Source organism: Meleagris gallopavo, chromosome 14, assembly GCF_905368555.1.
Source record: "Meleagris gallopavo chromosome 14, MGAL_WU_HG_1.1, whole genome shotgun sequence".
In the NCBI taxonomy this organism is placed as follows: Eukaryota; Metazoa; Chordata; class Aves; order Galliformes; family Phasianidae; genus Meleagris; species Meleagris gallopavo.
In genome coordinates, this window is record NC_139417.1 from 5421325 (window position 1) to 5552678 (window position 131354).

Genomic DNA, 131354 nt, shown 5'->3' on the forward strand with positions numbered 1-131354 from the left:
TTTGAAAAATAACGCTTTTAGTGCCTCTTATTTATGACTCACTCATAATAACCCAAATGACGCATGCTGTCAAATTACAAGCTCTTACTTTACAAAATGAGTTTTTTCCCTTCCTTTTGGGTAAAATATGACAATTTTCACTATTTAGTTTTTCAGAGGGCAGTTTCTTAACAGAAAACAGAATTCTGAGAACCTAAGAAAGACATATGCCACAAAATATCTCCCACCTCTTGTCTCTTTCATAGATGAACAAATTTGATAAGAATTATTTTTAAAAGGTTTACAGAACTTCAGAGGTTGTTTACCAGTAAGCTGTACTTCAGTTATTGGACTTTATCCTGACAATTCACAGTCACTGGAAGCCATTAACATGCACTGGCTTAAGATTAGTTACTATAGATGCTAATGTTACAGCCAAAGTCTCAAGCTCCATTCAAGTCCACCTGACCTTGTTTTCATGTGAGGGAACTGCTGCATTGCGATAATTTTCTCCAAATACTATCCCAGATGAGGCCCAGTATTGTATGGTTAGTGCCCACTTAACTTTGCCATTGAAATAACTGCAGGAGCATTCTTTTATTTTCTTTAAAAAAAAAATTACTTATTCCTCCCTCATCTCCCTTTCGGCCCTGTTTGGTCACCCCTCACCCCCTTACTGGATCCCAGTGGATGACATCTGTATTCTGCAATCTTCAGAAATGCAGGTGGATTTTCCTGACTTGCCTCAGATAGAAAGGAAAAAATAGACCTTAACAGGACACGCTGCCACGTGATTTCTGGGCACTGTCAAGTTCACCCTACATTGCCATCTAAACTTTGACTGGGGCTTTAGAAACTAAATAAACAGCTTTGGTTGAGATATCTCCCACATCAGGATGTTCTTTTTGAAATTGCTGCAATTTAGACCCCACCACCGAACTCTATGTCTGGGCCTCCTGCTCAATTTTCTCAAACAGATTCTCTGCCAAAAGCAACATGCAGAGAACTGTTCTTCCCGTTACATTCATTATAAACCTTGCTTCAAAGCCTTTTCTCTTTTAAATCCATCACATTTTCTGCCTCTGATGTCTTCTTATGTTCGCAGGAAATACAGTCAATTCCACTGTTTGGTTGTTCATTACTTTTCCTCTAAAAATATTCTAATATTTCTTAACTATTTTTGTATTCATCCTTAGTGGAAACAAGTAATTCAGAATTCAAATAATTGTATTCATTTTTCTTTACAGATTTGTTTTCTATATTCTGTTTCTGCTATATTCAAACCATTTAATTTTCCTTCATTCATTCTGCTATTTGCCCTAGAAAATCCAAAATGTTGCTCAGCAAGTGACACTAAAATGTACTGTGCTGTTCCCAACTCCATTTCACATTTGGTTATTACAGGCCAGGTTCCAAAACAGACCCAGTCTGATGACACTGCAGCAGTTGAACACCTGCTAAATGACATCAGTTACGTGAGCTCAGTAGCACATATAAAGAAACTCCACACTGTCTCTTATGAAGTTTGTCTCTTTTCCTTTGTGAAGGATGGTATATGAGAAATGCCTCCTAAAATCCCATTATTAAGGGTTTGATATCTGGTGCACATAAAGCAGCCTCTCACTACTGGAACATCTGAATCGGTGCAGTCTGTATTTAGAAATAAAGCTATTTAACATTAAGATGCTTAACATTTTTCCACTGCTCAAGTGGAAGATGGCTGCCTTACCTCAACAGCAATGCAAGCGACTCCTAGAAATAAGTTTTAACATTAAAGGTGCAGGATTATGGCTACAATTTTGAATCTTGGCCTTTAATCATATTACCTCATTTTTACTCAGTAAAAAAGTATTCCTTACGATAAATTGAAGAAAAAATATTAAAATTGCATAAAAGTTACAAATTTTTACATACAAGTCCTTGAAAATACACTTGTTCATGCTAAATGCAGAAGTAAGAGGTGCAAAATAGTCATTTGAACTAGGCAAAACGGAAACAGCACTTTAAACCTGATGTAGTAACTAAGAAGAGAACTCAAAAACATATGACTGGGTGAATAATGAACACATACACTATGTCTGTAAATGGAAAATAGCAACTGCATCTTGCAACCCATTTAGCAATTATGGTGAAACAGACCCTTAAGGTTTGAAATAGAGAGTTTAGTGCACTAAATAGAGAAACAAGATACCATGCAGAACTGTGAAGATATAAATTGCAGGAAATGGTTTATTAATACAAAAAGCTCTGGAGCAGACCACCTGCAGTTGTAAACACAGTAGTTGTGATAAAAATAGCTCTGAAAACAGAGAGGACAAGTGACATGAGCGAAAATATGTAAAGTGGTATTAGACTTCCTGTTAGTAAATTCACAGCTCAAACACAGTGATGATAAATATGAATCCGGGAGAAATTACTTTGGCAAGCTTCAATAGAAATCTTAGAAATTATATATCTGAATCTTGTGCCCAGTTACACTACGAAGTTTTCCTGTTGAAGTTAACAGCTGAGAAGTGAACCCAGATGCACTCAAACTAAAAACAACACATTTTTGAAGTATGGGTAATAAACCAATAAAATATAGCACACAGAATATCTAATGTCGCATAAAGATTATGAGCCTGATACTTGTTACTTACTAAATGACTCTTCTTTCTAGTTTAAAGTTTATACAGTTCTTACAAGATAAAAGTAGAGTATCTGTATCATGGAGAAAGTGTGATTAGCTTTTCAAGCCAGCTAAAACCTTAAACTTGTAACTGAGACAATGAGGAAGGAGCTGAAAAGGAATGGGTTTAATTGCATCACAAATGTTACACAGACTAACAGCTACATCAAGTTAATATATAAATAAAAGGTCTAGTTGCCTTCCCAAAAATAACGAACAAATACTTAAAAGAAACAGAATTCATCTGTATTCACATACCTTGCCTGTCTACCAAATGCCACCTCAGGGGCTTCCCCGCTTACAGCCGATAAATCAGGGTGCTTCTGACAATTACAGTGAAGTGATGGGACACAGCATGATATGGGGGGCAAGCAGCAAGTTGCAGATAAGGCCAGGAAAGTTACTGGTGAACATCACAATTTCAAAGTCTCTCAAGTAGGCAGCTATATAGAAGCTGTATTGTTGGCAGAGGATCTCTTGTCTGGAGATGTCCTGCAAGGAAAGGCCAGGGAGTCAGCAAACTAGCTGATAAAAACAAGCTGCTAGGGGAACCTTCTCCTAAAACTCCACACAATAACTCTGATTCCTTATCAGGACAACGTTTAACTAAAAAGGTTGCTTCAAGGTTTTATTCAGTACCCTGCTGTGCTTTTTAAGGCAGGAGAAGGGGAGGTAACAAGTTAATATATAAATATTTCTTTGCAATGCAGCTGTTGATGAGCAGGAATTTTCTGGATGAACTGGAAACAGGCTCTCGAAACAGGCACCTCGAAAGGCTGAGGTATAACCTGTGACTGTGTGGCAGTGCTCAGCTGCCCAGCACGTCCCGCTGGTTGCAGTGTCTCTGAAACACTTCTGCTCATAGGCACGGAAGACATCCCATCCCCACATACCTCTGCTCACAGGAAGCACACCAGGGAACTGTGCAGGATGCAGCCAATTGCATCATTGCCAGAACTGCACGTCTGCTGTCACAAGCAAACATCCTCCAATTAACCATGACCTGGTTACTGTATCTAGAAATATCTGTCACTTCAGCAAACAGCATTAGGCTGATTCTCACTCAGTCCTCCTGCCTCAGAGAGGCACAGGAGACCTGGGACTAGCTTTAATCAGCAGATAAATATATTCCAGAAACAGCAATTGTACTCCATAATTCTAACGAGTACTCTTACTTTTTTGTGACATTTTGGTACAATCCTCAGACTGTTAAATTAACTGCTTTCCTGGCACTTCTTTCCTTCCAAGCACTTGAACATTTGCCAACAGCAATTCAGCCAGTACTGCCTGCCTTGCTGGCATGGTAATTCCTTTCCTCCACAAAGACAGTGCAGCTTGACCGGGATTTCATGATAACTGCTTTCCAACAAAGTTAGCTGCTCCTTTTCCTAATCTCTGTAGACATTGAGCACAGCTGTACCTTTTAGATGACTTTTCACATCCACTCCAATTTTTTCAGCTAACAAAGTATATAGCAAGCCTCCTCCCAACTAGAACTTCAAAAACAAACAAACAAAAACAAACAAACAAACAAAACAACAACAACAACAAAAAACCAACAAAAAAACAAAAAGATAAGTATGAAAAGGGTCTGAGAGGAGCTTCTGTGTGGCCAGTGCTCTCTCAGGCAGCTCCCTCAGGCTCTCCTCAGCACAGCCCAAGCTCTGGCAGCACTGTTTGTCACGGCTGCTGTGATTGGCTGAGAGCAAACTGTGGTGGGAAGGCGAGGCACAGCATCTGCAAAATGGCGCCCAGCTGCTACAAGTGCTTCACTGCACGATTTGCTGAGCAGCTCAGGATGGGATCTGCAGCTGAGGAGGGTTTAAATTCATTGCTTGCAGATTGGCTTGCTTTTTTACATTATTCCTACCAAAAATGAAGACAGGTCCTACTCTGCTGGAGTTGATCAGTTAACTAAAAATGAATACAGCCCTGATTTTTTTGTTAACCGATGAACTCAAGAAGGCAGAACAACTTACATGTTGTAAGTTTAGAATGTACCATTTGTATGTATTTCCAGCAAAACGCTCAGGCAAGTAAACACTCAGGAAAGAGCAGCAGGTGAACCTTTTTAGAAATGCCAATATTTACATTGGCACCTGACCAGATCCCACCCTCTGGAACCACCTGACAGACCAGAAGAGTGTTCTGAAGCCAAAAGCCTCCTCACTTCTTGGAGCAGATTGGCTCCCGCCCGATCCATTCCAGTTCTTCATTTCCCACTTTTTTCCTTTTCAACATTGATTCTTGCTTGTGGCAAATCGCACTTCATAAAGATGTATGCCAGGAGACTGCAATTACTTGCCTAATATGTTGAAATAAACAGTGCTCATTTGCCAAAGTATCCCCAGCACTTGGAGCAATGTGCTTCAGGACATTCAGTACTGAACTGGGAGGCAGAATGGGAAGTGAAAGGAAGAGGGAAATAAAACCTTTCCTGGCAGCATCTCTGAAAAGTTTATCACATTAGCATTAAGATGTCCATAGCCCTTTCATTTCTCTCTGAAAGGGGCGAGAGCTGCTTCCTCAGCCACCACCACTGACTTCAGTAAGAACGGACAACACTTAGGGGAAACAAAAAAACCTTCCAATAAGAAATAGTAGATGAAAAAATTGTCAGCATACTTTAAAATCATTACATTATTGACAAAAGTGAAAAAGTATGACTGTAAAAAATCATGCAGATATTGAGGGGCTGCAAGAATATGAAATGACTGAGTTGATATATATACCATGGACACCTACTCAAGACAGTGGTTTTCAGCCACTTCCTAACAGACTATTTTTAAAATATATACATATATATCACTATAAAATATAACATCACCATGTTTTTTAGAAGATTTAAGATGAGACAACTAGCTTCCACTCACCTTCCTTTTTCATTAAAGGCATATATCCAAAAGCTTTACTTCATTCATTCTCCAGCTATGTTCTATATATAAGCATTTTACCTCTACAGTCATACAACATGCACAATAACACATTAACAAGACTACTCTGTTAATCAGTGCAATTACCACATTAACACAACAGTAACAGTGTAAGAGCAGCACTTCTTCTAGTGATCCATGTTAATGCAAAAGTTGTTTTGATGCTATTCTGTATGATTTTTCCCATCATCTCCATTTCAACCATTAAGACATACACTTGGCTTCACAGCTAGACATCTTCCTCTCATACCAGGAGCAGAGAAAAATGTATTGTTAAAAAAAAAAAAGCCAACACGAAAATTTTCATGAGAAAATGGCTTATTACTGCACTGGTGTTGTGGAAGGAGAGGTATACTCACAAAAGCTGGACACGAAACACAGAAGAGGAAGTACAGCTAATAGAATTACATGCCAAATTCTAAGTAGCCACAAAAAGGAAAGTTTGTCAGCAGTATATTGAAGGATTCTTACAAACCTTTATTAAATAATACAGATACAAATGATTATTTACAACCAAATTGTCATTTTTAGTAGTAGCATGTAAGGCACATGTTTTCCAAAACTAGAAAATAAATTATACAATACTAAGAATGTAACAGTGTTGCTTTTCTGTAATATTGTATGAAACCAAAAATATATACCATAGACTGTTTGCAATCCATTCCTTCAAATTTTTTTCCACCTAATTCTTCACACTTTGCATGAGATCACTTTCATTATGGTCCTTAGGGGAGTTTGCACACCCAGAATATTATTCACAATTGACACTGCGATACTACTTATATGTAAACAATCCCTCATCTGTCAGCCATGAAATACTGTTTGCATATTAAAGTTACTGTGATTATGATAATAATTTCCCAAATGAAGAGTTCTAACTGAGGTAATATTTTCTGTCCTCAGGGAAGTATAAGGACCAAGTAATACAACAAGTCCCCATCCAATCCTTTTCAAAATCAATTTGAAAAGATGTTCAAGTCACCATACCTCATTGCCATCTTGCTTAGAAGGCAAAATATATCTGGATATACACAGTGATCAGCTGCCTAACATAGCAAAATACTTTCTGATGTACCCTGAATTGTGCATTTTAACTCTGTGCGTCCTCGCAGACAGGGAAAAAAACTATAATAAACCAATTAAAAAAATCAATAATTCTTATGCACTGAAATGCTACGCTGTATTTAAAAGATCTGTAAGTGTGCTCTTAATAATAGGATATTCAAGTACAAATATTCCTCAGTCTGGTCATATCAGTCACGTTTCACGGGATAGTTTAAATTAATTCTGGATGTGACTGTATTATTATGTACACAAACACACTAGAGATAAGCAGATTGAACCAACTGAAAAGGTCACTCATTCTAAGTATGAAATAAGCCACTTACTTTCCAGTGCAACAGGTAACTAGTGGTAACAAGAGATGGCTCAGTTTTTATTGAGGTACTTTTATGTGTAAAATAACTAATATAAAATGTATTTTTAATCAGCAACAGGTAAAATAATTGCCTTCAATTAAAACCATTTACTACTAGATGAAAATCCTCTTAAAGGCACATGCTTTCACATTCCCAATCCAAAAAAGTGCTTACACAGTAACAAGACAGGAACACTGCAGCTATACCCAACAGAAGCCACACTTTTAAGACATTTAAATTTTTTTGGTTAAAAAACAAAGCAAAAAAACCACTTCAAAATCTATTCACAGTTGCTCCAGCATTCCTGATGTTTAAACAGCAAATTACGATGATGAATCACATTGTAAGGCTAAACATAAAAATACTTATCAGTGCAGTACATTCCTGAGTCCAAATCAAAATTAAGTAATTTGAAATACACAATCCTTCATATTTTTGGCTCACATTTAACCTGTTTTTCTATTTCCCTTTTTTAAAATTCTAGTAAAAAGAAAGTTATTTTTTGCAAGAGTAAATAAACCTGGGTCACTGTCACTTAGACAATTTCTAACTGCTTGAATTGCAAGATAGCTAGCTTAGCATGAACACTGCTTTTTGCCCATTCACCCTCATCAACTTCGCATAAAGCAGTAGGTAAAATAAATTGCAGAGAACTGAAGTACATAAAAAATGCAAAGAGCTCTAAATATTAGAAAAAATGAAAAAAGAAAACTGGTTATTTTCCAAGAGATTATGTGAGTTGCATCAAAGCTGCAAAAGCTTTATCCTCAAAGGCACTATTTCTCCCTACTCCACCTCAGTCCTAGTTCATGATGAAGAGTGCTGTTTTCCCTAACGTGAACCATAATCAGTGCTCCAGAGCGTGGTTGATGGGCTTGTTTTCCTGCTTGAGGTCTGAGGGCTGAAGGAAAGCAAAGGTGATATAGAGAAACCTAAAAAAAAGGGGAAAATGAGAACAACAATCATACTTAGGATTGGTGGAGGAAGTAGGAAAAAAAAATAACTGGCACTCATCATCTGCTGGAACACTTGGCAAGCAAGTCTAATGATCCATTCTGAGTTGAATAAGCCCTTTAGCTTACTGCCTGTTGAAAAGAGATCCTATATGTATCAAAACCTTGTAGGTCTTTCATTAAGGAATAAATAAAAGAATTAACAAAGCTTTCTGAGGAGGGCACAATAAATTTCACTTCAGCAAATAGCTTTCAGGTTGAACTTGTCATATTTTATCTGAAGTATCAGACATTTTTACAAGTAGGACTGTAACTGTCTAACATCTTAATGTACACATTATTAGAAATGTAGTTATTTGCTACTGTTCATCATGGACTTCTGCAATAAACAGGCATCTCTTACATACTTCTGAAAGAGTTTGATGCTACAATACTGCAAGTAAAATAGGAATTAAATATCAAGCAATACAGGTAAATCACGACTGCAAGACAAAAAGCAATGAAGTAACAAATTATTTCCTGAGCAACATAACTAAGTATTCCATAGACTTGTGCCCTTTATCCCTCTAATATTTGCCCTTTCCTGCCTCTTATAGGAGCCCCAGTTCCCAGAACCTCACAGCCTGCTGATAGCACAAGAAAAGCAGCCATGCTGCAGCTCAGCTGATGTCACATGAATGGAGCAACCAGTCAGCTGCTGCCAAGCACGCTGTATCAGCAACTAATTACTGCTTTACTTCCCCTTAGATCCTTGTGGATCTCCCCTCTAGCCACATGGTGATTTTCATTAATTCTCAGGCTTTTAGCATGCTCATTTCCAATGCTGCTACATCTGATAGGAGTTTCAAAAGGATTAGTGATGGAGAAAAGGACAGTTGGGAGAATTAGGAGGGGAGAGTAACAACAAATTTTCCAGGAACTGGCACAATGCCTGTTGTCATTTAACTCAGAATATAGACTAGTAGAGATACATCCCTACATTCCATTCAAATGCAGTATCTAGACTAATCAATTACTTCACTTGTAACTGGACAACATCTGCTTACTGTTATGGCTGTGTTGAGGAGGTGTCCTTGGGGTAAACGCTGGATGAGTGTGCTGTTCTTTTTGTGAGAAAACTGCATGATAGGCTGCAAGACATTGTTAAAAAACATGAGTTAGTACTGAAATTTTTCCTTTCTATCTCACTACTAAAGTATTGCACGGAGTTATAGAAAAAAATATTAGTGATCTTTTATTCTCTTACCTATGATCATAACAGCTGTCCCTGCTAATAGTGCAAAAAGAGTGAAGAACATTACTTGATAGGAATCAAGAAAGTGCTGGAATAGACTTGCTCCATCTGTAGAATCAATTAAGAAAGAACAATATAAAGTTAGAAGAGCACCTTGTCTCTCCAATCTGCTTTAACTATTATTTCTTCACTCTCTTTTGGCTATCCTAAACAAATTTAATCAACTTATCATGATTTCAATACTAATGACTATCTATAATGCACTCTTCAAAATTAACCAATAATAAATTAAGACATTCATATGCCGACTTCTTTATTCTCCTCAGGCCCAATTTGCTAATCATTTTTATTCTAAGAGTAAATAGAAGCAAAGCAAATAAACACTATTGGATACTTTAACACCGGGATATTTATGCCAACTTCAACAGAGTATTTTGGGCTGGCCCAGAAGGAAAACATATTCTGCTTTGGTTTTAATGAGCAATAGCATTGAAGTCTTCCGGTCACAGTGAGCTGTTTGAATGTCAATGATAATGTGAGCTGTCAGTTCAAATTTTAACACACCAGATTTTATCATCTCAAACACTAATGTAACCTATACTTTTATTCTGGCACATGAAGTCTAGAGATAAACTTACGTCTCACTGGTGCACTGGTTCTGTCAGTCAAATAAATCACTGTCACTGGAATAGTGATAGTCTGGTCAGTCACAGGACTAGAGACAGTTAGAGCAGTTGATAAGGATCCCTGGCTTGAAACTCTTGAATCAGACAGACTAACGGTGTAGACTATGTAACTAGGCAGCCCATAGGATTTCTCCTTCTCAAATGCCTTCAGCATTGGTGATCCACATTTCACCTGCCAAGGAAAAAAAAACAACTTGAAAAGACCACTTGAGAAAACACAGCACACATCCAACTCCCAGGCTGTGCTTCAGAAAAATGTTGTTCCACAAACCTAGGGCAGCTCGCCTCTCAGCAGGAGCTAGGCTTGACTGTAATATTACACTCACACTTGCATCACTTCACTCCTGTTTAAGTTTGACCTAGGAATTGCTATTTCTGTGGGTCTCAGCCAAACACATGAAACTATCTTCTATTGGGTTATGTGAATGGTGGGCAAATACTACCCCTGCCACTAGGGATCAAGCAGATTTTCTACTCCCCAGTCTGTTCTAGTTAACACATTCCAGCTAGCACAAAGGTAAGCCTAATACAATTTTTACCTTGAAGCAGAAGTGAAAACTGGGCAGCAATACACTAAAGATGAACATTTCCAAGTCATCTCAAAAACAATCTCGAGATGGTAAACGTGGCAGTCTATTTGGTTAGAAAGTTGCATGTAACAGTTCAAAATGCTTTTCAACAGTGATTAATATATTCCAGCAATACACTCACCTCCAGGGTATCAAGAATTTCAGTGGCACCAAATATTTTCACATCAGCGCTTGTGTAATGATTACTTAAAAGCATTTCTGTTTGGTCAGCATAAAACCCAGGATTGAATGGCACCTCAGTGCCAATCTGTTCTCCAGAGAAGTGGCTGCCTTGGATTGAAGCCGTAACTCTGAGCGCTGTTTTACTCATACTGAGATGCTTCAATTGCTTGTCAGTAAGCCTGTGCATTGTGATGGAACATGTGTAATGCCCTACAAAACCAAAAGAAGTTTGAACTGTTAATTCCTCTTTTTGGTGATTTGGGGTTGTTTTGTTTTTTTCCCCTCCCTCCATGCAGAATGGGATCTTTATGACATCTTTGGAGAAGAACTGAAAGATTCAAATAGAATCAGGAATAGATGGGTGAATTGGACGCAATGCATCACTCTCCCAAGCATCACAGTCCTGGCACTAAAGCAACATAATTTTTGCCCCACACTAAGCATTGAGATAAGTGTCGTAAAAATCCCTCCTGCAGTATGGAAGATTCAAAGCACAAGTAACAAGCAGAGCTTGGCTAGTTAATTATTTTACCCTTATTTTCTTTCCCTAACAAAGTACCAAAGGCAGCCACTATCATGCAGTGTGCAGTAGTGTTTTAAACAATGGGTGTGAGGACTCAGTGGACAATTAATGTCATTTCCATACAGTTCATGGTTCTGCTAAAAATCATCCTGCAGTTATGAACCACACACTGTAGACAACTTTCACAACATTAATTCTATTTCCATAGTATCTGGTAATTTTCTCCCAAGTCTCAGTTCATGTTGTTTTGGAAGTATATAAGAATTCTAGCTTTCTCAAAAAAGAAAGCACTCAGGTTGCAAAGAAGCATGAAAGCTTTGTAAGTTCTAGAAATGTTTGAACTGCAGAATTCAAAATGCATCATTTTCAACCAATTTTCACTTTTAAACTATTTCTCTCTCATTTTAATAATTAAGGTCCATTATACATCAATAACAACAGTGGCAGCACTTCTAAAAGGTTGACATCCAACACACATTGTTTTTGACTGCAGGGATAATTCAGTGAAATTTAATAATCCTTGATATCCAGATGATAAAAACTCATTACTTTTCTTACCCCAGTCTCCTACCACACTTCAGAATACAGCAAAGGTATTGATGTCTAGCAAGAACACATCTACATACATTTACCTACAAGCTCTTTATTACTGCAAAGCTTTCCAATTTTGGAACGTTTGTCACTGGAGTGCTCATTTGAAGCAGCTGAAGAAGGTTTAAGAAGGTTTAAGAAACCAAGCAAGTATACTTAAACTAAACTTTGTATCACTTAACAAATATGGGGCCTGACATTCTGTTCTGAGTTAAGCCACATACAAGATACTTCTTATTTATTTAATTTTTATTTTTAAACTACTCAGCTGAAGTACAGTATCACATCTGCTAGCTTTCTAAAGCGTGCAACCAGCATACAATGCCTACATTCTGCAATACTATCACTTCTGTCTCAAGGTACCATTAGACTGCCCACATATCCATAAAAATAAGAGTGATAATTTGCAAAATTCTGACCTAAATTTGTTGTCACTACAACTGAAAAGTTTATCAAAGTTTGTTGTTGTCCCTCTGCACAAAATACTTCTTCAGCATTGTATAAAGCAGAGTTTCTCAGAGTTATAGTAGTAAGCCTGGAACAAACATACAGAATGGGCCACCACTGATTTCTAGAAAACATATTAATGTCATCATCAAATGCAGAAAACTCTTGAACTAAACAAGGAGAATGCACATTAGGGACTCACTGAAGCTGAGATCGAAAACAACAAAGCTCAGAGGCTTCAGCAGAAAATCTGTTTGTGCATTTGGACTACGCTGCAGCAGAATTCAAAGGGTCAGCCTACAGCATGGCATCTTCTCTTACCTGAAACTGCATCAAATCCAGGTTCTGCTATAAATACATCACGTGCTGGAAAATCAAATGCATCACTGTCAAATTTTAGATGACAACTGATAATGGATTGTGGTTGCAATTCAGCAATGGCTTCAATCTGTGCAGGCAAGCACTCCCCTAAAGGAAAGAAAAAGAAAGTTAATACGGGATTCCCGCATGAAAAAAAAAAAAAACAGCCTGAAATAGCAAGTTGTTCTCCTACCTTCCAAAACAGAACTGCTGTCTGTTACTTCCAGCTAGTTTCACAAGGTTATGATAACCTTAAAATATCTTATATCTAATCTCAAAGAGAGAATAAAGATTTTACAGTTTTATATATATATACACGTATATATACGTATTTTATATATATACATATATATAGATATAAAACAAATTCATATGCACACATGTGATAGGAATAATTTGGTTACAGGAAAGAATGAAGTACAGAGGATTTTCAGCTCAGATGTGCCTGCTGGATAACTTATGTGATTGTACAGTCTTGATTTATATTTCAGTTTCTGGCAAGATGTTTATAAATAGGATAATAATTAACATAAGATACAATAAAATACTGTTCAGTGAGTGTTAAGTGTTGAGGTAATGACAGAAGGAAACCATAATCAAGCAAAACACAGGTTATTAATTAAGCACATGAGACGTTCTCTTATTTCTATATTACAGGCTTTTAATTGATGAAAGTTTCCATAAAAAAATTAAAAATATTAATGAATTTGTCAACCTTACTGAGCATGCTTAACTTACTGAGAAGGCAAACGGAATTAAATATAGAAGCTAATATTCAGCCGATTGCCTCTTAACTATTTTTTTTATATGACCAAAACCAACCCTTCCATTATCTGCTCATTGTATTAGCTGTGAGATTGTAATAGGCTCAGAACATGGCCCTAAGCTTCTCAAAGCTCCTGGGAGTCTGGATATGCACTACAGATTCATGGAGAAATTCCTACACCAGCTTCACAGACCCTTCAAAACCACACCTATTATGAATGTACAAACATAATTAAGCAATAAATTTTTAGTGTGTGTGTGTGTGTGTGTGTGTATATATATATATATATATTTTTTTTTTTTTTCAATCATACCTTGCAAATTTTTATTTCTTTCTCCAATCAAAACTATTACTTTTGAGGCTGCAACTCCTTGTAAGCTGGTTTTCACTCCGCTTACATGCATTGCTGTAGTCCTCTGAGGTATGTTAATCAATATCTGAATAAAGGATGAAATACATTTTTAACAAAAATTGTATTAATAAACAAAATATCAACAGAAGAAATTGCAACGTAGAAAAAAAATTAATCAAATAGTTCTGATCAACAATACTTAGTAATATAGTACACTACTTAAAAAGCTTCTTGTTGACATTTCTGCCTGAACTTAAAAAGTTGTCTAGCATCTAGAAACACCACAGCCAAGCAATCAAATGTACAGTATAGGAGCAGTATGAGCTAAAACCAGGAACCATTGATCTCAGATTATTCTAACATAGGTGATCTAAAAAAAGAAAAACAAGATGTTTTTTGACATATATGTTCGTGCCTAATGATTAGAAAGCATACCTAAGCATTTCTATGGTTTTCTCCTTTGAAATGATTTAAATTTCTTATTTATCTTTCATTTAACTAGATAAACTACGTAAATAATAAACTATATAAATATATACATAGCATACTTGTTTCTAAATATAACTAAAAACTCACAGCACATATTTTTGCTGAAGCAAACAAACTCCAGTAGTTCTGGTAGGATTTAGCAAAACCTTACCTCTCTGTATGTTTTAAGTAACCCAGGAATCTCATAATAGACCGTGGCAACACCAGAATCCCTTGCGACGGCTGCACCAGTCTTGGAGTCGATTTGAAGCACACTATTTGATGAAGAACTCCAAGTCCCTGGCAGGCCTGTAAAGACACACTGTTTGTACACTGCACAAGCATGAGTGAATTGCCTCAACGCCATAAACTTATGTGGTGTCTTTATGTGTACACCCATCGTACAGGCAGCACTGATTGCCTTTGTCACATGCTCACACGTGTAATTTGCAGTTACCTGGACAAAAACCTGTTAATACTAAGAATTAAAAACAGAGAGTGAAGTTAAACCATCATGATAGATTCTTTGTATGATTCCCATTTTAAAAAAAAACAGCCTTTCAAGCCAAGAGAATGGAAAACTCTGAAGTCGGATGCTCACGAATTCCATACAGGCAACATATTGCATGGTACAATTAAAATTAGAAGAGCTGATCAAAGCTATTTTTATCATTAACAAGAACAGTGACATTTGATTCTGAGAAAACATCATAAATTATGCATCTAGTTTTCCTAAGAAAGAGTCAGACTGATGTCAGTTATATAGCTGCATAAACAGAATGACTGAAATGCCACTTACCTTCTTGGTTTGTGAGTGAAGTACTCAAGCAGAGGACATCACCTACAACCACGTCAGTGAGATCAGGAAAAATGGCGTGTTGCACAGGAAGGGGGATGTAGTCTGCAATTCCACTGTGTTCTGCATCCCAGACTTTAAGCAAGGTCAAGCCTACGTTTACAGTCCGGATCACAAATGTGTTGTTTGTGGCTCCTTTCCCAATCTGTACAAAGTCATCTCTACACAAATACACACAAAAAAACTATTGTTTTTCTTAAAGGTAAGTTCACTAATGTCTTTATTTCTACAATAGGTAGCATGCACAAAAACTGTTTTCATATGTTGCATATCTTGCATCTTCTCTGGTGGTTATCTTCTAATGAATAGTGACAGAATAAGGAAAATAGAAAAACGATTTAGGTGTTACTGAGGTAAATTTCAGCTCCTATATGGTTATGCTGAAGAAATACTAAGGTTATAATAACGTCTGAAAACTCTCCCCTAATTATAAGAAAAGTAGAATTTTAGAAATTAGGTTGTTTCTTTCCTTTTTTCTCAGGGAGCTAATAAGGAAATAAATTATATCAGCAACATGCAGCTTTCCAATCATGTCTTTACAAAGTTAAATCAAATTTGATGACAAGTTCTGATATTTCCTAACATTCAGCGCTCCCAAATGAACTAATACAGAGCACTTAAGCATACACAGCACAAAGACTGCCAACCCTGACAGCACCACAAAGACAGCAGTCAAAGTCTTGAGCACAATAGAGCCTGGGTCACTGGAGTGCTGCACCTGAGGTTAATGAGCAATGCTTCTGTGTTTAGGGCTAATTATCAGTCCTGTGCCGATGCAGCTCAGGCGCATCTAGCTTGGAAGCTATGATATTGCTATCTTTTACAGACCTCTGTAAGCTTCAAAAATTTCCACAGATCATTTAGGTAAAAGGATAGAAATTCTTCCATTCAACTTCTTTCCCCTCTGACCCCAACCCTATTTTTTTGAATCATGATCTGAGTTGTAACAGAATGGCCAGGGTTGGAAGGGACCTCAAGGATGACGAATCTCCAACCCCCCTGCCACAGGCAGGGCCACCAACCTCCACATTTAATACTAGATCAGGCTGCCCAGGGCCTCATTCAACCTGGCCTTGAACACCTCCAGGGACGGGGCATCCACAACCTCGGGGCAGCCTGTTCCAGCACCTCATCGCTCATAGTAAAGAGCTTCCTCCTAACATCCAACCTAAATCTTCCCTCCCTCAACTTAAAACCATTTCCCCTTGTCCTGCTGTAACCATGACGTGTTATGCACAAAACATTATGTTATAGTAATGAAATTAATGACTGTTTACTAATGACCAGAGAGGTCTGTTTTGTGATATTTATTAGTTTTTGAGGCAAAAAGCAGAAGGCTTAGCTTTGCCATACAAAGATTGTACAAGCTTATCTGAAGAGACAGCCCCTGAACCAGAAAATCTTATATAAGACGTGAGTCAGTGTAACAAGGCTCTAAAAGAAAAGGAGAGGCAAGAGGAAGCAAATGTTAATAAGATCAATTGTTTACATAGGCTGCTGATGTACGCAATCTGATGATTCAGAGTCACTTAAAGCAGAAATGTACCCCAGCAGACCCCACTAGGGATCATGTTTATCTGAGCAACTTTCCATTTGCCAGAGAATATCGATTACGAACTGGAACTCTTTCTTCTTCCACACTGCCTCTAAAGACCTCACAGATGAAACTTTCTTTTCTAATCCCAGTCCAAGCTGTATCTTCAACTGGTATTTTTGGAACAATTTTTGCTGTGACTGGCCTACGTGCATTTGGCATTATGTGCTCTCTGTAACTAAATCCAACAGCAGATGCCTACCTGTTTGTTGCAAAGTTGAGTACAGAGTTATGTGAATGAAAAGTATCCCCAGAGTTGTCATGAAAATGGACTGTAAACGTCAGTGTCACACCCAGAGGTAGAGCCAGTAATGCCTCTTTGTTTTGTGTACGCAGAATAGGACTCATGGAGATTCTTAGGTATGAGATGGGGTAGACCTGTAAAACATCACAAGTGAAAAATTTATTTGCCTTTTTCTGATGCCTCTATAAAAACAGAGATCTAAAAGCACTCTTATTACACAAAGCGTCCTTCAACAATCACTTCCTGTATGTTTAATCATATGACGGAACTGAGACATGTAGCTTTTATTACCCATATACATATTTCACAGAATAGTTGTGGTTGATATAGGCCTCTGGAGGCTGCCTAAGTTAAGCCACCCTACTCAGGCAGAGTTACCTACAACCAGACACCCAGGATCATGCACAGTAAGATTTCAAAAACCTCCAAGACAGAGCCAACAATGTCTCTGGGCAACTGGTGTCACTGTTGACAGCCCTCACAGTGTTTCCCTGCATTCACACAGTTTTATGTGCTTCAATTTGTGTGTGCACTCCATCTTGTCCACCACCAAGAGGAGCGCGTCTTCTCCCACCAGACATTTCTTGTTATTTTTCTGAAATAGGACTGGGAACTGAAGAAGAGAATACTAATGCAGACTTCAGAAAATACATTGTTATCATATAAGGAAAAGCTGTATAGCCTCCCTGAGTTCACAAGGGAACAAGCTTTCCCAAGACTTCTCTCCAAGTAGTTCTCCAACAATTCAATCCTCGGTTACCAGGAATAACTTGCGGTGTTTGTGAGAGTAAGGGGATGAAATGGTGGCTGCTTGCCCAATTCCCCTGAGCTGGGTGAGACAACAGAGATCATGAGGGTCGTTGTTGGTGGTGCAGAGTCTAGCTGGAGACCTGTAACCAGTGGTGTCCCCCAGGGGTCTGTGCTGGGTCCGGTCTTGTTCAACATCTTCATCAATGACCTTGATGAGGGGATAGTGGCCACCCTCAGCAAGTTTGCTGATGATACGAAGTTGGGAGGATTGGCTGACACGCCTGAAGGCTGTGCTGCCATTCAGCGAGACCTGGACAGGCTGGAGAGCTGGGCAGTAAGAAACCGGATGAGGTTCAACAAAAGCAAGTGTAGGGTCTTACACCTAGGGAGGAATAATTGCATGCACCAATACAGGCTGGGGGATGAGCTGCTGGAGAGGAGCTCTGCAGAGAGGGACCTGGGCATCCTGGTGGACGACAGGTTGGCCATGAGCCAGCAGTGTGCCCTCGTGGCCAAAAAGGCCAATGACATTCTGGGGTGCATTAAGAAGAGCGTGTCCAGCAGGTCGAGGGAGGTGATCCTCCCCCTTCTACTCTGCCCTGGTAAGGCCTCATCTGGAGTACTGTGTCCAATTCTGGGCTCCCCAGTACAAAAAAAGACAGGGATCTCTTGGAAAGAGACAAGTGGAGGGCCACAAAGATGGTGAAGGGGCCTGGAGCATCTCCCCTATGAAGAAAGGCTGAGTGAACTGGGTCTGTTTAGCCTTGAGAAAAGACGACTGAGAGGGGACCTGATCCAAGTTTATAAATATCTGAGGTGTGGCGGCCATAGCGGTGAGGCCACTCTCTTTTCAGTGGTACATGGAGACAGGACGAGGGGAAACGGACATCAGCTGCAGCATAGGAAGTTTCGCACAAATGTGCGTAAGAACTTCTTCACGGTGAGGGTGACGGAGCACTGGAACAGGCTGCCCAGGGAGGTTGTGGAGTCTCCTTCTCTGGAGATATTCAAGTCTCGCCTGGACGCCTACCTGTGCGACCTGGTGTAGGGAACCTGCTTTGGCAGGGGGGTTGGTCTCGATGATCTCTAGAGGTCCAACCCCTACAATTCTGTGATGTGGGCAGATTCTAACAGCCTAGGCTCTGCCTGGGAGAAGGTTTGCTCAGAGGAGAAACCAGGAGCCATAACTGCAAAGCTGCTCCATAATCCCAGTGGAGTAACATCAGAGACTACGAACTGCAGCCCCTCAACCAGGCCAGCTGTGGTCTAACACAGCTCAGGCTGATAGAAGTGTAAGAGATGAGAGCAGTCAGGGCTAGCATCTGACAAATCCTAGCTGGTCAGCAGGCTGCATTTTGCTGCCTCTCCTCAACCAAGACAGAAGTTCGGGACTTCCACTCTAAATTCTTTGGAGAGATCTGACAGACACACGTGCACACCCCTACAGTTTTGTACTATCATTCATTTGAAGGAAGTACATCTTCAGATAAAGACCTTACAACTTTTTATTTATTTAAATGCACTGCTATTCTTGATTAACTTAGCTGAGTTAACTAACAAAAATGCACAACAAAAGAGAGAAAGTTACCTATTCTGTATGTTACAGCTTTTGGAAAATAAGTAATGGAAGGAAAGAGAAAGCCAAAACACTCATATGTATATATATATATTTTTATATTTTAAATTATTTTAAACGAAGCCCTTGAGCTTATCTTTATCCCTTTATTCCGACCTAAGAGGCTCAAGCTAAAATGTACAACCCTGCAATCTGAAAATGTACATGTCAAAACTTAAAAGGGAAAGAACAAATTTGGCCTCAAGCAAATAGCATCTCTGGTGCATTTGAAAAAAAATTGGCTAAAATATCAGTATACACAACTGTCTACTCCACAAACTAATATATAGAGTTAAAATATCAGCGTGCAGTCATCTGCCCAACTAGAGCTGAAGCAACGAGCTAACAAAAATGCTATTTCCCTGACAGATTTTTCAGACTGGTTTTAAGATTTCAGAAACTGACCCACAAGGGACAAGTTCTAAATTTAATATTGATGAAAACAGCTATTTACTGTTAAAACATCTGTGTTTTTAAAGTACTTGCTATTTAAATATAAATGTATATATTCAACTGAGCACTACCAGTAAGGCTGAGCACAGCTTGCTTCCACGCTAAGGTTTTGCATACTGTCACTCTGTACTTCCACTGTCCTCCTTGTCTTATATAAATCTGTTTTTGAGCAAAGCTGAAGGTCTAAGCATTAGGTGATGCTGCTACAGCAGCTTGGGTCTTAGTTGCAGACAGAAACATAGACAAAACAAGCACTTATAGTAAGGAAGGACAGCATGAAGGAGAAAACTGCCTTACAGTGACACAAGATTCAGACTTATCTGTGGCTCTGTCACAAGTTTTTATACGTGACTTTCAGCAAAACCACTCAAAGCACGCAAGTCCTTCACATACAAGCAGACGACAACAGTAATTTCTGAACTTAAGAGATTTTGGGGGGTTAAAAAATGCTATTTCCACAAAATTAGTATGGTTCTAGTAAGTACAATTCTGTTGTACAAGATGCTGAACAGAGATGTTTTTACTAGAAAGACTAAAGACTTAAAACTGTACTGCACCGACTCCACAAATCTGCAATATCATAACTTTACATGGAAAGAATGCACAAAGGGAGAATTCAACTTCAGTACCTCTGTATGCTGACTAAATGTCATTTGAGCCATCTCTAAAGTCATTAGATGACTTTCACTGGCTAGATCCAGCCACGAAGGGAGAAAACAAGGTCATCTATTACAGAGCCGTACGTATTTATTTGCCACCACCTAGCAGCAGGAGTAGCATTAGTGAAACCAAGCCATCATTTCCTTTTTCATTCTCTTCCCAGGATGAAAAATCTATGTGCTATTCTACAGACAAATCTGAACATTACGGTAAAAGAAGATTAATTATAAAAAACACAATCAAGCCATTTCCCAGTGATTATGATAACTAACTCACAAATAAAGTCAGCACTTTAATTAACTGTGTTTCTCTTTTAGCTGGAATATACTGGAAACATGCTGACAGCGTAAAAAGGGATATGAGGAAGTGGAGCAGTGGTATCTCAAGGCTCACGTTGCCAGATGAATAAAGTTCCTGGGACAAGGACTTTCAAACAGAAATAAAGGACTTATCACAGAATTGCAGAGGTTGGAAGGGACTTCAAGAGATCAATGAGTTCAACTCCCCTGCTACAGCAGGTGCCTTACAGTAAGTCATACAAGCAGGCATCCAGACAGGCCTTGAATATCACTGTAGAAGGAGACTCCACAACCTCACTGGCAGCCCATTCCAGTGCTCTGCCAACCTTACCATAAAGAAGTTCTTCAGCATTTTAGTATGGAACTTCCTATGTTCAAGTTTTAGGCCACTACTTCTTTCCTATTGCTACGCAGCACCAAGACGACTCTGGCCTCATCCATTTGCTCCCCACCTCCCTTCAGATATTCATTAACATTTATCAGATCCTCCTTCAGTCTTCATTTTCTCAGGATGAACAGACCCAGTCTTTCAATATGCCCCCTTAGAGTCTTAATGCCCTATCAGTAAGATGCAGTATACTTTAGCCTAACAATATTCAGTTTAAGAGATGAAGTTTTGGGTAAGAAAGACATTTAATTAGCCTGAAAATGAACTGTTGAGTTTTGCTGGCTATCTGTATTTCCTTAAGGATTGATATTTCAGTGCAATCTGGACATGCTCCTTGGTAGCTCACCAAACATAGGGAACATCAGCTAACTTGTGGCATCTAATAAGGTATGCCTTCTCATGCAGAAGCTCTCATTGTGTAAAATCTGAACTGGTGGGAAGGAGAGGAGAAAGCCATATTTTGGAGCTGCACAGTTACATCTGATATCTAGAAAATCTAGGTATAACATGTTTTGTAAGAGATGTTGTATTCATAACCATCACCCAGATATCCACCTTTTTCATGTAATACCAAATCATGCTTATGACAGCAGCATTTTTTCTTTTAAAAGAATCTTCTATAGTGATCAACCTTCTAAGATAAATACATATATTTTTAAAGACAAACCTTTAAAGGCATATGTAAACAAAGGCCTTCTTATAATATACTGTATTTGTAAATTGGCTAGGATTCCATCTTTACTCATGTAGGCTGCAAACTCTTTTCAAAGCCCACAACTATTAATTCCTCTACTTCATATTTTTTCAGAATTGAAATCTAAAGTATACAGTTAACTGACTCTGCTGCAGTAATAAAACTTGTAACAGAAAACTAAATCAGTTTGACTCTAGCCAAGAAAAAGAGAAAAACAGTACCTTAACAGCAGCTACAATGGTCTGATTAATCCCAAATGATTCTTGTGAAATTACTTCAATTGTTGATGAACCTATTAAAGACCCAGAGCTAAGAAAACCTCTGTCATCAATTTTTACAACAGGCACTTTATCTGGACCATCCAGGACACGGTAACTCAGTGAAGCCACTCGATCCCTTAAAGAAAACACAAATTAATCAAACTTACAAAGATGCAAAAGACAAGAGAAAACAACAAAAACAGAAAACTTCCACAAGTAAGCAAAACCCAAAATTACACCAATATATTATGCAAATATAAGACAGACCTAATTGCTATCTGTTTTTCCATATCCTTGCAATAAGAGCTGAGAACACTGTGCCCTAATCAAAGAAAGAAAACTTCCAGCTCTGATTCAAGCTCAGTTAGTAGAAGTCTCATCTGGTTTTAGGAGTGTATTGAAATCTAGTTGCTGCCTGCTGCCATGCAGTATTGCCATTCCCTGATGCAAACATGATCCAAAATAATATTGGCTAAGGCTGTGTGCAGCTCCAGCAGTCAACTTCTGCAAACAATATTTAGAGGCAGGGTCAATGCTGGTATTAAAGGTAAAGTCAGGGACATGATTAAGTAGATCTCATCAGCTTCCAGGAAATGGTTTTGCCAACAAGGTTGACTTCTGGAATAACTTTCAACGTGGTATTTGCGTATTGATAAAGTGAGCATATACAAAAACTCAATGGTTGGCATCCTGAGACACTAGCTGCATTTGAGTATAACATCACAAGTTCTGAAATGCTGTAATAATTATTTTCATTTTATTCCCAAACTCCTCCATTCAGATAGAAATACTCTATCCTAAGAAGCCCAGCATTCAAACTATTTCAGTTCCCCTTTTCTTGGCAAAAGTGCAATTCTTTTTGATGGCAGAATTTAAACATAGGGCCTGTAAGAGTAGATAATGAAGATAATAGGACAAAGATATAAGAACTGCCGTCTGGCAACTTAATCACGAACTAATCAGAAAATTGCTTCGAAAAGTAACCAAATATTAAGCCTGAAATGAGCCTGAAAATGAACTATAAAAATGGCATCTCATTTGAAAAAGAGATTTTCATCTTAAAAATCCAATCACAGCCTCAGTGAAAGAAATACATAAAACTATTTTCCATAAAGCCTTGATTGCCCATAAAAACTCTAGTGGAAGCATGCTACTGTTCCTGGCTCAGCATCTTTTAAAATAAGCATCTAGAAGTCCTAAATATTGGGAAAAGAAAAAAAAAAAAAAAAAAAAAAATCAAACTACAATCTAACAAGATTTGACAAAGACTAAGAGTACAGAAATATTTTATTCATCAGAATAGTTGTGTATTATTGGATGTACTGCAGTACCTTTTTTAATAGATTAAAAGAGCAGAAGTTATTTTGAACAGAATTGCTAGTTTTAATAAACTGATGACACATATCAGAGTATGAAAAATGGTCTTTCACCTGTTTGTCTGAAGTTTAATAAAGGAATTCGGTGACATTAAGATCTGTTCCGTTTCTACATCTGGAGTCACTAGATGAAGTTTTTCAAATACCTGGAAAATAAAAAGCACTTTATCCTACTGCTGTACACAGCAAGTCATTAGTTGAACCATTTCTTTCATCTTCAGAACAATAAAAATACAACAAAACAAAAACTCACCAACCTCTATAACCTTACACATAAGATATGAATATCTGAGAATGGGATACACAGTATCTTCTGCATATCATTCTGAAGAGCATTCATTTCTATGGTTCTACTGACACTGTCAACAGTACGAACAACGAAGCATATTTGTCAAGTGAAGCAGTGTTGGAGACCCCACATTCACCCCAATCTGATCTCTTGGATACAATGTCCACAGAGGTACAAGGCCTCCTCAGACGCATCTTCCAGCTTTTCTCAAGGAACCCACTTCATATACTGTGAAACTGCTCTTCAGGAACAACCAGGAGATTCATTTCAGGAAATGATTCCTGATTCAAATTAACATTCTTACAGAGACATAAAGCAAGCACTACACACAAATGGTACTAACATGTAGAGAGGTACTACAAACCAAGGTTTTCATACAGCTCTAATAACTGCTTAACTGCAAAACACAAATCATCTCAATTTCAGGTGTTTGACACCAGAACTAACTTGTGAATTTCATTCAGGCAATACGTTGGTATGTGGCAGTTCAGTGAAGATACCCACCAGCAGTTGGGGAATTTGCAGTTTTCCAAATAGAGGCAAAGTATAAAACAACAGTAAGGGCTGTTTTGTGAAACAAAGTAAAACTATATCTCTGTTTTTCAAATTCCTGGCTTCAAATACAGACTAATTCAGCTCTGAAATATACATTAAAGAATTATATCACATCATCGTACCTGAATTTGGATTTCATCAGACAGTTCTCTTGCCATGTTGTAAAACTGGTTGGCTGCAGGGTCGAGGACTTTCACAACAACTTTCAGGCCTGTTCTTCCCTTTACTCTGCCATAAACATCCATTGCAAAGTTATATTTTGCAGGAAGCTGAAAAGAAGCCTTGGACAGGAGAAAGTGATTAAAATTTTACTCATGGAAAGAGTTGATGTTGATATAGAGGAAGGATCACAACCAGTACTGACAACGGCCCTTTGCTTTGAGCAGGAGTATTTTCTCAATTCCCATTGTGTCGCGTTTCCTTTCCCAAGATACACATACATACAATTGTGGACAGACACACACACACACACACACACACATTACCTCACTATGTCTTGTCTTTATGTCCAGAGTATCCCTCTTTGTGACAGACCAGTGGAATGTTAATCCTGGTACTGCATTGCCAAATGAAAAAGGTGTCTGACTACTGGTGATGCCCATCACATAAACTGGCATCTAGAAACAGAGAAATCACTTTCTTAGGTAATTCTAAGATGATAATTAAACCTGTGCAGAGCAAACCATTAAACTTAAAATGAATTGATCAAGAAATGGTATTTCTTATAAAGAAAATTTTTTGGCTATATATACATTGCAAGGGTGTACCACGCAGAAAATCTGAATGACCACCATCTTGTAAGATGTTCTGATTCTCTCATTTGCTAGCTGCTCTACAAAACACATAAAAGATTTGTTCATTTATTTGTTCCATTTGTAGCACCAAATCACTTCATCTTAGTTAAGTCATACGCTCATGTTTTCTACTTCCTTGACCAGATGCTCTCTCCTATTAACAATTTGCTCTGGACAACAACCTTCTTTTTCCCTCTCCCCAAATTAAGTCAACATACTAACTCAAAACAGAGATTTTAACAACTTACGGGTTTTAATCCCCAACTCAATTAAGTTGCCTGAGACTTAACATCACTGGCAATTTCTGGATAAGTAACTAATAGGAGAAACAAAGACTGAGAGTACAACTTGTTTAAAAATAATCTGAACGATATCTGTAGTGGATATAGCAGATACCTCAGAGATTCTTAACATATAAAAGAGGAAAGCCTCCACCGCACACAGAATGAAGATGAAAGAACCGTTCTTCAGATTAACTGATGAAGTAACACTTCTTCAGCTGGGGGTGCATTTCTGAAAATTACCTGGTACACAAGACAAACTTGTCCTGATTTGTTTTCTTTACTGTGTTCAGCTCTGTAGCACTGCCACTGAAATCACATTGTTTCCTGTATCAGCAGTGGTAACGCTCAAAGCAGGAGGCAGCTCAGAGCTCTGGTGATATTATCAGATGATCTAATCATGAATAGTCACAACTTGCAGGACAAGTTTTTAAGGTAATACAAGCTAACCATAAATCAACTGACCTGTGTTCCAGTTTTCATACGTGTAATTGGTGCTCGAATTCTAACAGCTGTCAACTGCACTACTTCAACTTCCACTTTATCCTAAAAAAGAAGAGAGGCATTTTAAGCATTTATTAAATGTGAACTAGATTTCAAGATCTAATGTTATTATCTAACCACTCTTCTCATGTGATTTATTGGGAAAAAAAAAAAAAATACAGAACACAAGTCAGTAGGATTATAAAAGACTATGAAAGAATTATCTCCTTGGTAAATTGAGAAGTACTTAAAAATACCACCTAAGTTAACCAAAACAGAGTCACCACTCTGCTCAAAGCTCCTGACATGATGAATGATGGAGCTGAGAGGTGGCAGACAGGTAGTGATTACAGTCGTTACTGGGAGAAGGATGAATAATCACAGAAAGTAATCAAAGCCAAACAAATCAGATGACATCATCAGAATGAGAAGCAAATGAGAACAAAAAACAGCAGTGAGGATTATAAAGAATAAAAGTATGATATATATGGCATTCTGATGTCTTCTCTTCACATATCCTGATATTCCTGGTAAATTTTTAGTCCTACAATAAGCTGTGGAGGGAAAGTCAGATCTGGCCCTCACTGAGTAACAGATTTAGCTTTTAAGTTCATTCCACTTCTGGACAAACATCAGGGCAGACTGCTGATCCTGCACAACAGAGGGCACGTGTGTATGCATGCATGCGTAGATGCCTTTTGTTTTTTTTGTAAGGTTATTTTACCTCCTCTAGGCAACATCTTTCAAGTAGCAGAGCTTTGCAGCAGCAGCACCCCTCTACACTAGACCTCAAATAAAGAGCCACGAGGTCTGTCCCAGATACCCTTCTGAATGTCATGCTAGTCCAAGGGACTTGTACTGCTTATAGGCCTGCTAGGCAGCTCCTGCAGGCTCAGGTAGTAGCAAATTGCATGGATACAGACATAGCTGGAATTCAGGGATTCAATACTCCAACTCTGTAGGTGGATTTACACAAGATGGTAACATTTTCCACAGCCTGTCTCCTTAGGAAACAGTTACCTCCTGACATCTACTAAAAAGATGCAGCTAAAATATACGGCAATGCAGGAAAGGACGCCACTTCTGGCCAATTCTGCCACTTTAGAAAGGTTTCTTTAAATGAGCTTTTCAAGTCCACGCATATCAAACATACAATTGATGACATCTCCTTGGGATATTGGTAGAACTTAGATTTAAAGTACAGGTATCCCTTGTGTCAGCAAATGGATAAGTTCACATGTCAGGGAGTAAGAAACAATTTCCTTAGAGAGATGAAAATTCAGGAAAATACAGAAGATGACAATACTAATGCAAAAAGACCACTTGCTCCTTTTCAACCAGATTAAGGAGTAAAAGACTTTTCCAGCCCCAAAAAACAATCACCTGGGACACCACAACAAGCTTCCCTGTCTCTGCATCAACTGCTTGCACCACTCCGGTTACTGTCCCATTCCCTACTGCCACTCCTCTGATGAGTCCAGTGCTGTTCACTGATGCAATCTTCTCATCAGTGATGGAGAAAATGATGTTGGATTGAGGTTGAGGGCCTCCTTCTGAAGTGATCTATAAATAAAAGCACACAAACCAACTAAATTTATTCATCTGATACTTATTCTGATAAACATCACAATGCAACATCTTTTCCCGCTCAGCACCACAAAGTCTTCAGTAAAAGGCAGTCCAAACATTCCCAGAGAATCTCTGAGCTCATTTTCTCTGCCCACTGGATCATCCATGACGTTGGACTGGGAAGTATGTGAAGCTAAGTGATAAAAACAGGCTGGATGGTCTGTATAGTGACACAGTCCAGAGAGTTAAGAAAAAATAGACTTCACTTTCTCTCCACACCATATGCTATAGCTCTGCTCTGTGTTTCTGTTTGAATAACTATCCCACTATGCTTAATTTCACGCAGGTGATAGATTTACTAATACCTTCCTGGTATTCAGTGCTGAAAGACCTTATATTCTTGACACAAACAAATACAAAGCCTCTGATCCAGTAATACAGTCAAATGGATGGCAGCTCACAGATAAAACTGTTTTCTGCTTGGGAAGAACACTCGATGTAAATATGCAATGTAAATTGCAAAGTTAAATATCTACTCCTGAAAAATAAATTGTATACATTTATTTTAAAATAGAAATTACAAAGGGAAGAAGAAAATACACTAGAAGATGCTTTACCTGAATCATGGCTCCTATTATTAGGGTCACTTTCCTTGGCAGTAGTCTAAATGGTGGAAAGACCTCAAAAAGAAAAAAAAAGAAAATGCGTACATGTGCTCTTCTGATCAAATTATTTCACAAAACATCATATATTCACTAGTGTAAAGCTGTCTCTCTATTTGCTTAATTACAGTAAATTGAGCATGCAGAAACTAAACTCATCACTTGCAGTAGAAAAGCACCAAAATCAGAAACAGACTAGAAAGTAATTTCTGGGCAGAATAGATTATTCTGGCAAAATAATCATTATACAATATATGAATGACAATATTCCTGTGCTAACATGTTTTTTTTTTGTTGTTGTTTTATTTTTTTTAACAGACATATTTAATCTGAAATTATTTACCTCAATCTGTTGTGGAACAGAATTGATTCTTTGTCCTCTTTTGTCAGCAACAGATGCAGTAAGACTGGTCTGACCTATGGCTATCCCGTGCACTAGGAAAGCTGCAGTATGGTCATCAAGGGCTTCAGCAAGTGGGCTGTAGCAAAGAAATATCAAAATAGAGAAGTTCACTGAATAAATTAGATGAATAACAAATAGACTAGTTTTCTGCATACCAGCTTTATCATAAGAATTATGATGCGACTGTATGTTAGGCAAAATTATGTATCATCTGCAACTGTCACGGTTACAGGAAACAGCTCTTTATAGACTGTATTTCTTCTTAAAATGAAGTACTTGAAATGAAAGAGAAACAAGACCATTAGATGGCATAGAGCAAAACTCTGCCAGGCAACCCACCAACAATTTGACAGGCATAGACAATAGTGGCACAGGCTTCAAATACGTACTTTGACGCTCTTTAATGGAGCGAGATGGATACAGTCAGGCAGTGCTGCATAATGTACACACACACACACACACACACACACTTCCCATATAAGTGGAAAGCTTATTTTACTGATTTGAACACTAAAATTCAACTGCCCAAGAAAACTTTTGTGATTTTTATTATTGTGTTTTGAGCTTGAAAAAAAGCTCCGAGGCAATGAGGATTTAAACCTACCTGTTCATAACAAGCAGACAGAATGAGCTATACAACTAAAAGTCTCCACAAGCACAGTATTTCATCTGACATAATTTGCAAAGTCACTGCTTCCAAGATGCTTGAGGCTCCATGAAATGTTATAGCATATGAACACAGCTTCATTCATCAACCAAAACAGTTAGAAGGTTAACTTAAACAATCATCTTTAAAATAATTGTCAAGAAATCTTGCAGATAATCACATCTTTGGAAGTAAAAAACACAACCTTTGAAATTATGGCATCATCAAAACACCAATCAGTACCTGTATGCTACTGGACATCCAAGACAGCATCTTAATTTTTTGCTTAGTCTTCCTGTAAACATTTGCAGATTAATAGGAAAAAAAAAAACAAACCACGAACTTACACCAATGAAACAATCTGGGATGCTGCTCTTAGTTTTAGATCCATGAAAGCAAAGTATTTAGCCAGAAAAGGTTTCTTAGAGTCATCCAGAACTCTGATGAAAGCCTTAACTGTTTTTCCAATCTCCACCTGAAATACAGGCAAATCCAGTCATTTCTCATTCTATTTTAAAAATAATTCTTATTTATAGGTATACGTGTTCTTTTCTCTCATAGTACACTACTAATAGAGCATTAGAGAGAAGACCCAAAGGTCAGATCCCTGCTGATTTTAAAGAATAATTCCTGTCAGTTTTACTTACTGTCAAATTAATTAAATGAATTCAGGTCTTTCAGTTGGCAAAGATGTAATTAAAACATCCAGAAATATCAGCACTTATTTTGTATAAGACATACTGGCAAGTAAAGTGAGGTGGACATTTTTTTGGTGTTCATTTTCAAAGCATGACATACAGAAAACAATCTTGGGGCAAAATATACTCCTAAAAGAAAAGCTCTCATGCATTTCAAACAACGGGAAATGTAAATTAGCGTGTTCACATAAATTATGAATTAACATTGATGTGTAAAGCCAAAAGTTGAGATTGGAGCTGCGCTGAATATGAAGTAGGAGACACATGATGCTCTGAAAGACTTATAAAATGATAAATTGGAGGGAGAAGTAGGTACAGGGAGGTAAGTCTATTTCTCTAAGGTCATACAGTTGTAGCAGAGGACTACACTAAGCACCACGCAGTATCACTTGCACACTTAGCTTTATGCTCGCGATCTGCATGAGGAATCACAGCAGTCCGGATCAGCTGTTAGCACTGGCTCAAAGATACTCACCTTGTCAACCACTCGGACATACAGCTCCTGTATATCAGAGACATAAACTTCAGCTTTGGCTGGTGCAGGGAAAGCCAAACACAAATCGTGAACCATTACAGTCACTGATCCTGGAAGCAGAGGATGCACCTACAACCAAAAGAAAATTGTTATAGCAGTTCTTATTTTCATTTGCCTGTCATTTGTAGAACAATATTTCTCTCCCTTTTAGGGCAGAAGCAGTTTGATGCAGAATTCCCTAAGCCTTCAACACAGATAATTGTTCCACTGAAGAACTGAAATGTATTTAACCAGTATCATACTACTGAGCTAGTATAAACGCCCTCTGGGCAGCAATTGAATTAAAGAATTTTCATCTAGAAACATGTCTAATAACATCCTGTTATTCTCTTTCTGCCATCAGAAGAACAACACACAACAAATGAATCAATCAATGCAACTTTTATCCTAAGCAAAATGATTGGGTTAGAGACCATGCCTGTACAGCACTAATAGCACTTCCTAAGAGATTCCTTCATACTCCAGGTTTTCGGTTTTTTGTTTTTCAATTTTAAGACTATTAGAAAGTGAGGTTCTCTCTCCATATCCGACAGGCAGTTAAAACAAATCAATCTCATTTTGCACTTCACAAAGCCTAACTTGCCAGAACTGCTCCCTTCTTAAGCTCAGAAGCTTCGTTCTGAAATTATCACACACACATCAGTTAAAGCACTGCTTTAAAGCATCACCTCCCTGTGAGGGAGAGGCGACTGAAAAAGTACTGAGAATTTAAACAATGTATAAGATACAGAAAAATAAGTTTATCTCATCCATTTTTCCACATCTGCATGCCAAGATGACTTCTGAAAATACGCCCATATTACACCAGAGACAATCAAAATATTTTCATATCTTCCATACTCTCAAACAATGAAAAAAATCCTCTCTTATCACTTCGCAACTAATTTATCTTGTGAGGTACAAATTCATTTGTTGTTGATAAATTTAAGAAGAATTCTCTTTCAAATAATCTGCACCATTTTCATTTCTTGTCTAATGAATTCTACAATCCAAATAGACAGTTTTATTGTTGTTCACTTTATAGTGCATCTCATATCCTGGGCTGAGATTAAGTCAAGCATAACTGCATTTTAATTGAATCTTCTAGCAGAGAAGTTTGTGAAAAACAAAATAGGGAGATCAGAACATAACTCTAATAGATATTAGAGAATCAGAATGACATACTGTGATAGCAAATCACCCTGAACTGGATAGAAGGCTGGCATAATTTGAAGGGTTCAGAAGCACTGCAGCACATATTCCAGTATCACTGTAGATACAAGTTACCTTTTCAGATAACAGATCTAGATAATTTTGTCCTATAATTATCCATTCTGAGTTTATGCAATCAGGAACGTCTAATTGCAGTACTGCAATGGGTAAAGAACATCTTCATACTGCCTTTCATCCTGTAAACACAAAGTATATATATGTACCACTACTGTACCAAACAATTTCCTCTGCTGCAACTGTTAGTGCAAAGATTCCTGCCTGATCTCGGCTGTGGCAGATCCACACCCTGCATTCATTCACTGCCTATCTAAGCCACATGGACTAGAAAATGACCAATAATGAGGAAGGTGCAGAATGAGAATAGGAGTAACAGAATACCATGATGCTACAGAACATACAGAATCCTGCTTCTAAACACAGCATAGTAAGCTTCCATCACACACTTCAGCAACTACTTCTTTCAATGAAACCAGGATATTGAATTCTCTAAAACAAATGGTGCTTGCAATGTACAACTTGAGTCTACAGTTCGTGTTACCCTAACCAATTATTATTTTCTTAGATCTCTATTTGAGTGCCGTTTATGAAATTATCAGGAAAAACTCTCAAGTTAATGTCGGATAATTGTCAAACGTATATTTGTACAGGGGTGACATCTGTATGTAGGCTGCTCCAAAAGCAACACCTTATTTCCATGCAAACTGCAACAGATAAAGAGCACAATACCATGATTTCATAGAGCATACTCCTAGCTACAAAAACACTATTTTTTAAACAGTGACAACCATTAACACTGCATTTTTGACAGCAGTGAACAAGAGCCTGCACACCACGGTCTTAAACATCTGCACTAGTGGAGGTAACCCACTGTCACTGCCAATAAAACTCACCACCCACTCCTCCCTGTGCTCACATCCACTGTTTGGTCCCCATCAACGTTCAGCAAACAACTTAACGAATGTCAGTAGTAGGTGCCTTTTTTTTTTTTTTTTTTTTTTCCCCTCCCATGAGGAATTCAATTCCATCCATTTGCTTCATACACACTTTCATGTCAGATGCCATTCTGTCAGACTGCCCATCTGCTGCCATCTGTCACATGGCAACAAAATGTAATGAAATATTGTTGGGAAGGTTCAACCACTACTGCCAAATTACCCACATCCGTCCTGATGCTGTGGGCAAAAAAAAAATAGGAGGCATTGGTCCTGGAGCAGCCCTCATAGCTATTGGGAGAGCCCCCACCTCCAGCATCTACAAATTTATCTGTTTATCAAAATAAAGATAGTTATTAAAGTTTACACAAGCTTGATTTACAGATTCTAATCTCACTTCCACAAAGATGGATCCTGATTTCTTTCATAGTTTCCACTATTATTTTGAAGCATTCGAGGTCAAACTCACATTAAGGCAAATTTTTTGTGAGTATGTGTCAGTTTGGATTCTCCCAGATCTCTCACTACTTCTTATGTAAGGCAGTAAAACAGAAAAGACAGTTAATTATTTCTTGGAAACTGCCAGACACACACTATCTGTATTACAAATCAAATTCATTTCACCAGAGCAGCAAGACGTGACAAGAGATGTCTATTACACTTCACACAAATATGCAGTTCAACTAGAACTGATAAGGAGCTCAAATTATATCTCTCTCTCTCTCTTATATATACACACACACAAGCTATCATGTACTATACACATACACCTTATAAAGCCACAACAGTACTGATGCATAACCATTATTTTATATGCTTATAGAAAACAAGTAAAGCTGAACTGGACAGACAGCTGTGAAAGATTCTGTAGGTTGCCAGTGGGCTGAAATACAAGTCTATCATGCAGCTATCCTTACTGTTGGAATAAGAACTAACTGTGTGATCACATTTTTATTCATTCTATATGCAAGCCTTCTTTCTACTCTAGAATACACAATTGCACCATTGTAGTATTTTGCTGCAGTTAATTATATTTTCTCGTTAGGAAAAATTGGATCCATTAAAAATCAAACCCCAGTACGTTTATTTGCCTCAAGTGCAAGTAAGAGATTTCTGACATCTCTACTAAAAGAATAAAATCATGTAAACATAAAAAGAATTAAGTCAATATATTAGTGCAAGCATCAGAAAGTCTTTGTTAGTTTTGTAGAAGATCTGTAATCCTGTTTAATTATTGTAAGCTCTTTATTATGGGTTAGAGGTTATCCCTTCCAATATCAAAAAGGACATGGAAAAGAAACAATCAAATATTCACACTGCCAAAAAGACATGTTATTTCACTCACCAAAGCAATACCTTGAGTTTCATCAAGAGCCACACTGACAACACTTGCAACACTTGTATTGACAAAAAAATATCCAGAACCTTCTTTGATGAACAGTTCTGCCTGCAAAAAAAAAGAAAAAAGCAGCACCCAAAATAAGATCGTGCATTTTCCTTGTACTTTGCTAAAACATACACATCATAATTCTTGATTCTGTCCTCCCTCAATTAAATGAGCAATAGAGTAATTCCTTACTTGAACGTCAGGATGATTGTAAATGGAGACATCAGTAGGGCTGACTTTTACATCTTCCACTAATATCAGTTCAATAGTGGCAGACACTGGTAGAAGAGATTCATACTGAAAGAAACAATTCCATTTACCATGTGTTATAACATTATAAATTAAACATTTAATTTAAATATTAAAAATTAAAAAAACAGGGCAAGTATCTCGTACATGCAAGAAAGGATGCTTAAAGCAGATGAACAAAGAGCCAGATCTGGAAAAGTTTCTGTTAATAGAATGTCCAAAAGATCAGGTAATTAGTTCAGCTGCTAACTGTCTTTTCAGCTGCAAGATTTCTACATCCCAAGTCATTTACAGGACATGCTGTCAAATTCTGCATCTTTGTCCATGCCAACAAATGAAGGCCTATGAATTCTAGACCTTGCAGGATCAATTAACTGTGTCTGATACATACTGAGAGGATATTAACTCAGAAACACATTTTAAGTTTATACAGGACAATCAAGTACAGAGAAATAACATCTCCTTCTATTTCAATATCTTTCTAGGACTCTTTCTAGCAAGCAACCAAAGTAAATTCTCTCATATATAAATGCATAAACACTGGACCAGATGCAAATCCAATCATTCATTGGTAACAACATTAGCTCAGAATGGGAAAATGCTTTTTAGAGGAAGTTAGTATTATGTACCCATTTCACCTTATTAGTAGAATTATTTCCTTGATGTAGAAAGGATGTTATCTTTCCCTAATGAGATAATGACTGTTCCACTTAAACATGGAACAGTGATTAAGACATCTTAATATACCATCTAATAGATTTTTGAGGTTTTTTGTAAGAAAAAAAAGTTAAGTATGGATAGTTCTGAAAGCAGAACACAGAAGACCGCTTCTAATACATCTGAAAAAAAGCCAGTCATCTAATTTACAAAAGCACCACATAAGCCCATGGTAACTGTCGTAGAAGTTATGTTGATAGCTACTTTTCAACCAGCAAAAGGATTCCTCCAAAACACAAAGAAAAGAACATTAAGAGAACTCCAGGACAATTTTGCACGCATAAATTCCAAAATGAAATAAAACAAGTATCTCCAAATTTGAGAGAAAGTATAGAGATTCATGTTTCTAGTTATCTCTAAGAATAAAAAAGAATATTGAATACTGCTTTAGAAAAGCAGAGTACAGAAAATTACAAAATGGTTGAAGAACACTTGGTACCCTTACTGTAACTTCTTAAGAGATACCAAATCAAGTATCTCAGGTGGTAAAGTATGATCCCTATAATATAGTAACCATCGCTAAGTTACAGTATAAGCAGCACAGCTTCACCAATTTGCTGAAGACTGAATCAAAACGAAACTAGATGAAACAATAGTCTGTAATTTTGCCCAAACATCACAATGAAGAAAAAGAAAAAAGAATTGGAGATATTTTATATTGATAGTAAGACAGAATGGAGAGGAAAAAAAAAATTCAAGAAAAGCTACAAAGATTGTAAGATCTAGTGTTATTAATCTGCCTTCAGAACTATTTATGTCCAATTTTTACATGGCTACGCACTGAAGAAATAAACTCACAAACAATACATTAAGCATTGTGAGGAAACAGAGACAAAAAAAAAAACCTCTGAGTACCGGTGTTTTCACTTTAGCTGCCTTGAGATGAGACTGTTGGTATCCTGATGCAGTTGCAGAGATAGCAGTAGTTCCAGACTTGTGATGAACTAGAACAGTTTGTAAGCCTGGAACCAAATGAAAAGTGAAACAAATATTATGAGGGAAGAAATACACGAAGTGTAGCTGTTAATCTCTTCCACTGTCATTCCAAAAGACAAGGAGTTTCTTCCCTAAAGACACACTTGGATTTGTTGGCTAGTTTTTGTTAATTAACACACACTTAACAATGTATGTTCAGAACAAGTTGAAATATGATTTCAGATTGCATTAATTTCTTTAATCAAGATAACACTACCATATAGATTTAATCCTGGCCTGCTTCAAATAATGAAATGCTCACTTAAACTGATTTGTACCATGCATTTTCCTTTGACCACTTCCATCATCCTTCAGGGTGAGTTCCATTGGCATATCGGGCTCAATATTAGCTAAAGATGATTTTGTTGATTCCCAGATAACACTAAGAGAACTGAAGTTATCAAATTTACTGCCATGCTGGTCATAAGCAGCCAAATCCAATACTGGATTGCGATAATTTGAAACAGGAACCTGAAAAAGAATAAATGTTTTGATCTGAAAAAATGCAAGAGGATTTTTAATCACTAAAAGAAAAAAACAACTATACTTTGAGTTTCATTAAATTCATTACATCACTCACGACATGAGTTATGTTCACTAAAATGAGTCATCACTGCTAAGTCTTTAAGCTGGACTTCAACTACAAAGGTGTTTTTTTTGCATTTTTTTTTTTTTTTCTTTTTAATCAGTGAAATCCTCTAAAATAAAACCAAACGACACCCCTCAAGTATATTGTCTTTGGAATTCAAAAGATTGAGAAATGTTGTCATTAGTCAGAAGACAGACATTCTAATTGTTTATCTAGTGAAATGTATTAGCAATAGCAGAGCTCTGAAGTAGTTCAACTCCTGACACACTGAGAGCTAGAAAAACAAGTAAACATGTCTACTACATAGAATAACAAAAAATGATTCATCAGCTCTATGTTCACTGCAGCTTTATCAAATTAGGGTGACTTGCACATATGCTTAGCAATATGATGATGAAACAGTTCACATGGCAGAGAAATGACAGCATTCATTTGGACACAGGAGAAAAAAATTTATGCTCGATAACCTACACATGTTGTCCGTGTACTGCAACCCAGATTTTCAAAGCTAAATAATACTCCTGATGCCATCAAACAATACACACTGCACACACTATATAGATGCTTGCATGTTGTCAGAGTTTGCCCCTCTGCTAGTAGGACACACAAAACACATTCTTGTAATAACACATGCATCATAAAACCTGCCTCTAAGCACTAAATGGAATATTCAGATTAGGATGAAATGATACAAGGAAAAAGACATATAAACATCTGCTGGTAACATGTATACCCCCACTCCTTTTTTGTTGTTGCTATTATAAAAGTTCAGCCTGTTTTCCTTGTTTTCCTTCTCTCATTCCCTTCTGCTCAGCCCACATTTTCAGACAGGTCAGAAAGGCTTCTCGCAGTGATTCTTTTGTGATTCATTATCCACATGCTCCTGCATATACTCTATTTTCTGATAAGGCCCCCTTATAAACATATTCAAATAACCACTGCAGGAAATTCACATTCAGACTGATCTCTGCAAAAGTAGACAGTGATACAAGTGTAGTTACCGCTACCCTTGCAATTTCAAGTCAACTGTTTTGTTTCTGATGTGGAAGTCCAACTGATTTAAGTTACAAGAACACATTCTTTTTCTGTTACATTTCTCAGACTTACCACTTGCTTGTTTTGTTGCAGCAAAGGGCAGGAGAGATCAAGCTGAGGGCTTCCATAAATAGGAGTCAAAGTGAGTCGTGAAGGGACAGCACAGATAAATTTCACAACAGCAGGCTCAACTGCTGGAAAAGGGTTGGTCATAGAGGGGTTGTTTCCAACTGTTAAAGCAATAACCTACAAAATCATCAAGACAGATAAGTGAAGAGAGAGAAGATGAGTACTAGGCTCAGGCATATTCTGTTTTACGTACATTGTTATACACTGGCGTCAGAACAAGCAAAGTGTGATCCTTGTGGATTTACAGTACCTTTACAGTACCAATGAAGATACAGTAAGATGTAAAAGCATACACACATTTCAGGAAGAGTTCTATATCATAATCAATATATTGTTCCTGGAAACTTTTCCTAGGAATTAATGTTCATTATTATCTAACTTGATGCAGAAAAATCTTACGTAACTTAAAAACCCAACTAGCAAGGTTGTTTTTTTCTTGTTAATGTGGAAGTAGGACAGCAAAAGACAATATTTATGGCCAGTTAAATATTTCCAAAATATTTTTTATTTTACATGCCCTCTTCGGCACTCAGCAACACAGGCTGTAAACACAGAGAAGGCTATCCCAGCAGGCTGAGGCAGCTCAGGTCACCTGCCTTATCCACCTCTGTGCTAACACCTGCCAGAGCCATACAGATGTGATCTCTTCTGGACAACACCAAGGGCTGACAGCCAACCACTATCATAGGCAACACAATGATGTTTGCACCTTCCTGAATTTGCACGTACTGAAGTAGCTGCGCTTTACACAGTATGTGCTGAGGAAAACATTTAATCAATTTGGCAGCCACTCTGAAACGCTCAGGTTTCAAAATTACAGAAGAAAAAAAATGGAATCAAAACCAAATGCTTTATAAACTGGCCAACATAAGCAAAGCAGAACAAATTACTTCTGCTACTTTCTGATAGAGAAAAGACCAGGTGCACATGACTGCAGCCATTCACATGACTGTTATTTGTCTGAATAAACACAATTACACTGGCAGGTAACGAGGTGCAGGTGAGCAGGTCAGACTGAACAGTCAGTCTACTGTCTTCTGCTACATTCCTATTTACGCAAACTGAAATTAGCTGTGGTAATTAGGATCTGTTTGAAAGCATTCTAAAACATAAGGTTACTATAACTTGGCTTTATACTACAATAAACTCATCATAAACCACTTAATAACATAACATTATGAAACACTATAAAACCTATATCAGCATCACAATGAACAAAATAGATAAACCACGTACTTAGGTGAGTTTTATACTGGCTTTTTGTAAAAACTATAACTACGCAGTATTTCAAAGGTATATTGTACCAAATCTGTTCAAAGCCTGTTCTCAGTTGCTTTAGCTCCATGTCTGATGGAGGATGATACAAACACCCTCTAGTACTTACTTGCTCTCCCAGGCTTTTGCAGGATACTTGAACCCAATGCTGGATGTTATTTCGAGACATAGGAGGTGCAAATAAAGACAGACCAACACTTTCTGTATCTTCGGCCGTGACGTTCCTAAAGAACTTTGAAGGCTCTTGGACCCATGGTCTAGGTCCTCCCTCAAATAAAATATCTTTAGAGGAACCCAAAGTCACTAAAGCAACAGACGGAGGATCAACAGTCTGGAATGAATGACAGTTCTAGATTAATGATTTTATTGTTGAATATTTCAATTGTTCTTTGCAAAAGAAACTTCCTTTCTAGTCAAAGTGCTATGTTTATTTGTCATTTTGATTAAGCTGTGATTTTGCTATGCAATGGGTCGTAACCCTGATTATTTAAGAAACAAGTAGCACCAAAACAATTACTTATCACCTACTTGAATTTTATGCTCAGATTCTATTCAGTGAAGTTGAAGGATACAGAAAGAAGTTATCTACATTCTAATCTCATCTCTTTCATGACAAGCTACCACAAGAGTAAGACCTTGAATATACTTCTCTGAGCACAGAAATAATACATTAGATTATTATTATTATTATTTTTTTTTTTTAATGGATGGTACTTGAATAAATGAAGCAGTGTCAAGTTGTACTCTTCCAAAAACTCCTCCCAGTTGACAGTGCTCTCTCTGGCACAGTTCTAGGCACATTATTTTTCTACAGAACTTTTACTTCAAACCTCTACAATACATTCCAGATTAATGTGTATCACCACGACAATCTGTGCTGTTTATCATCACAGAAATTAACTTCACGTGTTAATACACAACACCAATTTCTAGTTTGCATTCCATAGCCTAATTTTAGTTAATATTTTAGTAAGAAAGAAATAACAGCTAACAAAGAATGGTTCAATTCCTCCCACAGGTGCCTTCAGAAAGGAAGAGAGCAGAGGCACGGGAAGAGCTGACATAACAGTATCTCTTTTCTCCCATTTACTCCCTGGGTATATTTGCAATGCAAAGGTAAAAATTCAATGGAAAACTAAGATTCAGTCTTAAGTGCCTGCCTGCCCTTTGACTCCTGCTTATTTTTCCCCTACTTTTTACACTATAAATTTCTTTTATGATAGATATTTCACAGACAACTGCATACATCCTCTATTTCTGGGCATAGTAAATATTTCATTCTATAGAAAAGAGGGAAAATAATGTGGTATCCATTGTTTTCTGCTTTAAAGAAAAAAATCTTCACCATATTTAAGCTTATCTAATCCCTGATTTAGAAATCATTACCTTTATTTTTCAAGCACATAAAACATAAGTACACATTTTTTTAAATTGCACTTAATCTATCCTTCCAGCCAATGTATTTTGGGTCTATTGAGTAATCTAGAATCATTCTACGTCTTAAAATTATATGTGGAAAATCATGCTATAATGCCCCAAGGGGCTTGCTAGTATTTACTAGCATACAGATGAATAAACGTGGTCTCATAAATGGGAGATTGGAACACAATGATCCAAAACAAACCATATGATTTTTTTCCTGTTAATCAACCATTCACCACTTCCTTTTTTTTTTTTTTTTTTTTAACCTTTTACTTACATAATATCAAATTGCAGTTCATCACCTAAAGGTATGGACTGATATAGAAACCAATAAATCAGACTTACTTTTAATGGCAGATAAGCAGCAATGGTGATGCTAGCACTGAGGCGGACGTGAGCGTGGGTGTAACTAACAACAAGTGTTGTGTATCCTTGAGTTTCAGCTTTCACTCTGACTCCACTACAAAAATCAGCAGTTGGTTTAAGTCTTCCTATCAAACAAATTAAGAACACAAATATACACTGAAGACAAATGCCTAGGCACTCTAACCTTAGCTCTACGTGGTTTTTCTAAGCGAAAGCATTTCTACCAGAAGTGAACTAGAGATGCACTTTCCATCTGAATAAGAAAAATGCTCACTGCTGTCTTCCATCTCAAATTCAATTCTTATTGAAGCATCTCAAAACTTATTTATTTTCCCATTGTCCAAAGCAGGTCATGAATCTTTTCTCTGGTGTAAACTAATGTGACTTGCTCTTACTGCAGTATTTTCATTTTGTTGTTTTAAGAAGAGCCTGGTGTTTAAGCACAAACAAGCTTTCCAAGCTTTCCTGCACAAAACACAATGCCTACAGTTCAAGTTCTCTCTAGCTGAGGTTAAGTTACTTTCATGCTTACTCAGAGAACATTTTTGAGCATGGGGATCTTTTTTCCCCTTTTGAAAAACAAAACAATGTGCAGTGCAACAGCACATTATGCACTGATATTTAAAATAGCTGCCTCTCAGACAAACAGATGGTACAACACAGACTGGTTTTACTGGCTTGGTGGCACAGGAAAGAGCTTCCATACAAGAGATACTTGCAAAAATCCAATGGTACATCTGAATTACGTACTGAATTAAGCAGATGCAGGAACAACTGTGTTGCTCACTGCCCACTTAGCCCAGAAATACTAATAGCATTCTCTGAAAATAACAAGCATATTCTATACTCACTACACTTTTTTTCTTTTTTTTTTTTTTTTTAAGTAATGAGCTTAACAAACAGAGCTTTGGCAGAATTTATCAGCTGATCAACTTAATTCCTTGCAAGCAAACAATAGCGTCTTTCAGTGCTTTCAGAAAGCACTTCTGAACAAACAGGGGAAAACAATTTTTAATTTTAGCATCATGGCAGATCTTCTAATGTATCTCAAACACTATCAGCTTTGTTATAGAAGCACATTAAAAATTCTGCATCAGAACAGAGATAACAGACAGCACACTCTCCAATAAATTAGTTGCCAAAATGCTTTCAGAGTCTCTCAAGAAGTCAGAAATATCAAAGAAGCTCTACATAAAAATAAAAACATTTTCAAAAACAAAACTGTATCTACTCTGATCCAGAGCCCATAGGTGAAGCATATATCTATGAACACACAGCAATTGAAACACTGATTTAAAAGAGAAACACCTGGGAAAAAGGGTTAAATCACCTTGAAGTGGTTGGAACACACCACGATTTTCTACTTCCACAACTAGATCAAAGTGTGAACAGTCGCTTAATGGGACTATCTCGCCTGTTTCAATGTTGGTTAGACCATTAATCCTCAGAGGCAGCTCCAACATTTGGCCAACCCGTGCCTCAACTTGACATGGTATGAACTCCATCCCGCTAGGTTCAGTTACATACACCTGAACAGGAAAGAAACATATGACAGCAAGGTATAAAATCTACAAAAAGGCACCAGGAAAAAGAAGATTCCAACACGTTCTCCTTATTTTAACTCTTGTAGACATCTCTCAGCTACTGAATTCCCTTTAATGGCTGAAAGTAATTTCTCCCAGTTTCTAACTTGCTGTTGTGTTTACCCGACACAGAAAGGTATTGGGGAAAAAAACACGAAAAGCTTGTTGCTATTTTAGTGATCTTATCCCTTAAGATTTCAAGATCATATCATTTTGGTGATCCCTCTACCAGTACTTGTAATATTCTTGCTTCTGCTGTATTAACCGTAAAGTGAGGTTCAAGGTGTGTTATTTGCCAGAGGTATCATCCCCACCTGGGTCAGTTTAGTATCCAACCTTGACTTGCACAGTATAAACGTCTGAGCTAGACTCACAGTTAGCAAGGCTCCCCAGCCTGCACCTCTCACAGCAACGCATCTGTACAAGTTCAGAGGACTAAAGGCCCATTCTTCCAAAATAATATTTCCATTTTCATTTTTGTGCATTTCTGTTGGCAAAACATTTTTAAAGGTCTCCAGGGCTTAAAGTTTCCCCCTTCTAAGGTCAGGAATCTAAAATAAGTAACCAGATTTCTAATGCCTAATCTTACAACCTTCTGCATCAGCAAGTAATCCTTATGCCAGAGATACTTTCGAAATCAAAAAGATTATTTCCTAAAAGAAGACTGGCAGAAATCGATCCTCATGTTCATATCTGATGCTGACAACCTCTCTTAACTCAGTTATTTGTTATTCTAATTTGCAAGTTTTTCCACTAATGTTATAGAATACATCTTTGACTGACTGCACGTTTCAAAACAATCACTATGATCAAAGTGTTTCATTTGTGATCTCTTAGCTCCCTAACCAACTGCAAACAGCTTGAAAGATGGAATATTGCATCATATGGCAGAGTTAAAATTGTAACCTTTGCAGAACACAGCTAAATATTCCTAAAATTTGCTCACTGAAGTTAGTAAATACAATTCCTGCGAGTAATTCTATGAAGAATATAATTCCGAGCACAAGGACAAAGGCATTCAAAAATAACCTATTCAGGTTATGCAATACACTGCTCTGAAAGCTCACATAGAGAGAAGTATTTTTTTCCTGACTCTCAGACTTTGACTTATGCTCGAGGATAAGAAGTTGCAACTGAAAATCCTAATTTCTGCATTTCTGGCTGATAACTGTCACGCTGCTAACAAACAGCATTGCTAAAGCCTGGGTTGTTCAGGGAGCAAGCTTGTATAAATATAAATATGTTTTAAAGACCAGAGTAATTATTTTAATCGTGAAGTTCAATACCTATCTGAAATCCATCTTTTAGAATTGACATAATTAATCCAAGCACAGAAATAAGTGCAAATTTGCCCCTATAACCAAAAGAAAACAAACACAGTAACAACAAAAACAGCATTGGTAGCTACAGTAGTTCCAAGTAAAACTTGGTTTGGAAATATATTTCCTAAAACATGCATACTAAAAAAAAAAAAACCAAAAACAACAAAAAAAAAAGGAACCTGCCTAAATAGCACTCTTTTCATTATGGGACAAATTTGGCAGTCCTGACCAAAAACATTTAACACTGTCTGAAAGAAACTGTTATGTTGTGCTTCTGTTTTATCAATTACAGCAGTGCAGCACATAACAACACATTGCAATTATGAAGTATTTACTATAACTAATATTGGATACAATCAGTTTGTTCCACCAGTTGCTAAATGATGAGCACGTATCCTGGAAGAAGGTGCACTGCATCAGGGCTTGTAAGATATGCTTCCTAAATGAACTGCTGTGCTCCATCACAAACAATGACACCACTTTTGTGAAGCCTCAGCCAGATGGAGGTTGTTTGCTGGCCTCAGTGGTGTCCACTTGGCATAAACAAACCTATTTCACTTACGACCACAGTTAGACAAAGCATCTCTGGATCCCGATGAGTCTCACATGCTCAGAACACTAACTCTTAGTTTTACAGAGGTCAGGAGCAAAGTTCCTCTTTTCAGTCCAATTTCCATTCCAATGCTTAGCTCTTTGCACAAGGTATACATTTAAAGCACAAATTAAAATGCCTGAATGTATGAAGGCAGCACCGCGCTACGTCACAGCAGTAATTATCAAATGGTGGTAATTTTAGCTTTTTGCCATTTTAAGTGTCTGACAACTCCGAACAGCTAGATGGGAGTAAGCATTGACACAGTTTCATTAGCAAAAATGATCTGTATCCAAAGGACACACTGAAATATTTCCCAAGTGTTATTTCTCAGTAACATTTTAGAGAAAAAAGGTATCAAAAATTGCAGATTTAAGAGTAACTGGTAGCAAGAGCAGCTTCTTCACCTATCCCTGCACACACTTTCCTGTGGGTAGATGACATACACCATTCTTGTCTTTTCCTTACATCATACACTTATCACCATGACAAAATGCTAATAGAATGTGATACATGCAGAGATGCAAAATTCATCTCAGAATGGGTATTTTTCATTCTTATTCTCTTCTTTGCATCTGTAAGATATTTTTCCTTGGCCAGTTTTGGTATCTATGTTATTATGTGGTGTTGTATAGCATTCCAGACACTTTTTCAGGCAGGAATTTCCTTGCACACCTTGATGATACCCATCATCATTTTCTATTGAAGGACTTCTTACCCAATGGTTCACTTCAGTTAAGTCCACCTCTTATCTTGCAAAATGCATTTTTTGTTTGGCTTGTCTGGTTAGATTGCTTTCCAAAAGCTGTACTCAAGAGCAATGAGGGAAAATAAAGTTTTACCTTCATTTCACCATAATGCAAAGGATTCTGAACATCAATTGCCTGAATAATACTGATGCCAATATCACTTCCAGTTGTCATTACTCCTTTGACTGTCACTGTAGCAACTGCCTGGTTAGAACAGGACCAGCTGAAATTTCCACTTCCACCATGAGCCTAGAAAACAGAGAGAAAATCTGGCTGTCAAGGCTTTGATTACGTTGCAGGAGAAGCCAGGAACATGCTGAACAGCAATGCTATTACTCAAGAAATAAGTAAAATAACCCCTCAGAACGTTCAAATAAGCAAGATCAAGTACAAGATGAAAAGATTACCACTCCTATTCAATTTATTTCTGATTTCTTTAACCACATAGCCTATCTCCTCACCAGTGCTGCTAACCCAAATATATCCCTTAGCTGCAGAAATCTGATGCTGACAGCCCTCTGTAACTGATACTGCTTGGACTCAGCACATCATTTCACAAGCTGCCACACCAGAGGCCTGGCACATGGGATTGCTGTCCTTCTGAAAACTCCACTACTTTCCTGCTGCTGACAGCCAAAGTGCCAACCCAACAATTCAGGATCTCAGAGCTGCTAACCTGATACTTTGTATTCTTTAGCTTCTGCCAATAGAAATTGTTAAGGATCTAAAGGGAAAAGAAGAGGGGTACGCAGGGAATGAATGGGACAATGAGAAAAAAGAAAAAACATCTACACATCTACATCTCTTGTTTGCATTACTACTTTGTTTTATGCTAAAGAGGCACATCTACCTGCAGCCATGCAAATAATGTTATGATCCTCACAGTGCTCATGGCAAGCACAGGAAATTTCTACACATATCTTTTGCTCTTAAACAGCTTTTTGTGTTGAAATCCATGTGCTGAATTTCACAAGATGGTACTTCACTTCTGCCACGCAGGTTAGGAAACATCTTCATACTATTTAATTTTTAAATAAGCAGTAGCAATAGAAGCAATCTTATTAGCACAGATATGAACAAAACAACCAATAAAAACAGACAGCTAAAAGTCACTCTGATACCATCTGGAAGGAGTTACGGAATTTTGTTTGATCCAAAAATCCCTTTCACCTTATTTTCAGCAAGTCTGTTCACCAATTCAAAACAGCCTGGCTCAAAAACTATCGGGTAGAAGGGAAAAGCTAATACACAACCTGGAACAACAGTCAAGCTGTGTGCTACTGTAAACAACCATGAGTACAGTTGAACATGCAGACTGAAAAAGTATTCTCAGTTTTGGTAAATACAAACTAATATAAATGTTGGGAGGGAAAAGAAAGATCTTTTAAAATGAAAAATATCACAGGAAAGTAAGACTATTGATGCAGCTTATCTGAATAACATGAATTAGTGCTCTCTAGTGAGAAATTTGATTATATATAGATAAGGTGAGAAAAGTATTGTAAAGGAGATGGAAAACAGAAAAAGCTCGTTTGCTTTCCACCAGCTGGGCTCTAGTGCAAATTATGAAGTATAGAAAATGTATATATTTGTACTTAGAATTTTTACCACACTCTGCTGGCATGGTTGGGTATAGCACCCATGAAGCACCAATGAAGCAGAACTGATCTCACAAAACAAAAAAGCAGATGAGGAGGAGAAGGTTCAGTTAAATGCCAATAACTTCAGATTTACACTAGGGAATACCATTTTATCCTCAGGAGATTAATCTATTACTTTAAACACCGCCAGTCCTACTGCCTGTTTTTGTACACTCTTTACTTGAAGATAGACTTGAAACTCGGTGCTTCTTCATACTGAAACAAAGGCAGGAACTGCGCACGAAACACCTGAGTGCAGGATCTTGGGGTTGCTGCAATACATACACAAAAGGACAAGCCACTTGCTTTACAAAGTCTATGAAAGGCAACATGGGAGCAAAGACACCGCATAAAAAAATGTAAGAAAAAAAGCCCCTTTAGAAGGGAATACTATAAATGAAGCCATCTTGCCTTCCCTGACACTTTTTATTATAAGATATACTGAGAGTGAAGGGTATTGATGGCAAAGGTTGGCAGCGTGTTGCTCATTCATCTTGCTTGGTTTTTGTGGTCTCCTCATATTCCGTACTTCCATCCCTCTACACAGAGAATGGCAATCTTCAATTATTACTACAGAGTTTTATACCTAGGATATTTTCTGCAATTCCAAACTACTCTGTTGAGCACACGTGAGGGGAAATAGAAAGTGGGCAAAAGATAGAGGTAAAAGGATGAATATTTATTAATTGTAATATACATTAATTCCTGCAAGGAGCATCCAACAAAATTCTACCAAATAAAATTCACTGTGCATGAAGAATCCAAAGTCAGTTCTACATAAGTAGTTAAAGTGGTTACAGGCCTCACTGCATCTGCTTCAGCAATGCTTTCTGCATTTGGATACTCTTTGGCATACCTGTATCGTATACTGGTAGACTCCTGCTTTTGGCTGCCAAGGAAATGTCAAAATGCTGGGTGAAAGAACTATTGGAACATAAATTTCAACATCTTGCTGGTTTCGCACTGGAACTGGTAATGTATGAACACCTCCATCCTACAAAAAAGGAACAGCAAAGAATCACAAATGACATCACTGCACATCCTATAAATAACCTTTAGTGAAGTCACTTAAAACATCTCAGATAGAAAGGAAAGTAGTTGTTAAGGATCCTTCATGAACAGCTTTTGTGAGCAGTCAGTCAGATCATTCCAGTTATGCATGCTATTGTATTAAATGAGTAATATTACTATGAAGATTCAGGTGTCCACACTCACTTAACGGCAAAGTGCAATTAGAAACACACTCCCACTACTGCTTTTCGAGGCATCATCTAGAAAACTAATTTGTTAACTCCTCAATTCCATTTAGTCCTTGCTAACTCCACTCTGCAAAGTGGATGAAGAATCTCAGCCCATCCTGGAACACAGGCCTCTGTAACTTCATAACTTTGCTATAATTCTCACCCTATAACCTTCTTGCACAACGTACTGTTTCTTGCTGGAGTCCTGAATGAAAATTTTACAAGTTGTTACTGGACCTCTCTGACACAGTAAAAGAGTATGGCCCATCACACACAAGGACCAACCAAATCCTACTCAAGGATAATTAAGAGCAGCAAATGGGTTGAAATGTTCAGTCTTTCCAAGTTTCAAGCAAAAGCAAATCACTTCCACATCACACGCCCTAAGTTAGCCATACATTTAGCAGCCTGCCCAACTAGCAGAAAGTTAATGAGTATTAATTTGAAGAAATTTTTAGGCTGATCTGTTTGGCAGATTTTCATTGCAGTTTAACATCACTTACCAAATGAAAGAAAACTTCCCAAATGTAACTGAATGCAGAAGAAGGCCAAAGTTTGACACTGATGATCCCACCACAATAAATTGTGACATTCACTCAGAGAATGTGAGAAGACCTTTGCATCTACACAAGGATATGGTATGTGCCCACGTAAAGGATCTACCATGAAAAAATACATCAGTGCTGTGCACTGCTAGTGTAACAGGAGTTTGCCATCCATTTAGTAGCAAAATCCCACAGTGTTTATTCAAGCAAATTTTCTGTTGACAGTTTTCCTGAAGTAAGGACTTTAGAATTTGAAACAATCTGTTTAAATAACAACCACTTAAACCCAGGAAATTTTTATCTTTTCTTCTATTAGGTCTGCCACCTACTAAGTCTCTACTGTGCGAGTAAATTATTTTTAAGCCTACTGGAAACAACAGTACAGTTTTCTGTAGAGACATACCTCATCCACTACTGAAGTCAATGCAGCATCAATAATGGTCTGACCCTTCTTTATTGCTTTCACATAATGATATGACCCATTCAGAGATGACTTCAGGACCTCGAAATACTCCTCGGACAGCTTTGTATTAATTCGGATATTCTAAAATCATAAAATTAAATAAACATTGCCATGTGAAATTAGCATTAATGTTGTGCAGAGAGCCATAAATATAATAGCAATAAATCAATGAGAAAATTACTTACTAACACAGTTCAAAGAAGCTCATCTGAAACTAAGAACTTTTCCATAGGAAAACGAAACTCTGCCTTTCAGACACAGCACTAACCCCACAGAAAATAATTACTTCTTATGATAATGACAAGAAATGTAAGTTAACATAGAAGTAGCAATATTTAGCACTAAAAATTCATATTTTAAAATGACAATATTAAGAAATTACTTTAAATACAAAATGGGAAGACCACGGGAATATACTACAATTAACACACTTCTTCTGAGATTTGGCTGCAAATCAGATCTACATCTGAAGAAGCAAATAAGTACAAATTAAGAATCAGAAACTCAATATTCTGAACAACTATCATTTAATTAAATTATTTTGCTTGCAAATGAACTATTTCAATATTTTTGTTACTGTTTTTAAGGAGTGCCATACGTTTGGTACCAATACGTGCAATTTATCTCCTTGACTACCTAAACAATGAAAGCTAGCTAGTCAACGCTTTTCCCATAATCAATTGCAAGGAAACTGCAAGTTCCTCAAGAGTATTATAAGCCTATCTTGTATCTTTCCCATTAAGAATAAGAAAGATTGCAAGATCTACAAGGGAGGAAATTATTTTGGGCTGTAATCAAGTACAGCATTAGTACTGCTCTCCACAAATTTAATTTCCAGTGCACAGTGCATGCTACATATTTGAAGCACATTTCTTCCAGTTTTTCTACAGTACTTACACTCTAATGGTCACTTTCACATGAATCATTCAGTACACTTCTATCAAAAAAGAAAAAGGAAAGGAAAAGCAAGAAACAACAAGCTTTGAAAGTCATAGCTCTGTGTAAAGAAGGTGCTTAGAGAATTTTAAAGAAGGATTTAGGAGACAGACACTCAGAAGTATATCAACATCTCACTTACATCAGATAAATACACCTTATTGCTTGATTTATCATACACTTCGATTGTAATTTCATAAAATCTGCCTGTTTCTAGGACCCATCTGTCACCTGGATGAACTGCAAATCCTACAAAACAGGAAATATTGAACAGTACAGACCAACTATGTAATGGACACAAACACTAAAATTCTAGCTTTAGCCCACATTTTAAGATGTCCTTTAATTGTTTTAAGCTGTTTATTACAGATGAAAGCACAACATTTACTGTTAAATCCATTTCACAAACACTTTTCCAAAATAAAGTTAGATAAGAAACAAAAGGGTGCATGTACAGAGAAAAACACCAACAGAAGAACAAAAACAAATTACATTAAGCAATCAGGAAAATTATGCCAGTACCAACCTAAATAACCAGGATTTACAACATAGATAGTGCTGTTTGGTAGCCTGGAAACACCTTGCATGCGAATACCTGAAATCTCAGTAAAGGAATACAAAAGTTTTGACATAGTCATGATCAGCATCTTCCTGTGGTTCCTTGTACCTCTTGAGAGATTTGAAGCTACTTCTACACTGACAACAAGCATCTCCCGAGCCACCCAGAAAAGGCAGTGAGCATTTCAGAGATTGCACTAGAGAATCTAGTGCTCTAAATACAAAAGTTAAATCAAGTCCCATCACATTCCCACACTGACTGAGAAGAACAGGCATGATTTCATTGATCTTTTTGCAGCCTAATTTCTTAGAGAATCTTAAGGCATTAGGCTGCTCTTTTAAGATGGAATTCACAGCTGTACTGCTCTCCATGGCCCCACCAGGTGCTCCTGATTTTCAAGGCTTTTGGGACACATACACACCATTTTATCTTTCTATCTACAAAGGGAACAAAGTTTGTCTCCTGCCACAAGGATCTGATGGAAAAGCATCACCTTGGAAGGATACTCTTGTGTCCAAGTATGAGATTAGTTTGTCCCTGCTGCATTGCAGTTACAACAGATGTTTCCTGGTCCAACCTGGCAACCGGCCAGGATGGGTCTCCCTCAGGGCCAAGCACGTTGTTCTGGAGCTGCAGCTCATACTGATCAGACGGCATCATTAATTCTGGACATAAAACGAGACAACATATGAAACAATAAAAGCAAATATGTCAGTGTTTGGATGCCGCTAATTATCGCTGATTAATTTTTTATTGATGTCTAGAACATGCATTAAATTAGTATTTTTAATGGCTTGTAAAAATAGCACTTCTGTGATGAACACATGCACACACACACAAAAATGAGCTGCCTGCTTTATTTGCATTTCTTTGAAGAGTAATTTCCAACTACTATCACCCACTGCTGAGACCTAACATCTAAGTCATTCCCAGCTTCAAAACTGGTGACATTACCTTCTACAAGTTACCGATAATTTCTGCTGCTTCATCCTGTGCTACAAACTGATGACAGGCCTAGTAAAATACTTCATATCTAGCTGTTAGAGTTTTCTTTGTTTAAGTGCAGGTAAAGCCAGCTGACCAACTCTTGCAGAAGTGCAAGAAATTCATTTGTCAAGAGGACAATCCCTGTTAGCAAAGGCACTAATCTCAATTCAGCTTAACTAAGAAAGTCAGACACAGTTTCTTTGTCCATGTGGAATCAGAATTACGGCACCAACCCTTCAGTTGCCCTCAGCTTTGTGTCCTGAACAAATCTGTGAGAGTACACTTTCTAAAGGTGTAATTTTTGTGAGAGAAATTCTGAACGACTCCATCACCGGGATTTAGAAAAACAATGTTAAATATTAACAAAGCTACTAAACCTATTTAAAAAATTCTTTGCAGTGAGAAACTCATACCTCATCTCAAAAAAAAAAAAGAATGAAAAGAAAAAAACAGGGCAAACCTGTAATCTTCCCTTGTCTTATTTTCTGAACTCTGTACTTTATTGCTGTTCCCACCAGAAGATAAACATCATATGCTGGATTTAAAAGGATGTTTTCCAGTATAAGCAATCTGACTTCTGCTGGAGGTACATGCTATTGATGGAGGAGAAAAAGAAAAAGAAAAACAATTCACCTGTTTGAAACATACCACGCTGCAATAACTTAAAACCCATACATTCAAAGCATTTCTTTCTTTAATTAGCTCATCGTATTAAGATTTGCACAGACAGAGAAATGTACATAGGTCCACCCCATGTGTCAACTGCAAAAATAAGTTAATGAAAAATAGACAAGAAAACTTATTCAAATCTATGCAAGCCCTTAAAAGCAACTGAATTAATAATTTAACACGTAAATGACAAGAGAAAGATAACTAGGAGAGTAGGATTGAGGGTAAGGAGGGATTTTTTCTTTCCTTGTTAAAAAAGGAAAAAATCATCAAAGCACTCAAAGAAAAGCTGTCTTTGCTCAATTATCTTAGTGATGAAAACCTGTAACATTAAGTGAACACAAACTGGAAACTCAATTGCTTTGTGCCAGGAGGATGGTAGAGCCTTGCCATTCCTGACATGCACCAGACACCATTCTTGAGCCCCAGATGGGTACAAGCAGAGTGATGCCTGACCACTACTTGCTTGGCAGAAGCCAGCCATGCTGACACATGAATCTGCTCTGATATCTTCCCAGCATCAGCATTGATACTGCTGGGAAAACTTACCCTACATGGCATTATGCAGCTGCTTTAGCACTAGTGGGTTAGCTGCGTTCATCTACTGCCACAGTTTTGAGCACAAGTTTTCATCCCTTTTAGTCTTTTTTTTTTTCCCCCCCAACTCCTGGTTTAGCATCAGGAGCTGGTTGATAACTTAGAACAATACAGTATCTAGAAGCTATGGTCTCAGAATTATCTGTAAGCATTAATGCACCATGTCTTGTACTTCAAACATTCCCTATCTACTCATTTTCAAAGGGAGAAATGGATACAAGGAGGAATCATCTGGACATGGTTCAAAAAGAAAAGTGAAATGAAATTCTTCTGGACACGTTCCAGAAACCATTTCTTTTACTTTATTCCCTTTTTACCACAAGTCTCCCCAGCAACTAAAAGAGGGAAACAATTCCCATCTATGCACGGTTCGGTAACGTTATGCAAGGCTGAAGAAAAACAAGTCTGTGTTGGACATAATTTTGGTTTAGTTTTTGGGAGAACACAGAAATACTTGGGACAGATACACAGCAGCACAGCCACTATTCAGACATTGAAATTTACTTTCCCTACTGTAAAAAAAGATGCCTCCATAAAACATTATTTATAACTTCATTACATAGTCTGTATCAAATTCACTGATTTATTACATTAGAAATACAACAGACAACTGTATAAATTCTACTGCAGTTGTTTGAGGGATACTCACTGAAAACATGCAGTCTGGCAGCAGTGAAAGATTTAAATGAACTACCAACGACAAGCAAAGAACTGTAAATGCAAGTAATGGCATTTCAATTACACTTACCATTATCAGCTCAAAATTAATTCAGAAAAATGTAAGGGAAAACAATTAAGCTAGAAGCATTCAAGAGAAAGTATCAATAAGGAGTTCGTCTTTAATACTGCATAATTTTAAGGCAACTATATTCAGTTGACTTACTTATCAAAGGCAGAACTTTACCAAAAACACAGTTCTTAACACGTTCTATTATTTCTACTAGCATTACCTAGAATATTCTCATAGAACAATTTTTACAGGTATGGATTAGGTAATTCTAGCTTAAGCAAAAACATTAAACATAGCAACACAAAAACCTCAAAACCAGATTGCAGATATGAGATGAACTTCAGAAGAAAGCACGATGTTGTGTACAAAGATTTCTTGAGGTTGATAGCAGCAAAATGCCAAGTATTCCCGTTAAAATTTACAAGCAACTGAGATGGTTCTACTTTCTGTTACCAGAGCTAAATGAAAAACAGTCACACTGTTACAAAGAAAGAACTATCATGGTTCTATAAGTGCTGGGAAAACTGCCAACACAGCAGTTGAGCTCTCCTGTAGCACTGACATTTCCATTCCAAAGCCTTATCTTGGAAACCAAGATCCAACAAAGTAGAATTAAACACAAAGAAGTTGTATGACGGTCACTGCACGCACAATAGGAAACAAAAGTACATCCAAGATAGCAATTTTCATTCCAGTTATTTATTAATTCAAAAAAGACCTAAAATGTTCCAGTTAAAAAAAAAAAACAACAAAACCTAGTGAAACAGAAAGACCTATTGGATGTATTACTACTATAAGCATGATCCTCATTAGATGTGTAAGACAAATGGCTGGCAGCAGTAATAAAATCTCACAGAAGCATTTGAAGAGTGCTCCTCAGACACAGGATCTTTGTCAGAGTCAGGTTTCTGAACAATTTCTGGCACTTGTGCTGGGTTAAGTTGGCTACACCAAGGTAATTGCATCAAGCTCCAGAGAACAAAATTAGCACCTTCTGTGACACAGATTATGGAGTCAATCCAGTAAGAACTGAGATGCAGCACTGATATCCACAATGGCAACAGATGTTATTGGAAACAATACAGCACTACACTCCTGTAACAGAGAACTGCGAGACTAAATTTAAAAAATAGGACGCATGCAAGTTTCTTACCTTATAGACACTCTCCTGTATTCTTGCTTTTAATTTAGAACTCCCTGTTTTCATTCCAGACACCAAAATTGTATCTCCTTGCTTGGCAACTTTTTCCATCTCTGATATGTAAGAGGGTGGAATATAAGTGGATTCTAAAAACTTGAGTATTCTGAAAGGCAAAAAGCGAGCATAAAAATTAACCTATCTTTATAAACCAGTAGAGAAACACCACCATCTATTCCCAGCTATTTCCATGTTTTTTTGCAAATTTAAGATGTCTGCCTTGGACCAGATATCCAAATTTTACTTATTCTTGAATATATCTGCAGCTAATTTATGTGACTGATAAGTTTTTTGAAGCTTGTTTGCCAGCTTTCAAAAGGTATCAGAAAACTGCACGTTTTCAATAACAGTTCCTCAGTTTTTACAGTAAGTGTAGACTGCAAAAAAACCTGCATTACTGTGGAACAGCAGATGTGAAAGACCCCACAGCTTATGTTTATAAAAGCAACAGCTTAACAAACCAGAACACAACTTCGACCTCTATAAAGAAACTTGGGTGCATTTAATAAATGACTAGGAAGAAAAAAAGAAAAACAACAGGATTCCAGTGTACTAACTCTGTTTTATTTAAAACATGTTGGTGTCAGTGTAAAGATAAAACTGTCAGAATACAACAAGAAAATGTTGAGCAGTCCTCAATTTGATTTAGTTTAATAAAGGCGGAAACTGACATTTCTGTTTGAAGCCATTTTAGTTCCATTATTTTAAGCTGAAAACTAGAAAAATAAAATCAACATTACAAAATGGCAGAGCACATAAATAAAAAGCCAAAAACAAAACAAGGCATGAAGTGATCTGGTGAGAAACACAGGAGCAAAGAAAACCATACAACTTGATCTCTATTTCTACTGCTGCCACAGATGAGCTCTCTGACTTCTGAGCAAAAACTCCACCTCCTTTAAATGGACAGAACAGTATTTCCCAACTATACAAGGACACTGGAAAACACTAAACTCATTAATGAGTTAGGGGAAAAAAAAGAGCACTTCTAATTTCCAATCAATTTATTTTCAGAGCCAGAACTGGTAATGAAGCAAGCACCATGACTTAGTTATCAAGTGCGTGCTTTCTACTCATTGCCTTGACAGATGGAATTCAGTGATTTGTGAGCCGTACCAAGCTTGCAAGCAGCCTCTTGGTCCTTTCTCATTTAAAGGTTAGTTACTTTGAAAGCTATTTCAACGTTAGCACTGGGTGTTGACTGACACCTGAAGCAATCTGAGTTGAGAGAGCCCCTTTCTGGATTTTTTGCACAATACTCGTTCTCTTGTTACTGGATTAGAGATACCTGGAGATACCTGCTCATTAGCACTATCAGTTTTTAAATTAAATAGAGATGAAAGTGCCCAGGCTATTGAGTGGACAGTTCAAACAAACAACAAAAATACATAAACACATACTCCAACCAACACATAAGCATTATCTTAGATGCCCACTGGATAAACTGCCTAGAAATGGGGAAATATTTACATAGAAACTTAAAGGACAGGAGTTTTTTTTTTTTTTTTTTTTATATTTGAGAACAACATAAATGAACTTACCGCAATGCATTGTGAGAATCTGAGAAGCCATCAGCCTCTGTGTCTTTTACTATCGTCCAGTCAAACACTAACCCTGCCAGTGTGCTGAAAGTGTTTCCTACAAACCAACAATTACATTGAAACAAAATTAATAACACCCATATAGCCCTCCTGGAACAAAACTTTTTGTTTCCCCTAGAATTCTCTCTTATCCCTAGGAGGAACCCTGTCCGTATTCTATCAGTATTTAGCTACAGAATTCACATTCTATTTTGCTTCACTGACAAGTGCAAATTCGAGATCATTTTGTTTTTCACAGAAGCCACTAGATTTGGGCTGAATGAAGGATAAGTGGAGACAGCTGCACCCAAGATATCCTCAGCACCAGCCACCCCTTTGACTACAAAAACCTTTCTATTGAATATTGGCAGGACTCAAAAAAACAAACAAAAAAAACAAAAAAACAAAACAAACAACCCCCCCAAAAAAAACAAACAAACAAAACAAAAAAAACCCAACCCCTTTCACTTAGAAACGTGGGTCTGAGATGCCTTTTGGGAAACATGAGATCATAGCACTGATAAACTACACTTTCTACACTTTTTAACACCTTTTTTCTACAAAGCTGAACTAAAAGACTGCAAAATAGTAAACATTAAAAAGGAGCAAAATGGAATAAACAGACAAAGCAAAGATATTTCATGATTACAATTAAGTACAACGAGCTGCTAATCTGAAGGATTTTATTATAATTTCAGGGTAGGTCTTGCTCTGAACTGCAGTGTCCACTGGGACAAATAAACATCAGCATTTACTGTATTTTAAAGTATATTTTCAATTGTGTTCCTTCCTTTGTTGTTCGCAACTACAATAAAATAAGAATCAAAGAAAATGTATTCTCAGATTACTGTACTTTAAGGTTTACAATATCTTAAGGCCACAAAAAGATTAAGACAGAATTATACAACTTGTGTACTACACTGACTTTCTCATTACAACTTATTACAGATAGCCATTGTAGCAAATGGACAGATCAATATGATGGGAAAAAGTGTAACAACAAAGGATTGGCACAACAGAAAGGTGCTATAAAGGAAGGGAAAAGATTGCTCTCTCGTACCTGAAGATTGCAGGGAAAGCTCCACCAAGAAGGGATCTCCAACCAGAGATCCTTCCCCAGTGGCAGTTATTAACCCTTAAAAGAGGTCTAAGAGAGGTACAGCCAGGCTCCACTCTTTCCTGTCACACAGCTGAACTGCCTTCACCTGTGCTCCCAGGGTTGACTGGGTCCCTTCACCAGGTGCTCAATCAGTGGTTCAGGCCAGCACTCAACAGGTCTCATATAGCCATAAATCCCAAATAAATAGGATTTTAAACAAAAAACTCCAAATGTACATAGAAATATAATTAAAATTGCTTGGAATTACACTATTTAACATGTAGTCAAGTTTAACATTTTAATGATGCAAATTCTAGCTTTGCGAAGCTGTATTACACTTTTTCTTACTCCAATAAGAGGGGCAGTGGAGAAATACACTCACTGACCAAGATGTCCAAAGTTCTCCCATCTGCAAATCTTTTCATCAAAAACATTTTTTCGATTAAAAGAAACTGATTTTCAAAGCTTTGAGTGTTTTCCAATCTCTGAAACTTAGTCTGGGATGTTTAGTCCTAAAGCTTGTAATAAATAACTTCCTTCAGCTTCTTTTCACTCTAAAGTAAAGGTTCATTCTGGCTGTTAAACCTCTGCTCCTGTTCAAACTCTAACTTGGATAGTGTCCAAGGGAAATTTGTCCATCAAGCACGCTTGAGAAGTTGCAGAAATATCAAACCAAGAATCTGGTATAAAAAGAAATTTACATTATTAGCATACTGCCACACATAATCTGGTAATGTTGGTTTTACAAATAAACTGATACACGATGGGCTCGTTAACTACCCTAAATGAACAAGTCAAGCGTGTAGAGCTGTTTATAACCTATCATTTCCTTCCCACTAGCTGTCCTAAATATCATTTAGTTTGCAAGAGTGTTCATGCGTACATGAAAACAGACTGTAGAAAAAGAGCATTTTTTTTAAACCAGTACCACAGTTCTTTCTGATGGAATAGACAATGAAGAGCAGAAGCTTCATGCTCTTAATAAATACGGATTTAAGCCACATACACTGACGTTTATGAGCCTAAACTATGCTTCCCAATAATGAGTGCTTCTGTAATGATTAAGGGACTGGTGATTGGTCCTTAACATCTCTGAATGTCCTGCTAGATGTTTGGTTAGACTCAAAATGTCCCTTCATAAAATTATTTAGATTATCACAGTCAAAAGGAAAAAGAGAGAAGAAAAGTAAAACTGACTTCTTCAGAATCCTCAGCTTAGTTAAATCCTAACATGATATTTCAACAGAACAAGTACTGCAACTTCTTACATCATATTCTTACTCCTGAAGGTATAATTGCTAACAGCTGACATCTTTATTTTACTGACTTTAAATTCTAATTTTCAAAACTACTCTTAGCACTACCATGAATTGTCCTGGGCAAATAAGGAAAAAAGGCAGGGAAAAAACATTGGAAATCAAGTAGCATTTGATTTTCCTATTCAGGTAGTTGAGCATGTAGGTTTTATACCTAAACAAAAATCAATAGATTATTGAATAAGTTATCCAGAAAACTTCCTTTAGATTACTCAGCTTGGCTTTTAATATTCAATATATCAGACAACAAAGTGTTTCAGCGATAATAAATTGCTTACCTTCTGAATCTAAAGCTTGAATTTTTAGCTCTAGAGGTGAATCTTCAAGATAAAGCTCTCTTGTTGTGGATACGATTTGTATGCCATGAATTATATCAACTATAGCATCGCAACGAAGAACCTGTCCAGTCACTTCAAGAGAAATCACACAAAATCAGTAGCACTGGATGTGCTCATCATCCGAACAACATCAGTAACAAGACAAAATACACTTCAAATTTAAGTTGATGGTGCAAGACATGGCCATTGAAGGAAGTGAAATTAGGTCATGACCTTGGCTAAGAAACACTCGGTCAAATGTTTGGCTAAACAAGCAGTAGAGAGAGTAGAGAAGCAGTTCCCTCCTTTACAGTTCCCTTCCTCACTTAGAAAAAATCTTAAACATTTTTCATTTCCAACTACAGTAACGGTAACAGACATTTTCTGAGTATATATTAAGTGTTCGCTCAGTGCAATTGTCAGATACAGCTCACATCCTAGAGAACTTAATGACTGCTACCCAGAGACCGTAAAATCCTATGTCACTATGATTTAGTGACTGCAAGATAATTATTCAACCATCTGTTTTTGCATATCTATCATTCTAAAAACTAAGCAGGTACATTGTCTGACAGACATAAAGGCAATTTCCAGCCTTCTAAAAGACAAGCTGTTTTCAACCATCACCTCCATGTATTATTATTTTTTAATTAATTACCTAACAAAAGTTAGAACTTACTTGTATCTTCAGCAAAGATGATACTTGTCAGACGTGTGGGCTGTGAGGACCGTGCCTGCACAACAGCTTTCTGGGAACACTGGCGCTCACCCTGATCTGCAGGCTCTATGCTTGCGACCTCCGGCCTGGTGGATGACCTACAAGATTAAATAGTTGTATTAGCAGTGTTTTAACTACAGCCATAGAGAAAGCAAAAGGCTAGCATAAAGCCATCAAAATACTTTACATTACACTTTCACTGGAGCTGAATTGCAACAGCTCCTCAGGGACTTCAGCAAAAGCAAGTTTGGCCTGAGAATGGGAAAAGCACAGACCAGAAGCCCACCAGAGCCAAGGCAGACAAAAGCGGTGTTCTCCTACTGTGACAACTCCACAGGTGGGTGCAATTCAGCCTCTTAAGAGCTATCTCCAGCTGTTTACGAAGTTACAAACCCTCCGGCCTGATCACTTAATACAGTTCTGATGGAGCCAATTTCCTGTCTGACAAATGCAATCTAAACCATTTGGTAGATTCCCACCTGGTAAAGATGATGACATTAATTGGATTCTGACTTTTCCTTGGAAGGAGGTTCAAAAACATCTACCTCTTATCTATGAGAAATATCTTATAAATCAGCAAAGATTTGGAGGTGGATTGCAAACCAACAGCAGTACCACACATGCCCGTATTCGGAGGCTGATTTTACTTACTTCTGTTGCTGGTATAACCAACCAATCCAAAGGAGTGAAGACAGCTTTCTTGTTGACTAACAACATACTCATTTCATAAAATATCTCAATACACTCAGCTTTCTAAGTGATACCAGTCACAGTCTGGGCAAACACTGACCACTTGGCCTGGAAGCACTGGAGAAACTTGGGAGACAAATCCAAGCGTACAAAACAATATATCTATTTAACCAAAAATCTATCCAGCTCAAAGCAGCCACTGAGGCAGGAACATTGCCTTTCTCACAGGAACTTCACAAAACAAGAACAACTCTGTTTCACCTCTCTGATTCCCTGCATATGGGTCTGGATTTTATCCTGTTATACCTGTGCAGGTAGCGAGGCCCCAGAAGCCTGTCACCCAAGGGCACAAAAGCCCAGCTGGAACATTTTTAATTGTGCCTGCTATTTGGAGGCACACAGGTTCATTAGACACCACAAAGCATTATAATATGCTTATCTTGGGCAAGATCCATTAATTCAATGAATTATTAATTCATAATATTGGTGTGCCTCCAGCAATGTCTTGCTTACGGAAAGACCAGTCTTAAAGGATTTTAAAACAACAGTCGTAACTGCTAACTTGGAATTTTCAAAACGTTTGATTTGTTGGATTTGAGATACCTAAGCAACGCACACAAATATAAACAATTTTTATACTGGCTTTACACTGGTTCTAAAATAATGCTGTGTTTGTGTATTACTGGCACATTTACATCTGCTATAAAGCTACTTATTTCAGAATCACCAATTCATTATTTTCCTGTTACTCTGTAGCTTCCTAAGCAAACATGAAACAGTTTGCCAACATTTAGCAAGTTCCCTAACAAGATTAGCATTCACACCAGGCAATCTTTTCTCCCATAGGCTTTTTAAGCTGAGCTTGCAGATCTGACTTAATAAGCATTCCAGCAGTTTAAAATAAGCATGTACCTATGGAATTGAGTTGTATACATTGTTCAATATTCTCTGCCATGAGGATTTTTGATTAATTGAAGATTTGGATTTTTTAAGTCTGAAATTGATTGTTTACAACACAACAGGAGTTTCGCTGTATTTGTTCTTTTAATATATCATTAAGTATTTCAGTACATGACAACTACAGTTAGCACTAATAATAGCATTACAGAACTAAACTGAATTACAGAATAATTTTCACATTAGAAAAAGGAACAAAGAAATAGTTTGAGTTAAATTTTAGCTGTAAACTTAGATAAACTCTACAATTATAGAGAAAATTCTAAGCTTTTACGGCTGGACATGGGCTAACTCTTAATTGACACTACATTTTTGATTTTATTACTGACAGGATGCCTGCTTATCTGAGGCAATTACCTGAACTGGGTAGGTGACGTAGAGCCTACTGAGACTAACATCATAAAGCAATTTGCATGATGTCTGTTTTGTTTATTTGCTTGTTTTTTTAAACACCAAAACCACAAAATATTTGATGACCCCTCATATCATTTGTCAACATCAAAAAAACACACTGTTTTCAGATACGTCTGAGTCAGGGTCAAGCACAGAAAGGATAAGGCATAATCAAATAGACTATGTATTATAGTGGCATTACTGTGCTGCAAGACACAAAGGGCTTGCTCTTGTGTCCTAGACAGACAAGAAACTTCTACTTTAAAATGACACCAAAGAGTGTAAATTATATTATCTTCCACTTACAGCAGGTCTTCAGCAGCACGACAGTGTGTGCTATATATTGAAAGCTAGGCTTGCCAGAGGTCAAAATTAGATCCTGAGAAGCAAGCAATGGGAAGCATGTCTGGCACTAGCTCTCAATCTCATATCAGCCTCTAGAAGAAAGAGCAAAATGGGGGGGAGGGAGAGAGTACTAGAAAGAAGGATGAGGTGGAGGTGAAAAAAAGCTAAGAGAAGTGCCAATATTTATTTCCCCATGAATAAAATCCTACTTACAGAAAAATTGACAGAAGTTGCAATAATGACAGCCAGCCCTCTCGCTCATTTCCATTTCATTCATAAGCTTTTCTCCCTTGGACACAGAACTGAGTGGCAAGATTACACCTACGGATCTATCCAGCTCCATTCCTCTATTTTTATTTACTGTTCTATGATATCACATATGAATACTTCAAGGATTATATTTAATCTTCTTATCAGCTGGTTTAAAGATAAGGCAAACATTATTTCCCCACGTCCAGGAAAACGCTACTGATTTGCATTGCTTCCACATATTACATTGCTTTGTCAGCTCATTGGACTAAATGTAACTGATTAAATGAGCAAAAATCCACCTTTGCAGAGATGTACCATAACCAAATTGAATATTTCAGAATATTCAGGTACGTAGGTGGATGCACAACCAGAGAAAGCAGACAGTAAAGGTTTTAAGGAGTTTCATAGGACTAGACCGACCAATGCAGAACTGCCTTACTTCTGCTCATTTTGTATGCCAGCAGCGTTAGCCCACTCTAGAGGCTAACACTGCTGGCATACAAAAAAGAACATGAGGCAGAATAGCATACAGGCAACTGTAGTTATATGATAAAAATTATATTCCTAGAGAACTGAGGATATGGGAACTGATCCCACTCCAAAAAAAAAAAAAAAAAAAAGCACAGAGGAAATCTGGTAGTCGCCTCAAATCTTAAGGATTTGTAACTATCCAGTGGGAGATTATCTCTATTGCTCACTCAGTCCTCTCATAGGATGTTTTGCAATGCACTGGGAAAACAAAAAGCAGCAAGAAATCCTCTATCCAGTTCTGTTTTAAAGGCAAATGGAAACATCACACGCCACAAAATGAGCCAAGAATGAAGCTTTCACTCATGAGATTTATAAAGTGATTGGTTGACATGGCATTAACTTCAGAGGAGGCCAAGTTAAGCCAGTGGTGATTGTTTTCACAATCCAACACAGCCCAGCTAACTTGCATACTTTGTCAAATCAACAGGTGGCCCAAAGCATTTTACTGCAAGTGCTTATCTTTGTGTCTTGCCTGCAGGAGGGGAAACAGCATGCTGCACTGTCCCCCTGCTAGTCAGCTCGGTGTTTTTGAACTGCAAACATGCAACTAAAAGAACGCAACAAGTAAAGGTTCCCCTACATACGTTTTTCTGACATTAGCTTAACCTGATTTCAAAATAGAAAATTAAGTGAAAAATGGTAGTTTCATTCTGAAACAGACTTCGCATTTTGCATTATTTCAGACTATCCAGCCTATGAAACCTTGTCATATGTGGACACCCTGCAAGCTTAGATGATCCACATCCACACGAGAGCAAAACTCGTAGAGCAATTCATAGATGTCCAGCAATGACAGCTGCCAAACTAACAAGCAACACAAATGCCTGCTCTCCCTGTCCTCCTTCCTAGGCAGGACGTGCTCCGATTCAGAAGAAGCTTCCCCAGGAGTAAACCTGCACTGCAGGTTAACACATTTGCTAAGAGAAAAAAGCACAACTACTACTTGTACCTCTTCAGCTCTGACAGAACTTACCAGGCACTCATGCCACCCTCTCTGGTTTCAAACCACCATAACACCAATGGTGCAGAGCCACAGCAGCACAGCCTGCCTCCGTACCCAACCTCAGGCTGATCCTGAGCTGCTTCTACATCCACAGGAGCTCCCAGTGGAGCTGAGAAAGCACCCACTAAAGCGTGGGCACCTCCCAGAGGAGAGGGAATGCTTTGCCACCCTCTACAATGGCCCTGCCAAGGGGAAATGCAGTGCAGGTGGATACCAAAGGAAGAGGTAAGAACAGCAGGCAGTAACAATCACTACATAACGAATATTTTTATAGCAAGGGAAGTGACAATCAGTGTCTCACACTAGAATTTTTCAGTTAGAAACTCAGACAAGGCTTTTGTAGACTCCTGCTAACACAGGTATCCAGGAAACAACAGCAGTGATGAAAAAGCTGAATATCTTTAGATTGTCAGCAGCAAAACAAGGTTACAGACTTGGTCAGCAACCCTGCTGTGTTATTACAGAACACTGCAAGCCATCAAGTATATCTCATGGAGTGATAAGATAAATTTACAAACCAATAACAGAAATGCAAGATAAGGAGTCAGAGAACGAGCTTTGCCAGCCATCGCTGCAACAGCAGCATTGAGCACAGGCTTTGGTTTCTCAGAAAGCACCATCCATGACAGCCCAAACAGCACCGAGCCACTGCATCTCAGCCAGCACTCTGCCACGAGGGCAGCAGCTTCAGTTCTGCCACCAGCAGCCTCAGCAGCACATACGAAACCTTTCAAGAGAAATCAGTTCAACGTCATTACACTGGCAACAAGCATTCAACAGCCACTATCATCTTTGCATAGCTGTAACCTTTCCATAAGGAAACTGACCACAGCAATCTAAATTTAATCAGTTGTATTTCCCAAATGTAACTTCAGAAGCTCAGCTTTCCACTGATTCTTACCATAAGCCTTAATTCTAAAGACATGAAATAGTACTGTTACAAACATGTCAACACATATAGATGCTACACATAACTTCTGCTAGAAATACCCTGCCATGCTGTATACCTTCAGGGAAAATGTTTTTGCTTTCCATTCTCTCCAGTTGTCATTATGTTGAGGCAGATTTCAAGGAGAGAATTCTGCTTCTCAATGCTTTCAATCTGCCAGGTGTAACTTCAGGATTAAGATAATTAAAAAATAGATAAAAATGTGATTTAAGTGCTGAATATATCACATAGGATGTCTTATCCCAGAAGACAGTACTATGTACAAAACTTACAGGTAGGAAAACCATGTGTTTGAAAATAAAGATTTAAAAAAAGAAAAAAATAATAAAATAAAAGAAGGAAAAGAAAAAAAAGAACATAAAGGCAACCCAAAGACCCGAAAGCACAACAACTTAAAAAAATATATATCAAAAAACACCTGAGGAATTTTCAGCATCACAGTGATTATTTTGATCATTTTGCAAACCTCCTGCTTTTGGAGTTAAACATGGAAAGATAAGCTCCAAAGGGAAACTAGAAGAAATTAAGTCACAACATGTCATAGACAAGAAATTGGGTATGGACCCCGGATGCTTGGCATGACTAATGCTGCACTTCAAATACTCAAAAGACAACTCTGGAAGATAGATGCTGATAACATGAGAGCAGCTTTCATATGCTACTTCCCACCCTACAATCATTAGACATTAGCATTAGACAACTTCAGTTCCTTCCTTCCTCAGGCCCCAAACGTATAATCTCTGTTTTTACACATGGAAATCTAACCCTTCTTTTACAGATACGGTCACTACTTCTGAGCTCATTAATATTGGTACTTCCAAACTTCTGCAGTTTAATGGCCTCTCTCCGTTAGCAGCTACTACCAACAGCCTTTTCATAAAGTACAGGAAACTTGTCAGCAAGTCAATATAGACTTGCCCCTGCAGTCTGTATCTTTCTAATACCCTACAGCTCAAGGGCAAGGATGCAGAGAGATGCAGATGCAGTCTAGCAAACACACAGAGCATGACAAGTATTACTGCTTCCGCTCAGTCCCACACACACAGCTACTGCTTCCTTCTAACCGTTTTGCAAGCACACGTTGAGTTTTACCACCCACATCCTGCCAGTCCCTGCAAAGCAGAAGCGAGCAAAAACACATTTACAACCCCAGTACAGAAAGTGATGGCATCCTGTATGAAGCTGGTATAGGTTCCTCAATTCTCAACCAGAATTCATCTCTGAAGACATACAGAGGGAGAGTATGGAAACTGCTGAAGCCAATGTGCACAAGGTACGTGACTCATGGCATAATGTGCTCTGTAATGACTACAGATCACCCTCATTTGATCTCTCTCTAATGGACCAAGTATGGCATTTCTCTAGAGCACAGTCTTACCCCTCCACCTGTAGACCTTAGTATGATATACAGGTGCCCACATACTTCTGACAGTGTCTGGCACGTGCAGGAAGAGCAGCAGACAGCCCAGCATCAGCCAGCCGGTCACTGGCAGAACAGGGAAGGCTGCTCACACCTCCCAGACTTTACTAGTGCTTAATGAGTTTGCTCCCACCTTTCTAGAATGTACTTCACCCCCCACAGCAAAGCCCTTAGGGACTCGCTTACCTCCAAAGACTACAGAAAGGAAAATCCCTGCACTTTGCCACTAAAGCAGTCCATGTAAGTAAGTTACATCACCACGTGCAGCTGGCTCTAACTTGCTTCTGGCCAACTCTGGATACTCCAATATGTGGAATAACACCTGAGTTACCACAGACCTAAACCACAGAACTACACAGCGATAGGAAGGGTGGTAACACAAATAAACTGATACAGTGAAAACAGACCTAAAACAATGTGCTTCAGTAACTGCCAGCTACCAAGTAACAGCTGAAAGCTGTCAGCACCTGTCTGGCCTCATCCCGAGCATATCCTGGCTGCCACAGCTTCTTCAACAGAAACTTCCTGCTCATCTAAATTATAGTTTAGGCATATTAAAGAGAAGATAAGGAGCTGATAGCACTCATTTAACATGGAGGCCGCGACACAGTTTCTAAATCTTTAATAGCTATTTGTCGTTCAGTCCCTCGCTCGCTTTGGTAACCAAACCCCGACCCGGCGGTCTCTCGTTACTCAGCGAGGAAGGGGCATTTCTATAGCGGTGACGGAGCGCTCAGCCCAGGCGGCGTGCCCACACCTGTGTGCTGCGGAGTGTGAGCGGCAACAAGGCTGCAGTGCGAGGACACGTGTGGGAGCAGGGCGGGAACGGCCTTTCCCCTCGGGGATTCCGCACGGGGAGCGGGCGGAGCGCCGAAGCGACATGAGCCCGTCTGGCGGGCGGCCTGGCGGCACGGCTCCCGCTGCGGCACAGCGCGGTGCCCGGAGGTCGGGGCTCGTGCTTTCTCCGGGCGGAGGGAGGGAACGCCGCAGGTGCAGCCGGGAGAAGTGGCGGACAGAGAACGGCGGCACCTGCACTCACCATCGGTAGCAGCCTTCGCTGGCCTCCAGCGTGAAGTTGACGCGGGTGCCGCGGGTGAAGGGCAGCAGCACTTTGGGGATGTTGAGCTTGGAGGAGGCGGCGAGGCGGTGGAGAAGGAGCAGGAGGAGCAGCGCCCAGGGCGCGGGGGGAGCCATGCTCCTCCACGGGGAGCGCCGCCGCTGGGGGCGGGAAAGGGCGGCAGTGCGCCGCGGGCGGAGGGACGTCAGCGGCGGGGCAGGGCGGGACGGCGCCCCGGGGGGGGCGGAGGGGCGAAGGGAGGAGAGGGGATGGGCCTGCCCTGCCCTGCAGCCCTGGCGTGGTTGAGGTCGATAAGGGACTCGTTGAGCGTCCGAAGCACGGAGGTGTGCGGCGATTTGGTTATAATAGACTTTACCGATTAAAAACGCAACCTGAATCCTCCCCCCAGTTCAAAAATACCAGTGAGGAGGTGTGTGTCACCTCTCAACTTTTACATTATGTATCGCTATATATTGTACTCTCTCTGCGCTGGTTGTGCTACTTAGAGTGTTACTAATAGCTAGGCTAAACAGTGTTTTTGTGATTAAAAGTTATATCCTTCAAATACATCCTATATCCTTTCTATGTAATTCAAGTAGGAAGACTTATTTTCCTGTACTCTTCGTGCCGTAGGTGAAGAAGTGGTGCGTGGACCAAAGTGCAGAAAGAGGTTAAGGAAGCCAGAAAGGGAACTGTGTGGGACGTGAACTCTGCAAGCCAGGTGAATGCAGTGGTGATCGTGGTGTGAGCAGCTTGGAGCCCCTCCAAGGAGCACAGTAAGTAGGTGGATTTTGTCAGCTGGCCTTATGCTGGATTGACCTTTTCCTGTAGTGCTCAGAAGTGCGGTAGGACAGCATGGAAAGAATAGAGAGTGAAGACTCAACCAGCACTGATAGATCTGTAAATATTTAAGTATTCAGAGCCTGAAATGGAATCCAAGAAGCACACATTTCAATTAAGCATTTTTTTTTTTGCTGTTTTTTGTAAATACCTTGCAAAACACATGCTTTACCACAAGGTACTTATTGGACTTTGTAGTGGAGGACAATATCGTAATGCTCATTTCACTTTGTTGCAGGTATTTTTTGCTGAAAATTTAAAATGAATGGATGATGTATGTAGGAATAATCATTGTTCCATATGATGAAATTTCTGTATTTATTAATTTGATTTTTTAGAAGATTGGACACACCTTAAAGTACTCTGAAAAAAACATTGTATTTTGTAAGTCAAAAGCCAGACTGATATTGCACTCATACCTTGTTGACAGTGTTCACTCACATATATAATTATTTCGCCATATGTTTAGCAGTATGATCTTTTTACCATTCAGTACATGAGAAAAGTCAAACTCCTTGAATTAATCACTTCTATCATGAATGAATTTGGTTAGATATTCAGTGAGATAAGGGACACAAAGAAGGGAAGAATCATTTTGATTTTAAAGTATTTGAATTCTGATTAGAGAGTTTGGATGCCATTCAGCGGCATAGCTCATATGTTGCCCATTTACAATTTACATTAACAAGTTCACTGATTCTCATCTATTCTAAGCAAGTAAGTTTACACAGGACTTTTTATTTACGTAGGAGTATACTTTTTTCCAGTATTTATTCAGCTATAGTGTGTTAGTTGTCAGACTGTTCCCTGTTCTGTCCTATGGGGATGTGTTGTGCTGGACAGCTCACTTCTCACTGCAGCTTCTGTTTGTATATTGCTCATTTTCTGAATGCACATAATGAAATGGCATGGCTTTAGAGAAGGGCTGAACTTCACAGCTGCAATGTAAGTCACTGGGAACTGGGCCCAGAAATACTTACAGTATTAAAAGTTCTGGCAAATCAAGGAACTACACACTACACTGCTCCCCAAAAAAATGATACTTCTTTGTGTACTCTGTCACAGAGTTCATAATCTTCTTTCATAGATGTGTTCTGGAGAAAAGTTCAGAAAAGAAAGACTCAGATATTAGGGAAGGATGGGATAAAATAGCCCGTGATCAAATCAATACCTTACGTTTACAGTCGATTCCAACGTAATTACAGCAGAGTGGCTAAGGAGTAGATAGCCAGTACTTTGCTTTGAATGAGGTGAGAAAAAAGTGCTTCCTAGCTGTTAAAAATTGCTTTTGCAATCTGAGTGTATCTTAATCTGCAGTACCTGATAAGTAACTATTCTGTATAATTGGAAGATTGTTGTTCTTGTATAGTTAGACCTGGGTGACTTAAAATATTTCATAAGCGACATCAACGTGAGCTTAAGACCTGAAGCAATTAAATATCTGACATCAGAAGCTTTCAAAACAATTGTAAGAAGTGCATTATGGAGAAGACATTGATGAGCAACTCTGCAATTTCCATTAGACAGTAAAATTATGAAGTAAGTATTCTACTTACTTAAATTGAAAGTATACATTGTGACACTGCGTTATCATTAGAGACTGTTTTGGAAAAGAATAGGATAGGAGGAAGACTTGCTGCACACTCTGAGAAGTTACTAAACTTGTTGGTTGACAGTATAATTGCTGCAGTGCTTGGGTTTCTTTTTCTGTACTAGTATGGGACTAGTATGGAGTCAGCACATCTTTCTCAGGCTGAAATGGCAGTACAAAGAGTGTAGAAGTAGTTTCATGTGGAACGATGGTTAGCTGGCACATTAGACAATAGGAGCAGGAAGGATGTTTTTGTAATGTGAGATGTTTGTACACTGATATGCATGTAAAAGTAAGCCTGATGAGGAGCAAAAATGGAAATGTTTTTGGTCACAAAGAATGCAATTATTGAATGATGATGGGGAGTACTTTAATGAGCTGTTTGGCTGTGAGAAGGATAAAGGCAAACGGTTATTCTCCAAGCAGCTGAGACTGAGTAGAAGCACGGTGTTTTAAAGAAATTTAAGAGGCAATCAAAATACACTGAGTAAATAACAAAACACCAGGTGCTGATGCAGCTTTTTCACTTGTCTTCTCGAAGAATTGCCTCAGCTCTTCCCCTGTCTCAGATCTCGAGGATATACAATACGTGTCCTGTTTTAGCAGTACAACTGCTTGCAGGGGTTATGTTCAGGAAGGTTGAACCAACTTGATGTGGATACTAAGCATGTATCTGTATGCGTTCCTGGATTCAGGCCTGAGTATCTGCCAAATTCTTATCAAAGAAAACATCAGCTTCAGAAGAAAAAGCTTACTTTAAAAAAAAAAAAAAGAAAAAAAAGAAAAAAAGCACCTGCCTTTATTTTCAGGCATTTCATATTTTAAAATGTCTGAATAATTTTAAATCTTCCAAAGTAGTTCTAAACAAAACAAACAAAATATCAAGTGTATATCAATATCAATTGCAACTCAAAAGGTTAAATTCTAGCCAAGTAACATCATGAGGTCTGGAAGATTCTATTAAAGTATACTTGTTTAAGCTTAGTATTACTAATTGAGAAGTTTCAACCATATCCTGCATGGATATGTCTGTATGCGTTAACAGTATAGGGCTCTGTGTTGTATGAGCAGATAAATGCATTGTATACAGTCTAATTGTATGGACAGTTTCATGAAACTAGGAAAATCAGATTTCACACAGTAGATCAATGAAAAAAAAATCTGCGCTGTTGCCATTATGAACCTTTCAGATAAATTAAAGTCTGAAGAAAGGCAACCAAGTAATTGTAATTGTAGTATGTTTAATGGAAAGACTGTTCTTTTAAGAGTGTGGATTCTATGGTTGAGAATTCAAGGAGGACACACCAAGCTGAGTAGAAAATGAAAAGGCAGGTTAATGGAGTTGGAGAAAGAAAGTGGGCTGTTAGCAGTATATTTGTGTGAGAATATCAAAGATATCAGAACCTTTTTCTTCTGGTGTTTTTTGTTTAAGGAGGGTAAAATTATATCCTGCAAAATAGCTGGGAAACATTGGTCAATTTCCTTCCTTCTTATCAGGCCACATCTGATAACACTTGAGCTGCCCTCATTGTGTCTGTTTTACTCATCTGTGCTCTCAAAGTACAGTGTATTTCCTGGCTGACTATTTCTATAGCTTTCACTGCTTTGCTTTCTTCCTGCTTAGTTTGCTATTTGGTTCCATCCTCACATCTGCAGAGCCCTGTAAAATATCTCCATCAAAGAAGCACCAGCCATGGAAGTAAAGTAGTAGTCCTATGCATGAAAATGTACTTAAACAGTCAAGAGAAGAAAAATAGATTGTAACAGACATCCCTTCTTACTATGATAGGAGTGGTGGGAATTAGATCATTGTATTTGAGTGTTTGGTTATAACCAGCCATTATTTCAACTGTATAAAAGGTCTTACCAATGTGAAAATATACACAGCTGCTCAGCCTGAGTGGCAGAACTCACTGAGTATGCATCCATCCTGGTGTCAGAGGTGCACGGCTCAAGTACTTGCCTCTGTTAGGTCTTTGATCTGCTGCTACAGAGATTGAATTGCCAGAAAGTGCATTACATTTCATTACTTTAAAATAGATATCATAGACACAGTATATAAAACAACATTCATTTTTCAATTATTTCTTTATTGCTTTCTCTACTAGTAGAGTTATCATGTTCAATTTACTGTATTAGACTTTTTGTGTCTTCATACGCATATTGAAGATTTTATGAGAACACTCTCAGCCTTGCAACTATTCTCTACAAAACTAATGATGGATTCATAGCAACTGTAAAACTGAATACTTTCATTATTCCTGCCAGTATTTTCTTTCCAAGCTACATCATGAGAAGATGTTTGGCCAAAGGAAGGCATAAATTCAGGAAATTACTAAAATCAAGGCAGCCAGTTAATAGTAATAAGGAAAGTGTGTTAAATTCCAGCAAAGTTGATTTCTTTCAAATTATTTGGAAGGGACCACTTTTGTTTAGAAGCATCACTTAAATCAGAGCCAAATCTGTCATTCGTTGCTTTAATCTAGTCTGCCCTGGCTGCCATGGGTAGTTTTTAAACATGTACCAGGTAAGTGTGATGGAGTAACAAAGAGAAATGTAGCTCTTTATAAATCTCTATTCCTATTGTATAAAGCCATTTAATAAGCAAGACTTTCCCAGATAGTATAAACACCAAGAGCTTACTCAATTATTCAGAATGTCTGATAACACTGAGATTATGAAACAGTAACATCAGATAAAAATAAACGTTTTTAACATCGGAGTTTATCTACCTTTCTAATGTAAATTTATGGTTATTAAAGAAGCCTATTTATAGCTCTTTTCAAAGTGTTACATAATAGTGTTTTTTCCATGTGCCTTTATACAGAGATTGAAATCATATTAATGAGCTATTCACTGAACAACTGAATGAATGCATGAGTGATGAGAATTCACAAGAAATAGAAGAGTAACAAACAAACAAAAATCCCAACCTTTGTTTCCCCTTAAATACATCAGGGAAATTTAGGAAATCACAGAAGTCTTAAATCTTGAAAATAATTAGTCAAATGTATAAATAGGCTTATGAATATGTTTAGTGACTTAGGTAATGGCAATAAGGAAAATGAGTTATGATCTTTTCAAGGTTACTTAACTTCATATTATGGTATGTACACCTCAGAAATGTTAAATGGGCAATCAAGTACAATAGTTCTATGTCTTTTTAAATGTTAACACTGTTCCGAACTGTTTTCTTATTTTCTACGCTTTAAACACCAACATGGGACAATTTATTATGCTCCAGCATCTCTTCTGTCTTCCAGCAGAAGTACTTTGGGCAGAAGTCTTTTGACTTTGCTTAACCTAGCACTGGTAATGATTGTGTTATCCAAATGCCTCTTGAACACTGACATGTATGGGGAACAAACCTCTTCTGGGAAGCCTGAAGCATTGTTTGACCACCCTTACGGTGAAGAAATTTTTCCTATTGTCCAGCCTGACAACCTCTACTCACCTAGGACATGCCTTCCAGCCCTTTCATCACCTTTGTTGCCCTCCTCTCAATGTATTCACGTATCTTAAAATCCTTTTTATATTGTGGACCCACAACTGCACACAATGTTCAAAGTGAGGCCATACCTCTAGAGGGCTTCTGTACCTACCTACTCAGCAAGATATTTCTGTATTTTTCCATGCATGCTTGTAGTATATAACATGCATTTCAAATGTAAAATTAGAATTTACTTTCCACTTTAAGGTTCACGTAAGTACAAAAAAAAAATCAGGGACTCTTGCTGACCTTGAAGAAACATAACACAATTTCTGTTATTTCAATAATGAGTTCTTCCAAAGAAGATTTAACTTACTGCAGTGGAATGATAGTAGAAAACGCAGGAGGTGCTGCAGTATACACCAGAATACAATATGTTATGTGTGCATTAAAATCTGTATGGCTCTAAGTATGAAGTCTGATTGCACCATCTTGTTCAAATTAGCTCTAAAATCTACAGATTGTACTTCCTGAATCTATGATTGTATGATTCTTTCATATACCCAAGTAAATTTTGGGGTTGCAAGGATATTTCTGTCAAAGTATACTTTTAATGATTTTGCAGGTGAAAAATGCTTGAGGTATTACTGATTGCTTAATGATTCTTCAAACAGCAAGTGAAAGAGTTGCACAGAGATCAGGTGATTTTATTTATTAAGGTATATCCAGCTTCTTTAAGTCTGGACAATAGCTCTTAGAGATGCATAAAATTCTGTATGCAGTAGCCTCTTTTTTCACAAGTCTCATAACATTCAGTAGCTCTTGCAGGTGCTTGTACTTACTGAAGTTGTCTTCATGTTTTTTGGGGTTTTTTTTCCCCTCTTCTTCAGGTTAGGGATGAAGCTCAACTCATCCTGATTTCTATTGCATCACCATTCTTATGTGGAGAATTTAATTCATTAGGCTGTCAGTTTTCAATTCAGCAGGAGGTTAATATTAGTATGTCCCAAGGATCTGTATTATAGATAGTACTTAATGTATTCATTAATTATCTGGAAAGGCAGAAATGAAGGGTGGAAGAAAAAATGAGGTCAGCAGGATTTGCAGATGACAAAATTATTTAGCGTAAGTCTTTATAAGAAGAGGCTGTGAGGAACTTCATAGAAACAGAAGTAGACAAATTGGCAGCATAATGCTTGATGACAGTCAGACATTGACAAATGTAACCTAGTGCACATAAGAATGAAAATTCTGAACTGCTTGTTTGCATCGTCCTGTTCTAACTTATCAGTCATTCCAAAAGGCAAAAGTAACATCCAGCACAGTATAGAAATCCTCAGTGCTCAGTAGCAGTCAAAATCTACATAAGATAATGTGATGAAAAAAAAACATAAAACTGATACAATGTGATAGAAAAATATTAGTTCCAATTCAAAGTAAAAATTCACAATACACTAGGGTCATTCCATCCCTCTTAAAATAGGGACATTTCTGAATAATTTGGAAGTCCATCTTCAAGTCTGTTTTCTTTGCAATGTGAGAAGTTGGAAGCCCTTCATTATAACACATGCTGGGTACAGTTGGAATCTGAATAGTGTTTCTCTTCCTTTGCTTTTGTTTAATAAGGCTCAGTGCCATTTAGTGACATTTTCTTGAACAGATTTCTGTTGCTCTATGAAGAAAAGATCTGATCTCTACAAGATTTTATCAGCTCGCTTTTATTCTTATGCGATCACCCTGTGCGCATCAGCATCACTCTTCCATTTTATTTCTCCTAACTAGCTGGCATCTTGGTGATGCTGTTTTTTAAGTTCTTTATAAATGTTCTTTCTTGGGATCCCAGTGACATGTTTGTTTTCTCCTTTTTCCCCCCAGCTTGCTTTTTTTATTGGCTTTGGTTCCTTTTGTGGAAGTTTTCACTGTCTCAGATCAGCTCTTTGTATAACAAGTGTATTAATAAGGGGATAAAGAGACAGTTACTTATGAGTTTATTATCATTACACATACTAAGGTTAGGGACGAGGTTAGTTATGATATAAGCAAGAGTAATTCTACAAGACTAGATGGTTTTCTAAGTTGAACTTTGCTCCAGAGTGAAATTAAAGTATTTTGGAACATTTGTTCTTGATCTCTTGTAAAAAAAAAAAAAAAAAAAAAAAAAGTGGATGAACTTGGATGAATAATAACTAATCTTATCACTGTCATGTTCTACTTAAAATTTGTAAAACCCTTTAAGTGTCCCAGCTAAGAGCCCCAGAATTGCCACGCTGTCTTAAACTCTATAGCTTGTAGTTACTATTTGTGAATTGTTCTCTCCACATTTTTATGCAGCACTGTTCTAAATTAGGTACAAGAATGGAGAATTTAGCTTTTGTGTTTGTCAAATGAGGTTACTGATAGGTTCCCAGTAGTATGTTGTCTGAAGGCCTATGTTTTTGGCAATACTTAGTGATGAAAAGATTATTTTTCATTAATTTTCATTTCCAAAGATGATGCCCAAGGAGGTTGTGGATGTCTCATCCCTGGAGGCATTCAAGGCCAGGCTGGATGTGGCTCTGGGCAGCCTGGTCTAATGGCTGGCGACCCTGCACATAGCAGGGGGGGTTGATACTAGATTATCATTGTGGTCCTTTTCAGCCCAGGCCATTCTATGATTCTGTGATCATCTTTGCTCATAACTGACTGTTTTAATTGGTAATATTCAGACTCAAAGCAATTATTTGAGTAAAGATTTGTTATTATTTGAATATTTGAACTGTTTGGTTCTAGTTAATTAATAGGACAGGACAGCAGAGAAAGGTACTAAATTATTCACTAGCATTTGGCTAAATTGGAATGAAATGACCTTTTTCAAATCGAAAAACACTTGGTAAAAAGCAGACAAAGAAGATTTTTATGTATAAATAATGAAGGACTTTTTTTTTTTTAATTTAGAATTCAAATAAGTAAATAAATAACCCTACTCTTGTGTAGCTCTGTAAAACTGCGTACTTTGTTTTACTGAGTTCTGAATACATTTGACCCTCAAGGAATTTCCTTTCAGATCTGATCTTACATCTGCTTAGTTGTAAGGATTGTAATGCAAACCTACTGAGAAAAATTACACTGAAAGCCCCATAACCATTTTTTCCTTCCAATTTATGTCTGAGTTTCATTTTGCAATGAACTAAGGAGATTAGTTATGCTGCAGAACTATGTGCATGTGCAAGTACTATATTTGCAAAAAATAACATACGCTTCATAATTCAAATATTAAGCAATATCTCAGTCTCTTAACTGTGCCCTTTTCTTAATCCTATATCTTCTTGTATAGGACATAATTTAATTAAAAGCAACTAAATAGAGCTCAAAATATTCTTTCAGTGCAATAACCATCTGTAACGGAACTACATATTTTATTGACTTCCTAAATTCTTTTTAAAAAATTGCATCATTATAATTACAGGCAATTTGCCCCTCAGCAGATTTATGGACGCACTTATTTTGTACACTGCAAGCTCTGTGAATTGTTATACTTAAATTACATATTTTGCTTTAAATTGATCCAGAGATGTGAAATAAACATATCTGAAAAGTGGAAATACAGTCTGGAATTCACAATTGATTGCATTTGCTATAGCAAAATGTTGGCATTTTGCATACAGTGACCTGAGCCCTGCTACAGGCTGCACTTTGTTCCACTGGTATTGGTTGATACACATTCAGTCTAAGATTAGGGATAAAAAACAAAAAGACCCCAAGTTTTTCCCCTTAAAAAGACAAGAAAGGCAAATTTTGAACCGGGTTAACCTACTTTTCTTTCAGTTGGGAATGTAATGAATTGAAAAGCAAAGCATAGGTGCTTTTAACATTTTCAGTACTTAAATGAAAAATTAGAAAATAAAGTCAGTTTTCTTAACGTGTTAGAGACTCTCAGAGACAAAACATCACTCCCCAAAACAGCTTATCTGACCCACAAGCCTAGTTCAGGCTAGTGATCTGAAATTATACCTGGCTATTGATTATAGCTGGTTATATATTTACATGCATTATGCATTTGAATTTAGTTGCAACTTGTTTACTTTTTATCTTAGTGTTGCCCTTTTGCCTAATAAAGAAGCAAATCCCTACCATACTGGCTTACATCAATAATAAACTGCATTAATTGCATTTTAGTTACATTATTACAAATAGATCTCACATCACTTAATAATGCAGTCAAATGGACAGATTTACTTTGCAAACAACTGAAACTTAGCTGTTTGTAATATGTAAGTATTTGGGTTTTGATTAATGAAACAACAGCTTATATATTTGATACTGAGAAGCATAAGGTGTCCAAAGTTTTGTCTTCACATTAAGCTGTTCTTCACCCCCTGCCCCTCCATCCCTGTTCCTTATTTATCCAAACAGTGGGGAAATATGATTATCTAATAATTAACAAAGTGGGTAAACAGTTCAGTGTTCCGAGGCAAACAACCAGAAAGTAGGATCCTTTTCTAGAGAGGTCAAATTAGCATGTATTGTGCCAGAATTAGAAAGGGATAAACAGTACTTATCTTACGTCACAACTAGTCAATCAACTCCTCATGTGCTCCAGGAAGAGGAAAGATGAAGTGCTGTCAAACCCAAAGCATATCACACTTCAGGGATCAATGTGAGTAAATATTATGTACAATTTATTTCATACTGTGAACAACTCACAATCTTCTCTTTCTGAAGTTAGATATTCCCTAGGGAGGTTTCTAATTATCTGTAAGTTGAAAAGTCTGCCAACTCACCTGAAGTCCAAAATGTGCATGAGGTTTTATGGTCATCTCAGTATGCTGGCATCATGCCTGATGATTGGAGCAGTTATATAGTGGAGTAAAAGCCATCAGCAAAATGTATTTGAAAACACAAAGAAGGTACCTCCTCACAGGCTTACTTGTCTTGACAGTTCAAATGAATCAGATATACTGCAACTGTTCAGCTATACTTACAGGGAAAACGGTTTCTAATCTGGATAAATTCCGCAGTGAGCAGGGAATACTGTGTTTCGTGAGGAGGTTAATCTGTTCAAGGGAAAGAAGCCAGCAATGAGTTTTGCTTTCTCCCTCCTGTTTCATTATGCATACGTTCAAATAAATGAGTAATAGGTTGTGAGAAAACAGGCTGTTACAAAACATACAGACAAGTTCAAATAAAAATATGCTAGAATTTAAAACAAAAAAACAACTACGCACAGAAAATGTATGAAGTACCAGAATTAGACTAATTGTAGAAACAAATTTGTGTCCTTTTTCATGTGCATAGTTTTTTAATCTTAAATTACCTGTTCAAGTAGTGCTGGTGTATTGGGATAAGCCCTTCTGATGAGCTACCCTACACAAGAGCCCAGAATAGGCAACAGTTTTTATTTTGTTTTCTCCTTATTATTGAAGTTTGTACTCTGAAGCCTAATCTCTACTGCACAACTAAAATATAACCTGGAGAAAAATAATTTCCTTTTCTGCCACGTCCACTTCACCTACCAAGGTGCCACTGCTGTGAACTGTCTCCCCAACATTCCTGCAAGCCGGAGTTGTACTACTCGTAATTATAGGAATAGTAGTATTGATGATAGTGTCAATTGCACGAATAAATACCACTTATTTGATATGCCTGGTTTTTATTTGATATGCCTGGTTTTAAGGATGTACTGGACAATTTCCAGCATTACTAGATACAGATTTTGCTCTCATTAATTTTATGCATAAACAGTTCTGTAAGGGAGCCTCAGCCTCAGGCACCCCTCAGAACAGCTTAGTGAACATCTATGATAAGCTTTGGTTTAAGCCATGGAGAACTCAGTTTCAGAGGCAAGGCTGATACTGCTTTCACAAGGGGAAAGCTTGAAAAGCAACAAACTTCACTGCATGTCTTAATTCATCATACTTGAAACAGATGCTTTTTTTCATACATATGAAATTGCAAATATCTACCTGCTCTGCCAGGTTTGAATGAGGGACTTTCTCTCCCTCTCATAGAGGAAGGATGCATGGATTTCACAGAGATCAAGAATTTTAACTGAAGCAATAAAAGAGACGCAGGTGACCATTGTAGCAATTGAACAGACTGACACGATAGGAAAAGGTGTTTCACTAGAAGTGCAATGACAGAAAGATCAGAAGATTCCAGGTTTGCAGGGGAAACTTCACCAAGGGATCTTCAACCAGAGATCCTTCCCCAGTGGCAGTCAGCTCTTCAATGAGGTCTAAGAGCGGTGCAGCCAGGCTCCACCCCTTCCTGTCACACAGCCGAATTGCCTTCACCTGTGCTCCCAGGGCTGACTGGGTTCTTTCCCCAGCTGCTCAATCAGAGGTTCAGGCTGTGACGGAACCATGCAACCGTACAAAACTTACTTTTTAGTTACTCCCTTATTTTTTAGGAACAAATTAATAATTGCTAAATTTGAGAGAGCAACAAATACTCTCATGAGTTTTGCTGATTAGAGAAAAGGAGGACTGAGTGGGAAGAAGAATGGAAATCTGCAGCACGTAACAGGTCAGGGAGCTGGACTGCCTCAGCCATTGTCTTGCTTTGCTTTTTCCCAGCTTTTCTGGTGGCGAAGGAAGTAAGAAAAGCCACCACCACTCCCTGCTGCTACATTTAATCACCACGTGCCACAAATCAAGATGATATAAGCTGCAATTAATGCCATCCTAATATAAGAATGGGTGTAATCACTGTAGCTAAATGAGAAGGCTGCTAATTGTTGGTCATTGACATGCTTCAACAGATGAGCAGCCTATTAGTGTTAGAAATGAGGGAGGTTTATTACTACTATGTTATGTGATCAGCACGTCTTTGTCAAAATAACTTCCTGTGGAATAAAAGTAAGAAATGAGTTGCTCCCTACACAGTAAGAAAAATTTTGTTGGGATAGTTAAAAAACCATGATTTTGCTTTGCTTCAATTATGATAATTAGTCAGATGGTGTGGAAAACAAAAGGGTATTGTGTTTTTCTGAATTTCTCTTTGTGAATGCTATGAAGGATCCCTAACTCTGACACTTTCCAAAAGCAAGTGTTTCTTAAACTAGGACTGGAGCAGGATGTGCTAAGTCTATATTTGTCCCCATGATACTTCTATCATGTCTTTATATACGTAACATGTATATATATAAAATGTTCCTTTGCATATATGGATTTTTTTTTTAATTGCTATATGGCTAGGAAATGCTGGGATTTATTTGTTTTTTATTGAGGAAAATAAATGCAGATCTTGTCCCAGCTCTGGGAAAGCAGTAGAATTTGCCCCAAGTGGATTTTGTGTAAGTTCTGGATGACAGCTGCTCCAGCCACCCCGCAGAGCACCCCAGAATCATGCCCTACATGCAGAGCTAATGCGGGTGCTCCTTTGGTTCTATATCTCCTTGCTGATAGGGCTTGTCCTTGCCTCAAAGATTTCCAGCTTCCTTAAGGCGTTAAGCTGTTGCAGAGCCTTGTCTGCTTTTTCTAATTTCTGTGGGCAGTATATCCAGTTCTGGATCAATACCAGTAGAGTTCATTTTATAAAAATGTTGCTTGAAGACTGAAAAAGGGAATTTAAGAATACTGTGGGAAGTCTTGTAAGGATTGTTATCAATGTGACAGGAATGTTCTTCACCTTTTTAAAATTAAAGTGAATATCCCTACCATTCTGCTGTATATACCGCTTTGCTTTTGAAAGACTTTGTGTAACAGTTTAGCTTTTTATCAATAACCACAGTTTAGTTAGATGATGTGATGTGGAACAATTAGCTGAGAAGCTGCTTTGCCTTATTCAAATATGTTTTACCATTCCTACATTCTTAGAATCATTGCATCATAACCACTCAGCAACTGAAACATCTGTTTTCTGCTACCAGCCTTAATGTGTTGGACTATATTAGCTACCTAGTTGTTAAAAAAAGTCCTTCAAAATGTTGATATTAATTCATGATGGCTAATATAGTTTGAGTCTGACTATGTTAATTCATCACTAAGCTACACAGTGATATTTGAGAACAAATTAAAAAGGTTCAGTCTACTTATGGAAGATATTCCTATCCAAATGTGTAAACTTTTCATGGTGCCTGGGGAGACTTTATTTGAAGGCCTTTGACTCTGAAATAGAATTTCTGAATAGTTCAGAGCTTTAAAGCCTGGAAAAAGGCTAAGGTATCTAGTGGAGCTGTTGTGTACTTTTTCCTATTTCTGTAGTTCCTTTACTTTTGTTGTCTGTGCTCAAGTAAATATTGACATTGAAATTCCTTTAAGATAGTTCTTGTGGCATTACTTCATTGCAATTTATGAATCTAAAGCTAACACAGAAGTATGAAAATATCGATGTGGTTAATAGATTTGGAAATTGTAGGGGAACTATTATGTCACGGCTGAATTGATGGTAAAGCACCTGGTGAAGGGGGTGGCTGGCTCAGGAAGCACAGGTGCAAGCAGTTCAGGTGCTTTCATGTGACTGGAAGGGGTGGACCCTGGGTCCCTCCCTCCCTGGGCTCACTTAAGGGCCTGCCTCTGAAGGAAGAATGGCTCTTGGACAAAGGCTACTTGGGGGGAAGGAGTGTTCTATAGCTAGGGACCCTCATGGTTGGTTGGGTGTCAGCTTTTTCCTCTGTGTGATCACTGATATTCCTTTGCCTTGTATTGTGAAGAACTTATCAGAAGCAGGTTTGCTGCTTCCTACGCCCAACACTAATATTTCCAGCATGCCTTGTGTCATGATGATTGTTCTGATGATATATACCTCACGTGCTCCACTGAACTGCTGTCTTCTCTTGAGACTCCAGAGTTCTCTTAATTGTTCCATTTAGTTGTGCTATGATAGTTGTGCTATGAGTATCAGAACATCCATGCTCCTGTTTATGTTTTATGTGCTTGGCTTTAATTTGTAAGTAAAGGACTTACTTAATATTCTGATTATTTTTTCAAGTGATTTCTGGACTAGGGGATCTTCCTAGACTTTATTCTAGTGGCAATGTTTCTCTTCTACTTACTGATATCTTTAGAGATATTCCTTAAACTGCATTTCCTTTTTTATTTTTTTTTAAATATTTGCTTAAGTACCAATGCGTTGTTACTAGGCAATTATTATAGTAGTGGCATTGAGAAGGTGTAGCAATTGTTACTTGATTAATGAGGAGTGTACATGAGGCCATCAATAACACAAAGTAGTCCTGAAATCTGAAATGTAATCTTTTCTTGGTACAATACAAAAACTATACTTCTAAGCATTTTGTCAGTGTATGCTATAGTTTTACCACTAGCTGACTACCAGATGCCTGAAAGCATTGCTGTTCAGAGCAATCAGAAAACTGGGAAATACGAGACAGAAATTTGTGTTTCTTATATGTTATACATAGACTAAGTATCAATCATGTTATCAAAGCATTAAAAACTGGTACAGAAAAAATATCAACTAAATGCACTTAGTTGGCCATGTTAATTATTATTCAGAGACAACAGACAACGCGTTATTAACTTCATCGTGATTTTCTTCTGTGTTCCTGCCCACCCTGCGAAGTAGCTTGCTGCACCTCTCAAGGGGCCTATGATTTCTTCTTTGAAAACTTTTGTTGCTTTAGGGATCACCTCATTGTACTCAATACAGCTTTCTCCATTTTGGTACTGACTTGTCGATGTTTACGCTGCATGAAAGTGACTTAAGCCTCAGATTTCTTTCAGTGGTTGGTTTAAGGCTCTAAGCTGAGTCACTCCTGTGAATTTGAAAATGCAATTTAAGGACTTCTTGGAATAAATCTTTGCTGGGATTTGTATCATCTGAATTCTATTGTAATAGCCTGTGTCTCTCATCATGAAGATATGATTCTGAAGGCATGAAGTGGTGGCTAGTGGTATCATGCTCTATTGTTTTAAAACCAGAGGATTTCAGTTAGATGTAATTCAGCAAAGGAGAAGGACTCAAACAGCAAAGATAAGAATGTGAGAAGAATAATTGTGTCTTTAAGGAGCTTTCAGGCCTTGCATTTCCAGCTGTTCAGTACCACAGTGAGGAAGAGAACTGTATCAGTTTCTGAGCTATAAAAAGCACAGGCCTTTTTCTGCTCTGCTGGATTATCGGAATCAATAATTCCACATTTTCTGCACACTGTGAAAGTAAATGTCTGATCTCAGTCATGTCATCACATGGAAGATCAAAGCCCTCGGGATCAAAGAGATTAAAGAAGCACAGGTTCTCAACATTGGAAAACATTAGATGAGTTTCTCAGAAATTTTAATTAATGAATATCTATTAAAAACAAAAAAGTTTCAGTGAGAATAAATGTCCCATTTCTTTTTGTTTCTTTCCAACCATTTCATCTTATCTGTAGCACACCTATATATATATATATATATATATATTATATATATATTATTTTTATGCTACCTGTTTCAAAAGCTTAAACCCAAAATAGTTGACAGTAAATTATTTGTGATGTCGTGTATTTCTGTCTGGAGGGTGTCTTGGCCCTAAAAGAACGGATCCTTTTTTTAAGCATTGAAGCTGAAGCACGGTCTCTGAAGATTGGCACTTTTTTTTTTTTTTTTTTTTTTCTCCTCAACGGAGCTCACATTGCCATGATGAGAAATGGGGGAGAGATGTTGGATGTGGCAAATTGCCTCCATCTAGGGAGGGGGATACCTATATGAGTCTGGCCCTGATCAAACTGACTGGGATTATTCCATCTCTTGCATTATTCCAACTCTGAACATTGCAGTCAGTAACAGGATAGTTCATAGGAAGCTAAAATAGTACTGTAAAGTGCAGTAATTTGCAAATGACCCAAAGGATTAATCACATGCAGATTATGGATAACTGGGTCTGCAGACCTAAGACTCACGTTATCATGGATTTGCTGTCACTCTTGTCTCTAACTTCATTGTTTTTTAATCTGGAAAAAATCCTTGTGTTCCACTATTCATCAATATTAGTCATTTCACCAAAATGAAACATTGTAACTAAAGTCAATTTCTATTTTGTGTGAGCTTGAGGAACTAATGAAGGACTTTTGCTGTCACTTCCAAAAGGAGATCATTTGCCAATTTCTCTCATTCTCCTAAATATGCAACAAATTACATGGACAGATGTAATAAACCAATACAGTTACTGGTGGCCTGACCACGCAGTCTCTTCCTACAGGACACTATTCAGACACATCTTTCTATTTGCCAAAGTAAGGCTTTGCTAGTAAGTTGGACTCCAGTACCCTGCTTCAAATGAATCTGCACAAGGGGATCCCTTCAAAGAGGCCAATCACATCCATAGCCTGAAAAGAGTTCCTGGGAAGACCAGGATTGTTATGTAAGGGGGAGAAAAAATAAAAATAAAAAAATTTCAATCTGAAGCCACATTATGAAGTATTTCCCTTTGAACTCTTCCCTTCCCAAAGGTGTTTTTTATGGTTTTCAACATGAAATGACTGATCTTCTGGATGACAAAGAGCAAACTAAACAGGCCAACCTTGAGTTAATAAGTTACTGGTTATTTATTATAACAATGATGTGTCTGTGCTTTCAAGTATGCAGCAATTAATAAACTCCCTTACCGCTGTTATCCATAATATTGTCAAAACCATTCAAGTTGTACCTTGTCTCTACAGAAGTAGAACTGAACTGGGGTAAAACTTTGTCTTGCAAAAATAGAGCTCAGTCTGAAAATAATATCAATACACTGTACAAGCTGGGCTGTAATTGATTTTCTCACTTTTGTAATGCATTTGGGGCCTAATTTTTGAAGGATTGAAAAATGAAATTAGAGAAGCTTATGTGTCCATGCTATCTGTAACTATTTTTTAGTTATGTGCTTTTATTCTGGGAGATTTCAGTCATATCCTCAGAGTTTTTGCTGACTTCTGTTTGTTGCCTTGCTTTTGTAACCTGAGAACTGAAGGTTACAACTCAGGGGAACTTCTAAAGGAAATATCTTTCACCAGGAATTATGGAATCAGCTATTCAGTACATTTTGTGAATGTATATGAATTTAAAATGTTCTTGTTTGATTGTGATTTTTTTCAGATCAAAGCATTTCACCTATGCATATTTCAAATAATTTAAAGATTGACTACTTTTAAAATTTTATTTTGTTTTGCAACATGAAACAAACAACAACAACAAAAAAACCCCAAAGATTTGAACTCCATATCTTCCTTGAGAAACTTTTTGAGAGTGAACTGAAAATGTAATCATTTGCTAAGCTCTATTTTGTTTATTTGTTTTTTACAATGCCATAATGTTTCCTAATCCACTTGTCTTGAAAATTCTGCTGGCACAGAATGCTGGATCTCCACGTATGTCTAAAATCCAGAGTGGTCATTTCTGTGTGTATTTTGGGGCTAATTCATAAGGAAGTTTATGATGAGACTGAACAATAACAATAATATTATGCCTGGTATGACTTTAAAAACTGCTACTAGTTTAAGTGACAGTAACAGCACTCATTTCAGTAATGAAGTGTAACTGTTTTCACAGCTGGATGGTTCATTCTCCGGGATGAGGGCTGTGCCCTTGGAGGGCTTGCAGGGCGTTTTGTGTCCATGGCTGCAGTTCTGCTGCTGCCAATATTGCTACAGTATTGACAGTACCAATTGCTGAATGCTCAAACACATGCAGTAATGCAGAGAAACTATAAGGAGTATTTTCTAATTTAGAATATTTTAAATCACATGTCCTGCACAAAAACAGGTGAGTGTTACAGGTCGATGGCAAAAATAATCACCCTGCAGGTAGAGTGAAGGGTTATTCTGAACACTGAGAGCGCTTCTGTAAGGTGCCTCCAAGAGAGCACTGCCACTGCTGCAGAAAGAAAAGGGAGCTCTTTGGGGGGCTCACTGTGGTCACTCTGCAGGTGAGAATTGTCTAACTTGCTGGGGCACAGGAGGAAAATGAGAGCAACAAATGCCACCACGAGACAAAAAAGAGAAGGTTCTTTCATTTGATGTTGTTTGGGTGAAAAAATTAATGGTTGAATCACCGTTCCATTTTGAGAAGTGTGGGTATCAAAGTTTGGATATGACTGCTAAATGGCAGAATGCACCTGAAGAACGATTTACCACACCAACAAATGAGGAAACCTGTCTGCAAATGTGTTTTTTAATTTAGGAGTTAAATGAAAATGAAATAACGTATTTGGAACTAATGAACCAAACAACACTAGAACTCTAATTAAGCATCCAGCATTAGATGGTTAGGGACAAAGAGTGAAAGGTGGGTATGCTGAACTGACATTGAGGCACACACACAAAGGGCTGGAACAAAATATGTTAATTAAAAGATAATGTCAAAGGGATGGAATGTTTTGTTGGGATGATGGTCTCCTGCTGCTCTGTAAGTGCTGAGATGACATCCAGGCATCCATCAAAATGAAGGCCAGCCGAAGCTGGCAGATTTAGAAAGGCGAGATATTTGTCTGCAGCTTTCACACAGGGGCCTTGCGCTTCCTGAGCGCTGCTGTGCTTTGTGTCTGCTTGACGGATACTGCCGCTATCGATGGGCAGTTTCTCGTGACGGTGCCACTGATGTAGCCGTACAATTGCATAAGAAACGCAGTTTGTACGTCCAGGCAGGCGGGAAGGCCCAACCCGCCAGCCCGCTCTCCCGCCGTCCCGAAGCCGCCCTCCGCCCGCCCTCCCGGGCCCGGCCCCTCTTTGTCTCCGCCCGCGGCGGGCGGGCCCTGGGGCTGGCTGTGCCGGGCCGCGGGGCGACCCTTCCCCTGCGCGGCCTCGCGGCGCGCCCCGGCCCGGCGCGGGGATGTGAGTACGGGTGGGGGCTGCGGGCGGGCCGAGCCCGGCGCGGTGGCGGGGCTGTGCCGGCGGCGGGCGGCTCTGAGGGGTGGGCCGCGCACGGGCCCGGCGGAGGCCTGCTCGGCTTTGGGGCCTGGCGGCGGGAGGGGCGGAGCCGTGAGCCGGCACCTGGCGGCAAGCTTAGGTAGCGGCTGCGCGCCGTCCCGTCCCCCCGGCTCCTGCAGTCCGGGCCGTTTCTCTCACAGGTGAACGCTATGCGGCAGGAGCTGTTAGGGTGGGAGTACCGGGCCTGACTGCGCGTGTGTCCTGTCCGAAAGCTCGCTGTGTTTGCACGTGAGCCTGGAAACATCTCTGGTTAAAGTTATGTTCTAAGGCAGAGCTTGATGAACTTGGAAGGCTGTGAGAGAGAAGCAAATGTTTCCATTAATTCATGTCTGCAGTGAACTATGTATGCATAATTCACTGGCAGTAGTTCTTTAGTCCTTTATCCTTTTTTTTTCTTTTTTCTTTTTTTTTTCCCTCCTTACTGGTTATTTTAAGTGTTTTGACCGTGTTGCTGGGGAATGAGTTATGTATAAAGAACTGCAAAGCTGCAAACAGGTGCTCCTATATGTAACTACGGGGAATGGCATCCTCAGGAGCTATTCCTGATGTTAAGCTGTGATTGCTAAGAACCTGTAGCTTGGGAATTCAGTGAAAAATATTCAGGTGCATAAGCAATTGGCTAAAAATGGTAATTAGTTTGGCTTTTGCTTTTCAAGGCCTCACAGAACTGAGTTGTATGAAGGTGTTCCATCAACTTGCTGGCCTATCGTGTATTCTCCAGACTACAACATCACATTCATGGGACTGGAGAAACTACATCCATTTGATGCAGGGAAATGGGGAAAAGTAATCAACTTCTTGAAAGGTAAAACAAACAAACAAACAAAAAAAACCACTTAGACCAACGTTTGAATGAACCAATGTTATTAATGCAGACTTGTGCTAATAACTGCCAGTGCTCCTTGTATAGACCTTAGCTATGCATTTTAATCATTGAAGTGCTTTAATATGTTTAAATATTTGCAGACTTAAATCTAAAGAAGTTAAATTGAGGGCAGAATTAGTGAGGTGGGTTGAATGCTGTATTGTACTTTTTTGAAGATGTTGCACATTAAACAGATGAAATTGTTAGAGCAAGCATCCTACACCAGGGCTTTCTAATACAAAGGATTATTTCACAGTCCTTTGGAAATGTCGGTTCTTGCTCGCTCCACTGAACAAAGCTCAGAATTGTCTCAGTCATGGTGCCTGTGTGGAGTGAAACTCGTGAAATGTGATTGAAAATTCAAGCTCGTTAAACAACTTGCTCTTCCCAGTGGCATGAATAATGCTAGTCAGAGTAACCAGCATGGTGAATTTCATTCTGGCCTATAACTTTACAAGACTGAGTAAAAAGGATTAAGGAGAAACATGAGCAAAGCAATGTGTTAGACAATCTTAAAATATTTCTGGGCTTTGGGGTTTGAAGACAAGCGGGAACTGTGCAGAATTTCATTGTTTGACCTTTACAAGGAAGGTGCATGTAGGATGAGAACTATTTTCACCTCTGAAGTGAGTACCAGGGTCTTGACTTGAAGCACAGCCCAGCCTCAGTCAGGTGCTGTATGTGCATAGCACAGTGCTATGTTTTGATGTTCAACAGAGTTGTGATGATTCTTGCCTTTTCTTGAAGTGTATATACAAGTGTGTGAGAATGTTTCCATTAAGTTTTCTCTTGAAGACAGATGCTGTTTGCAATTCCAATTTTTTCTTTCTTTTTGAGGACTACGCCTGGATCTAAAATGAAATGCAGACTTCGGTTTTCTGGCAACAAATGGAAAATCCTTCCTGTGTTAACTGCAAGCTTACAGTGCAGTTTGGGAGTACCATGTACACTTTTTTCTAGCCACGTGCTTCCATTGCTTTTACATGTGGTGTAACAAGGAAGGAGACATTCTGTCTGGATTGGGAAACCAGGCAGTTGATGACTGCCTTGCTGCAGGCTGTAATGTAGTTACTCGTGAGACAGTCTGCTGGCAAATGGCTCTCTTCAATCTGAAATACCAGTGCAACCTATCTAAATCTTTGTCAACCTCATGATACTGCTTTGATAATATCTCAGGGGGAGCTTTGAAGCCCCTCTGGTGGCAAAAAGAACTTTGAGTTGATGCTCATTATTGCTTCTTAAATAAATTTAAAAATGTAGATAAATACCTCAAGGAAATACAAGTGTAAGGACTAAGATTAGGGTCAGAGCCTTTAAAGCCTTTATCTAAAATTTGCATTTTCACATCAAGTTCAAGGAGAAAGAAAAAAAAAAAGTCCTTGGCAAAACAAATGCTGTCCAAGAGCCAGGCCTGTGCAGTTCATGTGGACCTACTGACATTTTCAGCTGATGATCTTTCTCAGTAAAATGTTGCCCTTCCTACTTTAGGCTCCCTTGTATTCATTTAACTGAAGTTGAATGACTTCTAACTCCATTTATTAGCAGTGTTTTGGATCTGACCTCTAATGATCTTTACTGTCAGAGTCTTGGATTCCATGGCCATTTTCTTATTCAGAACCTTTGCCTTTCTGCTCCTTCCCTGTATAGTCTTTTTTTCCCAATTCTTTTCTGTGTGAAATGTCTACTCTTCACTCTCATCTTTCACAGAAAACCAGTTTTCCCAAACATTTCACCCTCTTTTCACTGTAAAAGAGAAAAGCCAGGGGTACCTTATGACATTTCTGTTTTTCTCTGGCTCTATAGCAACTCCTGGCAACACCTGATCTGTGCTGTTTCCTATTATATTCTAGAAAAATCACCAGTGAAAATCCTCATACGCTTACTTTCTTCAAGAATGAAGCTGTTAGCATGTTGGCTTTGTGTCTGATGTGAGTGAATGAAATGCTTCTCCAGTACGGTCCAGGGAAGTGTAAGCTTGCCAAAATAAATATTGTTGCAGGTGCTGTGCTCGTATAACACTACGAACAAAATCTTTTTCCATTTGAGTTGTTCCCTTCCGCCAAGTTTAAAATTGAAGAAAAGGTCTAGTCTTGGAAATCTGCAGCCCTGCAGCAATCAAATATTAAAACTTGTCTGGGAAAATCAGCATTGATGCCTGGTATTTGTTATTTGTAGTGATCCTATGCAAAGCAGCATTGTTTTTCTGCACTACTTGACTTTTTTTAGTCAACACAGACTGGAACTTTCTGGCAAGTATATCCAGATGTAAACATTTACAATGTTGGCATACAGAAATCATGGAGTGATACTTTGTAAGTTACTTCTTTAAAAACAGTTTTAAAATAAACTATCTCTTGCTCTCTAAAGAAAAGAATTAATAGCTGTTCACTGATATTTCTTGAAATTAAATGAAGGTAAGGATGTGAGAGAAATATCAGAATTAACAGTAAGCGTTCATTTCCATAAACATCCAAGTAATTGAGTTGTTTTTGGTCTTGATTTTATGTGCACCATTCTAATTTAGAGCATTTGCTGCTATTACCAACTGTAGATTTTTAAAATCATATTAAAGGAATATTTGATAGTATGAACACTGAGAGTTCCCAAGCATATCAGATCTTAGACTATAAGGAGCCTTCTAAGTTTTCTTGCCTGTCCATCCTCGATTGCTACCTATTTTCTTCTTTTAATTGAAACATGAGTACACTATGAAAACTATCTGAAAAAAAAATGATAACCTCTCATTTAAGAGCTTATATGTGTAGAGAGTATGTATTTGGAAAACCTACAAACACTGAGTAAGCAACAGTGGTTGCAGTGATTTCCATTACAGTTGTAGGAATTAAGCTCAAAGCAGTTTCTTTGACCAGGTGGGGTATGGGAATGCTATATGGCATACAGTGACAATCATAATTTTTCTCCTGTTGTTTCAGAAGAAAAACTAATTGGAGATGACTTGATTGTGCAAGCACGGGAGGCTACGGATGAAGATCTTTTGGTTGTTCACACAAGGCGCTACCTTAATAAATTGAAGGTGCTGTACTTAAAATAATGTTTTTCAAACAAAGTGTCTAAAATTAGTACCAAATGCAGCAGATATCCTACTTGATTCAGTATAGAATGAAGTTTTACAGAGCAGTGACAAATTTTGAATGCAGTGTTGTCATTGTGAATACTGAGAGAGAATAATGAAAATATTAGACAAGTCAAAGTGTAGGAGAGGAATGGGAGAGAGAGTCTACCATCTTACATAGGCATGTTTCACTGAAGTTTAATGAACATAAGGAAAATAATAATGTTTGAGATGCAAATAATATTTTCCTTGCTGCCAGGGTTTTGGTCTTAAATGTGTTTTGTTTTGCTCTAATGAAGTACGGTTCTGAAATTGATTGTTATGCAATACTTCTTCTTTAATGTAAAGTTTGCTGTATGGATTTGAAGCTTATGTAAAATTAGAAGAGCATCCATGCAGGAGTTCTATCATCAGCCTGAGGGGTAGGGAAGAAAGAAGTGGAGTTGTACCTAAAGTCTGCCTGTATCAGTGGAGTACAGAGAGAGTTGAAAGGTCAACAAAAGGCATAATCTTGTATGCTTGTGTGTGGAAGAAGGCTTGCAATACCAGCTCGTACAGGATTGTATATTCACAAAGAACAAAGAGCATTCTTTGGCTATTTCTACATAAATGCAAATTTAACAAATGAATGCTTCAACTATAAAACATAAGAGATCTTCAGTTTTGAAAATATAGTCATCCACAAAAGGGATTGAGTAGTAGCAGTTAAGATTGCTTTTACTTGACAGCTCTCTACTTGGAGAGAAGAGATTTGTTGTAAAAATTGTCTGAGAACTGTTGAGTCCTGGCCTGAACCACTGATTGAGCACCTGGGGAAAGGACCCGGTCAGCCCTGGGAGCACAGGTGAAGGCAATTCAGCTGTGTGACAGGAAGGGTGGAGCCTGGCTGCACCTCTCTTAGACCTCATTGAAGAGCTGACTGCCACTGGGGAAGATCTCTTCCTGGAGATCCCTCCTTGGTGAAGCTTTCCCCTGCTGATCTGGAATCTTCAGGTATGGGTGAGCAATCTTCTTCCCTTTCTTTATGGCACCTTTCTGTTGTGCCGTCCTTCCGTCATCACATCTCTGTTGTAATGCCTTTCCCATCCTGTTGATCTGTCCAATTGCTACAAAAATAATCTTATATTTTGTAATTCAGAATAAGTTATTTCGAGTTATCTTTGCCCTTCTACAGTGTAAAATCACTTGTATTGTTATTTCTGAAATGTTGATGTTTTTTTTTCTGTGTAAAGAATCTTTGATTTGTCTGACTTTTTTTGTTTTATTCTTTTGCAGTGTTCACTCAGGCCTCTTCATTCATAGTTATGAAGTTATGTGTAATTTCATGCATCATTAGATTTGATCTTATTGCTGCTATTCTTGATATTGAGCTTTTAATTTCATTGAACCACCTACCTCTTTTTACTGAGTCACCTCTTTGAAGCAGAGTGTAATGTGCATAGCTCAGTTTGAAATACAATAGTATTTTTAGTACATGTAGGATCTCTTCACTGAAAATTGGCTGATAACTTGTTTCGTGGTGTTCAAAACCAATACTGTCTTGTACTTTCAGATGTTCTTAATTCTTTCTTGTTTCCCTTTTTGAGGCCATAGTTCCTACAGCTGTAGCAATTAGAAGATAGCATATTGGTCTTGTCAATGAACTCCTACTAAGCAGCAAAGATTAATGTTCACTTATCTAGCAACATTATTTTTTATTTACATGAAATGGCCCAGGGTTTCCTGTTTGCTGCCTTGCATAAAGTCCACTGTGCTATTTTACAGACAAATACAGATTTACCAATAAATGATATAATTTTGTTATCACCTCTGAAGATTACAAAGATGCTTGCATTCTGGGAGCATCCGGGTCTCTTAAAATAATGAATCATTGGAGTACTCCTCATTTAAAATTTCAGCATGAAATACTTGCAAGGGGAGATGGTGTGTGATATCTCAGTTGCAGCTGAAGAAGCTGTCCTAGGGATGGGCTGAGAGTTGGGTTGTGGAGAAACAAAGTGTTAAGTGCAAAGTAGATCAAAGAATACTGTCAGTCAGTTCTCCCTTAGGAGAAAGAGTATCCCTGGTTGCCTGCTTAAGGAAACATGGACAATCCTTACAACAAAATTTGGTATTTTGAATTGAGGTTACTTCTCCCTCAGTACTGTTTCCATGAACTTAGGTCCAGAAGGTAGTGATTAGACTTTGGATAATCAGCTTGTTGTACTTCCCTGCTCATCCTCTTGTTCCAGTGTTAGGTAAAATAATGGATTTAACGTATATCAGTATTCTGAGATTGTGGAAGGGATTAGGCAATGAGGTTAAACCTATTTTCAGACCTTGTAAGTCTTATACTTGAAACTTTTTGATCTATCAGGAGTTTTAGAATGTGAGTGAATACTGAAATGCAAATGACATGGATAACGTTTGTTGTCAGCCAAATGCAAGATGTGTTTTTCTGGAACAGATCTGAAACAGGTGATCAGTCAAGCAAACTTGCATGTTTTAATGTCTTTATGTATTTGCAAATGATGTAGGTATTTTTAATAAAAAATCATTTTCTTCACCTAATGAAAAGTGGATATGTTCTGTAAAACAAATCAAGAGCAAATGAAATTGTTTGGAAGTCTGGTTTTGTACAAGATCAATATGTAACATTAAGGACAAGTACGTCACTTTTTGAGCACATCAGTCCTTAAGAAGGAATTTTTGCATGAGCCTGCTGGGCTCTGACCTTCTGATCACAGTGAGTGTTTTCCAGTGCTCAAGTGCTTGTTTGCTTTGACTCTCACCCTGTTATCTGAGTGAATCTGCTTTGGGACAAGAGGTGCGTGTCTGTTTGTCACCTGGTGGCGCTGGCAGTGTGCTTGGGAATAAAAGCTGTAGAGGCAGCCTTGTAAATCAATTCAGCCTGTGATACTTCTGGCTGTTTGAGGTATTCAGGAAAACGGCGCAAAATGAATCTTGAGCTCTGTGCTTTGCCTCAGTCACTGTAAGTAACTTGGCAGCTGAAAGTGTGTGGTTTTGGTTTGGATAAAATGAGAACCTTCTGAGATCTTTAAAATTCTTTTGTCCAGTTCCTCAGTTCTTGCAGTTCTTACTCTATCTACTATCTCTATTTCCTCCATCACGCCTTTTCCGTGGTTATCAGGTTTCAGACCTGATTGGTGAAAGCCTTGTGAAGGCTGGTGATTGTTTTCTGTAAAACATTGATTTTTTTAATCAGATAAAATGCATTTGTTTTCACCTGGTTTTTCATGCAAACATTGGTGTGTTAGGTTAAGGAGTATAAATGTTGTTTTAAACATAATAGTAGCTGAATATGTTTGGATAAAACACTGTACAAGAGGACTTGGTTAGAGGGAGCAATATTAGAGAGGTTTCAGTATGTTCACTGATCTGCGCACTCAGTAGAGCATTCTTTGAAGCTGAAGCAACAATTAAGCCTCTTAAAAGGAGAAAGTAATGTTTGGTGTACAGTGAGTTGTTTCTATTCAACATCTAACTCGTTCAGTTGGGAGAGTGATACACAAAAATGGTGAGGTTTGACAGCTTGCCTTTCTTGGGAGTAGTCCTGGACACCGTAAGGTTTATCAGTGCAGTTATCTTATCACCAGTGCAGTATCTTATTACTAATACTAATGGTATGTTCATACATTGACCTGGCAACTTTTGTAAAAATGGCAAGCTTCTTAGTCTTTTTTGGTTTTGTTAATTCAAGTTAAAAACATGCTTTCTTTATCTAGCAAAGGTGATGCATGCAATGTTGTCCCCAGCAAGCTTGTGAATTGAAGTCATGTTAGGTGCTTGGTGTTGGATCTGTGAATTCTCCCACGAAGCTGAGAGCTGCTCCACAAACTTAAAAAAGATTCAAACATAGTTTTAAATTTTGTTTTAAAAGTTTTACAGAACAATGCTTTTAACGAGGTGTTATTGGTGGTTTGCATTACTGGGATGCAGTGAATGTGTAACATGAAAGGCAGTGCATCAGAGGTTGGTTTTGGTTCTCTGTGTGTTGTTTGTATTTGTCTAGAATGATCAACATAAAACAACTATTTTAGCTTTCTCTTCCTAGTAATTTGCATGCTAATTTTTGGTGCTTGAATAGTTACTGCCACATATTCAAATAACTTGGAAATTTCTTTGTCGTTCTTAAGAATGGAGGTTTTTAGAGTGAGGGAGTGCACATTGATGCTAATTATACATTTAATGGGGCTATTCTTGTAGAATCTTGTTGTAAAATATGGAGTCTGAGTTTAAACGGGGGCAATTAAAGACTCTTAAATTTGTTTAGGTTTGGGTATGTTACATTTCACTTAGACTGCTACATAAAGTTTGGCTGAGTGATGCTGACTTAGTACTTATTTTGGGAGGAGGAGGAGTTAAGGAAAATATAGCAGTGAAGGGTTAACCCGACTTCTTTACTCATTTTAAGGAAAATGAGTGATTTTTGAGTCCTAAATTTGTACATAGAACTGCTTATCTGAAGCACAGGAAGGTAAATTATCACTAATAATTAAAAAAAATAAAGAAAATAAGTTAAACTGAGCTGTATTCTTGAATCCCAAAATTTTCCTTACGGCCAAAGACTAAATCCGAGACAGTGAATGTCTTTGGACTGGGAAGTGTTCTTGTAAATATCCTTAACTTTGAATAAGAAGCTTTACTTCTTGCTCACTTGCACTCTGTATGGATTTCTTGCAATCACTTGAAAGCCTGCAGGAAAATACTTGTTCATTTGAGTCCTTATTACTCCTCTTTCTTCCCACTGAAATTATTATTATTCATTTGTTTTAAGATTGAGTGTTTAAGTGTTCACATTTTATGGCAAGCTTGTCATTTAAGATGAGAAAAACATACTTTATCCAATTGTAATCCCTTGCAATTCCATTGCAGAATGCTGAGATTTAATCTAATTTGCTAATAATATATTTATATTAAAATTAAATTTAAAAATATCTTGCAGAAGGATTTTTTCAAGTTATTAGAAAATAAAGTGCCTTCTTAGTGACTGAGAGTAGATGCTATAATTAGTGAATAATAATAAATGTATTTGTATGTTGACTTATAGTAATATAAAAATGAATTGAGAAAGCAGTGCCTGCGTACGTGATGATAACGCCAGTGCCTCCCCAAAAACAAAACACAAATAGTACTCACCAGTTCAAGTGATATCTGTGAAGTCGCAGTAACCTACTGAGTACCAGAATGCCCTGATGTTGGCGTTTAATTGTTTTTCATCAAAATTGGCCTATTGTGTATCCTGTCATTTGCTGACCAGCAGCTAGCCTGCAGAATGTAGTCTGCTTATATTTGTTAATGTTGAAGAAAACAGGATCCATATGAAATATCTGTACAGGGCTTGAAACTTCCAATTCTCAGTACTTGAATGTCTTAGTATTGATTGAAAAGGTACAGACCTGCTTGTGACTTTGGCTGTGAATTATATTTAGAAGTTTTATCACTGGTAGCAATGTCGTTAGTTCTCTGAAGTAATCTTTTGTTTGTTGACTTTTTTCCATTGAAAGCATTTACATACTGCAAATATTTGTTCTAACCTTCAAGTCACGTTCTTGATGATATGACTTTTTAACAAAATATTTCCTTGAAACATGTTTTAGAAGTGTTTAATATGCTTAACAAACTTTAATTGATTCTCCATGCAAAAATTTGCACTGTGTGCACGTAAGTATTTGAACATCTTCACCAAGTTGTTTGGTTTTGGTTTTTTTTCCTTTCTCCTTGATATATTCTATTGAATTGACATGAGAAGTATTTTAGAGTTGCACAATTTATTAGCTGTAGATTGCTATTAATTCTGCTGAAAGACATTTGACGATTCTTTTCCCCAACCCCAGGAACATAGATTTTTTTTTTTTTTCTTAAATACTGCCTGGCTGAAAACTTCTTGACTTGGTACCATTGGATATTGATGTATGGAGAAAAATAGTGGTGGTGATTAATTGGAATTTTCAATTGTTAACAGTGTAACAGGAAGAAACTATTTGGAGGTTGCCAATAGACACTGTTGTGTCACCTTCATCTGGAAAAAAAAAAAAAAAGCAAACCAAAAATCTTGCTAAGGCCTTATGGGTTCCTTCTCAGTGAGTAGTAATTGATGAGAGATCTAAAGGACATCATTAAGACAGACTATGTTAATTGCAACTTTTTTCCCCCTCCTAGTGGTCATTCGTTGTGGCTACAATCACAGAAATTCCACCAGTCCTCTTTCTTCCCAACTTCCTTGTTCAGAGAAAAGTTTTGAAACCTCTGCGAACCCAGACAGGAGGAACAATAATGGTAAGGTGTTCTTGATTTGCTTTGACTGTATTTATACAGACCTGTGGGTTGTGATGCTTTCTGTCACTTAAAGCCTCAAAGCCCGAAGCCCTGCTAAGGAAAGCAAGTTAGTGTACAGTCCTAAACATGAGCAAAGTCTGGCACTTAGCAAATAAAGAGATGAAGGATGAACCTGATTTTTATTGTCTGTAATTTGCAGAAGCAAAAAGAGTAAAGGGGCAGACTGTGCAGGGAATGAGAGGTGACAGGAATTAAGGCAAATGCAAAAACTGCACAATTTGGAACAATGTTCAAATAGAAGCAATTTCTAGGAATGGATAGTTGTGAAATTAACAGAATAGGGGATGCTTTAAAGCACATATTTACCAAATGGCTGTAGTTTGGTTACTTTTGTTATTAAGTGTCCATATCTAAAAGAGGAGTGTGGTGATGTGACTCTTTTTTAATACTTTGTGTCTAATTTGAATAATGAAAGTTAGTTCATTTGTTCAATTGTATATGTTGCATAAGCAGCTCAGCTGAAGTGAGATACAGCCTGTTTCACCTTGACAGGATTGTTTTCTGATCAGGTAAATGAGTGCTGCGAGGAGGAGAGATGTGCAAGTCACCACACATCTAATTTTGCTTGAGAAACTTCCATGAGAGATGTTGAAGATGTGGAAAGAAAGCAGTTAATAGCTGTAGCCAGGGACATATTGAGGAAAATATGCTTTCATGTTTGTGAAGCACTAACTAATGGGACCCTTTCTTCCCTTTATTCATTCCTTGTCTGTGATAAGGTGGTAACAGTGCAATCTTTCTGTGGGTAACTGTCACAGTTACATACATGGAAGAAAAAAAATCCTATCTGAAATCCTTAGTGTTATGATACAGATGGATCTTTGCTACATTTTAGCTACTCTTTCTGAAGGAAACTGTTGGAGAGGATGCATGTGAAAAGGATAGAAGCAGATATTGTTTCTTTTATATTCATTTGAAGCCAATTATTGAAGAACATTGTTCTGCAGGTTGGCAAACCTCTCAGTATGTTTATACCAGATATAAATGTATGATTTATTGCAACCACTGGATATTTAAAGTGAGCAAGACTGGGAAGCCATAACAGAATGAGAAAGAAATGACATTATTTTCAGAAATAGCCTACTAGGTAACTGCCCATTTCTGTCAAGAGTAATATAGGTACTTAGCAATTTAACTGTACACTGGAATTGAGATTTCCTATTTTTAAGTGTGTGCCTTCATGAATGTGTGAAGAATTTGTTAAGGACATAAAAAAAAGAAAATGAAGAGCTCTTCTCTGAGTACTGCATAAAAGATGGTGCTGTGCCTTTTATCTATCAAATGTGGAATGTCAGGATCTGACCTGAGAAAGTAATGTGAGAGAACCCAAGGCCTTGATGAAACAGTTTTCCAAGTGCATGGCAGAGCTTATGTGAGACAGACTTGGGGCAGTATTATGTTGGAGTCCTCTTTGTGGGTTTTTTTCTGTGTGAAATGATTGTAGAAAGCTAGTTAGGATCAGATAAGAGCAGAATGAAATACTTAGCTTTTCTGTTGTATTTGCATCTTTAATGGTACAACAGCTCAGTGTCTTCATCAGGAAAAATGGCATTTTCTTTCAGTATTTTAGTCCTTTGTTAAATAGGTATCCTGTCTAACTGCTGGATCTGTAAAAAGAACTGGAAGCTTTAATGCTATATACTTTCTTAGATTTCAAAGCTTAATGGTCATGCTGTGAATTACACAAGAATTTGCATCATCAGCCAAAAATATATGCCTATATATATTCATTAAGTAACATTTTGTAGCAGCATAATTTATATGGGAATTACTTAAGAAAACAAAATTATTTTAACTTAAAGGATGAAATCACAAAGTTAAATGTTAAGCATCTATTTGCACTTCTATGGTATCTTGATGCTACTTTTGGAAATTCTTTAATCTCAGAAGAAATCAGTAGAGCCATGAGAGTCTCCCCAAGAAGTGTTGTATCAGCAGTAACCAGAATTGTGTGTATAAAATATCTTCTCCTGGCTGTTTGCATGTATATAGGAATGCTGTCAATAGGGAATAAGCCTTCTGTGGGCAGTACCAAGTGGGTTTTTGTGTAGTTATGAACATATTCTTGAGCAATCTGTGTTTGTGATTCCTAGATGTACTTGATGCCAAGGTGTGTAACAAAATGTTGGGACTCAAATTACTTTTCTGTAACCTCTCTTGTTCACCTAATCTTTGGAAGTATGATGGATCTATCTTATTGTTTCCAATAGGAATTTTGGTTTGTCATTCTGGAGATGTGAGAGGGTGTGTAAGTTCTTGGAAAGTGGAAAGTACCTCTTGTTGCTGAGTTTTATTTCAGCTTGTTATTTAATTCAGCAGAGGATTGGCTGCTTTTTAAAAATCATATGTACGATTATATATGTATATATGACATGATGTACTATATATCTTATCACATATAGAATATATTAATATAAAATATAGCCTATATTTATGTGTAATCATATATGTGATTTTTTAAAATAAAATATATAAAAATATATCTTTTTTTTTTTAATATGGCTTTAAGGAATATTGCAGTTAAACACTTCTTTGAGTCCTACTGGTCAGAATAACCTTTTTTTCCAATTAAATTTTATCACTTTAGCCCCATGTATCTTTTTTTCTGTCAGTACATTTCATTTCCTCAATGTCATTTGAGTTCATAGGCACAGATTTCATTTGGTATTAGAAGGCAAAAATTGGTCATATTTATATCGTGCATGTTACATTATTTAAAGAAACAAAACAGGGCACTTAATGCTTGGCATTTTTCTGTTCCCACCCACAGCTGAAGCTATGTTAATGGGTATTTTCAGAATTTTGAGCTGAACTTCTTCCTATTTCTTACATGAGAAGGAAGAGTATTGGAAGATTTCTGCTCACTTTTTATTCCTACCAATACTTGTACCTTCAGTTTACCATTTGTCTGCTAGGGGTCAGTGTTCATCTCCACAAAGCCCAGTTAGTTCAAAATCTGCTCAACTGCAGGAGAGTAAAATACAGATGTGAAATCAAATATTTTTTTTCTACTAATTTTACTGCATATAGTTTTGTATGGCTTGTGCTGAGAGATCTGATTCAGAATGACTTCCATTGGTAAAGCATCTGTAAGTGCAGTGGGTGCATGAGAATGCCAAGAGCTGCGCTTGGGGTGGGAGCACTCAGCTCTCAGTGGTTGCCTCATTCATTCATCAAGTTCTTATTGTCATTTCCTTCAGGCAGGAAAACTTGCTGTTGATAGAGGCTGGGCAATCAATGTGGGTGAGTACAAATGGAAATTTGTATTAAATGATACTTAATGTGTTTTTAAAGTCATTATTTTCATTCAGTACGATGTATATTCTGTTTATAATAAAGTGACTGGATTGTGTTTAACTAAAAGAAACTTTAAATGGAAAAAAAGAGAACTAGGAACTGGATTTGTTCTCTTATCCACTATCATCCTTGTTGCAGTTTTATAACTAAATAAAATATTTGTTGATAGGAAGAAGATAACCAGATAAATATATGATATTTATGCACTGTGTGTGGATTTTAGTAGTGAGAATGAAATGAGGAAAAAGGTGTCCAGAGTATATGCAAATATTTCAGTAAAATATTCCTTTAAATTATGCAGAAGTTTGAATAGGTCTTGTTAGCCATGCTGTATACATATAACACCAGACCAGGAGTTTGGTTGACATGCTGTACAGTTGGGCTGTACCAGTTGGGCTGTTTTTTGGCTGAGCAGCTCTTCCTGAAAAAGGCTTGACTGAAGAAATGATGAAGAAAATAAATCTGCACCCTTGCTCATGTCAAAATAGTGATGCAAAACCAGTAAGCTACTGAACTAATAGTTTGTCATTCTTGGTGCCCGTCAATTCTGAGATTTTCCATTATATCTTCTTGATATTTCTGAAGGCAATAAATCTTGCAGTGTTACCTGTGCAACATTCTAGTTTGCTTGTTTTGTTTTAAATAAGCTCCGAGTGGAAGGAAGACTTATTGTATAACACGTGTAATGTGAAGCTGTCTTTTTTCTCCTTTAGTAGCAAATGATATTTCAAAGTATTATCTATATAGTTAATATCCAGTACTAAAAATTAAGTACATCTTAAAAAAGATCCAGTGATTTATTGATGTATAAAGTAGGGTTGTTAAATTTCTTGCCTAGATGTTTCTAGTGGGTTTCTTAAACTCTTTTGGGTTAGTATAGTTTTAATGTTTTGGGCCAAGTATATATATATATTTTTTTATAAAGAAAGTGCATGTTTGTTTTACAGATCTGTTCTTAAAATATTCTTCTGGTCTGTCAGCAAAAGACAATGACGTGCAAATAATAAGGCCATAGTTCGTGGTTTTGTTGTTTTTTGACCCAGTGTTCAGCATGTAAAAGGCACTTTGAGCATGTCAGGCAAATGCAAAGGACATGTTAATTGGCTTTGTTAGGATGTGCTGCCTGGGGAGATACGATCCAAGTGCAACTCTGGCACTTGTGGGAGGAGGTGAACTTTCAAAGCTATGTACTTGGTCGTGTAGGCACCACAGTGTGTGTATGCTTCTCTGCTGCTAGATAACAATTGCTTTCAAACTGAGCATCTGCTGGTCCTTTGCACTGATGGCCTGATGCATACAGGAACCCTATGAGATGTTTAGGGTTGCTAGGTGAGGGATTGGCAGCTCTAGATGAGATATAAAGGGAAAAAAATGCCTGATGTGACCTAACTCTTAGTAAAGATTATAAAAGTTCCCTGGTATCTAGCTTTTTACCCCATCCAAATTTTTATGCTTAGGAGGTGGTTTTCATCATTGTTCAAGTGACAAGGGTGGAGGATTTTGTGCATATGCTGATATCACACTGGCTATTAAGGTAAGAAATACTATTCGGAGAGTATTTTCTACTATTTGTGCAAATGGGAAAATGTTCCAGAAGTTCATAAGTACTACGCTACCTCATAGTCAGGAAAGATAAAACATTCTTGAGATGGGTAGGAATAGGAAAATGATGCAATATTTAATGTTACAGGGCACAGTGCATAGGCAGCTATTAAGTGGAAGGAAAGAGATACAGGGTCGGAATTGTGAATGGAAATTCAAAATGCTCTAATTGCATTAATAATATATTCTTGCAGGAAAAAAGCAAGCTAAAGCAGATTGTCTTGTAGTATCTGCACTGATAATTATCCCAGTCTTGCAGTTGAACCTGCAAATTCCATGTGAGTTTTGGTGCTTTTAATGGAGACTTATGTAGAGACAGAAATCTTCTCCTCAAATCAGGTGCTCTGTGCGATCCGCAGAGTGGCACAAATTCATAAATAAAAATGTGGATGTGTCCAAGATAATCACTGAATTTGGATTGAATACGTGTGCTCTTTCGCTGTTGAAAGGCTGAAGCTGGAGCTTTCTGCAATTAGAGCTTATTTCTATCAAGTGCCCTGTGGTGTATTTGTATACTAGAATATTTATAAAATATCAGTAATAATCAAAACATAAAAAAACCCTAATGATTGCAGCACACTAAATGACAGAACACTCTAATTTCTGTACGCTGTAATTTGCAGAAAGCAATCCATAGTGTTGTGTTTTCTCTATCGTTAAAATACAGATTGAGAAATTATAGCAGTTAACAGTTGACACAAAACCTTTACATTTTTTATGACATATATATTAAAATAGTAATTTGGCCAAGTTGTAAGACCCAAAGAATTAGAAAAGTATATTTTTTATTTGCAGACATGGAATAGCAGATGAATTCTCTTACTAGCCTAAAAAGTGACTATAATGCATACAGCCCCTGCTGTGGTGAGTTTTATAGAGCTGGATTCCATCAGTGGAGTATTTTTCCCTTCCTGCTGTTAAGCCTCACTTGTGCTATCATTTGTGTCTCAGGAAACAAGCTGCTCACCATTTCAGGGTCTATGCAGCTCTTGCTTCACTCTGCCCCAACACGCGGTCATTGCTGTTGCTGTCTCTGACAGCAGCAGTGCCACAGTCAGCTCTATAATCCCTAGCTGGACCTGTCCTGTGCCTGACTGGAGTGGGATGTGAAGACTTGCCACCTGTGCTTATGCAGACCCAGCTTAAGCCTTATTTGCAAAGACTGTTTTGCAAATTAGTGTGTGATGCTGTAGGGTATGTCCTTCATCTTACTTTGGGTCTGGTACATTCTGGGGGGAAGAGGATATGAATAAAAATAATTTTCTTCCCTCTCTTCACCAAATTCTTCTACAGGTAGGTAGATACCTGCACAGATGACTGTGAAATGCATGTTTTTTTTTTGCATTTCAGATGATAGATATATATATAGGTTTTTTTTATATAATCACAAATTTTGAAATAATTCAGCCTTTATTTGGTGAATGCAATGACATGCATGATGTTAAAACTGAAACAATAATAAACTGCAAGCTTCAAGCCTTCAGTTAATCTATCACTTAACTTGATAGCTGACTCTACTTTTTGTTTGTTTACCCCTCCAGTTCTTATTTGAAAGAGTACCAGGGGTGTCTAAAGCAACAATTATTGATCTGGATGCTCACCAGGTGGGTAATTTTGCTGTATTCAGTACTGTTTTCTTAAAGTACAATGTGTGATACAGACCTCCTTTCTGTAGTAGTAACACGAAATATTAACTCATGGGATCCAAAGTTAATCATAGGTGGTAAAAGCTGATAATATTTTAGTTGTTTTTATTATTTTATGTTCCAATGGGCTGTTAAGACAGTTCAATAAAATTAAACTGAGTTGCAGCTCCATCATGTGGTTAGATATAAAAAATATTTTTGAATTGAATAGTCTGAAAAGTAGTTCAGGTTCCCAGAAGAAAGTAAAATCTCTTATAAGGAAATGACAGTTGGTTCAGCTGCCTGGTCATTGCAGCAGTCTTCTCAGGAGGTGAATTTGACCTTCAGTGTTACAATACAAAGATTGACTTCAAGCTAATGAAGTAAATTATGCATCTCTCTTCCCTGGTAGAGTGATTTCTATGGATACTGAGAATAAATCTCATCTTCAGGAGGATTTCCAAAATAAATCCTAAAAGGAAGGAAGTAGTATTTTTAGAAAAGCAGCTAATGTGCTAAAATTACATCCAATCTGAAGCATTGAAGATTTTTGTGAATAAACCATTGCAGAGAGGAAGCCTAGTAGCTGCAGAAGTGTTCCATCTTCTATCAGTTCTCTTTTCTGCAAGTTAAGGCATCCTAAAATTGCCAAAAAACAAAGGCATATCTTATGCAGCAAAAAGATGCTTTGTGTTTCCCATTCTGTCTGGGTATTTCCATCAAGGTGTTTGGCCTTTGGTTTTGTCTTTTTTTTTTTTTTGCGTTGTTTGGTGTTAAATTTTCATTTTTTTCTTTTAAAAGATTTCTTGGAATGCATTTTTATATTCAGCTGTCATGCCTTGTGACCTCAGCCAGCATGCTAAATTGCCCCTTCCTGTAACTGTTTCTTTCCTTGGGAAGTAGGAGGTGTGTGGAGTACTAACTCAGCAGATGCTTTTTAAGTGTGCAGACATCCTCATCTTGTGAGTGTCCCAGTTCTTGGTGTGTTTGAGTTTTACTTTTTATAAGAAAATGGTTTACCCAGAGGCTCTTGTATTCCTAGATTTATATCAGTAATGCTTCTTTGGACCAAATGTGCTGAAGAAGTAAGTAGGCATTGCCATGTTTTAGCCTAAAGAAATTATTTATAAAGTATTGTAGTATCCTATTCCCCTTATTGCTTGTATTGACTAGCTTTAGCCTATTGTTTCTGTGTTTGTTTTTCTTGTTTTGTTTCCAGTGGAGGAAGTCATAACAGATATATAGTTTAAGTATTTGCTGGGGAAGATTACAAAATGAACATAAATTATATTTCTGAAGTATTGAGGACATATCTGGAATTCTGTTTCTAGTTTAAATTAAATCATTATAATGAATATATTGAGAATGAGGAGATGGGTTCTTTATGATACATCTTTATGATTTAGATGAAATTATCTTGGTGATTACTGTGAAAGGGTAATTGTACTGGTTGAAACAAGTCTACATGAGAGATAAAAGAATACTATTCAGAGATGGGGGGAAGAAGGAAGTATTCAGAATCTGTTTTCTGTTGAGCATCTACCTTTTCACCTGACACATCTTTGTGGGGAATTTGTTGTGTTAAACATTAAAAGTTAAACTATTACATTGCGTATTTAGTGTCTGTGATGTTTCCAGCGGCTACTTATTTCACCAAGACTTGTTATCAGGAAAACTGCAGTCTGATATTTTATTCTTATACAAGGATGTAAGGATCCTTGCAGCAGAATTCTGTTTTAAGTATTGGAAGTTATCTTCCCAGTTGTATAAAAATGTACCTGTTCTGCAGTCTTGGCCACGTTGCATTTGTGATGCTGCTAAAAGCAATTATCTTCTAATTTTCACTTCTTGTTTCACATACAAGAGAAAAAATATCTTGTAATTACCTTCACAGAGATAGTAGGATGTTGATTTTGTTAATACCTGCAGTCTTCAGACTCATACTGTCAAAGCCCACAAGACTATACCTGAAAATAGCCTTCAAGGCCATAAGTAAGGGATGTCGTGGGAGTTTTAAATAGTCTTGGTAGTCTTGATTATGTTAAAAACTGCAGATTATGGTTCTGTGTGAGTATGCTAGAAAGAACTAACTCTAAACTTCCTTCAGGGAAATGGCCATGAGAGGGACTTCATGAATGATCATAGAGTATATATCATGGATGTGTACAATAGATATATTTATCCAGGAGATGGATTTGCTAAACGTAAGTATAATTGAAGTTCATATTCCGAATGTGAAAGAATGGCCTTTGTTAGTAACTTTTTCATTTACTGGTAATTTTCTTGCAACGATGTTATCTTTTCTTTACTTCACATAGAGCATAATACTTTGAATGATTTTGCTACACGTCAGAATAGTATTGATTCTGTAGTGTTTTGCCTCGCTTTGAGAATGAAGTGCCTTCCTTCATTTCTGCACTGAATGCAAGCTGTGGGCAGGGGGAGAAGCATAAGTGTACCTTTATTTCACTGATGTTGAACAAGGAAAGCATTAAAAAAACAGTACTCAGCACTCACTAGGCAATAAGCATCATCGTGTGTTAGATTTATTCATGCACACTGTGTGCTGAATCCATGCTAGAATTTAGGGCTCCAAGTCCCTTAAGGCATAGGTTATGCTGAGGTGGAAGTCATATCTTGAAACAAGTCTGACATAATTTGATTAGTTCAGATTTAGAGTTAAGCATAACTGCCTAAAAGCAGACAAAACTAGGCTTTATGATCTTCGATTTCTTTCTACTACCTTTCCAACACTCCTTTTCTATTTTTAATGCTTTATTATAAGTGTTTGTAATAATTTGATTTAAATTAAGAATAGGTGTTTGCTACTTCTGGTAGGATTACAGGGTAAGAACATTAAATTGAAAATGCTTGGGGCAAAGCTGAATCTTGTTATACGTAAAGCAATTCACGTAAATTCATGATCTCTTGCTATTAAATTTTTAGTGTTTTGATAAAAGTAAAATATCTTAATTTCATAGTGATGTTTATATTGTGGATTTCTTTTTCTCTGCAGTAGCAATTTGGTGTTCTCTTTTCATTATGCTTTACTTAGGTTACATCTTAAGTTTACTCTTTTTCTTTGCTGATTGGTGAATTGTCCTGTAGATAAATTGTTTTTCGTCAACATTTTGCATTTGTGATTTAGAGAGATTTTTTTCCCCTGCATTGAATTCTGTATTCAGTGGAATTTTTTTCAAGGTCACTGTGCTTACATTTGATGCAAACACAAGTATTTGAAAAATGTTCTCTAACTGAGGAATTTGTGAAAACGCACTGCGTTTACTTTGTTCTATAACACAAACATTTCAGGTGCCATAAAACGGAAGGTGGAGTTAGAGTGGGGTACAGAAGACACCGAATACCTTCAGAAAGTACATACTCATGTGGAAGGAGCATTAAATGAATTAAAACCTGACATTATTGTTTACAACGCTGGAACTGATATTTTGGATGGCGATCCGTTGGGAGGACTTGCTATTTCACCTCAGGTTTGTATAACACTAAAATATGTTGAGACTTTCATTGTTTGCCAAATACTGGAGTTGGTGCTAAGAGTGAATTGCCTGTGGCAGTTTGTTAGGTGAAGGTAAGGAATGTATTTCACAGTAAACCAAAACCTTTTTCTGTTATAAGGATGCATCCATTGCTCACTGTATGCCTTTTTTATTCTTCTTTTCCTTGACTGTTTCTTCATGTGCCCGTATCATTCACTTTCTCTCTAAAACATACCCATACTGAACATGCAGATAGTGTTCAGACAGATGTATATCACACTGCACTGTTTTTTCCCTGTATGATCATTCTCTTGCATCTAGTTCCGTCTGTTTCCTTTGCCCCTCATGCAGTCCACTCGATGTTTTTGTCACTTGTGCTTGGTATGTATCTTAACACTTAATTTCCTCTGTAGCACTTCTGTCTATTTAAAAGTCTCTTTTGATGTCTCCCATATCTAGCAGTCTTGTGCAGCCTATTTGTTATTCTTAACAAATGAAGAGATTTTTTTTTTTCCACTTTCTCCATTCTTTTTTATAGAACTATCGCTTCCTTGTTCAGTTTAGCTTTTCTCCCTGGCTTAGTTTCAGATTTAAATTTTCATTTGTCCTGTATAGCTGCATAGAGGTCTTCACCTTCTCGATATCATAACAGATAAGCTTTTCTCAAAATATGAAATTCTATAGCTCTCACATTTCCTCTTCTTTTTTTTGATGATTCTTTCCCTGACAGTTCCTCAGTTCCTTGTCCTGTTTTCACATTTGATTCTCTTTCTTTGTGTACCAGTTCAATACTGGAAGAAAATGCTTTCTTGATTTGTGAACTCTTGGAATCCTTCCTAAAGGAGCCATCACTCAGTCTGTTCTGTTTTTCAGCCTATTTCTCAGTCTTCCACAAAGCTCTAGTTTCTTGTTAGTTTCTGTTGCCTTTCTGATGCAGTTCCTCGTTCTCATTGTCTCCATCACCAGGCTGTCTGTTCTTGCTTTCTGATTGCCTCCAGATACCTTAATGAGTCTGGGCTAAAAGGATTTGGGAACTGATTGGAATTTCCAGGTTTTCCTTTGACTGTGTAAAATCTCCTCTGAGAAAGGGAGGAGGTTTGGAGAGGAAACTGCCATCAGGTGGTAAATGAAAGACACTGATGTGCATTTTCAATTTTTTTTTCTGCCATATGTTAATGGTCAAGAACAGTGAGTTGTTGTAGCCAGTTGGTTGCTGTTTATATAAAATGTCACTTCACCTTTCCTTCCCTCCATCTTTACAAGAAGAGGTGAAAGGCAACGTGTGCCATTTCTTTGTGTGACTGCTGTTTCAGACATCTGATGGAGAAAAGTTTCTGAACTGAGGGCAGGGTTTCTTTTCTCTCTGATCTTGTTGGTTTAGGAATGAATAATGTGTTTCACCAAATTAGAAATCCCAGCCTAGTGGAACTGCCAAAACTGAAGATATTGAGCATAGAAAGTTCATCTCTTCAAGGCTAAATAGTCCAGTTTTCAGTTGTGGGTGCTGTTTCTGTTTTTAAGTCTCACAACAGTGTTTGTTGTACTCAAAATGTGCCTCCACACTACAGCCAGAAAGTTTGATGTGCAGCAGGTATCTCTCTAGCTTTGTTTCTAAATTGCAAGTGTAGTAGTGCTTCAGTCATCTTCAGTTTTTGTGTGTTCTTTTCTGGTAACATGCAGAAGCTGGGAATAAACCCATGTCTGTTTTTCTCAGAGCACCCATAAGAGATTTTGGAGGATTTCTGAGGCAGTTCTGCTCCCATGAGTAGTGACTGCTTCCAATTTTCCTTTAGGGTAGCATTTTCTCCATCCATTGATTGCTCTCCAGAGATGTACAGCTCGTCCTGTAATCCTGTTTCTTCTTTGTAGGATCTGTTCCCGATATAATTCTTTAATTTTCTGTGTCTTGATTTTTCATTTGTTAGTGTTTGCACCCATTGTTTTACAGAGTTGTGTCAAACTAAAAACATGTATATTTCATAGTTTTGCAAAATATTTTTCAGCTACATTTTTGAATTTTCTTTTCCATTTGTTTGTGGACAGTTGTTTTTTTTTAATTTCCTAATATCTCATGGGCAAGAATTTATAGTAAGCAGCTTCTGTCTGTTGTGTCCTCTAAAACTAAGATGAAGACTTTGGATTTGCTGTTTTTTGTGTTTTTTTTTTTGTTTAAAGGCTTACACATGTAATGTCTCTAACACGGCTTTTAAAATAATTCTGTGTTCCTAATACAAAATATAAGGCTGAATTACTTGTTAAGCATCTCTACTGTGAATCTATAAGCCAGAGGCTAAGTCTGTTAGAACTAAAATGCCGTATTGTATCACTGCAGTTTTTTCTAACTGTTGCAAACATGCAGGGAATTGTGAAGAGAGATGAAGTTGTGTTCAAGGCTGCCAGAAGCCGTGGAATCCCTATCTTGATGGTGACATCTGGAGGCTACCAGAAGAGGACTGCCCGGATTATTGCTGATTCTATCCTCAACTTGCACAACCTGGGGCTTATTGACAAAGAGCTAGCAACCAGTGGAGCTGAAAATCCCAAAGTAGAACAGATGATCAGGGACTCTGTAACAGACTTAACCAATTTATCACTGCAGTGATGGTTAGTAAGTTTTTTTTCCTTAAATTTGGCATTTTAGGAGCAGGAAGTTTCCAGGGTTAATATAAGAAATTCACCAAGGACTGAGCTTGCCTGTAAAATAACCTAGTATGGACGACACACAGTTGCAGATTAACTGTGTTTAACTACTGAAGCTGTCTAGAGCGAAGGCAACAAATCCTCTTGTGCTAATTTACATGTACTCAAGAGTACCTTGTTTCAGTTTATAATGTTACTGTAGAAAGCTTTAATTGCTTCCTATTGTTATAGATTGTCCACTGTGTTGAAAGAACTGTGTGGTTGGACTTTCCCAGGCCCATTTGGTGGTATGGTTCAGACAGTGGCCGGAGTAATCTGCACTAAACTTATTGGTATTATTCTTAGATACTGCATTATATTTATTGTTTTTTTTTTTTAAAGGTTGTTATAGCAGTTCTGTGCAGTCTTCTACTGTCAATTTAACACTCAAGTGCAATAATATGGAGAACAGTTCAGTTGCTTGGCTTTTAAGCCATAGCCTATTAGAATGAACATTTGTTAGTGTATATTCCTATTTACTACAGTGACGTAGATTCTGCTTTTAAATACACTGAAAATAGGATATGTCTTTGGCTTTGTATGCAGGTGGGCAGTAAGGGATCAGCAATAAGTGTGATTTTTGCCTCTCTTGAAGTGAGGCCTGCATTTAAAGGCAGTAGTTACTATGCATTGTAGTTTATTTACTCTGACTTACTAGAAAATTAAACCTTATTGTAGTGTTCTGAGAACTGTTGCGGAAAATGTCGTGTAGAAATATGAAATACTTTTTATCACCAACTTGTCATATATAAGCCTTGAAGAGTAAATTTCAATTTTTTTTCCAGCTAGTACTGTTTTTCACTTGCTTGAAGATTACTGATAGTCACACCTACTGTCATAGTTGGTAACCAAGTTGTTCATATTTAGAAATAAAATACTGTGAAACTTCTACAATAAGCTAATGTAATAACCTTATATGGGAGGTTCTAGGAGGTACTATCATATGAGAACAAAATAGTGCATTCAGATGCAAATTATTGGTGCATTGACTGTAATGTTTGTTTTTGTTGGTATATTACGTATTAATTACTGCTTGGAGCATTGGATCTTAAATGTACTAAACTGTATATTTGGCAAGAGCTTTCTTAACTTCTGAGTATTCACTGATCTTGTGTTCAGGTTTGAGCCTTTCTGTGAAGGGACCCTGATGTTTTCCATGTAGTAGAATTGGAGTGTAAGCTATTTAAGGAATGTTTCATTCTGATTAGAATACTTACCTCAGTAATGTCATTTTTAAACTTACGATGTTTATTAATGGTTGGAATTTGCACAATTGCTATAAATAGCTGCTTTAAATCAGATTTGGCATCTTGCACTAATCTTGATTTTAATCTTGATTTGCAACACCATTGTTAAAAGGCACTTTTAAACTTCTTCTTATAGGTGTACTCACAGTACAACTAATGTTGAGATTTATTTTTTCTATACTGTCTGTGTTACTGAAAGGTGTTGGTATTCTTTCATATAATTTTTATAAAATTATAAATGAAATTTCTATGAACTAAAATGCTGTAATAGTACATATTCTGTTTGTTAACTTGTTTATTTTACTTTAACTCAGTAAAGATTAAAATAATGTTGAATAATGCTGGCGACTTTGCTTTTCACTTATTTTGTCTGTAAATATTTTGGATGAAACACTTTATTAATAAAGGTGCTTTTTTTGGCAGTTAAAATGTAGCTGAAACTGCAGCATGTCTCAAGGATGAGCAGTACAGTGTTTGTCAGCAGTGGAGGACTTCTCTGGCAATTACCGTGTTGGCCTCTCCAGTGAAGTTGGAGTTATGTCTGTAAATATTAAAAGAGTCATAAGGTCATCATAAGGTGTTAAAGTTGCTTTCTAAATCCATATTGTGTTCTACAAGTGACAAAACTAAACTTGAATTTAAACTTCGTACGTTATGATTCATATCAAATCTTGTTACCAGTAGATGAGGTGCACCAAACACTTTGTCATGGCAACATCTGCAGGTATCTGCAACCATCAGAACTGGCTGCTGGGAAGCTGAATAGTAGCAGATGATGCTGGGAAAAGATGTGGTACTTCTTTTCGTCTGGAGTTTTCTTTTTGTTTTTGCTTGTTTTTTTTTTTTTTAGTTGCATTTTTCACTATAAATCTTCCTGTAATAGGGAGGAATGTTTCAGAACTTCTGCCTTAACATGTGACAAAATACTTATCTTGAAGAAAGGCTGTTTGGTCATCTTTCCTAATAAGGTAGTGGTTTTGACTCAAATTCTTTAATTATGAATAGATGTGTCCAAAAGCTTATAGTACAAAGGAATTATTTTTTTTTTCAGTCAGTCACATGTGAAATGTGTTGAAAAACCTGAGGAGTTGATGCTGTTGTCTCTGATCTAACAGTTGGCCTGGTGAGTTTGACCCTCATCCCCTCACCTCTCTGTTTTACAATCAATATACAGTGTAGAAGTTGATGTTAAAAGCACTGTGCATTGTGTTAATAGTCTCACAATGACTGCATTTTAGATATAGATGGTAATATCAATTTCTTTCAACTTGAATCTGATTTTTTTTTTTGTTTGGACTTCTAATTTCTTTCTTTTTTTTTTTTTTTAACACCTTGGATTCTGAAGTCCCAGACTTCTGTCATAAATACAAGGAAGAATTTGAGAAATGCTGTTGTCAGCTATAATAATGCTATGGATTGGTAGTCAGCTTATTGTGTGCAGGGCAGGGACATTCTACAATGAATAATAGCTGTTTGGACACACAGATTCCCTACTCCTTGCAGCTTGAAGAACCTGATGGTTCTGAAATCTTTCCCTGCTGCTGCACACCAGTATCTCAGCCCTCTCTTATGCATACAATTCTTTTGAGTGCTGTCTGCATACTTTCTGGTGGTTGTGAAGTGACTCATTTCTTGTTCTTCACAAATCAGGCTACATAACTGTGTCCTACATACAGCATAGTCACTTTGGGGAGAATGCTCTGACAAATCCAGATGTTAATAAGTTGATAATCTTGGAAATAGTCTTTGCTCATACTGTTCTGCCAAAAGCTAGAGCTTGCTGAGATCGGGAAGCTGCAGCTCTATGATCTTGGTGCTGTGTGCTCTGCTTGTTGCTGAACAATTGGAGACATTCTGTGTTCTAGAAAACTGCATCTCCCTGCAAAAGAGAAAAGTTCAATTATTATCTTTAGCCAATGGGAAATGATCTTACGATCCCTGGTTGATTGAAATGCAGAGCATGTCAGAAACAGAAATAGAGGGCCTAATCCCAAATGGTTCTGTATCTTGAATTTACCTTGAATTTAGTACTGTCTGTGTATTCCCCAACTAGAGGCAGGCCCAAAGTTGTTTGACAGGTACCTCTGTTTATTTTGAGTTTTAAATAGGTGTGATTTCCAGGCTTCTAGCTTCTCCTTGACCCTCTTGGCCAAAGAAAAATTTTTTTTAATCTCTTGGATTTCCCATCCAGTGCTTATCTAATTTTTTTTCTTCTGTTATACTTTGTGTTGATAACTTTGCTATTATCTCCTTTTTTTTTTTCCTAGTCAAAGATGAACAGAATTAATTCCTTCCACAAAGAAATAACACTTTGGTCTTACTACTGTGTTGGATTCTTTCCTATGCTTACTGCAGCAGTGAAAAGAGGAGACTGGTTCTGTTCAGTTCCCAAATCAGTTCAAGTATGGTACCCACCTTTAGATGATGCTTAGGAAAAAGTAAACTGCTGCCTTACTTTACTACTGCATCTCAAATGTGCCAAAATGCTATGTCTTGCATATTTGAGTGACTCTGAATTCAAAGTGGGCTGATAAGACAAATTAACTGAATTGATAAGATTGAATAGGAGGTCACTGCTGTGGGGCTGTTGCTCTGACTTACTTGCTCACTGCAGTTCTGACCTTCCTCCCAGCATCTGAGACCAAACTTCTGGCTGAGGATGGAGTCAACACAAAATTTTTGAGGAAAGTGTCAGTGCTGTAAGGCACACCTTGTTTTATCAGTCCTGTGGTATTGTGTTGGACCAGGGCAATGGGCTGTGGCACGTTTCCTTCCCTTTTCCTCCCTTCAGAACTAATGTTACAGGTAATTAAACTATGTTGTCAAATATAGAGCTAGTTATGCATCTCATTAATCAGATCCAGACTTCTGTGTTTTGCAGTTGAATGTAACTTTCTTTGAGCTTGGCTGGAACAGAGAGTGGAACAGATTATCTTTATTTTGGAAATCCATCTCAGAGTTATATAAAAATGAGGGAAATAAATCTGAGGCCAGCATAGAAGGATGCTGCTTATCTATGCAGTGTCTTCAAGTTTGTCCGTAGAAGAGATGTAACAGATGCAATGCTTTGTAAGAGAGAAAAGATGTCTCCTTTCTGTTTTGACATCATAAGAAAAATTACAATTAATCCTGTTAGCCAAATGTAGCTTGTCATTTGTCTGTGCTTTTGCCCTTGTACTTAAGTACAGAAGAGAGTAAAAAGGATTTAGGATAATTGAAGAGAGGAGAAAAGGAAACTGAAAATTTCCTGAGTAAAAAGTTGCAGTGTGCTTTCTTTACATAGGATGTGACATTGAGAGCTGCTTTTTGTATGAATTGGGTAGAATTTTTCTTGTTATCAGATATCAGCATATTTTATTTTACTTTTTTTACATCTTGCAGAGCTTCTCTTTTCATTCTTTACTAATCTTTCCCGAGACTACCACCCATCAAAATTGCAACCAACAACATCTAACTATTTTACAAAGGTAAACATAAGGGCTAAGTAGAGTTCGGGCTTAATTATCTTGTTTCTTAGTTACAGCAGCTGCTGGTCACTTACTATATGGATTCTCAGTAGTGGATGTATACAGATACCCTGCATGTGTGCCTGAGTGGCATGGATGCACAGCAACTTCTGTTGATAACGCTTTCTGTTTTGGGTTAAATAGCTTGGTAGGGAACGAGATGTTTGCTTCCTGAATAGAAATCATTCATAATAGCTTGTTCTGCAATTAAGATTCCATTTTAACTTGATTCCTTTGAAAAGCAAAACAAATTGACAAAGATCAGAAGTAAATGGAGATGTTCTTCTTATGGTACTCCAGAAGCTAGTGTGTTTTGATGGTTCTCAATTTCAAGGACTTGGAGTAGCACTGTAGATTAGATGAGTTAGTCTTTGCCAAGACTACGTCCTGTGATAATCAGAGAAATACAGATTAATGGAAAGCAGAGAGAAAAAGGAATAGCTGCAGATGACATGATGCAACTGCCATAATCATTCTCAGGTAGATATGATAATGCTGCTTGGGCTTAGAGGAAGGAATGGTATCAAATGCAGCCCTGCTCATTGCTTGTAGGCATAAAAAGTGGGTGACATTCTGTATTAAAATTCCTAATTCCTTCTTTTCCCTTCTTCCAGAACACTTCATTATTTGAACATCGTGAGATTCAAATATTTTCTTAAAAATAAGAAGTATGGATTCTTAAGATTTTTTTTTTTTTTTTTTGCAGCCTTCATAAGAATTCTCAGATGGGCACAAACCATGGCTTAGCTGCAGTCTGGCAGAGCGCTTGAGCATGGGCTGCAGCTCAGGCACCCCAAGGAGAGGATAGCTGATCTATAAGAGGGGCTGCACTTCTCTGCGTAGCTCAGCAGCACCAGCTGCAGCCTGCAGGCTGGATGATAACATCTCTGAACACTGGGCATCTGATTCTTGTCTCAGCAATATCTTAATGTCAGTTTTCAGGTAGCCCTAGGAGGTACACAGTACACTGCCTATTACAATCCATATGTTTTAAAACAGGTTTGTAACCATTTCCTAAAATGCTTTTGGAGGAAGTCTTTAAACTATTGGAACTTGCAAACAGAAATATTGAAATTAACTTTTTCTGGAGGAATTGTTTAGGCTTCATGGTATGCTGGCTCTGAGATTAATTTTGAGGTGAAATTTCTTGATCTTTCCCATTATTTCTAAAAGTCATCTTTTGTTAATTAAAAAGCAAAAACATCAGAGTGCTATTTCTGGACGACTTTGTTTTAGCAGTGTGAAATGTGGAACTAGGAGAAATAGTCCTTAAAAGATTTGTACTTCTATTTAAAATTAAATAATGTACTTAAAATTATTCGTGTTAGGATCAGAGAACAAAATTCTGCAAACACAGATTGGATGTACTCATATCTCAGATATCCTCTAATGAGGTTGTAAAGCCAGAGTAGAGATTCATAGCATACCACTGAACACAACTGGCAGCAGTAAGTACTGGAAATCAAATAATTATTTTAGATGGTGGAAACAGAAGCTGGATGTCTGTAACAATTGCAGCATGCTATGTTTGTGTACAGGATATGTCCAAGGCTATAAAGTTACAGTACATCTCCTGAAGTGTTCCAGCAGGAGAACTTCTGCTAAATTTTACATGGTAAGAAGTGTAAGACCCACTCTTTCACGCAGTCTGCAAATTGACAATTTGAGATCTGTGATATCTTAAGTAATGATCAGAATGAAAAGGCAACTGCAACGTTGAGTCTGATACTGTACTGTTATGTCAGAATACCTTGCAATTGACAACAGTTTCTTGTGCAATGGTCTGGTTTTATACAATATTTCTAGACGGGTGTTTTCTTACAGGACTGCCAAGAGTGTTGCTATCACTCTGAATGTTGCAGCTTGTTAAATCATAGATCATTAAGGTTGGAAAGACCATTAAGATAATCTAGTCCAGCCATCAACCCGTGCCTGTGATCATTCTAGACCATTCAATGTGTGTCATTCAGTGTGACATCTGTCCTTTTTTGAACACCTGCAGGGATGGCGGCTCCATCACTTCCCTTGGCAGCCTGTTCCAATGCTGCCCTTCCTAAGAAGAATTTTTTCCTAATATCCAATTTTAACCTCCGCTGACACAATTTCAGGCCATTCCCTCTTGTCCTGATGCTGTTACCCAGGAGCAGAGGCCAATCCCCACCTCACCACAACCTCCTGTCAGACAGTTGTAGAGAGCAATAAGATCTCCCTGAGCCTCCTCTTCTCCAGACTGAATAATCCCAGTTATTTCAGCTATTCCTCACAAGGCTGGTATGTGTAGGGAATGTAAGGCTCCATTCTCGTGTTACTGTTAAAGTCTGAATGCACTTGCATTAGTAAAATCATTATGGTTATTAATAACCATTCAGATAGTAACAGTACTGTAAGAAATAGTGAACTGTCTGAATTAGCAATTAAGATGCTTTATTTGATTTGCAAAAAGAAGAGCCTCATTCTGTGTATATTCTTGGTTTACAAAGGAAGAGGTAACACAAATGATCGTTAGCCTTTTCACTTTGGATCTTGTTGTTTAATATGTGCACATTGCTTTCTTTCTGCTCATGAGAATGCTGTTTGCCCAAATGAACAGCATACACAAGCAGGAATGTGCAAGGCAAGAGTGTATCCTTCCGTGCCAGCATGCTGATTGAATTAAAGAATTTCATGAAGTGTGGCAGCAGGAGTGCTGATGAACTGCAGACGTGTTTTTAGAGCTGGCTGCTTATGCTTGAGAACAATATTAAGAACTCAAAAGGCTTACCTTATTTTGACCTCAGAAAAGTAAATGTGACTGTCTGAAGGTTAACAGGCTATAATGGTTATGTTCTTAACAGTATAGTTGCAGTAATTCTATCTTATTTGTAAATACCTGAGGTTCTTGATGTAATGGGTCTACAATGAGAAATAAAGCTGAGTCAGCAAATGAATACAATGAACTGCATTCAGAACAATTGCCATCTGTTTTTTTATATCCTTTCCTGTTAAAGCTGGAAGGCTGATTTTTTTTTTTTTTTTCCAAATGCTACAACAGAAATTAGGCATTCTTGTGTTTTAATGTGGCTGCTTTTATGTTGTTCACAACTGCAGAGTTATGCATGCAGTCTCACTTTCATACTCTAAAGCTTCTTCAGATTATTTGCTGAAATGAAATATTTTCAGGATGCGGGCAAGACTGAACCTTTTATCCTTCCTTAGGGGCAAGCAGTCATTACTTAAGCCTTACTAAATGTTGTCTTAAATAACTACGTATGTTGTACTCTTATTTGAATGATTTGTTATTGAGGTCAATTTTACCAAAGAAAAAAAGGAGAGGGATGGCAAGGGATAATAGTTATTTGGTGAAAAAGAAAAGAAGAACAAGTAGGGGAAAACAAAAAAAAGCGTGTAAGCTTTAATTCACGCTATCTTTTCTCAGATAAGGACAAGGAAAACTTCAGCTCAGATATGGACACCCTACGGAGCAGTGGCAAGGTCAGTGCTTAGGAAGTTGGGCCTGATTTATTGTGCATTTCCACAACAAGGGCAGTGTTTGGAGGGTTGGATTTGATTTAGTTTTTATCACTAAAGTACTGTCAGGAGAGGAAAAATAAAACTACTATACTGTGGATGAGCTGAAATCAATAATGGTCACACAGAAGAGGTATAGTTCTCATATTTTTAGTTTGTTTTCATTTTGAGGCATGTTCAAAGACCTTGAAATTTTACACAGTATAGAAAATCCAGCATCTCAATAGAGCACCATCTTTGAGATGCAGTGAGTTGATAGGATCTGCTTCCACACTGGACAACAAAATGTACATACACCTTTCAGTCCACTTAGTGTGGTCACAGCATTTTAAAAGCCTGTGTTCTGGAGGTGCATGGCATCCTGCTGGTGACCTATGGTATGGTTGATGGGGGCACTTGGAAATGTTGGTGTGCTTTTTTTTTTTTTTTTTTTTTGAGTTTTAGATGTGGTTTAAGGAGTGTATAGGTACTCATAGGTTTATTATAGTTTCCAAATTCACTGTGGAGAGAAGAATAAAGCCACTGCTCACTCTTGAGCAGCAACTGTTATCTGTGCTGTGTGAAGGCACAAGTGAGCAATGCTTTAGGGCACAGGCAGGGAGAAGACCCAGAGGCCACCATCAGAGAATGGTAGCTAGCAAAGGCTATTTTAGACTTAAAGTTGATTGTACTGATAATTAGAAATGTTCTGAGTTTTTTTATTGTTTTTCATTTTTCCCTCCTCTTGTTGGCAGCAGCTCAGGTTCACCAAACTGGACTCCTGGTGTGTCTGATACTTACGGCTCTGGTTGCATTTCATCTTTCTTCATCTGCTTTAGCTGTTTTGCAGTTCATCTACTTAAAAGGAGGTGGAAAAGATTTTGCAAATTAACGGCTGGCTCAGTTCTTCCTTTGACTATCTGGAAGAATTCTGCTGAGAATAAAACTGTACATCTGAAAAATATGTATGCTGCTTTCACAGTGATACTTCCACTGCTTCTATGAAAATACTTTGCTTCTCTTTTGCACTCTACGTGGGTAATTTTCAAGCTATTCTTTAGCAGAAGAGAGGAGGATCCAGTCTCTGTCATCAACCAGAATTTGGCTCATTTTTGGTGACAGAATACTGCACGTGAAAGTTTCTTGGAACATATCTGTGTGTTACCAGGTATGCAGCATTCTGCTCTACTGAAACTGGGTTCCTGAATTGCACTGAGTCTGTTTCTTACAGGAAGAAAACATAGAATTGAGTTGGAAGGGACCTTTACAGGAATTTAGACCAACTCCTCTGCAATGAACGGGGGCACCTACAACTCAGAGCCCTATCCATGCTGACTTTGAACATCTCCAGGGAAGAGGCAACCACCACTTCTCTGGGCAGCCTGTGCTGGTGCCTCACTGCCCTTACTGTAAAAATTTTCTTCTTTATATCCAATCTAAATCTCTCCTCCTCTAGTTTGAAACCATTTCCCCTGACCTGTCACAGCAGACCCTGCTAAAGAGTCCACCTCCTTCTTTCTTATAGCCCATGTCTAGAGTCTGACAGGCTACTCTGTCTCCCTAGAGCCTACTCTTCTCCAGGCTCAGAAGCCCCAGCTTTTTCAGCCTGTTCAAGTAGTGGAGGTGTTCCATCACTTAAATCATTTTTGTGGCCCTCGTCTGGGGCCACACTCCAACAGATCCATGTCTCTCCTGTACTGAGGACTCTGTCTGTACACAGTATTCCAGGTGAGGTCTTACAGAGCAGAGTGGCATCTCCCTTGCCCTGCTGGCTGCGCTTCTTTTCAAGATGATATGGTGGGTTTTCTGGGCTTTAAGGGTATGTTGCTAGCTTGTGTCCAGCTGACAGTTATAAAGACTACCACAAAAATGACAGAAAAGCTAGGGAGTTGCAGTGATTGAGAAGTTGAAGTCGGACGACCAGAGGCTTTCTTCCATGAATAACTAACATACGGAGCCAGAGTCAGGCCACAAATTGTAGAAACAATTTGCTTTGCCAATGATCCTTAGAGGGGGGAAGTTGTTCTGGCCCGTCTAAATAGAACTCCTTTTATGCCTAATAAAATACAAATTTCAAGATGAAACTTCAGTGTTAAAAGAGATTTAATTTATTTATACTATTTGACTGTTTTCTCATGAAGTGTGGAATTGTCTCAAAGCTTCTCCTTCACAAACCTAAGCAGAAATGACAAAACAGTGGTTCAATTTTGATTGAGGAACTTATCTTTACTATTGGTGTGTGTGTGTGTGTTGCATATAATTATTTGGCACTGTGTGAAGACTGTTCAGCCAGTTTTTACTGCAAACAAGGATTGTATTTTGTCACCAAGGCGATTTCCTTCACAGCAGTCCCAGGTCCAGCTTATGGCCATAAATCACTGATGTGTAACCAAACCACTGAATTTAGAGAATACAGGCTTTTTTTTTCCCCTCAGATCTCAAGAGCTCTCCTTGTTTCTTGTGAGTTCCAGGACCTGTGGTTGAAAATGATGGCCATCGCTTTCTCTTTGATTTCATCTTTGTGACAATATCTGATAGGAGTAGGGCTCCAAATTAAGCATGTGGTGGCTTGTGCTGTGGCTAATTATCTTTTCCATTTGTTACCTAGTAGAATTTTGTAACACTGGGATTTAAAGTTTGTCAATTTTCACTATCTTTCTTCCTAAACTTGGACATTTGTGCCAAGGCCAACAATGAAACGAGCACATTAAAATAATAAATCTCCAGTGAACAGACTAAGTTATTTACTTTGGATGAACAAGACTACATGTAAAACTGGGGAGTGCTCTGGGTTGATTGGTTACTGGAGGTGGGAGTGCTCTAAGAATCGAATGCTTTTACAACAAGCTTTAGTTGTGGGAACGTTTGAGTCTGAAACGTGAAAGAATGCAGACCTTTCAAAATATGGTATGTGAGAAAAATGTATGATTTAGTGTTTCCATTTCCATAGAGGAAGTAGCAGTACTTTCTTTCAACCAAATGATAAATTTCCTTTAGTCATATGATGAGGGAAATGAATACCCTCTAATTTTTGTCATAGCAGTTAAGAGAAAAGTTTAGGCATCTTAAAAATAACCTGCTAATAGAAGGACTTGGTTATATTAGTCATTAATCAGAGAATTACATTTTTCCTCTTTTTAGAGAAAACTGCTCTAAAAAATAAATAGAACTGTTAATCAGAACTTGAGATGGGATTCTGCGGTCATTTGCACTGTCAGACCAGTTGTAAGCATTACTACTTGGACAAAACTATGGTTGTTTGTTGAGTAATAATAATAATAATAATGGGATTGCAGTGCTTTGGTAAGACTGTGTTTTGGTATATGATTTTTGGCAGCATACATTTTCTGAAATGTATGTTCTTCAGTCATACAGCTTCCAATTGTGTATGGTAGGGAAACATGGACAGAAAAACTCTATGCTGCATCTGGGCAGTACTAAGAGTTCTACATGTAGGATTGAAAACTGATAGAACTAGGAAGGGCTTTTGTATGTCTTGGGAAATAGCTTTGAAACGTAACTAGGTGCAGTAATTACATGCGGCTAAACATCGATGATATCATTGCTACCTTTATGCCTCTCTTGTCTATTCTTTTACTACTTAATCCTAAGAACAGGAAGGTTTTCTGAAACTGCATTAGATGTTAGAACTTCGTAGGGAGGAAGTGAACTGAATTTGTAGGTTACTGAGCTACCTGATGCTTAAGATGGCTTAATCTTAGCATACTGCTAGGAGTGGGATCTGCAGTGCTGATTTCCTCAGAAATGGAAGTAGTTGTTTGGGAGTTGAAAGAAAATTCATACTTGTTGTGAGTCTGTCTGGAATGAACATGGCTGGCTTCTGGCATGTTCATGGTATTGCACAATGGAAGGCTCAGTTCAGTTTGAGTTTGAGAGACTTAATTATGTGATATTGAAACAGTAGTACTATTTCCAGTGACACGATTTAAAGCCTGCTTCCACAAAATTATACATCAGTGGGATGATCGTTGCAATTAAAGTCAAGAATGTCCTTGTATGTGTTGTGGCATAGTCAGAATTCTATTTGGAGTCTGACAGAGGCGTGTGGTCTTGAATTAGTATCCTTTCATAACAGATTTGTTGCAGGTCTCTTAAATGTGCAGAAAAACATGAGGTGTGTTATTGAAATTTAAACCTTTATTGCATTTATAAATAAGCATTCTTCAGTAATATTTTTTTAAAGTATACAGTTCAACAAGCTTTGAGCTACTGTATAAATCTCTTCATGAGCTGCTTCTTGGTCTACTTCTCATTATGTACCATAATTGTGTGGCCTGGCTTGCTTCCAGTAAATTGCCTCTCTGGCCCTGTGGCAGTCCTACCACCATCTCTTATTCAACCTCTCTTCACAGGAAGAGTCTGAAAAAGCATGGTAAGGGGAGAGATGACCAGTGGTTACCATACACTCATGGGGAACCCAGCTGCTCAGATAGGTTGTGCAGTCCTGCAGAGGAAAATCCTGTGCCTTGAAGAGAACATATACCAATTACTCCTTTGGTAACTCTATTAAAAGATGTCTCTTTCATGTGCATGCAGTTATATTTTAACCCTCCAGTCTATCTTTGCTAAGTTACTTGCTTGTTGCAGAAGGCCTAGTGGTTTTGTATTTTAACTGGAAGAAATGTCTATTGAATTGTGTGTTGAATTTGGAAATCTGATTTGGCTCAATTAAAATGTGATTAAGCTTTCTGTCTCCGTTGTAGAAGCTGTTAGTGCTCTGGAGAAACATTAAATGTTGAAGGCTGGCCTGCTGGTTTTGGCTGAAATAGAGAGAAATAAGCAATGCTCTGAGAAATTCCAGGACTCCCACTAGGTCAAAAATTTTCTCTCAACTGTAGCATTTCATCAAGTTCCCCTAGTAACATGTCTCAATGTATCAAAATCATGATTGCTTGGAAATCCACCAGCTCTGCAATGAGCTGAGAATATTTATTGCAAGTACTAGATGGCATTCTCTTAGTGGAGATCTGGTTAGTTATTTCCATACATCCCAGTTTCTGAGTGAATTTGTTTCATTTGTCTTACTGTATGTTACATGCTTTGGATTAAACAAATTCAGTTACACGAGTATTTATCTGCTGTATGTATGTAATTAATTACATTATTATTAATTAACCAGTCTGAGCATTTAAATCCAAGCTAAATCACAAGTTAACAATACTTTGAGAAGCTCTTGGCATAATTCAAAACATTGTGCAGATCTTCAAAACCCCTGTGTTAGTCACCTTGTTAGTCACCAGACTAATTGGGAACTCTGTGATACTGGCTTGTTTCAGTATTATGATTTTCACAAGACCCATTTCAAGCTGATCTTTTTATGGAATGTAATTTTTTTATTTTTTTCCAGGTAAAAGTAAAGCAAGCTTTACTTGAGGTTTGTGGTGCACCTGTTCTCTACTCTAAAACTGGCTGACAGCATAGCTGAAATCTCACAGCAGACATTTCCTGGCTTTGGTACAGAGTTTTCAAGCAAGCTGTTAAAAGTGGTCTAGCAAGTTGTTATTTCAGGAACCATTTTCAACTGTGTGATTTGCATAAAGAACCAAGAAACTCTTCTTTTGTTGCCACTCTGGTCTAAAGATGTTGTTAATATAGTAAGTCTGTAGTAAAATGAGCCAGTTATTTCCCATGGAGTCAGAATATGTTTAGTATTTTTTGACTCTGTGATATGCTGAGTCTCTTAGACCCCTTATTCTAGGATGCATGTTTCAAGAACATTTCATGAGCCTTCACAATGACCTGATGTACTGTTTCTTCATGAGAAACTTGGGCAGCAGAGGTGGTATATTTCATATTGTGGGCCTCCCTGCATCATCTCCACGTGGTCCCATGTGGTAAAGGGCTATCACTTTTCAATACTCTGCCTATTCTGTCCTCATAGAAGCACTCATGATAGTGTTCAGAGATGGTTTTTGACTTCATGGCTTCTTAAAAAATATAAAAGGTCCTAAACATAGCTAATAAGGCACCAATAAACATTAACTGGGACCTAACATTTGGGCATCTTGGGCCTATTTAGTTCCCGAGTCCTGTTAAATCACATGTGAGGCACCTTAGTGGTGTCGTGGAACTCATGCAAAGGGAGCTGCCAGAGGTTGTGCCATGAGGATGTGTGACAAGGAGCATCCTGCTGGGCTCATGGCTCTGTCCAGTGCTATAACCACTAGAGGACACTGCCTCATTGTTACTGGGAAAATTAATCATTACACGTTTAATGCCAAATTGCAGAGGTCTTCCTTCTGCTGGCTTAACTTAATCTCAGATACTATTTATTTATTTGTTTTGTGCCCTAACTATTTACAGTGCTGCCATATGCTCAGGTTCTACTTTAAGAGCTGAATCGATGCCCAGAGAAAGGCAACTCTGCTGCTCTTCCCCAGGTGAAAACAAATGCCTTGTCTTATTGCTCTGTGTCTCTGAAAAAGTGTCTCTGGGGGCACAGCTTTGCTTCCTTTGGGAAGGAAGAAGGTGCAATTTTTTTTCTTCTGTCTTCACCTCAGACAACTTTAACAGCTTCCAAACTAGGCTGTCTGGCAAACTGTTTTTTTTTTTTTTTCTCTCCTGTATTTGGAGCCAAATGGGAATACAGAATCATTTCAGGGAAAACTGACAGAATTTGCTGCTCCTTTCATTGAGTCCAGTAATTATAAACTGATCCCATGGTAGCAGCAGGGCTGCATCTAGACTTTAAATACCATGATTACGTTCACAGAACTGCTCCTACAATGAGGAATATCTCAAAAAGCAGTAAATATTCTTGTGTTCAATCCTATAGCTCATTCCTGTTGTACCATGAACTTACCGAGTTTGTACGTCTTTCCTCATGAATCAGATAAATGCATCTCCTCCACGAGCTGCCTATTTTCTTGTATACTGTGCATCACTTCCCCTGCAGATTGGAAAGAGGTAATTTGCTGGTTAAATTACAGAGCTGGCTCCGTTATGTCGTCATGAATCACTGAGATGTCTAAGATTGACTCTGATAAAGTGGTGTTATAGCAGTGAGGAAATATGATGGTCTGGAAGTATTCATCAGTCAATTCCTATGCTGTGTCAATACTGGTATGCCCGTGTGCATTGTATAGAAACTGCTTACATTTATCTGCAATGCATCTCGCTGATTTTCAGCATCTCCCTCTGCACAAGATCTCCAAAATGTTCCCTTTATGTGGAAAGTCTTGTATTTTATTAATAATGGTGATGCGAAGAACCTAAAAGAGGAGCCTAGAAGGAAAAAATAGAATTTTCTCCTCTATAAATGACTCTTACAGTCCAGATGCGCATACAGAGCTTGATCAGTTCTATACAGCTGGAGATCCAAACCAGCTGCATAAGCAATGAAAAATGTAAATAGTTTGTGCTCACATTATTAGGAGAGCACTTGGGTTTGTCTCAAAGACTTGCTACAGGACTGCATCAAATTCTCTTCTGTGTTACATCGAATAACATGGTGGGTTTTGGGTTTTTTTTGCTGTGAGGTCAGTACTCTGCAGTTTGACCTCTAGCTGTACCTCCCAGGCCTGCTGCTCACACAAACTGGTATTTTTGTCTTGAATCAGCTCTTCTCTCAGGGGGTGTCGCTTCCGGAGTTAGCACAGCCCCCAGCTGCTAATACGATCTCTGCAGTTTGACTAATATGTAGTGCTGTATCTTCTTCCATTTCAGTGGGGCTAATGTTAAAGGAGTGAACCTGAGTGCAGCAAACTCAGTGAAATCTGATGAAAACAGCCATAAATTAATGTTTGTTATGTTCTACATATGTTCATAGAATTAATAATAAAATAATAATAGAAAAGAAGTCAGTAAGCAGCCCAGCTCAGTACAACTGGGTAGATGAGCTGTAAGACCTCAGCATTCCACACCTGGAGCAGATTACCCAGTAAGGAAGATGTTGGCTGCACTGTGGGACGGCAGGCTGGGCTGCTGGGGGTTGAGCCCTGGCCTGGTGCCTGACACACCTGCAGAGAGCCCTGGTGGAGAAAGGATGGGCCTTCATTGGGATCTGTTGTGTTCTGCTGCTTGTGGTGATTAATTTTCAGTATTGTTTAGAGGGCTCTTCTTCCCCTTTGGATCAAGGACAGCTGTAGTTCTCTCCAGGACTGTGTTTGCCTTGTGAGCATTGCCCTGTGAGTCCTCCTCTGAACCTTCTCCAAAAACTCCACATCTTTCTTGAGTTGGAGGCACCAGACCTGGATGTAATACTCTAGGTGAGGCTCATTGAAGGCAGAGTAGAGGGGGACAATCACCTCCATCTCCTTGCTGGCCACCTCTCTTCTGATGGAATCTGGGATACAATTAGCCTTCCAGGCTGCAAGTGCACACTACTGGCTCGTGTTCAGTTTTTCATCAACCAAGATCCCTTGGCCCTTCTCAGCGGGGCTACTCTCCAGTTCTTCTCCCATTTTGTATACGTATCTGGGATTATCTCAACCCATGTGCAAAACCTTGCACTTTGCTTTGTTGAACCTCTTTAGATTCATGTGGGGTCACCTTTTGGGTTTATGAAGGTTCCTCTGGATGGCATCCTCTCCTTCTGCTGCATCAACTGCACCACTCAGCTTGAGGTCATCAGCAAACTTGCTGAGAGTGACTCGATCCCATCATCTGTGTCACTGATAAAGATCTTAAAGGTCCCAAGACAGATCCCTTGGATACACTGTCACTGGCTTCCACCAGTTGACAGATGGACAGAGCCATCAACCACTACCCTCTGACTGCAATATTCCAACCAATTCCTTATGCATCAAAAAAGTCCTCCTTCAAATCCGTATCTCTCCCACATAGAGACAAGATGTGGTGGGGGATAATGTCAAAGACCATGCAGAATTCCAGGTGGATGACATCAGTTGACTTCTCTTTGTCCATCAATGCTGTTACTCCATCATAGAAGGCCACTGGATTGGTCAGGCTCAATCTTCCCTTGGTGAAGCAGTGCCTATTGTCACAAATTATGTGCTCATAATTAAATTATGAGAATGTATTATAGATCATCCAAGTTCTATTTAATGTTTTTGTTTTTGAAGCAGATAGCATCACTGGCTAATAGCCATTGTTTCAACAGAGGCTGAATTCAATTCTTCTCTGCTCGTGGCAGAGAAGCTCTGAGCTAGATTCAGCTCAGTCAGTGTCTCACTGACTGCTATGAATTGCAGATTCAAACAGTGCCCAGAGGCAGCCCAAGTTTCTTAGCGCTGTGGTTCCTGCAGGAGCTTCAGGTGCTGAAAGTGCTTCAGATGTTGCCGGACAGCTCCGCCTTCAACCATACCCCTTCCTTCCAGAGGTCAGAACTGCAGCTTCCCTGTGGCCTCTATGCTTGACATTTGTTCAAATCCATGAATGAACCACACGTGTTCCTGGCCCAGCTCCTGCATTGCCTGTATTCATGGCCCTCGGTTCTCCATAAGCAGCAGGCCAGCAGTGAGTATGCAATCTCACTAAGAGGCACGTGAGAGACTCAGGTTTGGGTATCCACTACTGGATTCTGCTTAAACTTCACTCTCTGTCAAATAAACATTGCTGACAGCGAAGCCTCCTGCTGCGCGTGGTGCTTGCCCTTGGTGGTGTCACACTGCATCCTCAGCTTCCAGCACTGCTGCTGACTTCCCTCTTGTTTTGTCCTGAGATCAATAAAAGCTTCCATTCATGAAGGATTTGAGCCTCCATGAGTGAATGGATGCCAAGTGGCCAAACCCATGAGTCAAGCTTCTTGTCTCTCTCCAGCCATAGGACCACATGTTGGACGTGTTTGGCCTCAACCCCAATGGTTATAGGTGCTTGGGGAACTCAGCAGGGGAGCAGGATGGGCAAACCAGCAGGACCTGAGCCAGCTGCTTCAGAAGAGCTGTTAGAGAAAGTGCTGACATTTCACTCCTGACAGCTTCGTACCTGCAGCCAGATCTTAGCATGGTGTAACCTCCACTGCCAAGAATTTTGGCATTGATTTGGAGCATGGGAGTAATTCAAAGTAGGTGGAGATGGTGAGAGGAATGAACCCAGATGAATTTTAAAATGCTTTTCAGTAAAATTTTGCTATAGAGCCAGATGATCTGAAGAGATCAAGCTCTGATGATTAAATTCCATGTTTAAATAAGTAAACATATTCGAATCCTTTAGCACTAAATCATGGTGACATTATATTAGGCCCTGAAAAGACGATTGAAAAATTACTCATTTAGCAATATTCTAGAAATTATTTTATGTGCCTGCCTTTAATATCCTCTGACATGTACTTTTAAAGTGATTTATCTGTGCATTCATAGACGTCTTCTTTGCTTGGAATACAGCAGAACCAGGTCTTTGATATTTAGATCCGCATAATTGTTCTTGGAATTTTTCTCTGGATGAAGCTTTTGGCACTGATGATACTTTATGTGAAACAACCCTGTATCTGGATCTCATTCATTACAGATCTTGAAAAGAAATGTCTTGGCTTTCAGATAGGGACATGGAACTCTTTAAATGATGAATTTGAACTATAAATGTGCATGTACATTTCTATATACATTCCTTAAATACGCAGAGCTTATGTAAGCATCAGATTTGTATATTATAGGTAAGTGAAAATTCTAATATTTTGCAGGCACTGGAATATGCACCTTCATATTAAGCTGGGTTTGTATAGGGTAATATTTGACAAATAAATATATTTCCTTGAATTCTGTTTTGGTTATGAATAGAAATCAAAAGCGTTCCTATGCATTCAGTTCTGTCAGCTCATTTCTGCTGTTTTTCCTGTGTTTTGTACTGGGGTGTTCAGCAGTTGTACTGGGTTCAGCAGTATCCAGTACTCTTACAGGGAGTGCTGGGCTCCTACAGGGAGCTGGGATCATTGGGATCCTGGCACCTGGGCTAAGAGCCCAGTGCAAATGTAAAGTACAACAGCTTCTCTGTCTGTTCACAAATTACCACAATGCAGCAGCAACGTAATAGCTTTTCTGTCTCTGATCTGGATGTTTCTAATTCTGAAAAGGTGTTTATGAGCTGTGACTCATCCCACTGCACAGCAGCATAACTACTTGTAGTGTGTAGCATTTAACTCGTCCATCTATCACTTCAGGTTCAGGTTTGTCACTGCAGTGGGAGGGTGGTTCCTGGAGCCGACGCTGCGGATGTGCCACTGAGTGGAATGGAGTGCAGTACTGGGTTGTACTAAAGCAGTGCATCTTATATGAGCAGAACCTGGCAATTCCAACTCAACCTTTTATGCTGGCTTTTGTCTCAGGCTGACCTATGGTATCAGCACTTAAGGACCAGAAGTGAATTCAGTCTCATCTCTGCGCTGCCTAATGCGTGGCCTCTGCTGAGTGTACCATGACTGGAGCCAGCAGTGGTCATGTGTTTGCTTCAGACTATCATAAATTGCCTTTATTAATGGCAGATTATATAAATTTCAGCCAAGTCTTTATCAGCGCTGAGGCCAGACACCAGATAAACAGTTGGCCTCAGTCCTGGCCTCCAATAAAACTGTACATGAAACTGGATCTCAGCTTTGCTCTTTGAGCACATGCTTAAGCAGTGAGCTGGTTGCTCGGTGCTGTAAGCTGGCAGCGCTCCTCAGCCCCGCTGCCCTGGCTCTCCTGAGCACTACAGTTGGGGTTGCACCACACTTCTTTACACCCCCAGGGCTTGGCTGTGCCCCACATTGCACATTTTGAGGCAAGCTTCTCTCAACATCTGTTCTTTGAGTTCCCTGCATGCGACTGGAGGCACCAGGAGAAATCTCCTATAGTGGGGAAACAATTCCCAGCTGTGCTGTGGTCACTCCAGTGGGGCTTTGCCCAGCTATGTGTGCCAGCCTTGGGGTCTGGCAGCCAGAGCCCTTATGGCACACATGGCACAGTGCTGTGCTCTCAGCTCTTGCCTTTATATACTGTTTTTTTAGTATACATATATTTTTCAAGTCTTTGAAATACTTTTTGACATCTGCTCTTTATTACACAACAATATAGCTGTCCTTTTAGGAAAAGAGATATTTTTCATTATCCATTTCAAAGTTAACAAATGTGTTTCAGAATGCCCACGATAGCTGGGAGGGATTTGTTTCAGGTGATTTGACCGTGTGGTTGAGTCCAACTACAACATTGTTTTCTGTTCCATGTCTACGTTTTACCTTGGTTGCAACTAAGCAGGTTTCTATCAGAGTTATGGATTTGCTTTTATTGAAGAAATTCTTTGAGTTAGCCTGGGTGGATGATGTGCAACTGGCAGGGAGCCCAAACTGTGCAGCACTGGTGTACTGAGCACATCTGCTCAAGGGTTGTGTTAGGACCTTGCATGGACAGCACGGTCATGTAGGGGATTTTCTCCTTTCCAGTTAAGGTGTCACAGACATTTCAATTTTTTTACACCCAAGTGAAAAACTATCTAAGCTTTGAAGAAATGTTAAATATTATGTGAAAAATTTTAAAACGGAGACACGTAGCACCAAAAATTTGACTTCTCTTTCCCCCTTTTGTATGACACAGTATCAGCTGTGCTTCTTCCTCTGTGATGCCAGAGCTGAGCATAGGACCTGATCTGCTTTCCAAAAGAAGGATATAACAAAGGTATGGCAAAGAATGCGTAGTCTGCAATGGTAAGAGAGCAATATGTCCTGAGCAGTTATCATGGCACCACCTCAATGTTGCATCCAGGATGTGCTACAGGTACCCCCTTGCTCCTGCTCTGCTCAGACAGGCAGAGGAGCCCCGCGTTGCTCAGGGTTGTGTGGGCAAGAGGTCTTGCTGCTGCAATTAGGGCAGGGTTTCTCTTTGTCTTTGGCTTGGGTTTGCTTGTTTGTCTTAAGGAAGTGATTAAGCTTTTAATGTACAAGGAAAGGGAAATGTTTCCTACAGAAAATGCTAATGAGCAGAGCGTTTCATTTGATTCTGGAAATTTGTAGTTTTTTAATTTTATATATATAAGGGAATTTTTCTTATCTCTGGGGCAGTTGGAGGACATTTCAATCTTAAAATATGAATTTCCTTTTTAGCGATGTTTATTTTAACATATATTGAAAAGAAAAAGGCTAGGCTGTATGTATGAACAGCAGTGTTGTGCCTTGAAGCACACATCCCCTTTTGACCATGTGAGTCAGTCCACGTGCACCTGAGAAGGTAATACAGGATTTTCTGTATCTGAAGCCTTTTGCAGGTGGTGCTGGAGCTTCCAGCTCATACTGTCATTTCTTTGGTAGAGAAAAATAAACAATAGGAACGAAACAATAAAGGCATTCTGTAAGCAACGAGCACCATGCTGCAAGAATGTGGATAGCAGTGTGTCTTATATTTGCTTTAGACATTATTTTCTGTCATATGCAGAGCCCTTATCTCAGTCTGTGTTCACAACCCAGAACAAGAGTTGAACATTCCTATGTATGAGGTTTGTTCCATTCCAGATAGCAGCATCATGAGGGCTGCTCGTCTTTTGCAATACAGAAAAATGGTCAAGGTGAGCCTCCTGAAAACTGGCGTTTATTGGGATACACACCTGACTC

At 38.1% G+C, this 131354-nt stretch overlaps 2 protein-coding genes and 1 long non-coding RNA gene across 3 annotated transcripts; 2 read left to right on the forward strand and 1 right to left on the reverse strand.

Annotated features, from left to right (window-relative positions):
• Positions 1 to 6032: 6032 nt before the first annotated feature.
• Positions 6033 to 67144, reverse strand: NUP210 (nucleoporin 210). Its single transcript, XM_019620031.2, has 40 exons — positions 66943 to 67144; positions 59325 to 59461; positions 58607 to 58738; positions 55875 to 55971; positions 54289 to 54439; positions 51600 to 51732; positions 50659 to 50817; positions 50120 to 50188; positions 49736 to 49842; positions 48598 to 48738; positions 47265 to 47402; positions 44862 to 45017; positions 41853 to 42051; positions 40502 to 40647; positions 38844 to 39065; positions 37403 to 37576; positions 35985 to 36177; positions 35587 to 35693; positions 33958 to 34062; positions 33724 to 33825; positions 30175 to 30303; positions 29349 to 29476; positions 28296 to 28431; positions 27908 to 27970; positions 27105 to 27284; positions 25704 to 25784; positions 24649 to 24780; positions 24286 to 24444; positions 23374 to 23465; positions 21905 to 22079; positions 16783 to 16958; positions 14930 to 15147; positions 14303 to 14439; positions 13624 to 13747; positions 12506 to 12652; positions 10583 to 10833; positions 9824 to 10043; positions 9198 to 9293; positions 8998 to 9081; positions 6033 to 7930 (listed from the first exon to the last, which is right to left on the reverse strand). Exons 1-40 carry the CDS (start codon positions 67095 to 67097, stop codon positions 7830 to 7832), a joined length of 5652 nt encoding a protein of 1883 aa, XP_019475576.2. The 5' UTR covers positions 67098 to 67144; the 3' UTR covers positions 6033 to 7829.
• LOC146543399 (uncharacterized) lies at positions 65570 to 83141 on the forward strand. Its single transcript, XR_014886271.1, has 3 exons — positions 65570 to 65756; positions 67594 to 67736; positions 82256 to 83141. It is a non-coding gene; the product is annotated as an uncharacterized LOC146543399 (long non-coding RNA).
• A 2356-nt stretch (positions 83142 to 85497) lies between these two features.
• On the forward strand, positions 85498 to 111208 carry HDAC11 (histone deacetylase 11). Its single transcript, XM_019620048.3, is given in 12 exon segments — positions 85498 to 85521; positions 86362 to 86783; positions 87300 to 87448; positions 90442 to 90542; positions 96744 to 96860; positions 100121 to 100163; positions 101675 to 101751; positions 103361 to 103423; positions 105552 to 105648; positions 106757 to 106935; positions 109301 to 109534; positions 109536 to 111208. Coding segments are annotated over 12 exon segments (1521 nt in total). The 3' UTR covers positions 109551 to 111208.
• Positions 111209 to 131354: the final 20146 nt, after the last annotated feature.

Excerpts from the sequence above, each read along its gene's own strand:
- NUP210 (XM_019620031.2), bottom strand. The coding sequence starts at position 67,097 with ATGGCTCCCCCCGCGCCCTGGGCGCTGCTCCTCCTGCTCCTTCTCCAC. Across the intron at positions 54,440-55,874 it reads GATTCTCACAATGCATTGCG|AATACTCAAGTTTTTAGAAT; the intron begins GTAAGTTCATTT and ends TTTGCCTTTCAG. Across the intron at positions 25,785-27,104 it reads AGCTTGTTGTGGTGTCCCAG|GATAAAGTGGAAGTTGAAGT; the intron begins GTGATTGTTTTT and ends CTTCTTTTTTAG.